Source organism: Scardinius erythrophthalmus (genome assembly GCF_964197995.2).
Source record: "Scardinius erythrophthalmus genome assembly, chromosome: 4".
Taxonomy (NCBI): Eukaryota; Metazoa; Chordata; class Actinopteri; order Cypriniformes; family Leuciscidae; genus Scardinius; species Scardinius erythrophthalmus.
Window position 1 is genome coordinate 57,406,952 of NC_138224.1, and position 142,293 is coordinate 57,549,244.

At 40.0% G+C, this 142,293-nt stretch overlaps 1 protein-coding gene across 1 annotated transcript; it reads right to left on the reverse strand.

The window, feature by feature from the left end:
* Positions 1-9,834: 9,834 nt before the first annotated feature.
* On the reverse strand, positions 9,835-103,023 carry LOC308689250 (stonustoxin subunit alpha-like). Its single transcript, XM_081362903.1, has 7 exons — positions 103,005-103,023; positions 35,930-36,042; positions 35,681-35,780; positions 30,129-30,221; positions 28,234-29,958; positions 10,761-10,796; positions 9,835-10,546 (listed from the first exon to the last, which is right to left on the reverse strand). The coding sequence occupies exons 2-7, from the start codon at positions 36,017-36,019 to the stop codon at positions 10,017-10,019; spliced, it is 2,574 nt and encodes an 857-aa protein (XP_081219029.1). The 5' UTR covers positions 36,020-36,042; positions 103,005-103,023; the 3' UTR covers positions 9,835-10,016.
* Between the last annotated feature and the right edge of the window lie 39,270 nt (positions 103,024-142,293).

Consider the following 142,293-nt stretch of genomic DNA (forward strand, 5'->3'; position numbering starts at 1 on the left):
CAGATCTCAGATCGGGAGTAGTTCATTTAAAGTGCACAACAGGGGCCATATGGACTGTGAAGAGGATTTGAAAAAAAGGTACACCATCACAACTAAAGGTGGTTGAAAAGTTGGGGCAATCATTTAGAGGTGTGAAGGTTTTCAAGGTCTTTTTATAGAGCAGACCATCACATACATCAAAACCAAGCGAGCATTTACGTCATCCTTGTTATTGACGGTCAACTACGAAAACTTGTGTTGTTCAATGATATTTCGTAGTTGTGCTTCTAGAGGGAGAACAATAAAAAAGTTTCCCGATTTCACATGCTCCTTTGCATCAACTCATTTGCCGCAAATTCTGCAACCTACTTTTTCATCTTTTGTTTCCATTAAGACAATACAATCTGAACAGAAAAGCTTGATAAGAATATAGTCCTTATAATTAGTCATGTGTTTGTAGAAGTGATGTTTAGTAGTGTTTACCGGTGATAGCATTTATGACTTGAAGCATGTCTTCTAGTGTTTCATCGGTCAAACCATGTTTTGATAGAAGGCTAGAAGGAGCAACTCATGCTCTTTTCTTTTTTGTTCATGTAGTGCTTTCTCACTGTCCACTGTTCCAGACTAACTTTTAGGAGCACTGTAGCCCCTTACTAAAAATGTTTAGGAGCCCAAGCAGAAAATTTAGAGGCACACTTTAAATCAACCTGCAACACAGTTTTTCATATTTAAATATTTAATTAATAGACAACATACAGACATTACAATGTGCAGTTTTATTTTAAGTTCCCAGGGCTCCAGACTAACACTTGAGGCCAGCAGCACCAGAGCCACTCAGTTCTACAGAAAGTATTTGGTAGCACTGGGAGCTGACGATAAAGTACTGAGCTTGAGTTGTAGATACAATTAATTTCATTATCTTTCATAATGTCTTAAAGGTGCTCTAAGCGATGTCACGTGTTTTTTAGGCCAAGACATTTTTTGTCACATCCAGCAAACATCTCCTCCCCATCCTCTAGCTGCCTGTGCCCTGAACACACTGTAGAGACACGCGGTCTCTGTAGACAGACCAGGCTCCACAAGCGGCCACACACACAGACTGGGCTAACCCGCACCACGCGCACAACACACTGCTCCAGCCAATCACAGACCAGAAGGGTTTGGGGGGTTAGTGTGCGTGGATGAGGAGGAGGGGGGTCGAGCTAGCCTCTGTTTTGTTTGACAATACTGTAAACGTCAGCAAGAAGTGACGTCACCCAACATCACTTAGAGCACCTTTAATATTAATCCAAATCAAAACGAGTGAAAATGTAAATTAGGGAGTGGAAATACCTAATAAGCGCTCCTCTGTAGCCACTGTTACAACGGTAATTTACGGTGTTTTTTATTTTTAAATAAATGTGAGTTTTCCTACATCTTGACACTTTTACTTTTATAAATCGGAACTATCTTTGAAGGATGAATAAATAATGTTTGGGTCATCACATTAAAGATAAGATTACAGTTAGTGTTACTACAGTAAATCCATGGTGAATACTGCTGATCTGTGGACTTAAATCCTCCTATAGCTTCTTCATTCATGCTACACGTTTCTCCTGGTTTGCACGTCAGCGCTGTTTGATCTGATCCATGAAGCACAAATGAGTAGCGCAGTTTCATTCCGCTTTCATTTCGTTTGTTGATATTGGGAAAAGCTGTGGTTCGTGCTAGCACGACCTTAACAAACATTTGGTCGCATTGGTAGGAAAAATGGTGGTAAAATGCGACCATTTGGTCGAAGTCTGGAGCCCAGACATAAGTAAATATGAAAATCAACTGTTTTTGTATATATTTTTCCTAAAATTTGTACTGAATGTATAACACACATTCTCCTTACTTGCGAGGATCCATCAGGTGCATCCAGATCATCTTGTCTGTCATCTACTTCTGCAAAAACCTGAAAAGAAAAATATTTTAAAGAATAAATAAAAACATTTACAGATCATTTACAGGTTTTAAGAAAATTATGTAGTTGTGGGAAGGGGGTTAAATTGTGAGGGAAAAAAACTGTAGTGCTGTAATAATGAAAAAATACTAATGTACAAATATTATATATTCTTAGAAATAAGCCAGAGTTTTGATAATATAACTGATGATTTGTGTTTTTTGGCAAAGAACCACATCACTTCACATTGGCAGGCTAGATCAGCTTCCTTCACAGAGCAGAATCAAAATCCTCAAAAAGGATATGTTAATTAATAACACATTTTTTGTTTTACGCCATTTTAACACATTGTGTCATTATAACACACTGTGTGTCACTTTGTGTTAATTGTGTATTAAAATGAATAAAAGGGACAACACAAGTTGAGTATAAAGTATCAGAATCAGAATCAGAATCAGAAAGAGCTTTATTGCCAAGTGTGCTTGCACCCACAAGGAATTTTTCTTGGTACTGAAGCTTCCAGTGCACATATACAAATACAAATACAACAAGAAACATAGTAATACAAATTCTAAGAATAAAAATATATAAAAAATAAATAAAAATAGTATAAAGTAAAAAAGTAGGGTCACAGTTGGGTTTAGTCCGAATAAACATTTACAGATTATGAACATATTTACAGTATTTTGAGTAGTATGAATAATATAAATATAAATATCACCTGAGTTAGAGAATATTGCACTAGACAGTGGGAGTCTAGCGCATGTTACAGATTTCTAAACATATTTACAGTATTTTGAGTAGTATGAATAATATAGATATAAATATCACCTGAGTTAGAGAATATTGCACTAGACAGTGGGAGTATTGCACTTACAGGCAAATGCCTTGGGGGGCATGTTAAGTGTTCAGAAGGGAAATGGCCTGTGGAAAGAAACTGTTCCTGTGCCTGGATGTTCTTGTGGCCAGTGATCTGTGTCGCCGTCCTGACGGTAACAGTTCAAGCAGGTGGTGACCAGGGTGAGTGGAGTCTGTGATGATTTTACCTGCTCTCTTCCTCACTCTGGAAGAGTACAGGTCCTGGAGGGTTGGCAGGGGGGCACCAATAATCCTCTCTGCAGTCCGGACTGTCCGTTGTAGTCTCCTGATGTCCGATTTGGTAGCTGAACCAAACCAGACAGTGATGGAAGTGCTTAAAACAGACTCAATGACGGCTGAGTAGAACTGGATCAGCAGCTCCTGTGGCAGATTGAACTTCTTCAGCTGGCGAAGGAAGTACAGTCTCTGCTGGGCCTTTTTCACAATGGAGTCAATGTGATTTGCCCACTTCAGGTCCTGGGAGATGGTAGAGCCCAGGAACCTGAATGACTCCACTGCTTCCACAGTGCTGTTCATGATGGTGAGAGGGGGGAGTGCTGGGGTGTTTCTCCTGAAGTCCACGATCATCTCCACTGTTTTGAGTGTGTTCAGCTCAAGGTTGTTATAACTGCACCAGACAGCCAGCTGTTCAACCCCCAGTCTGTAAGCAGACTCGTCACCATTTTGGATGAGACCGATGACAGTGGTGTCGTCTGCAAATTTCAGGAGCTTGACAGAGGGGTCTTTAGAAGTGCAGTCATTAGTGTACAGGGAGAAGAGCAGAGGGGAGAGAACGCACCCTTGGGGGGGCGCCAGTGCTGATGGTGAGGGTCCTGGATGTGAGTTTCCCCAGTCTCACTAGCTGCTGCCGGTCCGTCAGGAAGCTGGAGATCCACTGACAGATTGTGGATGGCATGGAGAGCTGAGTCAGTTTGGCTGTGAGAAGATCAGGGATGATGGTATTGAAGGCCGAACTGAAGTCCACAAATAAGATCCGTGCATAAGTCCCAGGTCTGTCAAGATGTTGCAGGATATAGTGCAGTCCCATGTTGACTGCATCATCCACAGACCTGTTTGCTCTGTAAGCAAACTGAAGGGGATCCATCAGGGGTCCGGTGATGTCCTTCAGATAGGCCAACACCAGTCTTTCAAACGACTTCATGACCACAGACGTGAGAGCGACAGGTCTGTAGTCATTAAGTCCAGTGATTTTTGTTTTTTTGGGAACCGGAATGATAGTGGAGTGTTTGAAGCGGCAGGGAACTTCACACTGCTCCAATGATCTGTTGAAGATCTGCGTGAAGACTGGGGCCAGTTGGTCAGCACAGGCTTTTAGACAAGCAGATGAGATGCCGTCTGGGCCTGAAGCTTTCCTAGTCTTCTGTTTTTTGAAGACTCTGCTCACGTCCTCCACACAGACCTTAAGCTCAGGTTGGATGGCAGAAGGGGGGAGGAGAGGGGTTGCAGGAGGTGATGGTGGATGTGTGAAGTGCACATCAGGGCGGGTGTGAGGTGTGAGTCTGGGCTTCTCAAACCTGCAATAGAATGCATTGAGAGTGTCAGCCAGTTGTTGATTCTCCACAGATGGGGGGGATGGTGACTTGTAGTTGGTGATGTTCCTCAGGCCTCTCCAGACTGATGCCGGGTCGTTGGCTGAAAACTGGTTTTTCAGCTTTTCAGAGTAGCTTCTTTTAGCAACTCTGATCTCCTTTGTCAGTTTGTTTCTGGCCTGGTTATACAAGATTTTATCCCCACTTCTGTAAGCATCCTCTTTGGCATGACGAAGCTGTTTGAGTTTCCCAGTAAACCATGGTTTATCATTAGTGAATGATAAGAATGTCCTGGTAGGAATGCATGTATCCTCACAGAAACTGATATATGATGTTACAGTATCTGTGAGCTCATCCAGATCGGTGGCTGCAGCTTCAAAAACAGTCCAATCAGTGCAATCGAAGCAGGCCTGTAGATCCTGCTCTGCTTCGTTGGTCCATCTTTTTACAGTCCTTAATACAGGTTTAGCTGATTTCAGTTTCTGCCTGTAGGTCGGTATAAGATGAACCAAACAGTGATCAGAGAGCCCCAAAGCTGCCCGTGGGACGGAGTGATACGCATTCTTTATCGTGGTGTAACAGTGGTCCAATATATTACTGTCTCTGGTAGGACATGTAACATGCTGTCTGTATTTTGGCAGTTCACGGGAGAGATTTGCTTTGTTAAAATCCCCAAGAATGATTAAAAGAGAGTCTGGGTACCTTTGTTCCATTTCAGCTATATGTTCAGCCAGCTGTTGTAGCGCCGCGCTCAAACACGCGTCTGGAGGAATGTAAACATTCGCGAGAATGAATGAGGAAAACTCCCGCGGCGAGTAGAAAGGTTTACAGTTTATGAAATGCGCCTCTAAATTAGGAGAGCACATCTTCTTCAGTGTTGTTACATCTGAACACCAATTTTCGTTAATGTAGAAACACAATCCACCACCTCTCGTTTTCCCCGTTAGTTCCGCGATGCGATCCGCTCGGAACAGCTGGAAGCCCGGCAGATGTAGTGCGTTGTCCGGTATGGCTTCACTCAGCCAGGTTTCAGTGAAGCACAGAGCAGCGGAGTTTAAAAAATCCTTGTTAGTGCGGGTGAGGAGAAGAAGTTCGTCCATTTTGTTAGGAAGAGATCGGAGATTCGCAAGATGAATACTGGGTAGTGCAGTGCGGAGGCCGCGCTCGCGGAGTTTAACCAGCGCGCCGGCGCGCTTCCCGGGTTTGCGTCTGACCGCGCTTTTTAACAACACCGCTGCGCCTCCAACGAGAATGTCCAGTAAAACGTCTGAGTAATCAAAATCTGTAAAAAACTTGTCTGGTGTGTGTTTCCTAATGTCCAGAAGTTCGTCTTTGGTGAAACTGATAGGAAAAGAATGACTAAACGCAGAACAAACGAACAAAAACAACACAATGACTGGAGAGCTCCACACCGAGGCAGCCATCCGCGGCGCCATCTTGATCTTGATCGTTATTTCCCAGTGAAAAGGAATATTGAACAGAGGGCAGGGTTTTACTCTAGCGCTCCTCCTCTCCATCTCTCGCTAACGATTTGAGGGGAGTGGTTAAGCGTTTCTCAACCCAAGCCGTCAAGCATACATCATCAGGGAAGGTCCTCCAATGCAGAGGGGAGGGGCATTTTCAGATTTTGATTAAAGATTACGAAGCCAAAACATTTTTTTCCGTGTTTTAACTTGCACGGATTAATTGTTCACCACAAGACTAGTAATATGCGCTAACAAAGTAAATAGGGTCCATTTTGATTTCAGTTGGACTTTAAAGATTCACGGGTATACCCCACTGGATATTTTAAAATGAGTTTCCTTAGCTTTAGGAGCCACTGGAAAGCTTATACTGTGTTGCAAAAAAGCTTGCAAAACACAGTTATTATACAGAAGTGTCGGACGTAACATAGAATTGAAACAAGAGCGAATAAGTTTGTTGGGAAGCATTGAGGTCATTACCCTTGAAGAGAGTTCACAAGATCCTTCTGGCACGTTGACACAAGCGTTTTGTACAAAATGTATAAAACTTTTTTGAATGGCACTCAAATACCCTTTTCAAGCCAATCAAGAACACACAGAGACTTGAATCTAGATACAATAAATCTATTGTCCCATATAGGGATTCAATGTGGAGAAAAGCTGTGGTTATATAATAACTCCCATTATAACAGAATCTGCTGGTGAAAGGAAGACAGTTTGATTGGCAGTCTGGAAACAGTAGCATCACATCTCAGCAGAAAATCACTTCCACCCAATTCTCTAAACACACCTCTGGGAATGCAAAGCCAGGAGGCCTTAACAGCTCGATTAGAAAAAGAGAGACGAGATGCAGGACAGATACACCTAGAGAGACTGTCCAGTTTACTTAAATAAATCTTTCCAAAGATAGACAAATCCCGTTGATGATCATGACCTCATCCTTAGAAATGTTTATGCCTGAATATTTGACATTCGACTTGATCTGAATATTATACACACTGGGACGATAACAGTACAAGGAAAAAGCTGCAGCAAATTATGGATGGATTTAATCTTGTCCAGATGGTTAAACACGGATCACAAACAATTCTGTATTGTACTACTTGTACTACTCTATAGGTACTCAAGATTAACAGGAGATTGAGTGAAAATGAGCATTTCACCCATCCATGTATCCATGTAAACTGTATCATTATATACTTATTATATATAATATAATTGTTATATTACAATGATGTCATATTTTGTGCAGAAAGCTTACTTTGTTATAAATGAAAAAGCCTTACAATGTCATTGCTAAATACCTGTAAGTATTGTGATATATATTTTACTATCACTTTTCTCTCAATTAAAATTTACCGTCAACTACAGACGTTGCATCCATTGATTCCGCCATGTTTATCACTGACACGCCCCCAACTCGTACAGATTGGGGCTTAAAGGAACACTTAGACTTTTTGGGACTTTAGCTTATTCACCGTATCCCTCAGAGTTAGATAAGTCCATACATACTTTTTCATCTCCGTGCGTGCTGTAAGTTTGTTTGACGCACCCACCGCTAGCCTAGCTTAGCACAAAGACTGGAGGTAAACGGCTCCAGCTAGCATACTAATCCCAATAAGTGACAAAATAACGCCAACATTTTCCTATTTACATGTTGCAATTTGTATAGTCACAGTGTGTGCAAATAACAAGGTCGTATGAGACGCAGCCATTTTTTAAACGTTTAAATACTGGGAACTATTTTCTCAGAAGGCGAAGCGCTGCTACTTGGGCGGAGTGATTAGCGCAGCAGCCGAGAAGCGCCGTGGTGAGGAGCAGAGAGTTCGCTCAGAGTTGGAGTAATAGAGTCAGCAATTACTAGATAGTAAATGCAAAGAAATATGTGACGTGATTATGTTGTGGCTGACGACAAGACATGAAATTTCTCTGTACTGTATACGTGCTGTAGCCATTAAAGAAAACATATTTAGTTTCATATTTATGTTTAAATATTATAGATTATAATTAATATTAAATATTATAAATATTATGTTTTTTTTATATAGTGGTTTAGACATGATTTTGACCACTTCATTGACTTTAGTTTTGTAGAAAGACTCATTTTAAAAGATTTTCGTTTTGTATAAATTGTATCTTAATTTTGATCAATGTTTTATCAACCAATTGCCTGTATTTAATAAATAATAAGCAAACATAGCAGACAATGTAATAAGACGCCGGCACAATCACGTGAACTGGAGGGCACGAAACTCAGCTTGTGCATCACAGATTTGAGAAATATAGGCTATCTATTATAGAAAGCTTGAAATTTCTACTTTTAAACGATTCAAAACTAAAAGAAATAGTCTACTCTCTGATTATGTAATCCATATGAAATGTGCATTTCTCCCTGGCGTTCATGGCGAGTCCGCATCGTCAACTTCATCTTTTCAGCAACACAGAAAACACCAGTTTATTAATAAACAATTAAATGTCTCCTTGCTATTTTTGACACATTCATAATCATTAGTTTTGCCGGTTCGTTGGGGCAAGCTTTATGTGTGCGATCGTGCGCTGAAGTACGGCTATATTAAACGCTCATTATCCTGTATATAGCCTATTTACCTAATTAAATTAATATAAAGGAGCGATTTGTCCACTAATGCCTTACATGAACAACTACTAATCGACAAGAAAAACTTTAGTCGGAGGCAGCCCTTATTCCACATTGGCACCAGCAGGCCATTCTGGGTTGAGCGAGCGACCCTGACCCTAACTCTCATGAACTTAAAGCAGTGCTTTCCAATATGCAGGAGAGAAGTTAGATTTCCAACAGGTGTGTTATTAAGACTTAGAATAGTTTAAACAGTGGTTTATGTGAGGAAACATCGTCTTAAAGTGCAGTAAACATACACATGAAAGGAATACATGAACTGAAGATATGAGTAAGAAAGGAGATCGATTGATTTCTTATCCTATAGTTGAGAACATTAATATTACAGCTGTCATCTATCATTCCCATTGATAAACGGTTGGTAGCTCAGCAAACATCAATCCTCAGAATTTGTGAAGTTTGGAGTGGACTAGTGATGGGAGAAGCTGAGCTTTATAAAGCTTTGAATCAACGTTTCATGAAGCAATGATTCAGTGATTCAGTGTTTCGAATGGTTGGAATCGCCACACGCTGGCGACTCCTGCTGGTCAGAACAGTGGGAATGCAATAACTCAGACCAAACTTGCACTAAAACAGCTTTTACAAACATATTGCAAATGTTTTATTGATTGTATAATCCATCAAATGCAATGAACTAAACATCTAATAAGATTAAATATCAGGTGTCTGTATAATATCTGTTCTTTGATCAATTTTCAGGGCTTGTTGTGTTTCAAAGTTTCACTGGTATACAGAGTTATCAGCAAAAAGGTTATGTTGCTTATTATAGCGCCGCCGTGTGGCTGAATCACACAAGATTTAATTCACAGCCTCATTTTGACACAAATATGTCAATTTTCATAACAGTCAGACATTACGATTTGACCTTATTGGCTGCTGTGATTTCATTGGCTGCTGACGGTGATATTTGAAGAATATATATTATTTGAGAAGATGAATATCAGGATTCGTTGGGATTGATCATGATGGCGTACAGCAGATATAGATCAACACATAAAAATGGTAATTTAATATCTTCACAGTGTTTTGATGTATGAGGGGATTTTTGATGAGTTTCGAGTGAATTGGATCAAACGGAGACGGTTTTTATATATATTTCCAAGCTTGAGATCTTTATGCCTTACAGTCTCAGACGCCCAGACATGTTTAGAGCAGAAAAATTATAATTGATAAAACAGTGCAAATATCATAATGTTGCAGCGGCTTCAGTGCTTGAACCCATAAATCACACCTGGATTAAAATACGTTTAACAAATCCCACTTCTACATGAATTATAAATGATTGATGTGAAACTAAATGAAGCTGATCTTCATCAACACAAACAGAACTTGAGGAAAGCACAGATACACACCCTCACACACACTGATGTCTATATGAGGAAGAGACACACCGTCACACACACTGATGTCTATATGAGGATTTATTACACAGTTATTCTGACATATTTCACTGACAGAAGTTCAGCTGTGTTATTAATGTAATGAAGAGACAATAAGAGACTCTAGAACATCATCTCACTGTCACTGATTTATCATGCAGCTCAAAGCATTATGGGTAGAATCTCTCATCAGGCTATTCTCAGTCATCAACACAGTCTCACTGATGATCCATCATCAACCCCAAACCCAGGATAGAGCGGTTGAGTGAATGTGGTCTGGACTGTGTGTATGAGGCTCATTGTGTCTCCGCTGACGCCGTAGAAGGACAGAGTTCCTGCACTGTGATCCACATACACTCCTACTCTACGACTGATGGGCTTTACAGGGACTTTAGTCACTATGCTATTGTGCCAGAATAAGTAACTGGAGGGAGTGCAGTCCAAACTCCAGGACTGATCATTATATCCAAACTTACACTCATTTATTCGTCCCTTCCTCCAGATGCTCATATATGACACTGATATAGACACAGCATCAATCCCACTCCACTCAATCTCCCAGTAACAGCGTCCACACACACTCTCTCTACACAACACCTGCTCCCACGCATCAAATCTGTCTGGATGATCAGGATACGGCTGAGGCTTTGGGTGAGTGCTAGTAATCTCTCTGTTCTTCTCAGACAGACGGAGGTATTTATTCACTGTGTTCAGATCCAGAGTGAGCTGATGAGAATCTGATGGAGAGAAAACACACATCACAATCAGGAATTATGAATCTGATCTTTTAATGTAGCTGAACTCTTCATGTTCAATATATCAGCAGTGTCTCAGTGCAGTTTAATCATCATTCACATGATCAACTCTAAAACTCTGTCATGTTTTCTTTCAGCGTCTACAAGAAGAACATGAACACACTCTGTGAGTTTCTCTGCTTGTTTTCTGACTTACATTGTAGGAAGTCGCTCCTGGTCTTGGGAACAGGGGCTGTGGAAATCAACAGATATGAAGAGTGTGATTATCATGTCAAGAGAAAGTGATCCTGCATCCACTGCTAACACATGCAGAAATCCTCCAACACCGAAGATATTTAGAAGTGTCTCTGCTGTTTACAGAGCCCAGATCCTGACACTAACACTGTTTGATATTATTGACATGTCACCATATTTGATTTGGCTTCTGTAGACATGAACTGAGCACAGATTTGATTTGAAAGAGAATAAGACTTAAATTTCACTTTGCTCATCATACAAAGTAATCAAATCGCTTCATAAGACTTGGATTAAACCTCAACCTCCTTATTAGTCTTTTGCAAAGAGACATCAATAGATCAATAAATGTCTCAATCATTGAATTAGCCTATAATATAATTCTACTGCTTATTAGAATTTCTATGAATACATGGAAGCCACATTTTATTTATAAGTATTAAAATCATAAAAATGCATCATTGATGTTTGGTTTTAAATGATGATTTCACAAAATCATATCTCTTAAATTCTTAAAGCGGTGGTATAATGCCATTTTCACAAGATGTAAAATAAGTCTCTGATGTCCCCAGAGTGTGTTTGAAGTTTTAGATCAAAATACCCCACAGATATTTGTATATAGCATGTTAAAATTGACCCTTTTTGAGGGTGAGCAAAAACACACTGTTTTTTGTGTCTGTCCCTTTAAATGCAAATGAGCTGCTGCTCCCGGCACAGAGGGCAGAGCTTCAAGTGTTTCGTTTAAAAAAAAAAAAATTTTATTGCAATATTAACAAACAGAACAAGTCCATACATACAAGAAATATAAACAGTCTTTCAAAACAAAAGAGAAATTATGGTTCAGTATACATTAAAAGAGGAAATGTGAACGAAATTTAAATCTATTCAACAATAATCTTAAAAAAAGAAAAAGAGAGAAGAGAAGAAAAAAAGAAGAGGGCAAATGAATGGTTAATGTCATGGTGCAATGAGCAGAAACTGCTCTTTGTAAATAATTGGAATCTGTTTTGGGAGCGTCCTAGGCTTTTCCGTGCTGATGGCTTACACCCAAGCAGATTCGGAGCGGATCTTCTGTCGGATAACATCTCCAAAATGTTAAATACCTTTTGACTAGTAACCAAAAGTCCAAATCTCTGCTGCACCAATTTAACTGATATAAATACTAGTGTAGAACATTGCATAGAAACTGTGTCTATTCCTCGTTTAGTGCGATCAAATAATAAATCTACTGCAGGATCTAGGAAAAATCTAATTGTTATTAAAACAGAAAATGTTGCTATTAGTAAACAAAAAGAATTTTTAAAGCTAGGTCTTCTAAACATTAGATCACTCACACCTAAGGCAGTTATTGTAAATGAAATAGTCACAGATAATAGCTTCGATGTACTTTGCCTTACTGAAACCTGGGCTCGATGGTGTTTTAAGCCCCCAATGGCTCCTTAGAGGCAGCCAATCCTACCTTCAACCTTAAACCTACCCATCACCTCGCTGCCTGGAAGGCGCCGTTGGGGGCATAAAACACCAAACACCGAAACCTGGCTTAAACCAAATGATTATTTCGGTCTAAATGAGTCTACTCCATCAGGGTACTCCTATAAGCATGAGCCCCGTCTGATTGGTCGTGGCAGCGGTATTGCAACAGTCTATAGAGAATATCTTAGTGTTACTCAGAAAATGGGTTATAAATTGATTTCGTTTGAAATACTTGTACTAAATGTTACGCTCTTAGATGTTAGAAAAACATCCCTATTATCTCTAGCCTTGGCTACCGTATTAGACCGCCTGGGCCTTACGCTGATTTCCTAAAAGAGTTTGCAGATTTTCTCTCAGACCTATTAGTCAATGTCGATAAAGCATTAATTGTTGGAGATTTTAACATACACGTAGATAATCAAAATGATGCGTTAGGGGCTGCGTTTATAGATTTATTAAATTCATTTGGGGTTAAGCAAAACGTTACCGGACCAACTCATCGTTTTAATCATACACTTGATTTAATTATATCACATGGAACCGATCCAACCGATATAGATATTATACCGCAAAGTGATGAAGTCACTGACCATTACATGGTAACTTGCATATTACGTACTGCTGTAATATATCATGCTGCGCCGCGTTATCAACCAGGCAGAACAATCCTTCCATCCACCATAGATAATTTTTCAAATTGCTTATCTGATCTGTCTCAGCTGCTGCCTGAACCCAAACAAACAGATGAACTAGAGGAATTAACTAGCACTATGAGCACCATTCTCTCTGGAAAAGTTGATATTGTTGCACCCATTAGACTAAAAAAGGTCAGAGAGAAAAGTAAAGCACCATGGTACAACAATACTACGCGTGTTCTAAAGAGAGAAACCCGTAATTTAGAGCGTAAATGGAAACAAACTAATTTAGAGGTTTTTAGAATCGCATGGAAAGACAGTATGTCATGTTATAAAAAGGCCCTAAAAGCGGCCAGGGCTGAGCACCTCCGCAAACTAATAGAAAATAACCAAAACAATCCTAGGTTTTTATTTAACACCGTGGCTAGACTAACAAATAAACATGCGTCACCTGAACAAAATATTCCGTTACAGTTTAGTAGTAATGATTTCATGAACTTTTTCACGGAGAAAATAGAAAACATCAGAACCACAATTGCGGGCGTTCGATCCTCAGTCGCACCTTGTGATTTAGCCTCGATTATCACCCCGCAAGAACAATTACAGTGCTTTACAACTATAGAACAAATAGTAGTGTTGGGTCCGAGTCCACCATTGTCGAGTCCGAGTCGAGTCCAAGTCCTTAACAATCGAGTCCGAGTCCAAGTCCGAGTCCAAAGAGGGCCGAGTCGCACTTGAGTCCGAGTCCTTAACATCCGAGTCCGAGTCGAGTCCAGCCGAGTCCACAAAGATTTAAATGGTTTTAAATTGACCTTTCACAGAGACCCACCCCTCTTACTGTCGCTACGTCCGACAAGCCATTCCGCACTCACTCCACATGTTCTCACACAGTGAAATATATATTGCGGAGCAAAGAGGACACTGACAATGCGCCAACAGACAAGACAAGGCTACTTCTGGTATGAAATAAAGTCTCAGCTTTCAAATTTTGTAATTTTTATTAAATTAAAACAATACACACCGTTTTGTGGTGCTTTAATATAGGCCTCAACTCAAGCAGCACATGAACTGATAATATCTTCTAGTTATAGCACGAATTAAACATGAATGAACATCAGAACTGCAAAAAGAATTCAATACACAGCATTTTTCAAGTTCAAGTCCAATGACTTTAATCTACTATCTGGTTTGGTTTGTTTGTCGGACAAAAATGGCAGGTATCTGCATTATGATTGGTCAGATCGCATGTCAATCAAATTCCAGTGAAAGGTCTCAACACTGAGCTCTTAAATTAATATGTTAAACCTTGCAAAATGATTACAATGTATAGTTACAGTCATACGTTTACCTATCGTAAATCTTTCAGATTCTGCAAGGTAATGCTCAAGAATATAACACGATGCATTAAGAGCCAGGAGTAAACTTTTGAGCAAGATGACGATTTTTTCATTTTTATTTATTTTGATTATCTTATTTTGTTTTACATGCTAATATCTTATTTAGCCTCTAAATGGCAGGACTAAATTAACTATAGTTGTGTATGAGTCCATCAGTTGTCTTCAGTGTGACAAGATGGATCTCACAATCGTAGTCACTGCTAGTAAGGAGTCAAATATGCAGAAGATGCTGGAAAAGCAAAGAATGTGCAGGAGCTGGAGGATTTTTCCTCATTAAAAAAAAAAACAAAAAACTTGTGGATCATTCAGGTAATGAAACACAATATTAAAATCAAGCCTATGTAATTTGTCTTGTATTTTGTGTTTGCATTTTTTCTTGTGGACTAGGCTATTAAACATCCATTATGTGAAAAAGATTTTTCAGGGCAGTAATAAATAGAAACAATGTTTTTATGATCATCCTCATTAAAAAATAAATAAATATTACATTTTGGAGATTCTGCAAGGTGTATGTAAACTAATGACTAAAGTGTAGGCTAAATCAATGTGACAAAAATCATAACATTATTAAACGCCAAAATGTTGCTTTGGTTATCGCGTTCTCATGTTGCTATGGTTACTGTGTCAATCATCGCAATAGGGTATATGTCGAACGTCGCATGACGAAACCGGAAACCTGGTCTCATCGCATCCGCTTGTCATAGAAAGTGTTAACAGCCGTATGAACTGACGCCGATATCTATGGAATTTTAAGGTAATCAGCTAACCTACCTATCTCACTTTGTTATTGGCGTTTTATTCTATTTAAATATCTAAACGTTAGTGTGAAGATTTTTTTTTTTTTTTACTTTTAAATATCGATCTTCACATGCGAGGGACATTGGTTATGATCATCTTTGCTCGCTCCTTTTAAGTTATCTTGAGTAAAACAGTAAAAAAATGCAAGAAGCACATACAAAAGACCTGAACCGGAAGCGATGCGTTCTGTTTTCCGGTTTCGTAATGCGACGTTCGACATATACCCTATTTCATGACTCACAGGACTAAAATTCTGCGGATTCTCTCCCACATTTAAATGCAGCTATCACTCTTTTTAATTTACAGTGTGAACGCATAGTGTGAACGTAACCACTGGTCCTCTACAAGCATGAAAAAATATATTATTTAGATATATCCACTCTCACTGAAACTCTCGTCATAAACAATGAAGTTGTCCGCACTGCACAGCGAATCTCTTATTTATATCGCGTCAAGACTTTGTTGTATATGAGGAGATTTGCGAAAGGATAAAAGTCGCGCTGATTCTGAACATACGTTTTGAGCGACTTCTCCGCATGGTGACTCAAAACGCCTCTGATTGGCCACTGTGTTCATGCGCTTAATATACATATCTGTGATTGGCTACAGTGCTCAACACTGACACAACACAATGTAGCCTAAGCAGTTTCGTTTCGTTTCGTTTTTGAATAATATTGTGTCCTCCAGTGCCCGGACTCGACTGTACTCTGCAAATTTTCCGAGTCTAAAATGTCCGAGTCCGTGTCAAGTCCGAGTACAAATTCATCCGAGTGCGTGACAAGTCCGAGTTCATTAAAAATTGGACTCGAGTCCGGACTCGGAGTACCAAACTCTAACAGATAGAGTTAAATAAACTTATCACTTCATCTAAAACAACAACATGTTTATTAGATCCTATACACACTAAACTACTGAAAGAAGTGTTACCGATAGTGGAAGAGCCTCTCCTCAATATTATTAACTCATCTTTATCTTTAGGTCATGTTCCAAGAACATTTAAACTGGCAGTTATAAAACCTCTCATTAAGAAACCACAATTAGATCATAATAATCTAGCAAATTATAGACCCATTTCAAATCTTCCTTTTATGTCTAAAATACTAGAAAAAGTTGTGTCCGCCCAACTGGGCTCTTTCTTACAAGAAAATGACACCTATGAAAAGTTTCAGTCAGGATTCAGGCCGCATCATAGCACTGAAACTGCGCTCGTTAAAATCACAAATGATTTACTTTTAGCTTCTGACCAAGGCTGTATCTCAATACTAGTTTTACTTGATCTAAGTGCTGCGTTCGATACTATAGATCACACAATACTCTTAGATCGACTACAAAATTATACTGGTGTTCAAGGACAAGCATTAAGCTGGTTCAGATCATACCTATCTGACCGCTACCATTTTGTCTATTTAAATGGAGAAAAATCGATCATAACTCCAGTAAACTATGGAGTGCCGCAAGGATCTGTGTTAGGCCCTCTGCTATTCTCAATATATATGATGCCACTTGGAAATATTATAAGGAAACATGGAATTAGTTTCCATTGTTATGCTGATGACACTCAAATATATATTTCATCACAGCCGGATGAAAACGCTAAATTATCCAAATTGACAGAGTGTGTTAAAGATATAAAAGATTGGATGACGCGTAATTTTCTTTTATTAAATCCAGACAAGACTGAGGTACTACTTATCGGTTCAAAAAACCACCCACAAAACCTCTCACAATACAACTTTAACATAGTAGGATGTCCTGATACTTTATCCTCTACAGTAAAAGACCTTGGTGTTATACTTGACTGCAACCTGTCTTTTGAAAATCATATTTCATATGTTACAAGAACAGCCTTTTTCCACCTTAGAAACATTGCTAAGCTACGTAATATGCTATCAGTTTCTGACGCAGAAAAGTTAGTTCATGCATTCATGACCTCGAGACTAGATTACTGTAATGCTTTATTAGCTGGTTGTCCTGCATCCTCAATAAACAAGCTACAGTTAGTCCAAAATGCAGCCGCTAGAGTTCTTACTAGATCAAGAAAATATGATCATATAACACCGATTTTATCATCACTACATTGGTTACCTATAAAGTCCTGTATTAATTACAAGGTATTGCTACTGACTTATAAAGCCCTAAACGGCTTAGCTCCAGTCTATTTAACGGATCTCCTATCACCCTATAATCCATCGCGCTCTTTAAGATCACTAAATTCGAGGCTTTTGGTCATACCTAGGATATCCAGATCCACCAAAGGAGGGAGAGCATTTTCACATTTAGCTCCAAAACTCTGGAATAGCCTTCCTGATACTGTTCGTTGCTCAGACTCGCTCTCCCAGTTTAAAACTAGATTAAAGATACATCTCTTCAGCCAGGCATTCGTATAATATTTTTAATCTTACAGTTAATTCCGGTCTCTAGTTCATAAACGCCAGAGGAGAACTGGCCCCCCACTGAGCCTGGGTTCTCCCAAGGTTTTTTTTTCTCCATTAGGTCACCTGATGGAGTTTTTCGGTTCCTTGCCACTGTTGCCTTTGGCTTGCTCAGTTGGGGATACTTAATTTAATTTAATTTACTTAATTTAATTTAATTTAATTAATCAATCAACAATTCTATTGATCAGCATTACCAAAGGTGGACGTTTTTGTGATGTGGAGTGCCCGTGTGAGCCACTGGAGGGCACTCTCTCCCTGCATTATGTTTCACCATGGACTCATTATGTTTAATTATGTTTCAGTGGTGTTTGATTATGGGTCATTGAGTTCCTTATTTAAGCCTGAGTGATCCCTGTGTCCGGTGCGAAGTCTTGTTACACTGTAAGTGTACATCTCTGAGCATTCTTCCCTGTTTTAGTATTCCGTGTTTCTCTGGACTCTTGACCCTTGCCTGCTTCTTGGACTGTGTATGAACCTGTGCTGCCTGCCTCGACCAAAGCCTGTTATCACCACGAGTTACTGGATTGCCCCTTGTTTAATTGTATGCCGGAGTTTATGTCTACTTGTGTGTGAGTTGAAATAAAGTGCTGCATATGGATCCGACTGCCTCTGTCCTTACGTTACAGTTTTACACTAGAAACAAACATTGATGTATTATTTTAATTGAATACTGTGAAGCTGCTTTGATACAATCTGTATTGTGAAAAGCGCTATATAAATAAAGTTGTCTTGACTTTTGGACAATCAGAGCATCAATATTATTCCAGAAAGACAGAGCAAAAGGACATTCCCAAAACAAATGATCAACAGTTTCAGAAGGGGCTTCACAGAAAGAGCAGGAAGTATCAATATCACTTCTAAACTTCTTTAAAAAGTATTTAACTGGATAAAATCTTTGAATAATTTTATAGGATATTTCTTTAACTTTATTTGTTAGAAAAAATTTCTGAGGAAGTGACCAAACATATGACCATTTAATATCATCAAAAAGGTTATTCCAATAAGAAATGGAGGAAGGAATTGAAGTAACAGGGTCCAAAAATAATGACCTGGGGCCGTATTCACAAAGAATTTTAAGGCTAAAAGTAGCTCCTAACTGGCGAATTTAGGAGCAACTCGTAAAAATAATGGGCGTGTCACTCGTAACTTTAGGACTCCTAATTTTTTTGACTAAGAGTAATTCACGAAGCATTTTAGCCCTAAAAGTAGCACCTAAGCCTGGGACAGCTTAAAAGAAGTCGAGAGGACTCCTAACTCACTAAGACCTATTCACAAACCGCTTTTTGTGGCATTTCACGTTGCGATGTTTTGAAATGCGTACGCGGCGGCTACAGGAGCTTCCAATCGCGAGTGAACAATTTTGCATTGTAGGCATAACTAGGGATGCAATAACGCCACCAACAACAACCAAAACTAGGCTACTCATTGCATGTAAACTAATTGTAACGTTTCATTGTGAATCAAATTAAAATGTTCTTCTCTTTGCAAACGTAGGCAGAGGCATATAGTGACAGATTAATTCAATAATGTTGCAAAGATATTGCATCAATCCATATGTTTCATTAGGCTACTAGGCTATTTGTTTAGCCTTACTCTTTATTCATTTAGGCTATTTATTCAGTTATTCATCATCTTCCGTCCTTCGCACTACTTGTGTAGCGCACGCATTCTCAGACCTGTCACTCATCATCGTAGGGGAGGAGTTTGGAGTCATTCCCGCGTTACAATCATCAGCCAATCAAGGTGGTCACTTCAGTCAAGCTCGTGCATGAGTACTGACGTCATCCATAGCAACAAAGACTCACTCTTAGTTTAGGAGTTGTCATTTTTCTTTACTAAGAGTAGGTCTGAAAGGCGTTGTGAATAACTTTTAAGAGAAAACTCCTAGCTAAAATCTTTTAGTGCGATTTAGGAGTACTCCTAGTGGTAAGATAAAATGCTTTGTGAATACGGCCCCTGATTTTATAGTTGGATTTATGCATTGAAAAACAAATAGAACCAACCACAGTGGATTCAGGGCTAGGGGAATAAACAGAAGTCACTGTAGCACTATTATTATTTCTAAACAGCATACAGATTTCCAAAGAGATGGCCTTGAAAACTATATTAAATTCTTTACTAGATACTGGGAATTGGTATCCTGAAACAAAATTGGAATAATTAAATAAATTACCTTCACTATCAAATAGCTGGTTTACTAACATCACTCTCCATTATTGAACCGGTTTTTAAGAAATAAAGATTTCCTCTTATGTAGAATATTACAGTTCCAGTTATTCCATATTCCAGTTGTGGCGAGAAATTATGCTTGTAAATAAGTCTCCAAGCCATACGCATCTGCTGATGATAATTGGAAAGTTTGACAGGAAGTTTACTAACTGAATAATTGCACATTAAAAGGAAATGTATACCTCCTAATTGAGAAAAGATATAACTTGGGATTATACTCCAAATAGAAGATTGATTGTGAAAGAAATGTTTAAGCCAATTCATTTTTAAGGTATTGTTAAGAGAATCAAAATCAATGGAATTTAAGCCACCTTTATTATAAGAATTCAAAATAACTGATTTTCTAATATAATGAGATTTATTTTTCCAGAGAAATTTGAGCAACATTACATCAATCAACTTGCAAGTAGATTTATCCACAAATAAAGACTGAGCAGCATAGGATAAGCGGGAAATCCCTTCTGCTTTAGTAAGCAGAATTCTGCCTTTCAAAGATAGATCTAAACAACCAAAGGTTAAAATTTTTTGTGTGTTTTCTCCACAACTGAACTAAAATTCATCTGACATCTTAGTTTAGTATCTTTTATTATTTTTATTCCTAAATAGGTGACACTATCTTTGATGGGAATGTTTGAGATAGAGGTTGCAGCACATTTTTTTTATCGGGAGTAATTCGCATTTATTAATATTAAGCAAAAGGCCAGGGCCCGTATCCCTAAAGAGTTTTTGTGCAAAAAGTGGCTCCTAGCGGCCAAATTCTAAGAAAATTCTCAGAGTCATGACGTTTTCTTAGAATTTCCCCTAAAAGTGACACGAAAATCCCAGTTAATATAAAAGCTATTCCTCAAGATTCCTAGCGCTTAAAAGGGCTCCTAAGGCGAGATCTGCTAAGAGCAGAGAAGAGGACTTTTAGTGGCTTAGGAGTTCCCCTAAGCAGCTGCACAAAATGGCAAAATTCCTTTTTTTCTCCATTTTCTGTGTTTGTAGGATATTTGTTAACAAGCCTTCATAAATAGACCAGCCAGCAATCACAGACATTGATAAAAGCTGAGCCGTGTTACCCTCGTTAAGACCACACTGAGTTGTAACGTTGCAATTTCTACTTCATTAAGGACAGCCCCTTGAGATAGGCCATCTTGTTTTCAATGGGGTCCATATGGGAGTGAAAGTACAAAATATGCCAGCTAGGATATTAATATGAGCAAATAAGACACGAATCATTATTTGAACAGGGTGTAATGAGCTTAAGTTTTCACATATTTTAGATTCTAATGTTAGGCTACAACCCCTACAGCTTACTATTCATTTTTATTATTGCAAGTTAAAACATTGTAGCTTATACAAGGTAAAAGATCAATGTCATATATACACATACAGAAGAGAGAGGAACATACATAACACCCAAAAAAAAAAAAAAAAGGAGAGAAAGCAACTAAATATAAATATCAATATAGTGAAGTATGCAGGTACATTGGAAAGTTTAAGCAATGAGATATTTTAGTGATATAGATAGAGGCAATTTTAAGAGATCATAATAATTGTGACAGAATTTGTAGTAAAAGTAGTATTCATACTACTATTAATAATAATAATAATAATTATTATTATTATTATTAGAACAAAAATAATAATAGTAGTAGCAATAGTAGTGGTAGTAGTGGTAACACTCATATTCATGATAATAATAGTAGGGGTAGTAGTAGTGGCAGTACTGTAATTATAATAATAATACTAATACCATATTTTAGGCCATTCAATACAATTATTGTAGATACACATTATTCTCTAGGCCTGGGGGCCACTCTACTACTGCCAGTGAGCACGAACAACAGACCGCCCCAACAAAGACACCTCCCTCAGATTCACCGATGCACCTGGCCCCTCCCACCACCACCATCAGTGACACCCAACCCCAGCAGTTAAGCTTCCATGTTTCGATGAGTCTTCCTCTGCAGAATATGCTATGGCACCATTACAGGCACCTCCAGACCCGGCTCACCTAGTCTGGTTGTGACCTGACAGGACCAAAGTCCAATATATATATATATATATATATTATTTTTTTTTTGGTGATCTATGGCTTGGACCCTAGCGTGTACTGGTTAGCTCCCTAGCCAGAGACACCACATCCAGCCCAGATATCCGTCCAACACATTTATTTTGCATATCAGAAGCCTGGAATTGGGGCAAAGGCGGTAAAAATGAGAGGCCAGTAAATCCATGAACCGAGTTACTAATGAATATGCCGACAGGACGTGCTAGTCATACCCACCGACAGCACCCAGAATAGTCGCCTGACCCAGATTAAAAAAAAGATTACAAATGGTTTTATAATATCAATACCAATACCACCATCCCTACTACCACCCCTACCAACAACAACAATAAATAATAAAAATATGCAGCTTTTACATGTAAAACGAAAAGTATAGCTTATAGAACACAATATAAACCCACACATATATATGTATACACGTCTGATGTATTTAATAATACTCAGAGATGATTTATTATAGAAATAATTTGTAATTATGCATATTGCGATTCCTTATTATTAATCCATTTAGTATACCAAAGATTTGAGTTGAGGCATTGACTACCTAGCTAGTTTTAATCAATATTTAAGGATGAAAGGAGTGGACTGAAAATGTTATAAAATTTGTATAGATAATTTTTAATTGCTAACGTTTGTTTCTCTTTAATAATATGATCCCTTAATAGATGTAGCCATTGTGTCGTTGATATTTGGTATTTATTTTTCCAATTGAGTAGTATTGGTTTTTTGGCGATAGCTAGAGATATGAGCAGAGGTTTTGAATGTTCAAAGGGAGGGTTAATTTGAGATGTGTCACCTAAAAGACATAATAATGGGAGTGCATTAATTGTAATTTTAAAGAAATTCGATAATTTATTAGCGACATCTATCCAGAACTGATGAACTGGTGGGCATAGCCAGAATGCATGAGGGAAAGTGTCTGGTGTATTTACACTGCAGTTAGTACATCTATCGGAAGTTACTAGTCCCATTTTAAACATCTTATGCTGTGTTATGTGTGTTCTGTGTATAATTTTATACTGAATTAACTGGATGTTTATGTTTGTACTTATGATAAAAGTGTTTCTGCAAATTGTTTTCCAGAATTCGTCATTTGTGTTGATATTGAGATCTTTTTCCCATTGTTTAACTGGTGCTACTATTGTTTTAGAGTCTATAGATGATATTAGGGTGTATAATTTACGAAGTGTTTTTGATGAATTACTAATTGTGGTGATATGTTTTAGAATTGGGGGAGGTTGTGCAATGTCTTTGTTTCCAATTGTGGTTTTAATAGAATTCCTGATTTGTAAGTAATAGTAATACTGTTCTTTTCCTAAGTTAAATTTCTGTGTTAGTTCTACAAATGTAGCGAAGGTGTTGCCAGTAAACAGGTGATGTAGATGTGTGATACCTTTCTCTTTCCATTTAATATTGTTAAGCAGAATTTTGTTGATAGTAAAATCAGGATTATGCCATATAGGTGAGTTGATGTGTGGTATCAGTTCATGTTTTGTCAATGTATTAATTTGCCACCAAGCAGTGAGAGTTGTTTTAATCATTACGTTCTTACAAAGATTGTTCTGTTTGATTTTTTTTGTGACGGATGGGAGGTCAGATATGGTTATTTCTTTGCATTCTGTTTGTTCTAACTCTAGCCATGGGTTTTGGGGATTGTCCCCTTTGATCCATTTGCAAAAGTATTGTAGTTGGGATGCTAAATAATAGTGCTGAAAATTTGGTGCTGCTAGACCACCTTGAGCTTTATTTTTTTGAAGTGTTTGTAAACTAATTTTTCCAGTAGAATTTGTTGATTATTTGATTTAATGATGTAAACCATTTCTTAGTTGGTTGTACCGGAGTCATGGTGAATAGATAAAGAAGTTTTGGTAGAATACACATTTTTACTGTTGCAATACGACCTATAATGGAAAGCGGTAGATTCATCCATCGAGTTAAATCATCTTCTATTGTTTTCAACAGTGGATTGAAATTGAGGCTAAACAATTCCGAAAGGTTCTGGGATATGTTTATTCCTAAGTATGTAATATTATTAATTTTAAACGGAGTGTCTTGTATGCTCCTGTCATGCGATTTCATGTTCAGGGGTAAAATTGTTGATTTCGTCCAATTTATGGAGTAGTCTGATATGATAGAATATTCATTGATGAGTTTAATTATTTCTGTAAGTGATGTTTTAGGATTTTGTAAAAATAGTAGTATGTCGTCTGCGTATAATGAAATTTTATGATTAGTGTTAATTGATAGAACTCCCATAATTTTATCATTCTGTCTTATTGCAGCAGCAAGAGGTTCTAAAAATAAGGCAAAAAGTAGTGGTGATAAGGGGCATCCTTGGGGAGTACCTCGTTGAAGTTGGAATGGTGATGATATTATGCCATTCGTTATAACAGATGCTAGTGGGGTATTATATAGCGTTTTAATCCAGTGAATAAAGCAGTCTCCAAACCCACATTTTTTAAGTGTCATGTAAAGAAAGTGCCAACTAACTTTATCAAAAGCTTTTTCTGCGTCTAATGATACGATTATGGTTTTTGTTTTGTTTTGATTACATAGGTTCATAATGTTGAATAATCGTCTGGTATTATTTGATGACTGGCGTCCTTTGATAAAACCCGTTTGGTCTGGATGGATGAGGGATGATATGACTGATTCGAGTCGTGTAGCCAAAGCTTTACTAATAATTTTTAAGTCAGTATTTAAAAGAGATAATGGGCGATAACTAGAGCATAAAGTTGGATCTTTGTTTGGTTTAAGTAAGACTGAAATTAGTGCTGTGTTCATGTGAGGTGGAATAAAAGAAGTGTTTTTGATTTCTGCCGTCATTCGCAAGAATAATGGTGATATAGTTGACCAAAAATGTTTGTAATATTCTGGTGGGTATCCATCTAAACCTGGGGCTTTATTGTTTGATAGAGATTCAAGAGCTTGTTTATATTCAGTTGCTGATATAGATTCTTCTAATGATTCTCTTTGTGCTGTGGTTAGACTGGGTAAAAATACATTGTTAAGAAATGATTTAGTGTCATTAATTTTTGGTTCTTTTGCATTACTGTATAGATGTTTATAAAATGTATGAAAAGTATCATTGATGTCTTGTAAGGTGTGAAGTGTCTTTCCTTCTGGATTATTGATCACCGGGATAAGTGTCTTTTCTCTATTACGTTTGAGTAGATTAGCAAGATATTTACCTGATTTGTCATTATGTTCAAAGTGTGTATGTCTTAGGCATTGTTTTTGGAATTCTATCTTTTTATGTATTATGTCTTTATGTTCATCTTTTGTTTTATTTATTTCCTTTAGGATCTGTTCATTGGGAGTATGAGAGTAAATATTGTGTAATGAATGTATTTTATTTTCTAATTCTTTTTCTCGACTTTGTTCCTTTTTGTATTTATATGTAGAGTATGATATGATCTTTCCTCTTCGTACAAATTTAGCAGTTTCCCAGAGAGTTGCAGCAGATATGTCTGGTGTGTCGTTTGTTTCCATGAAGAATGCCCATTCTTTTTTAAAGTATTCATTAAACTCATTATCTTTAAGTAATGAGGTATTCATCCTCCATCTAAATGATTTTTTAGTATCATTCCTGTTGTTAATAGTTATAGTAATTGGTGCATGGTCAGAAATAATAATAGGGTGTATTGTTGTATTTAAAATGTCAGGGATGAGGGAATTGCTTGTTAGAAAATAATCATCTTCAAAACAACATTAAAATCACCACCGAATATTAAGGAAGAATTTGGAAATTTAGATAACATATGACATATACGCATTTCTAATTTATTAAAAAAAAACCTTATTATCTTTTGGTGAATTATATCCATAGACATTAGCAATAATACAAGTCATATTTGCAAACTGAAAAGCAAGTATAATGTAGTGACTATTGATGTCACAATCAGTAGCCAGAATCTTTCCACCAATATTATTTTTAAAAATACAAACTCCGGCAGAATATTCATTTCCATGAGACATCCACATTTCCAACCCCATTGTGATCTCCATAAATTAACATCTTGTAAAGTTGAATGAGATTCTTGTAAAAAACAAAGATCGGTGTTGAGACTTTTAAGATACAGAAAGACTGCTTTACGCTTGAGAATGTTTCGTAGCCCTCTACAATTTAAAAAAATAACAGATAAGGACATAGAAGAATAAAGAGAAGAAGAAAAATAACAGAACAATAATAGAAGAAAGAATTAGTTCTAAGAACAAGTATAAGGACTAAGTCACCGAGACAGAGAACCTAACCGGTCAGAACAAGCAAGGGATGAGGTCAACAATCCCTTCATTAATCTATCTAGAAAATAAATATGTTGTTATTGAGGAACAACAACAATAATTCCCCCTTTTAAAGGGGTTGAAATAATTTGCATTGTTTACTTAAATCGATGAAAGTCTAAAATAATCCTATTTATTTTTAAGTGGATGTAAACAAAAAGGCTCAGGGAAGATGTAAAAAAATTAAATTAAAATAAATATATATGTTCAGGGAAGAAAAATCACCGTCAGAAGTGAGTAGCGGCATTTTTGGCTCAAAGTGGAAGTTCCAGAAATTCACGCACATATCAGTTCTAAGGTCAAGTCAGCATAGCATCAGTCAATGCGGAATTCAGATCCGTTACCTTTTAAGCAGGAGGAAATATTTCCGTACCATCTACAAATGCTCGTCTGCCGACGAAAAAAGCAATTTTGTTCTCTTTACGAGCCTTTTCAACTATGGGCCAAAGCGTAATCCTCCTCGCTCTATCGGCCGGTGACAGATCTTCTGTGATTTTCAGTCGGTTCTCAATCAGAAACTCAGCATCCTTGGCGGCACGCCAGACAGCATCTCGGTAAAAACGTGAGGTGAATTGAAAGATGATTCCACAAGCTTTATTATTTGAATTAACACGATTAACACGATGACACAAGTTGGTGTGCCACATCAACTACTTCAGGGAATTTATCTTTAAATTGTGGTAGAAGGCATTGGCACATGCTGATAACCTCATGACGGACGTTTTCTCTTTCTTTCTCTGGAATTCCGTGGATTCTCAGGTTCCATCTGCATGTGTAGGCTTCTAGATGAGCCAGGCGATTTTCTCGCTCAGTGGAGTTAATTTCTTCTTTCTTTACAGGCGAGTCAATAGAATCAACTCTTTTTTTCAAACTTTTAACCTCGCTGCAGACAAACTCAATGGTTTCCATCATTCCAGAGATTCGTTCCGTATTCCTACAGATCTCCTCCTTCATATCTTTAATCACCTGCGAATTTTCGCCAATCAACTTTTCCAAACCGTCTGATCTGTTTTTTACCAACTGAGAGAGCTCAGAGAGTTGTGTGGAAATAATTGCCGCATTTACGTTATCAGTTCTTCGAAGTTTAATGGCCTGGGAACTGCACGAAGTGTCGGGAAGCTGCGGAATCACCTCCTCCGCCAGCATAATCTCAGAATCATAATTTTGTTCACAATAATCATGCAAACTGTCCTTCAATACCCCGGATGCAGGAGTACTGTTATGTCGTTCGACTGCTTGTTTATCGTCACCTGTGCTAGCAGATCTAGCAGGAGTATCCGACACTGTTTTCCCTGACTTCCTCGCACCTTTCCTCTTTTCAGATCCTCCCATTATTGTTGTTCCAAGAATTCAAAACATTAATAAACGGAAATTCTCAAAAAAAAAAATCCTCTAAAGTTTCGTTATAACTACTATAAAACAGTTTGGGATTGCCGAGCTCACAAACGTACATGTGATATGGGCGCCATCTTGCACTCCTCCCCAGAGCTTCAAGTGTGTCCCTTTTACCTCACACAGACATGCACTGGAAATTTCAAAAACTTTTATCCTTTTATGTTCAAACCAGAGTCAAACAATGTCAGAAAGACTCAAGAAGAAGTGACAACATGTAGAAGCAACAGGACATTTCTGAATGGTTAGTTGGTGAATTTATGAAGCTGATGTGTAGTTATCATCTAGTCATTTCATACAGTGGGTTTAAGTGTCTACAGTTTTTGTGTGTTGTTGATTATTTTTGTGTGTTTTGTTTATTATTGTTATTTTTTTATTTTTTTATGTCAGTTTTAAATGTCCTATTGGTTTTCATACAGAGAAATGTACGTTTTACTTGTTCAATGCTTTGTATTGTTTATTGTGAATTTCATATGATTAAGTAGTAGCCTACATTAGCCCACATACTCTGCAACTTTAAGGATTATTTGTAACAACATGAACGAAAGAAATAATACTTTCATATATATATATATATGGTCAAATGGGAAACACTTTACAACGTTACAAATGTATTAATAGCCACACCTGTTAGGAAATATTGTTATCAATACAATCATTGACTGAGTGAAAGAAGCCAATAATATATTTGTAAAAAAAAAAGATTAATGCAAAAAAAATTTTTTGTGACCCTCACCTGAAGACTGTATGGGGCCGATAGTGTCACTGGCTTCACTCACTCCCATTTTACCCACTATCCTGTAGCTGATCGAGTACTGCTTTCCAGACTCCAATCCAGTCAGATTAAAGACTTCCTCAGCGGTGTTCATGATAATCCACTGTTCCTCAGCGCCAGAATCTGCTTTCACCTGCTGGTACTCCACTCTAAACTGCACAGTTTCTCCAGTTGGGGACTTCTGCAGTTTCAGGGTCACACCGCGCTCCAGGACCTTCATCACTTCTGGTGGAGGAGGCTTCGACACGGGCTGGAACTGTGTGTCTGTCAGCTTCCCTGATTCATACAGATAGATAGAGGAGCCAGGATTAGAGGGATCGGAGATGGCAGAAATAATGAATCGATATCTCTGTTCATCTTTATAAGCCTCTGAAAAACTTCTGAAAAGAGATAAGTTCTTTCTCATCTTTGAGGTGACATCAGGATCATTGAACCACTTTCTGACAGATGCTAACATGATAGAATTGTGTTTCATTCCCACATCTAGCTCTTTAAACTCATCAGATTCCAGAAACTTCTTCAGGGTTGAAAGATACGGGTCTTCATACTTCAGAGATGTGAAGGTCAAGCACACCACAACATCAATATCAGGATTAAAGAGGATGGTGTTGAGACTGTTTGAGTCTACAGTTACGATTCCCTCCAGCATCTTGGTGTGAGAACTCAAGATGTTAAGTTCAGCCGTTGCATGATCTAACCACTGGTTATGCATGTAAGCACTAAAGGGGGAGCTGTAGTGGATCTCCAGGATGTCTTCCAATGAATTTTGCTCCAACTCTCCTCCTCGAATAGCAGGCAAGACCTTGGCCACTGCTTTCAGGAGCACCGTTTTGTAAATACTAAATGAACTCTGAAACGATTGCAGCCTCCCTTTGATCTCATTGAAGACATTTACCAGTGTTTTTCTAGACAAGTCGTTGCATATCCTCTCTACTTCTCCCAGCACCTCTATTATATCTTCAGTGTTGGAAACCAGACGTGTGGTGATTTCTCTCTCCAACTGAGCTGCTTTTGTATCCAGTAGAGAAAGAGGATAGAGCCAGACTTTTATTGGAACTGCATTCTCTGGATTCTCCTTCAGTATAGTGGGGAGCTTCTTGTACACATCTAAGGCCTCCATGTAAGTGGTGGGGTTCTGCTCAAGGCGGACGTCACCATGAAATGTGCAGGCAATATTCTCAGCCACTTTCTTTTGAGCATCTGTCATATTTACAGCTCCTTGTCCCTTAATGGAAAATTGGGGAATATTCTTGACCATGACATTCAGTTTTCCCTCAATCTCCTGCTTTTCTTCGTCTTCTGTAAATGTCCGATCAAACACCATGACGGCCTGAGCTCCGTATAGTACACCTGTGATCACATGAGTTGCAGTTTTCTGGTCAAAGACCTGAGGGTAGGTGATCTTGCCCAACTGAGTCATAGTGAGCTGTTCGAATCTTGTGCGTTCGCTGTAATACATTGTAACTCTGGACTGTTGGTTTGAGGATTTGGTGTCACGCATGAACTTGGCAGATCCTTCCACCTCCACCAGCCCTCCCAAGAAGCTGGCCTTCAGGGAAGCACTCACATCCAGGAGACTGGACTTACTAGAGAGAGAGTCGGAGCTACTGAACTTCAAATCTGTCCTGGGCTGTGGACGACTGTCCAAATCTCCTCTCAATGATTTCTTATCCCACAAAGTGACACCTGAAATGAGAAATTACTTTGAGTTATGTACGAGGAAGTGATGTACTGTTGAAGAAACATGCAGGTTTTATAGTGTTGTTACACAAGGATTTGTAATGATGCAATATTTGATGAAGAGGGGGAAATAAACTTGTAATTATTTATATATTTATTTTAGGTCTGTAAAGCACCTGGAATGAAGGTATCCTTGCGGCAGTCATACAGCATACCAGGAAACAGAGGTCTTCCTAGAGCTGCCACTTCAATGGGCTGTGATGCCAGGGCTGCAGTAAATAATAAATAAAGGTATAATTTATACTTCGAATATTTATCATATATTAACAAAATTATATCTGATGGTAATAAATACTGTTTAACTCTTTACCCGCCAGCATTTTTGAAAAAAAGTTGCTAGCCACTGCCAGCATTTTTGATCATTTTCACAAAATTTTCATGACCTCCAGAATATTTTGTTGTATGAATATCTCAAACATGCAAAATTTAAAAATAAAGAGCACACCCTCTGCTTAAAAAAACAAAGGTTTTATTCTAGCTTCATGCGTTCCTTTTCAAGTAAAAAAAAAGCTCAAAAACAATTCGAGCAAAAAGCTGAGAAAAATCGTGTTTTTGTCACTACGTCTGGTGAGAATGATGATCAAAACATAGATGGATAGAGTAGATTGAATCAACACCCTCAAAGCTTGCACAGTCCTATAGCTTGTCCTGGGTCGACTTTTCATTCGGTAACATTAGGCAGTTTTGATTAATGTGATATTTAATGTTGATGAATATTTCTGCTTCTTTTTCACCTGTGTTTTGATCAGGAGATACGTAATACGCCCCCTACTGTAAAACAGTGAAAACACGAAAAGCCGGAAGTTTCCATCAATGGCGGGGAAAGAGTGAATACTAAAGAAATCGATTTTAAAATAAAGATTCAAGCAGCAATAAGGGGTCAAGCAAGCACTGAAGCCATAGCTGTCACGGACTGGTTTGGTGAAAGTAGCGAGGACTCAAGTGCAGAAACAAGTGGGTATTTATTAACAAAATAAAAAATAAAAACTACAAACCAAAACTCCCCGTGGGGGAAAACAAGACAGGCATATGGCATAAAACAAGAAGACGAGGGAACATAGACAACGAACCAGCACAGGACTGCAAACCCAGGGAGACTAAATAGGAAGCAAACAAAAAAGGGTAACGAACAAAGCAGGTGCGGAAGATTAATCAATTATCAGGTAACGAGATGGGAGGGGCTAGACAATTGACAGGAGAGCACATGGCACAAGGAATACAAGACAAGCCATGTGCTCACAGTAAACCAAACTAAACATAAACACAGGACAAACTGGGAATGCCAGAGCTCTGTCACCAACCCAAGACAGAAGTAACAGAACTCAGACATTACCCCCGTCTAAAGGGATGCCACCTGGCGTCCCCAAAGAGAGTGACACCAAAAACAAGACCGGAACAAGACTGAAAGACAACCACAGACAAGACAGACAGATAAAAAAACAGATAACGAGGCAAGGGGGTGAGGGAGGGGAGCCAGGGAGATTCAAGCAGGTCAGGATTCCTGGCTGCGGGCCAGGGTGGAGCAGGTGGCGGTCAGGGCGGAGCACTGGGCGGAGCAGGCTGTGCAGGCGGCCATGGTGGAGATGACCATTCGGGCGGCCATGTTGGGGAACACCCTTTGGGCGGCCATGGTGGAGATGACCATTCAGGCGGCCATGTTGGGGACCACCCTTTGGGCAGCCATGGCGCAGAAACAGACACCGGCTCAGGAACAGGAACAGATACCGGCTCAGGAACAGAACCCGGCTCAGGAACAGGAACAGAAACCGCCACCGGCTCAGAAACAGGAACAGACACCAACTCGGCGGCAGCCATCTTGTCCGGAGACACCGGCTCGGCAGCAACCATCTTGTCCTGAGACACTTGCTCGGCGGCGGCCATCTTGTCCGGAGACACTTGCTCGGCAGACGTGACGTGAATAGTCTCTGGATTGGCGGTCGTGACCTGAACAGTCTCTGGATCGGCAGATGTGACCTGAACAGTCTCTGGATCGGCAGAACCCATGTGCCTTCTCCATGCGTGCAGAATGGCCAATGCATAGAAATTGAAGATAACCCTCTTGGCCATGGCAGGACTGATGATAGAAAGCTCTGGGACAACTGGGTCAGGGACCACCGGGCTTGTGACCACCGAAGTCGGGTCCTCCTGGACCACCGGGCTTGGGACCACCGAAGTCAGGTCCGTCTGGACCACCGGGCATGGGACCACCGAAGTCGGGTTCCTCCTGGACCCCCGGGCTTGGGACCACCAAAATCGGGTCCTCCGGGCCCACCGGTCTAAGAGAAGTAACAGGAGCCCTCCTCCTCCTGCGCTGGCGAGTGCGAGGCGGTGTGGGAATAACCGCCTCTGGGGTCTCTGCAGCCAAGGCAGTTGGGTCTGACCTTTTCTTCCTCCTCCCTCTCCCGAAGGGGTCATCGGAGGACCGGGGACTTGGCAGTTTGTGAGGTAAATGGGAGGTGGGCCAAGAGGCGGAAGACCACCCTCCCATCCGTGATGTTAAACATACCCCACAAACTGCCAGAATGATAGTATCCCCAGCATTCCCATCTCCCAGGCAGACACAGGCTCATTAAGGCTGGTGTTGAATGTGTCCTTTAGCACTGCGTCGCTGATGGGGCAGGGAGATGGAAAAAGGAAGAGACCCATTGTTTTGCTGAGTCCTCAGTTGGCTGGTTCGTTCTGTCATGGACTGGGTTGGTGAAAGTAGCAAGGACTCAAGTGCAGAAACAAGTGGGTATTTATTAACAAAATAAATAAAACAAAACTACAAACCGAAACTTCCCGTGGGGGAAAACAAGACAGGCATATGGCATAAAACAAGAACATGGGGAAACATAGACAACAAACCAGCACAGGACTGCAAACACAGGGAGACTAAATAGGAAGCAAACAAAAGAGGGTAACGAACAAAGCAGGTGGGAAAGATTAATCAATTATCAGGTAACGAGATGGGAGGGGCTAGACAATTGACAGGAGAGCACATGGCACAAGAAATACAAGACAAGCCATGTGCTCACAGTAAACCAAACTAAACATAAACACAGGACAAACTGGGAATGCCAGAGCTCTGTCACCATCCCAAGATGTAACCCAAACAGAAGTGACAGAAGTCTGTCAATAGCAAGCACTTGGCAAAGAAAATGATCATAAGAAATACAGAATTAAACTTTCGACCTTCAGGTCAGTATAATTATATCATATAAAATGCTTTATTTGCATATACACATTTAAAAGCAACTTACAATAGAGTCTCTTACATCAATCACCAGAGCGAGCTGTGCTTGCACCCCCTATTCAGGCAGGCACAGCAGTTCCTGCTTTTGGCAGAAACCAAACTGCTCTTCCAGAGGGCAATTTACTTTCTGGCTGTAGAATTGGAAACTTTGGGTCTTATCCCTGAAAGGTAACAGCTCATAGGTTATGATCTCAACTGAGGATGTTGAGTCACTTTTGACTTCCAGAGCTCCCACCACAAGAAAATTGTATGATCTAAAATTGCTGAGTTCCTTTTTAGGATCTTTATGTGGTCCTGGAAAGTTTTTTTTTATTAGTCAGCCTCAGAGAGGCTTCTCACTTTTAAGGTGGCTCTACTATTTGCATTGGCATTGCTCAAAAAGAGTAGGCTGTAGCAATAGAGAGACTGCATCTTCTATATCCAGTCCAGGCCCTTAGGATTTATGTCAGGCCAGTGGAGTACATTCTCCCAGTTTTTTTGCAAGTGTGGATATATGCAGGTTGGAGTAATAAGCATTGTGGATAATAATAATAATTAATAATAATTCGTTACATTTATATAGCGCTTTTTCTGAGACCTCAAAGCGCTTTACATATAAGGGGGGGATTTCCTCAACCACCACCAATGTGCAGCATCCACTTGGATGATGCGATGGCAGCCATATTGCACCAGAACGCCCACCACACACCAGCTTACTGGTGGAGAGGAGACAGAGCGATGAAGCCAATCAGTATATGAGGATGATTAGGCCATGATGGACAGAGGCTAAGGGGCAAATTTGGCCAGGATGCCGGGGTTACACCCCTACTCTTTTTCGAAGGACATCCTGGGATTTTTAATGACCACAGAGAGTCAGGACCTCGGTTTAACGTCTCATCCGAAGGACGGGTATATGCAGGTTGGAGTAATGAGCATTAAGAAAGGTTGGGGCATGCCAAATAGTAGGTGCACGTAGAAAGGTCTTTATTATTGGTCGCGAAAGCTGTCGACCAAGGTGTGCGGCAGGTTTAGTTTCTATTGTAGCAATTCACACCTCCAAAACACACCTCCTTTCTGCACACCCACTGCTCCAACCTGCAGCTACCCCTGTCTTGTTTTCTGATCTGCTTTAGTAACACAGTCACTGAAGACTAAAAATTTACTGTTTAGTGTTTTTTTTTATTTTATTTTTTATTCATTTTCTTTATAATTTCATAATGTATTTTGTGAAGTCAGACTATGTTTGTACTTGTGTCCTGAGCAGAGAGCTGGTAGAGTTATATTTTGCTTAGAGGTATGCAATGTTCACTTAGCAGAGTTCCAATGATGATAATACTTCAAATGTGTACAGTTGGTATGCTCTTTGCGAGAAAATGAATGTTTCAACTGATGCAAATGTACCATATGTATACCACTAATGTATTTATGTATACACTGAGAAATAGTTTCTTAATGTGGATAGTGGATTGCACCATGTCAAAGCATTAGGTGTTTTTCGCTACCTTAAAAGGAATCTGTAAGTCTCTCTGTAATGTATATAAGCTCAAACTGACTGTACCACCTCAGAGAAACATAAGGCAGAGCAACATAAAGGCATGAGGGCGTGAGAGGAAGGAAACAGAGATGATGGGGTAAGGAAGGAGAAACCATTTACAGCTAGTATGATGGGGTAAAAAGATAGAGAAATGGGGAACAGAGAAATCTGGAATGAAGACCTCTCATGTAGCCTTATGTTCTTATATGCCTGTTTCTCTCTGTCTGACACATGATACATAATAAATAGAGATCTCTTGGCAAAAGTAACTGGTGTAGCTTCCGTAATTCAACCATAATGGGGGAAACCATGATTTTTAAATCTACAGTCACCAAGCAGTGTCTTTCCCATTGGATTATAGATGCTATTGCTCTGTCCTATAAGGCTCTCGAAATGGCTTTGCCTCTGGAAATCCACAAGGACTTTTCTTCTAAAGCTCTATCTAGGGGTGAGCTCTTACATGAGGTTTGTGCTGCAGCCGGCTGGCCCTCTCCGCACACATTACTCAGGATTTACAGTCTGGACATGGGCTCAACCCCAGGGTCACAGGTCCTTCAGGGTTTACCAAGTCATGTCTGCATTCAACAGTTGTCTGTGCCAGTATTACACAGCGTTGTTGAGCAGACAATCTTCCTCAGTGTGGCAGCGTTGGTATTGACATTTCCATAGTGTCAATCCCATGACAGCGTTGAGTTCCCTTCGAAAGGGAACGCATCAGGTTACGCATGTAACCTGGTTCCCTGAAAGGGGAACGGGAGGCTGTCATGGTGTTGACACTATGGAAATGTCATTACCAACCCCTCTTAGGGAACTGGGTTACATACGTAACCTGAGACAATTTTTCCTTCAAATGATATTGAATCTGTCCAGTGATATTTTTGATAGCACATTCACATTTTGTAACAACATTTCAATCTTACCTGGATGTTTTTCGTTTCCTTCGTCTGCTAAGAAAAGTCCTCTGTTGTCTTTATTTAAAATCTGAAGTTCTTCAAGTTTGGGTTGTAACACTATTTTTTCCTATTTTTGAAGGAAAGGTTCATAAAATCATTTTCTAAAAAAAAAAAGTTAAAAAAAAAGTAAAAACTTCCAAAAAGATTTTTTTATCCTTAATCTCATGAAATTCATCTGGTTACACTTCCATATTTTGTCTGAGGGAGTGCACTTACCTGTGCATTCACCACAGCTAAGGTCGCCAACCATAGATATGTACAGTAGATGCAGCTCGGCTGATTCAGGTACGTCAAAAGTGCCACCATCTTGGAATCGTCAACAAGGAGACCTGTGAATGTCAGTGTGAAGGAGATGCCTGTCATGACCTTGTCTTGTTTAGTTTCATTGTCATATTCTGCTTAGTTTTCCCTGTCACCATTTGTTCTTGTTCTTTGTTGTTTCTTAAGTGTTCCTTTCTAATTATTTATAGTTATAGGCTGCATGCATTTTTCTTATAAAATAAAGGTAAAATGATTATTATTATTTGAATTATTATGTTATATTTATTGTAAATACTGTATTTTTATAATAATGAAATGGTGTTATTACTACAATTATAATTCTTTTTTTATACATTTTTATTTAGTACTACTACTAATATTAATCATAATAATTAGGCTATTATTTGTCATATTGATCTATAAGCACCCATTTTTGGGGGCTAAACTGTGCAGCCCTAAAAGTAGGCACAACAAACCTGGTGTTCTTTATCAATTTTTTTTTTAATGTTAAAGCGCAATTTTCACCACAATTTAGCCAGATTTCCCCCTTAAATTGTGCAGCCCTAGTTGCTCCTGATATCAACTTGTTCACACTTGTTTTGTTGTTGTTTTTTACAGGGACCAGATGCCACTGATGAGTCCTGCTAACTCAAACTTTCACACTAGTCTCTTTAAACTGTTCTCTCTGATTAAGTCAAGTCAACCTTTATTTTTATAGCACATTTAAAAAGAAACAGAAGTTGACCCAAAGTGCTTTACAGATCAAGCAAGAATTAAAAAACACATTTAAATACAACATCATACATTCTATCAGCTTCAAAAACCCATTTCATGATCTATTCAAAGCCAAAGAAAACAGATATGTTTTTAAAGAAGACTTAAAAATGGCTAGCGATGAAGATGACCTCACATGGAAAGGAAGACTATTCCATAATTTTGGACCCTTCACCGAAAAGGCACGGTCATCCTTAGATTTATAACAGCAACGAGGAACCGTCAATAGCAGTTGGTCAGAAGACCTGAGTGCTCTAGTTGGAGAGTAAGGCTGGACATACACTGTGCGATTTTCGTCCAATTTTGAGCTGAAATCTGACTCGTGCGACTCTTTTTCAGTTTGGGACAATTTTCAGTTTTGTAGTGGGTCATTTGTCGTGCAGGGTTCGTGCAGTGTACAGAGGGACAGGAGAGGCGATAAACCTCTCCCGACCGGCAATCGGATGGCATGTCAGAAATTTTGGTCGCTCCTCGTGACTATTTCGCACAGTTGCGGCAGCTACGAAGTACGAACCGATTGCCCTAAACTCAGTTTAGTTCGTGTTGCAAAATGGATAAACCATATTACCCACGTTTTCCAAGCCACCTGTGATGTAGCGACACCCTGCCTCTTTTATTAATTTGTTAAACAATGTTCATGTTTCAAAAGCTGTTCCCTTTCGAAGGGAACTCGACACTACGTCATTGGCACTTTGGGGAACGCCTCAGGCGTGACAGGTGTCTGAAATCAAATATCAACTCACGGCAATCATGTTGACCGGCGACAGCCCGTGAATCATCAGATTGATTAACGCGCGACCAGGATGTATAAAAGGGAGCCTTGAAAACATGACAACATCTTTTCGTCTTCAGGGACTGTTTGTCTGTTTAAGAGAATATCGCTTTGAAGAGGCATTAAGAGCACGCACGGCTCTCTCGAGAGCCTCTTATGCAAACTGTGAGCGTGTTTCATTTGAAGACGCTCCGCTCTCGTCTGACCCTTTTTTCGAGGGAGGAGGGTCAGCATTTGAGCCCCATGGTGCACGCGATCTGTGAAATAATACTGTTGGGTGCGAGGCATTCACAGTCAGCTCCTGAGGGTGCTGGCAGTGTTCATTGAGAAATATCTCGGCGAGCATGCATCCGTGCGCTTTCGGATGTTTCAACCTAGCACCTGTTGACTTTCTTCTTGAGGGATGAAAGCCAAATATATTTTAACGGCTCGAATCTCGCGTTTGTCGAGGCAGTGTGTAGATTATGAGACCATAAAAAATAATAATAATTATTAAAACAGTATTGTCTGGTGATTATGGCTCCATTTAATTCTATGGAATTAAAATGATGGAATATTATCTGACTTTAAGAAGTTAGATATTTTAATTCAGCCTACCATCCAGACCATGTTTCACTTATCCAGTGTTTTTGGCTGCATTTAATTCTGAGGAATTAAAATGTATGTTATGAAATGAGATTGTAGTAAAAACATGAACTAAGCCTAATATCGTACATGAATATGTATCTATAAATAGACAACATGTTGAAATGTGAACTAGACTGGTAGGCAACCATTCGGTGCTAATGTCTGACACGAGGATGTTTTTATATTCTATAATAAAACACAGCATGATAAAAGTAGGCTAGTATGAGTGTATACTATGGTGAATATTATAATGTTTAGAACCGTGTTTACTATTAAATACTGTGTTTGTGGATATCTGCTCAAACGTAGATGTATAATATGGTAACAATAATTAGTTTAATAGTTTTGAACGGCTTGATCACTTCAGTAAATGTTCTCTGCACGCGTTTGAAAAGCAAAATGTGCCAAACAATAGGCTTCATTTTTTTTATAGTTTTTTTTATAATTCCCTATAGTTTCTCTTGATAACAGTATGTTCACAGCGTTTTTTTTTTTTTTCTTTCTTCAGGGACCAGTCCTGTTGACTTCAACATTCACATAAGTCTCTGTACATGAACATGGTAAAGTGAAAAATCAAACACCAAGGAAATGAAAGGTATGTACTATGTTTCAGGAATGGCACAAAGGTGTGTGACTGGTTAAGTCTCTGTCTTTAGTTCAGTGTGTTAAATAATGTGCTTTTTTTGTCATTTGTTGTGTATATTTGGATTATGTTGTGTTGTAAATAAATCCAAACAATCAAAAAGCCATTCTTTTCTAAATCTCCTCATTCTTTGTGCAAGGTTGCTCAGAATGATAGGGCCTGTTAGCTCCTAATAGGGCCATTAGGGGAGGGCCTTTGTCTTTCTCAGGTGTGAAAGGCTTACATATTAATGATGTGTTTATGCCTCCTGCATAAAGCTTTCTCACACAAAACACGTCTTACAGTTTTTAAATCAATATATTGTCTTATCTGAATGATCAGTCAGGGTGATTTTCACATAGTTTTGGAGCAAATATTCTAGGCTACGTCATACAATTTTCAAAAGTCTTGTGAAGAAATAATCAGTATGGATTTCATGACCTTATTTCAGTGACAATTTTTTTTTGTATTTTCACAAACCATGCATAAATGTAATTATCTCAAAACTACAAACTTTTACACACATGCTGCTGATATATTATTGTAGCAGAGTTTGTGCTGAATACAGTGTAATCAGACTTTAGCCATGAAAATGTCACAAGTAACAGAAATAAGCACAAATGTCAGAGCATGTCAGAACACCTCCAGGGCCAGAAAACACCTCAGACCCCAGAGGGTTAAATGGCTTTCCTGAGGTAAATGTTATGTGACATAATTGTTCTCCAGCTGTTTTATTGACCCCTTTCCACTGATGAAAAACACTGATTGATCGATATCCTGTATGAGGAATATACATTTCGGTAAGTTGTACTGTATCTTTCAACAGTGTTCGGTTTTATTTACTACTAGCTAGTAGAAAGGATCGGTTCACGTGCCGTTAGGGAACTGTCACGTCACATTTACAGGCGTCAAAACGGTATTTATTGTTTGAATTTCATAATAGAATTGACAAAATCTGTCAAATAAACATTGTTCACGAGTCCCACAGCTCGAGTCCGAGTCGAGTCTGAAGTCTTTCAAGGACGAGTCTTAAGTCGACTCTGAAGTCACTGTGCGTGCAACTTCCCCCGTACCTACAGATTCGGCTTCATTAGCTGCTGACCATTCATAGGGATGGGCATTAGTAATGCGTACTGTGTAGTAACTTGAATGGACGCTTAGAAAAGGGCCCGAATCAAGCACACAGATCCCTAATGGTCTAACTTACTATAGTTTGAGTACAATGCAGAACAGGCCTCACTTAGAAGCCAATTTTCATATTGGCTGGAGGAATGGCTCAGTCGCAACCTTCGCCAGTAGGATGCGACGACCGCACACACGGCTGCACAATTTGTAACACAGATGTGTAACACACAGCGCTGCACATGGGCGGGTGCCAGACGAACCGAATCGTCTAGCCGAGTCCGATGATACAAGAACCGGCTGAGTCAGTCGGGAGCACCTTTTATTGCTACAACAGACCAACACAAGGGGGCCAAGGTATCAGAGACGTACATAGAGTTAAATGTGGAATTGTACTTGCTCCATTTGATCAACCACAAATTACTCCACTATCCAGCTCTCTGACTAATTTTGAACTAGTTACATCAGAACAATTAGCAGATGTAGTGTCCAAGTTGAAGCGTTCCAGCAATAAGCTGGATTCTCTTTCTACACGTCAAAACAGACGTTTTTATGACTTCCAGTGCAAGTGTGAAAGCTATAATTAACAGCTCATTAGCAAGTGGAATTGTTCCTAGCAGTTTTTAACACGCAACCTTACATCCCTTGTTAAAAAAACCTTTTCTGGATCCGGCAATACATGACAACTACAGACCAATCTCCAAACTACCTTTCATGTCAAAGATTTTGGAGAGAGTTGTTTATTCCCAGCTCTACTCCTATCTAAATACACTTAACATTTTAGATGCAATTTAGTCTGGTTTCGGATGTGTTGCACAGCACTGAATCTGCATTATTGAAGGTCACAAATGATATTCTACTCTCCATGGACTCAGGTTCGCCTGTTGTCCTAGTTTTGTTAGATCTCAGTGCTGCGTTCGATACAATCGACGATGATAGTCTTTTAAATCATTTAGAATGTATGTTGTGCATGCAGGGGACAACCCTCCAGTGGTTTTCATCCTATCTAAAAGAAAGGATTGTGAATTTGGGCAACTTTTCTTCTGCATCGGCTCAGCTACTATGTGGTGTCCCTCAGGGGTAAATTTTGGGACCCCTGTTATTTTCATTGTATATGCTTCCCCTGAGCTTTATCTTTCAGAAGTACATCATATCTTATCACTGCTATGCCGATGATTCCCAATTTTATTTCCCAGTGAGTATAGACACAAATTGCTCATCTGAAAATGCCTTAAATTGTTTTAAAGATATCAAACATTGGCTGGCTAATCATTTTTTACAATTAAATGAGACTGTTGTGGCAAAAACAATAATTAAACAATCATCACTGCGTAAGAGACACTGAGTCAAACAGTCTTCTTAAAAGTATTTATTCTCTTTCAAGAGAAGGTCAGACAGTCATACAGACATTCAGAGCCTGCCTGCCTGCAGAGTGTAAGACCAGGAGGAGGAGCTGTGCGACATCTTTTATATTCTTTACCAAGGTCTCCTTCAGCTGTTGCTTTTCCTAGTAGTTTTCCACTAAATTTGACACACTTTTGCACATGCTCCTACTCATCACTACTTCTGACACTGGGACCAACCAGTTTAGATGCATCCTGACCTCTAAGGTCAGATGGTCACTCTTCAGCTATCCCCATCCTGGCTCACTCTGCACGGAGACAGATGTACAAACATACATATATCCTGTACACATTCCACAATATAGACATGTGACACATTACTTTGCAATATATGTTGAAGATAAATGGAAATACATTTTTTCCATTACAAGACCAAACAACGCGTTGTTGTCTTTGGAGCTCCATCGATTGATTTATAATTCTTGATTTTACTCTTTACACTCACTTACAACGAACATTTTCTACTTTTTCTCATTGAGAAGCACTTCTGCTCAAACCTCAGTTACAATGCGGACTGTTGAGCAGACGCGTCTCAAGCCTATTAGTGATCCAACGCCGGATACTCTTAAAGGTTACTCCTGGGGATCACGGCTGAACGCGTCTTCTCAACACTCACTTACAAACATTTTTCGCCTATCGTGCGCCTACTCTACACCCGTACCACTAAAAAAACGGATTATATCCAAGACTTCAGTCATAAATTAGTATTAATATTGATAGCATCACTAGTAGCGTCGTTGCTAACTTACTGTCCATCTGTTAAAATGGCGAATATATCAGATGTAAGTAGTCTACCTTTTGGTGCAGGTGATGACACATTTGAACTGCACGCGGTGCAGTCTAAGCTGGAAGCTGTTGAGAAACAGATCCACGACCTTTTAGTGAGACAAGCCGAGCTGATAGACCGGCGTTTAGCTCTTGAAACATCACGCGCCGATGCACACAAATCAGTGATTAACGTTACTAACCCGCTGACTCCGACCTCGTCTACTCCGTGCGTTTCTCAGCATCAGTCCCGAGCGCAGAGGTCGCGATCAGCCATGGTCTCGTTCACTCCGGCTCCAACACGCCACCACGAAGCCTGGATGGCTCCGCAGCGGAAGACGCGAGTCAGGTCTAGACCAAGACTCTCTCCGACCCTCCCGGTTTTCGAGATATCCACCCAAACCCGCTTCTCCAAATCATAGTCTCTGCTGCACCAATTTAACTGATATAAATACTAGTGTAGAACATTGCATAGAAATTTTGTCTATTCCTCGTTTAGTGCAATCAAATAATAAATCTACTGCAGGATCTAGGAAAAATCTAATTGTTATTAAAACAGAAAATATTGCTATTAGTAGACAAAAACAATTTCTAAAGCTAGGTCTTCTAAACATTAGATCACTCACACCTAAGGCAGTTATTGTAAATGAAATAGTCACAGATAATAGCTTCGATGTACTTTGCCTTACTGAAACCTGGCTTAAACCAAATGATTATTTCGGTCTAAATGAGTCTACTCCATCAGGATACTCTTATAAGCATGAGCCCCGTCTGATTGGTCGTGGCGGCGGTATTGCAACACTCTATAGAGATTATCTTAGTGTTACTCAGAAAATGGGTTATAAATTGATTTCGTTTGAAATACTTGTACTAAATGTTACGCTCTTAGATGTTAGAAAAACATCCCTATTATCTCTAGCCTTGGCTACTGTATATAGACCGCCAGGGCCTTACGCTGATTTCCTAAAAGAGTTTGCAGATTTTCTCTCAGACCTATTAGTCAATGTCGATAAAGCATTAATTATTGGAGATTTTAACATACACGCAGATAATCAAAATGATGCGTTAGGGGCTGCGTTTACAGATTTATTAAATAGGGGTGTAACGATACATCGATATGGATCGATGCATCGATATAACGTCTAACGATACGATGCATCGATTCCACACGTAAAATATCGATATACACCTTTAATTTGACACTCTTCAGTCTCCACATTCTCACGTAACATCCTTCCGCCAAAGCGCACATTTTCGTTTAGCCTACTCACCAACCATACTGTCTGCCGGTGTGTCTTTATAACGTTAATCTCCTCATCTGAAATACTGACTGAATCCTTCCTAAACAAGTTTTTTCACAAAAGCCGGTATTGTCTGCTGTCAAGGCATCGCGAGTTCATGTTTTACAGCAGAAACAGACAAGCAGTCGCACCCTTGTTGGTGACCAAAACACGATAAGTCCATTTTAGCTACTCAGCGCGCAGTATTCAGGTCAGATGTTACTTTGAAAAGACGCGCTGGCTAAAAGGAGTTTCGTCATGCTGGAAAAGGAAAATAAAAGCTGAAACATTTTCACGGAACCTTACTAAGCAGCTCGTTTAGTGGTGAGGGAAAAGCTCACTGTATTGCGTGTACGTTAATCACAATAACAAAGTTTGTCAGGCGTCTATGTCAGCTGAGGAGATTAATGTTACGAAGATTAACCAAGTGTTGTATTATTTATCATAGCAATTACTTGGTTTTGTTTGACTCAGAAAGATGAAATGTGAATGTATCTGCTCTGCTAAAAAACAACAACAACCTTTTAAGATATTAAAGCATACTTTCAATTAACTTTAATTTAGTAATTTACCTGTATTTTTTTAAGTTATTATTATTATTATTAATCAAAACAACCCAGCTGCAGTTTGATTGATATTACTTGGAATGCACAATAATAATAAAAAAAACATGATTTATGAAAATGAACAAGAACGCAGTAGGCTACTTGCAAATTATCTCTTCTGTTGTAGATGTCCCAATTGGGAGAGGGTGTGCAATTTTCAAAGATTTTAATTAAACGTTCATGTTATTTATTTTGTTTGCATTTGTGAGTTAATAAAAACATAACTGGTTGTGTGAACATAATATCAAAATATCGATTAATCGATCGATATAGCCCTGAATCGAATCGTAATCGTATCGCAGAATTTTTTGAGGTATCGGCAAATATCGTATCGTGATGAACTGTCCGATTTACACCCCTATTATTAAACTCCTTTGGGGTTAAGCAAAACGTTACCGGACCAACTCATCGTTTTAATCGTACACTCGATTTAATTATATCACATGGAACCGATCCAACCGATATAGATATCATTCCACAAAGTGATGATGTTACTGACCATTACATGGTAACTTGCATATTACGTACTCCTGTAATATATCATGCTGCGCCGCGTTATCGATTAGGCAGAACAATCCTTCCATCCACCATAGATCATTTTTCAAATTGCTTACCTGATCTATCTCATCTGCTCAGTAAACCCAAACAAACAGATGAACTAGAGGAATTAACTAGCACTATGAGCACCATTCTCTCTGGAAAATTGGATATTGTTGCACCCATTAGACTAAAAAAGGTCAGAGAGAAAAGTAAAGCACCATGGTACAACAATACTACGCGTGTTCTAAAGAGAGAAACCCGTAATTTAGAGCGTAAATGGAAACAAACTAATTTAGAGGTTTTTAGAATCGCTTGGAAAGACAGTACGTCACGTTATAAAAAGGCCCTAAAAGCAGCCAGGGCTGAGCACCTCCGCAAACTAATAGAAAATAACCAAAACAATCCTAGGTTTTTATTTAACACCGTGGCTAGACTAACAAATAAACAAGCGTCACCTGAAAAAAATATTCCGTTACAGTTTAGTACTAATGATTTCATGAATTTTTTCACTGAGAAAATAGAAAACATCAGAACCACAATTGTAAACGTTCAATCCTCAATCGCGCCTTATAACTCAGCCTCAATTATCACCCCGCAAGAACGATTACAGTGCTTTACAACTATAGAACAAATAGAGTTAAATAAACTTATCACTTCATCTAAAACAACAACATGTTTATTAGATCCTATACCCACTAAACTACTGAAAGAAGTGTTGCCTATAGTGGAAGAGCCTCTCCTCAATATTATTAACTCATCTTTATCTTTAGGTCATGTTCCAAGAACATTTAAACTGGCAGTTATAAAACCACTCATTAAGAAACCACAATTAGACCCAAATAACCTAGCAAATTATAGACCCATTTCAAATCTTCCTTTTATGTCTAAAATACTAGAAAAAGTTGTGTCCGCCCAACTGGGCTCTTTCTTACAAGAAAATGACATCTATGAAAAGTTTCAGTCTGGATTCAGACCGCACCATAGCACTGAAACTGCACTTGTTAAAATCACAAATGATTTACTTTTAGCTTCTGACCAAGGCTGTATCTCAATACTAGTTTTACTTGATCTTAGTGCTGTATTCGATACTATAGATCACACAATACTCTTAGATCGACTACAAAATTATACTGGTGTTCAAGGACAAGCATTAAGCTGGTTCAGATCATACCTATCTGACCGCTACCATTTTGTCTATTTAAATGGAGAAAAATCGATCATAACTCCAGTAAACTATGGAGTGCCGCAAGGATCTGTGTTAGGCCCTCTATTATTCTCAATATATATGCTGCCACTTGGAAATATTATAAGGAAACATGGAATTAGTTTCCATTGTTATGCTGATGACACTCAAATCTATATTTCATCACGGCCGGATGAAAACACTAAATTATCCAAATTGACAGAGTGTGTTAAAGATATAAAAGATTGGATGACGCGCAATTTTCTTTTATTAAATCCAGACAAGACTGAGGTACTACTTATCGGTTCAAAAAACCGCCCACAGAACCTCTCACAATACAACTTTAACATAGTAGGATGTCCTGATACTTTATCCTCTACAGTAAAAGACCTTGGTGTTATACTTGACTGCAACCTGTCTTTTGAAAAATCATATTTCATATGTTAAAAAAACAGCCTGTTTCCACCTTAGAAACATTGCTAAGCTACGTAATATGCTATCAGTTTCTGACGCAGAAAAGTTAGTTCATGCATTCATGACCTCGAGACTAGATTACTGTAATGCTTTATTAGCTGGTTGTCCTGCATCCTCAATAAACAAGCTACAGTTAGTCCAAAATGCAGCCGCTAGAGTTCTTACTAGATCAAGAAAATATGATCATATAACACCGATTTTATCATCACTGCATTGGTTAACTATAAAGTTCCGTATTAATTACAAGGTATTGCTACTGACTTATAAAGCCCTAAACGGCTTAGCTCCAGTTTATTTAACGGATCTCCTATCACCCTATAATCCATCGCGCTCTTTAAGATCACTAAATTCGAGGCTTTTGGTCATACCTAGGATATCCAGATCCACCAAAGGAGGGAGAGCATTTTCACATTTAGCTCCAAAACTCTGGAATAGCCTTCCTGATAGTGTTCGTTGCTCAGACTTGCTCTCCCAGTTTAAAACTAGATTAAAGACGCATCTCTTCAGCCTGGCATTCGTATAATACTTTTAATCGTACAGTTAAATCCGGTCTCTATGTGGCAGGATTAGTTAAGTAAGTGACAGTCCTGGCGTCCTATCAGGAAAGAGTACGGGCTATTTAATGCTGGTTGGCTGTACTCTGAGATGCGTCACGTCTTGTCCTCCCCCTCCTGCGTCATCCACTAGCGCCTCAGGTATGTGCTGGTAGCGAGTGGTTTAAATTGTGCGTTTAGAACGCTACTGATATGTGTTATCTCTTCAAATTGTAGCGTTTCATTTAAGCACTTTTCCGACGGTGCATTTCATCAGCTCAGAATAGGTGTCTGCCCACCCTTCAGGTATGTAAACTGTCCCTGTATTGAGTGGTGGCGTGCAGTATACTGAGTCGCTATATCACTGTTAATGCGTTGCTTCCTGTACCCCAGTTAATCGGTGGTTGTGATGATTGCGGTAAACAGTAGCCTGTGGGGATTATATGTGGGGTGATGTCGTCTTTTGGTAAGTGTCATGTAAGATGTCTGGAAGATTGTAGTGGAAAGAGAGGCACTAACATCTCGCTGCTTCTCTTTAAGGCGTTCATGAGGCGCGGGTCCTCCCTTTCGTCCTCAGGACCATTTTGCTGGTTCTCTGCACAATCTCCCTCTCGTTCTTCCGTGTTCCTATGAACTTGAGTCCATCCGGATAATTACGGTGCTTGCGCTGCCCTCCGTGTCGCGCTGATCGCGCCGGAGGGAATTCATAAGGGCACAGGATTTGTATCGTCTACTTCCTTTCCCTTTTTTAGTGTGATAGAAAAGTTATGATCAATATTAATTGACTGTTATTTGTACGAGAACTAGTGTGGGTATGTGTGTGTGCTGCACCAGCTCTATCTGCTGTTATTCTTTTCCATTTCTTTAGTTCAGCTGTGTAGATTTTGTTTCTGTTATTTACTTGTGTTTCGTTGCTGACCTTGATTGTTATATTTTCTTTTGGCTATTTATTTTTGGGTTTTACCAAACTCAGCTGTTTATCTTGTTTTCTCCCAGGAACTGAGGTGGCCAGGCGGGAGGACCTTCGAGTGCATTGTGGTGGTGGTAATGCATGGTGACGTGTGTGTGTGTGTGAGTAGAATTACGTCTTTGGACAAGCCATTAAGTGGTCCTTCCGCCGGTAGACTCAGCCTGGTTGTTTTGTTTTACTTTTTGTTTGACTGAAACTCCTCCTACCCTCGTGGGTAGAGGACTATGTTGGTGTGTGCCATTCATACCCCCCCCCCCCCTGTGAGCACCTGTTTTTGTGCGTTGACATTTGTGCATTGAGCGCTGAGCGCCCTTGTTTTAAGAAAAGATACTGTTTTTAACTATTTTTGTATGTCAATAAAAGACCTTTTTTAGTTGTACTCTTGTCTCTAACCTCCCTGACACACACGAACCTGTGGGACCTAATGCTAATTGCTGGGTTATTTAGATATTCCCTGATTTATTCAGGGTGGCGTAGTCGACAATTATCACTATAAACTATACTATTTATTAAAAAGCCTATACCCCTCCGTCACATCTAGTTCATAAACGCCAGAGGAGAACTGGCCCCCGACTGAGCCTGGGTTCTCCCAAGGTTTTTTTTTCTCTCCATTAGGTCACCTGATGGAGTTTTAGGACACCATTAGGTCACCTGATGGAGTTTTAGGACACCATTAGGTCACCTGATGGAGTTTTTCGGTTCCTTGCCACTGTTGCCTTTGGCTTGCTCAGTTGGGGATACTTAATTTAATTAATCAATCAACAATACTATTGATCAGCATTACCAAATGTGGACGTTTTTCACTAGAAACAAACACTGGTGTACTATTTTAACTTAATACTGTGAAGCTGCTTTGATACAATCTGTATTGTGAAAAGCGCTATATAAATAAACTTGACTTGACTTGACTTGTCCCGTTTACCTGTCCAGTTAGGCCTGTTATCGTTGATTGTACAAGATCATGTGAGGAACCTTGGAGTGATTGTTGACTCATCTCTACTTTTCAATAAGCAGATCAGTGCTGTTGTACCCAGCAAACACAGAACGTTGGCACAATGTAACCAACCTTCTAACAACGTTTTATCAACATGGCCAAAAGGTTGCTATAAATACGTTGTGTGGTGAAGGTTGTTACAGCGTTGTCACAATGTTGACATTAAACCACCGTTCAGGGCCATTGCTTAAGGTTGTGCCAACTGTATCTGGACAACCCCTGGACTACACATGTACTCATCACTGCCCTGAAGCGGGAAAATCAGACTTTTAAATTTCAACCGCCCGCTGGACTCATTCATTGTGTTGTCTCGTTCTTCATCGTGCAAGGATACAAGAGTATAGCGTTTTATTTACCTCAGCTAAATAAGATACGTAATTATTCAAACACAACCTACAACTTAATTTTCTAATGTGACTAATGTAGCCTCGCTTGCACTGTTTAGTTTTTCATTTCATTTGTCTGCTATTTAGTCTCATTCGTTTCTTTGCTCCTCTGGATGTGTGGATGTTTCCTGGACTGATTCCGGTTACTGAACTTTATCGTCCGCCTTTCGACTACTGTCTGCCATGTACAGAACCGGTTTTGTTCATTACATGGTCTCATCTTTGCTTTTTATGTTTTATTTATTATACTTAATATAAATTTGTATATTCATTTATTTTTTTTCACAAATGTATGACTTTTGGAAGTGCAATTTGATAACCATATGCAGTTAGTTTTAATAAAGTTGAATTAACGTAACCTTCTGTAATTTTTACTCTTCAAAGTGTACACGTGCAGGTGTTGATTATAATTAGGCTAATTTACTGATAGCCCCATTAAATAATAATAAGGTTAAACAATATTTTTTTTAAAAAAAACTATATAAATATCTAACATAAGACTAATTTAAAATTAACCTCAAAACATAAAATGCTAAATGGGGGATATCTATAGGCCTATCTAGCATAAAAACTAAAAATTGTCAGAACGTCATCTCCCAGTTGCTGAATGTCGCGCAACAACATTGCTACAGCCCTGTCACGTCTTACAATTCTACGTTGTTACAATGTTGCAAGCACGTAGACAGCGACATTGCCATAGAAGAAATGCAATGTGCCACAGATGTTGCCACAACATAAATGTGTTTGCTGTGTAAAGAGTAGTTTTTACCATCTGAGATTAATTGCTAAAATAAAAACTTTCCTTTCCCATACTGACTTGGAAATTGTGATCCACTCATTTATTTCATCAAGGTTAGACTATTGCAACTCATTGTATAGTCGTCTGCCCCAAACTGCATTATCCCGTCTATAACTCGTCCAAAATGCTGCAGCCAGGCTATTAACAGGATTAAGAAAAAGGGATCATATTTCCCAAGGTTTGGTATCTCTACACTGGCTCTCGGTGAAAATCAGGGTGGATTTTAAATTTTTTACTTTTGTTTACAAGGCACTATTTGGTCTTACACCCAAATATATTAGTGACATTTTACACCCTTAAGGCAGGCATACACTGTGCGATTTCAGCAAGGTTACCTACTCACACTGAGCGAGTAGATCTCATGCGATGTAAAGCCAAAGCTCATGTTTTATGTGCTCACACTATACGGTCCGATCATCGAGCTGTGACTTGACTGCTCACTCTATACGTGTGAAATATGTGCAATAAACCGCCATGCTGGGACATGCCGATAGACCATGATATCGTGTATCCAGAGATAATGTCAAAACAAGCATCAGCTATCAATATCAAGAGTATTTAACGTTTCCAATTTATATATTAAATTATAATTGGTATTATTGTATTATTATTATTATTATTATTATTATTATTATTATTATTATTAGGGAAGGCCTACTTTTATTATAAAATTGATAGGTTATTATAATACATTTGCCATGCAATAATTTCATAGCGCATCACCGCATAACCGACACGCTGCGAGGATAATACAAGATTACACAGAAGCTTACTCCTCCTCATTGAAAATTGTCTAAAAACATTTAGGACGATTACGTTGAATTATAGGCCTATAATTAAAATTATTAACAGTCTATTATATGTCCGAACATTGCAATAATCAGTCACCAATGAAAATTAAAAACAGCTTTATTTCAAAAACGTCTCAGGTTACGACTGTAACCTATGTTCCCTGAGAACAGGGAACGAGACACTACGTCATTGACGCTTTGGGGAACGCCTCAGGCGTGACAGGTGTCTGAAATCAAATATCAACTCACGGCAATCATGTTGACCTGCAACAGCCTGTGAATCATCAGCTTGATTGATTAACGCGCAACCAGGATGTATAAAAGGGAGCCTTGAAAACATGACAACATCCTATCGTCTGAAGGGACTGTTGGTAGGCATGCCCCGAGGCATGGCAGGGAGACGTAGTGTCTCGTTCCCGTTTGAAGGGAACTCAACACTACGTCATTGACGCTTTGGGGAACGATATACCCACTCCGCCATGCTGAGGGGAGTGCATACCCAAAGGCAGTGGCAACTGTCAGAACCAGCAATTCAGTGAATGCTAGAATCCCCTCAGGTCACACTGGGCTGTCAGTGACAGCACTCCCTACAGTCATAGCCCAAGCTATATGATACCACAGAAACCTCCATAAACATAGTTTAGTGAAAGGTCTACCTGGGCCTGCTCAAGGGCCTAGGACCACAGCTTCATTCTTCACAGCTTCATTCTAGGGAATGTGGCTAGGGAACCCGAGGGAACCCCAGCCAGTCACTATTCAGAGGAATGTGCCCCCTGAAATACCACCAGGCAGGCCTGACCTGGTGTCACTACATAAGACACTACAGTCTGGCCACTTCCTGTCTGTCTGAAGACTGAGCCTCTGGACACTTGCCTTTAGGTAAGGCATCCCACCCAAGGGACTGCGAAGCAGGCAGTGAACCACTCGGCCCGGATCTCAGAGACGGGATATCCCGGAGAGTATGACTCAACATAGTGCTTTACAACCCTTGCCAGCGAGGGGAGTTTCTCTACTCGATCCACGGATCTACCCAGTGTTTGTGTTTCAAACCACTGAGGAGGCCTGTGAGGGCCTAAGGAAGTTCATGGGAGTTCACTTACAGAGAGGCCTGGAGAGGCCTACTACCTGTTACCAGAAGACCACCTTAAGTGGAAACTCAAAATATGTTGGAACTCAACTCCAGGGAGGCCTGGAGAGGCCTACTACCCGAAAACCATGCTGAGTGAAACCACATACAGTATGAGGAAGCCCACCTTCAGGAAGGCCTGGTGAGGCCTATAACCTGATAACCACTGTATGTGGGTGCTTATACTCAGGAAGGCCTGTTGAGGCCTCTGACCCTTTCGGGGGGACCAAAAACGACCCCCATGCCAGGGAGGCTATCACGCTTAATGCTGAAGCCAACAACCTGTTTAGACCTAAGGGAAGCGGCAGCCTCCACAGGAAGACTAGAGAGCAGAGGAAGCCTGCACATTTACACCAACGTGGTCTCCAGAACTTATTCTCAAAGTGTGAAAAGTTCATAATACAGAGCTCAGACAGAGAAAGGCTAAAAACCACTCTCAGCCAGAGGGGGAAGGGCCACTTCTAAGGCTCTACCTGCAACATCTGTACACATGGAAGCCTCAGCAGGATGACTCTCGAAGGAGAGGAGGCCTGACAGATAGTAGGACCATCAGAGCTCATGGAGTGAAAGGCCTAAGGCACCCCCTCAGAGAGGGAGGGGCCACTCCTCAACTCCGACTGTAATGCTGTTTGCATGGAGGCCTCAGCAGGATAACTCTTGAAGGAGAGGAAGCCTGACATATGCTAGAGTACAGACCAGAACTGCCAAACTGTAGAGTTGGAACATGTATTTATGGAGGCCTCAGCAGAATGACTCTCCAAGGAGAGGAGGCCTGACACATGCTATAAACAGATCCACACGGCCGACAGTATATATGGAGGCCCCAGCAGGATGACTCTCAGAGGAGAGGAGACCTGACACATGCAGAACTGAGACTCGCTCTCCCAGTTTAAAATTAGATTAAAGACGCATCTCTTCAGCCAGGCATTCGTATAATACTTTTAATCTTACAGTTAAATCCGGTCCTTAGGTCATAAACGTCAGAGGAGAACTGGCCCCCGACTGAGCCTGGGTTCTCCCAAGGTTTTTTTTTTCTCCATTAGGTCACCTGATGGAGTTTTTCGGTTCCTTGCCACTGTTGCCTTTGGCTTGTTCAGTTGGGGATATTTGGGGATACTTAATTTAATTAAAGGAACACTCCACCGTTTTTTGAAATAGGGCTTATTCACCTTCTTTCCTACATTTAGATAGGTGGGCAAATGCATTTTTGTCTCAGTGCATGCATTGTTTTAGTTTGACAGAGTCGGCGCTAGCTTAGCTTAGCATAATGAATGGAATCCTTTGTTGCCAGCTAGCATGTCATGAGCAAAAGTAATATATAAAATAAAAAAAAACCCACCTAATTATTTCTTGTGGCCTGCGTTTTCACAACAAGTACAAATAGTGATGCAGATTAACACTAGGCGATTTCCTATGCAGATATTGACTTGGGACTATATTAGGGGGAAGCACAGGCGAAGCACTGCTACTTGGGTGCAGAGATATCACACCCAAGTAGCAGTGCTTCGCCTGTGCTTCCCCCTAATATAGTCCTTAATATATAAGTCAATATCTGCCTAGGAAATCGCCTAGTGTTAATCTGCATCACTATTTGTACTCGTTGTGAATACGCAGGCCACAAGAAGTAATTAGGTTTTTTTTTTTTTTTTTATATCACTTTTACTCAGGACATGCTAGCTGGCAACAAAGGATTCCATTCATTATGCTAAGCTAAGCTAGGGCCAACCCTGTCAAACTAAAACAATGCATGCACTGAGACAAAAATGCATTTGCCCACCTATCTAAATGTAGGAAAGAAGGTGAATAAGCCCTATTTCAAAAAACGGTGGAGTGTTCCTTTAATCAATCAACAATACTATTGATCAGCATTACCAAACGTGGACGTTTTACACTAGAAACAAACATTGATGTATTATTTTAATTTAATACTGTGAAGCTGCTTTGATACAATCTGTATTGTGAAAAGCGCTATATAAATAAAGTTGACTTGACTTGACTTGACATGCCATAAACAGACCACAGAATGTGGGATCTCATATTCAGGAAGGCCTGGTGAAGCCTCTGACCTGATAACCACAATATGTGGGAGCTCATATTCAGGAAGGCCCGGTGAGGCCTATAACCTGATACTTGATAACCACAATATATGGGAGCTCATACTCAGGAAGGCCTAGTGAGGCCTATGACCTGGTAACCACAGTATGTGCCACATATGTTTTCTTTTTTTTGGGGGGAAAATACTCCTTGACAGTCACTCTATACAGGAGACGCGGTCTGTAAGAGAAACAAAATTTTTTATTTGCGCACAAAAAACATTTTACAAAAAGACCAGACAATACACCTGCAGTGTATAATTTTAATGACCATAATATGGGTTATAGCAAGTTAGTTGTCTAGATAAAAAGAGCTATAGAGAGTATTTTGCTAAATATGTGTTCTATATTACGTATTTATTATATTTTTACTTAACGTATTTTATTTTACTTTTACTAAAGTTGTTATTATAATAAAAAAACGCATTATATTTAATTTGAGTTATTTTTAACCTTAAGTAATACTACCAGCTGATAGGGCTCTCTGTAGTTATGTTTACATCATTAGGTGAGATTTTTTTTTTTCTTGAGAAAAATTAACGCCTATCTTGTTTACATAATATTTATCCAAATATTAAATCAAATCACAAGAATTTAATTTAATTGTGTAAGACTGAAAATACTGGTCTATGGGACAAAATGACCCTGCTGGCTAACATTCGACCTCCCCATATACAGCCTTTCTTCCTCTCAGAAACAAAGAACTCACACAAGAACATGGTTTAATGTGAATGTTTATCATTGACTTTTATGCTTTTAGTGTCATTTGAAATGTCTCAAAGTGAGTGGTACAGATATCTCATATCCAGATAGATAAAATAAAAGGTAATAAGCTTTATAGAAGTTTAGGGAAAACTGGTTAAGCCATTTGAGGGCGGTTTCCCCACCCCCATGTCACCTGGTCAAGGAAACAAAAGGAAGGTGTTTTGGGGTCGCTCGGGCTCTTCTCTGGGGGACGCGGACTGGTCTCTCTCTCTCTCTCTGTCTCTCTATCTCTCTTTCTCTCTCTCTCTCTCTATCTCTCTCTCTCAAGCTGGGTAAGATTCTTTGGTGTAACCATTGTATAATCATGTTTTAGATATTTGAATTGATTGAGGAATTGATCTCTGATATCTGAAATATTAAATTGTTACATGTGATTATTCTAACTGATTGTGACATTGTTCATTTAATGGTTAAAAGGAATAGTCAAACATTTGCTCACTTTTAGTGAGGCACAGATATCATTAAAACCTTTTCATTTATGGAGTCAGATGAAATAAACGAGTAAATATATATGATTAATATATTGCATTTAACCAACCAATACTTTGCATGAGTTAGGACAGAGCACGTGATAACCTTCCCGGTGTATTGGCGGACCGGCAGATTGGACCAATTTCACGGGCCCTACAAAGTGGTGACCTCGGCGACGTGATCTCGCAACACAGGCGAGCAACGTTCTTTTCCAGCAAAGTATCGGGATTTAAAAATCAAAAAGAGGTTTGAAAATCTTCTCTTTCTTCCGCCGCTGTGGTAAGTAAACTTTTTCTGCCCTTTATAGAAGTGTTGAAGAAATGTTTGCATTGTTTACGGGTCGGAATTAAAGCCCTGCTCTGTTTAGAAGCGTGATGCGGCAGCCAGATGAAGAATGAAAAACCTTGTGTATTTTAAAGATCGCCTTGTTTTGCCTAAGCAACAAGAAATGAAAACTAAAGTGAGAATAACATCTTCCCAATAATTAATAACTCGATGAAGAGCTGAAAAAGTAAAGCCTAAAAAGTTTTAAAATCAGCCGCATGTTTTCCGGCCATTGTTGTATCTGGGCTTGTTAACTCAAACCAGCAACACGTGAAGAGAATGAGCAAACTAACAGAAAACAGAAAGAAAAATCTAAGTTTGTAAACGATCCGAAAACACGTGATTTTATAAATAAAAAGGCAGATCGATGCATTGTTTATGAAAGGAAAATTTTGGGACAACAGGATGATATGATTTACAGGCTAAAAACGCTCAAGGATAATGCTAAATGATATTGGCATGCTGTTTTCAAAACGCTCAAGGCTAATGCTAAATGCTATTGTCCATGTTGCTTTCAAAATGCTCAAGGCTACGCTAAATGCTAAAGCCATGCTGCGTTCAAAACGCTTAACCCTTGTTTTCTCACTGGCTGACTGGTAGGCCCAAAAGCCAAATTGAAAACATTAGTATCGTATACTAAACCTAAACTAATCTTGACAAACTCTATATTGCATTTAAAAGCTTAAACTTTAACACCGATGGAATTCAATTAAGTAATTCAATTTAATTTGCTGTGAAATCATGTGTACTGATCGTGTCCTGTTTACATTATGGGCTGAAAAGGTTGAGCCTACACTGTACAAACTCAGTAGAAAAGGTCTAAACATGGATGCTATTGACAATGAAATTTTCACTTGGTGGAGAACAGTGGGCAGTAAACAGAAGAAATCAAAACATGGTGAAATAATTGAGGCTTTAAACTTCATAAGTTATAAACGGCTAAATGAGTCAACAAAACTTCTATCTTCGCTTATGGATGCTAAATGTGAAGAAGTGCATTCTAAAAATGCAGAGGCACAAAAGTCTGAGGAAAAGATTCAAGATCTTCAAACACAGCTAGAGAAATTACTGGCTGAGCTGTTAGCCCTGACTGAAAAGTGTAAAAATCACAAAGAGACCATTGCAGATCTTAGGGCTAAGCTAAATGCTAAAAGCAAGTCTCCCAACAAGCTTAACAGCGATTGGGCTAAAAATGTACACTTCTTAGATGAGGCAGCCTGCTCTAATAATCTTGTATCTTTTCAGACAGATGAAGCACGTGACAAAGTTATAAAAAGAGTGCCTGTTTCAGCCCTTAAGGTGATACAGCACCCAAACGGCACAGAGTCAACCATTCTGCGTCCTTTAACAGTAACTGAATGTAGCTTGTTTAAAGCAGAGATCGGACCATTCCCTTTGAAAGGGCCATTCGAACCATGGTGGAGACGCATTGTTAGTCTAAAACATGCATTTCAGCTCGAACCAAAAGATATTTGGCAAATTGTTATCAGCTCAATTCCAGATGTTCTGATCTATAAAATACCACAGGTTTTGATGACAGGCACTATTGTGCAGTCAATGCATCAAAAAGAGCCTGAGAGCGAACTCTTGAATAGACTAAAACAATGCCTTCGCGAGCTGCGTGGTTGTAGTCCTGTTGGATGGGAATTGATTCTTAATCGGAAACAGAGTACTGAAGAATCGTTTGAGACATATGCAGAAAATATGTTTGAACTTTTTGAGGAGTATTCTGGAATTGAAGGTGTTAACCACAACAATGTAATTCTCCTTGAATTCCTGCTTACAAATGCAGGGCCGCGTGTACAGCAATCACTCATGTGTGGTGCTTCTCCAGCACAATATACATTCGAAGGTATTGTTAACTGGGCAACAAGAATTGAGTCACGGAAACAAATGCATGGTGAGGTAGCTGTGTTAGAATGTCATGAAGATCCTCCATCTGCAGGAGAATTCAGAGAGCCACACTGTAGCAAACTGAACAGATTCTGTAATTCCTGTCACAAAACAGGCCATACAGAGGAAAAGTGTTGGTCACTGGGCAGAGGCAGACCTCCACCATATTTCATAAAACGCAGACAATCACAATCTAATGACAAAAACCAGCACTCTGCAAGTAACCAAAGCTCAAATGCTTCTAAAACTCTTACTGACCTAACAACTTTGGATGCTCAAGGCCTTCAGCTATTAGCGTCATTTGCTAGTCGGGTAGCAGCCCAATGGCAAATGGCTTAATAGTTTAACATCTAAATTCATTGAACCTGTCTGCATTTTCAAAATTCAAATTGTGCTTAACACATCGTGCACATAGAACACAATTTGGTTGTTTGTGCTACAACATGCACATAGGCTAATTTAAAGTTTATTCTTGAAACACAGGATTGCTTTACTGTAAGTGTATTTGAAACACTTAAGCAAAGATGATATAGATGTTGTATTCTATTGTTTTGCTGTGGGTGTATTTCACTTAGGTAAAGGTTGTAGATGTTGTATTCTAGGCCATGTGTCCTGTGTAAACTGAATTAAACGTGTGTGTCTGTGCTGAATTTGGTGGCTATAATGTGATTTACAACGAATTTGAAAATCAGAAACCGCGATCGCATCTCATTTATCCTGAAAACAAAAACCATTTCATATTCAAAGTTCCAGAGACACGTCAGAGAAAGTAACGACTCTGAATTTTGAACAAAAATCATAAATTCTTATGTTTGAATTTATTCTGAATTACTCTGAGATTTGTTTTTCCCAAATAAGATTAACGGATTCGTATATTACCACAAGATTGCGTCAGAGATTAGCCACGGCTAATAACTGATATCAGGAAGTGTGCGGGCGACTTGGATGAGAGGATGGGTTAGTCCGACTAGGATCAGCGAGATGCTGGTTGATCAACCTAGCTTGGACGCTTCCGATGACTTCTGTTCTAATTTAATAGTTTTGGAAAACGATTGAATTAAGTTCCTGAAGGGCATCCAAGGGGCTATTGAATATATCTTTGATTGTTGCGCGTGGGAATTACGGCAAAATCCTAGATATTTAGCTAACTGCCTCAACTTCTGATCTTCGGGGCTGACCACTTATGCCAGAGACCTGGGTAAGGAACTCGAAACGATATAGTTTCCTAAACTGAGCGGGTAAAATATAAATTAAATAGAGTAAATAGAAGAATCAAACGTTAAAATGGCCATTTAAAAAGACTAAATGAGAAGAAAAGGTATTTGAAACCTAGAAAAGAAAAAAGAGAAACAGCGAATGTAGATCTTATAATTATATTATAACTTGAATTATAATAAACATTATATTACACTCGCCGAGCAGGACAATAATTGGGGAAGTGTGACTTTCGTCATTAAAATTGAATTTCTGAAACAGAATTTCATTTGTGTGCTACCCAGTGCAAAAAAGGGGAGGGGTATGCCTTTATTTTCCACCGTTAGAAAACACGGCTAGAATTGTGGCACAGGTAATAGCAAACCAAATTGTGCAACAACTAAAATGTAATCTAATCAGAGAAGTAAATTTACAAGGAGGGTGTGAAATGCTAAACAGCAGACAGAAGGACCACAGTTTTTCGCAGGTCAAAAAATATCTGCACTAACTAGAATGTGTGTGAAATATTGGAATTGTCTGTGGTTCGCTCTCCTCTGTTTTCTGTCTTAGGCTTACTTCTGCAAATTTCTTGGAAAATGGACGCCAGGAGGGGCAAGAGCCCACCTGGAGCAAATCCAGGACAGCGGAATTGTTAGAACATAACCTGAGACTCGGGAGATAGGTGAAAAGACACTTCAAGAGGCCATTCACATCTCACAATAGTACATCACTACATAAATATGGGCTCCCAGTTTAGAACTGGATCGAAATTTGCAACACAATTGTTATAGATTAGATTCCACTCATCTCCTAGACATCAACACTGAACACACACCTCCATCACTATACCCTCACAACTGAACACTACACATCATATGAAGATGTGTCATCTTCACACAAACAGATCCAGATAGCTTCACACACATAGGATGGTCACGACAGTCTAAAAGAGACACACATAGCATACTATTCACAACACACTGCCAACTCATGGGAAAACACTGAAATATACATATGAATGGCTACAGTCACAAGTCAATGATGCTAATTATATAGCAGAGACAGACCTGCTATAAAATTTTAAAATGTTCAAACTTTCTGATTGTTATTAAGGTGGTTGGAAAATCAGAGGGCCCCTGATTTCTCAACTTACCACTAATAACAGAAATATCATAAACACGGATAGATCTGAAGTGTGAGCACTTCAATCAATTACAAAATTTACAATTTAACCCTGTCATCGACTGCGACTTAGCCAGCTCTCTCTCACTCACACACACACACTCTCTCTCTCACCAATACAAACACACACTCTCACACAAACACACAAAACCATTGATCCTTCCATTTATTTGATTATTTGGTTTACACCGACCTCTTGCTGCACTTCCGAAACTTATTTTGATTTTAATTTCTGAAACTTATTTTGATTTCTGCTTTCCTTTGAGTAACTCAGAAAAACATCTCTAAAACTTATTTTGATTTCTGGATTTCCTTTGAATAATTCAAACAAACATTTCTGAAACTTATTTTGATTTCTGCATATTTGTATATTGTAATGTCCATTTTACTCGCAACAATGTTTTTGGACATCAATTCAATTGAATCTCTATGTTTGGTTACACCAAAATTTTGCTGACACTCTTTATGAAATGTTGTTTTAACCTAGCACTGGTTGTTTTGTTAGAATGTCATTTATTTAAATGTTTCTAAGAACAGGGTAAGAGCTTGTAAGATCTTCCTTTGTCCTTCCTTGACCCTCTATAGGAGTACTATTGGCGTGGTAATTAAAAATCAGGTAATTAATGAGACCAAATGTACCACTCACAATGTACATTGAACATGACATGATTTTGCTTTATTGCATTATGCGTTCCTATGCATTTCCTTACGACTGTAAGTTCATATGTGCTCAATCGTGAAGCGGACATTTAAGATGCTTTTCAGATGCCTCACACAAAAGACGTGTGGACCAAAGGAGAACCCCTTCATCCACTGAGGTCTGCCCAGACCACCGTACCGCTGGAGGTGACAGGGTTGGTCAAGAAGGGTCAGATCATTATCGTGGAGAAGGTGCCAGGGAAGTGGAAGTTTCTCCATGAAGGAATGACACGTCAACTGATAAAGTCACAAAAGGTCCAGATTGACTCTATGAACTTTGCTCACGTCCCAGGATTATAGGAAGAGAACCTGAACGCATCCATCCACCTGCTGGACTCAAGCTATACACTGGTGAGAACAGGTGTTCTGCAGGTGAACACAGCCCATTGAGCTTCTACAGATGCCAACATTGCAAAGACAATTTTTGTGCTACATCTTCAAGGATTATAACAAACGTCTTACTGTGACCCCGTAAGTGTTCATCAGAATGTGACCCACGGGATCAAGGAGGGAATCTGTAAGACTGAAAATACTGGTCTATGGGACAAAATGGCCCTGCTGGCTAATTAACATTCGACCTCCCCATATACAGCCTTTCTTCCTCTCAGAAACAAAGAACTCACACAAGAACATGGTTTAATGTGAATGTTTATCATTGACTTTTATGCTTTTGTAACAAGGTTATTTTAGTTATTTTCACTCAAAATCCTCCTTTTCCTGTTGAATTTAAATGTAATCCTGTTTCTTTTATATAATTGTATGGAATATTTTGTTTTCTGAGTTGAGATGTATATGATTTCCAAGATATGTTGCACATTTGTTGAAGTGCACTGTTGCTTTAAGAGTACATACTTGATCTGGCGCGCACTCCGCTCGGCTCGCTCAGTTCACTTCCTGCTGAGCCGAGAGGAGGTTATCTCGTGGCTCGACGAGCCATCAAATGGTAGTATTGCTGATATTTGATATGGTTTTGCATCTAATTTGTTTCTTGATTTGTTAAACATACTTTGCAATGTGGGATTGTACAAATGTATATTTGCGACTATTGAAGATAGTATTAGCGTGGCTTATTTACTTATTTACATTTGCCAACAGGTGCTAAGCTATTAGCTGAAGAGAGTCACGAAATACATGTTTACAACATTTCTCATTTGTGCAGGTATGTTATGACATGTTGTGCACAACTCTTGTGATTATTTTTTGACATGTTTGTTTTGTTAGCTTTATACTAAGCAAGTTAACTCAATGTGTTTTGAAATGTAAAACGGCTCGCTCAGTTCACTTCCTGCTGAGCCGAGAGGAGGTTATCTCGTGGCTCGACGAGCCATCAAATGGTGCTAAGCTATTAGCTGAAGAGAGTCACGAAATACATGTTTACAACATTTCTCATTTGTGCAGAAAATAAAGACCGTGCTAACCAGCAAGAGGGTTGAAGCTTCTTTATTGAGTCCATCAACACAACGCAGAGTGGAGTCCCATCACGTGGGGCTCGTTACAATGGTGCCGTGACCTTTTAAGGATCCATCCGAAGATCGACGCCTGTTCGTTCGCCGGTGGAGGCTGCAGTGATTGGTTTTAGGTATTTTTTTTTTCCGAGGACTGAAGAACTAGGCCTATATTATATTGAAGCAGAGTGGACTGTTTTTTTTTTTCTCTCAAGGAAGCAGCATCAACTCGAATTGAGAATTTCAAAGCAATTAATTGCTAAATGATTAATTGTCTTTAGCTTATGCTGTCCAGAGAAATATTTGTGTTTGTTTATTTTTCTAATGTTGAAGTTAATTGATTAATACATTAGGAAAAACATGGCTGAGGGTGTTAGTAAATTTGAGGTGGACGACAAAGTGACATTTGACCAAAGTAGCCGACTTGGTAGGGGGAGGGGTCTTTTCAGAATACCTTCTGAATCTGAACCAAGGACACCAGGGCCTACTAGCAGTGTATTTGAGACACCAGTTCTGACTTCCACAAGATATGTAGATCGTGCTATGGCAAATCCAATTGATCAAAACCCAGATTTGGGTTCACTCATTAATGAAATAGCTGAAAAATTGGGTCAGTCCATTGCTGCTCAGTTACGATCTGATAGAAACACGCATGACAGTAATTCTGAAAAGCCAACTGAGATGTCACTGTCTAATGTCAAGCTAGTGATGCAATCAGATGTAAGAGAGCCACCTATATTTAGGGGTGATGGCTCGGACAAACTTACTGTAGAAGAGTGGGATAATCTGATGTCTCTATACCTGAGGAAACGTGCTATTCCAATTCATGAGCAGTCACAAGAAATCCTGGATAGGCTTATGGGGAAAGCAGGTGATGTAGTGAGAATTAAATTGCGCAATTACACATCTGTTGATCACAGCAAAAGCCCACAATTGATTTTTGACATTTTAAAACAGCACTTCAGTACAATCGCCTACTCTAGTATGCCTCTGGCCGATTTTTACAATACTTTGCCGATGCCATCCGAAAATGTTATGGAGTATTGGATCAGGCTGAACAAGACAATGGATGTTGCGAAGGAATGTTTAGAGAGACAAGGTCGGCGTATTTGTGATCCTAGCCATGAGATCAGTATGATGTTCATTAAGCATTGCCCAGATCAGTCTCTTTCCAATGTCTTCAAATTTAAATCAGCAGAAAAATGGTCAGCCTGTGAGATACAAGAGAGGCTTGATGAACATATGCAGGAACGAAAAGCTCAAACTAATGCAAAGTCACACAGTTTGTATAAAACAGAGCGTAGGGTTTGCGCTCAGAGCCCAAATGTTGAGATGTCTGCATCTAACTCCGACTGGTCAGTTCCAACTTCTCCCCTAGCACAGTCTGGCAGTGACACTGACTGCATGAAAAGCCTAGTGAGTCTATTAGACCGTCTTGTCACTCAGCAGACCCAATTCCAAGCCAGCCCTCATCATCAAGCTACAACATTTCAGACTTACCGCAAACCATGTAGAGTTTGTAGATCCTTGGATCACTCCACAGTGTCTCATTGCAGACACGAAGACAGATGTCTGAGGTGCTTAACTCCGGGGCATTGGAAAAAGGACTGCCCTCAGCGAGCTGATCATCGCCAGCGTCAGTTGAACAGTGATACCAGTAGATCATCTCAGCAGTTAAACTAGACAGCCCACGTCAGGGAAGGGTTGATGTGGGTATTGATGTTAATTCCCTTCATGACGAATGTGATCCTGCTCAGCTATACGAAGAGAATTGTAATAGTGCTCCTAATGGAACCAAGATAATTGTTCAATCCAGTCAAAAAGTTGAAGCTTTCAGTAGCCTTTTCTATGTTCCTGTGCGTGTCAATGGCCATGTTCAGCTTAACGGAATGCTTGATTCCGGTTCTATGGCATGTACAATCAGTAAAAATGCTGAAGAGAAAATCAGATCAGCTGGTGTCTTGCCTGTGATGCAACATTCTGAAGAAAACATTGTCTTGGTTGGCTGTGGCGGTCAGCATACGCAGCCTGAGGGTTTCTATGATTTAGAGATCCAGTTCTTTGGCATCCAGTGTGTTGTCCCCTGTCTGGTCGTGCCTGGCCAACGTGATGATCTTATATTAGGCTCTAATATCATCAAACACTTGATTCATGAGCTGAAGAGCAGCAGCGATTATTGGGACATTGCTTCTAAACCTGATCATCAGCTTAACGGAGACATTCAACAGTTCTTGTCAATGTTCACAGGTGTTGATCGCTGGAAAGGGGAAACCGTCCCTGATAAAATAGGCACAGTCAAACTCACTCAAGCAATAGTGCTCTTGCCAGAGCATGAACATTTGGTATGGGGCCGTCTACCAGCTAACGTACCCATGTCACCTGGCAGCACAGTGATTGTCGAGCCGACCAATTCCAAAGCTTTGCCCCGTGATATTCTAGTTGGCCGCCTTGTCACACCACTCTGGGGCGATAGGTGGGTGCCTATGACAGTTGTAAATCCAACAGATAAAGTGGTTACATTGAAAAGAAACTGCAAACTGGCTGACGTGTTTCCTTGCATTGCATCTGAGGATTTTGAGATTTTCTCAGGCCTACATATTGCTCCAGTGAAAAATGAGTCAGATGTCTCATGTACTTCCTGTCCTGTGACTCAGAAGGATGACAGTTTGTTGGAACTGGGCCTTGGTGATATTAACATTGATTGGAGTCAGATCAGTGACGCTTGTAAGTCTGAGCTAACCCGTTTACTAGCAGATTATCAAGACATCTTCTCTAAACAACCATTGGACTGCGGTGAAGTCAAAGAATATGTGCACCGTATACGGTTAACTGATGATCGACCCTTTCGCTTACCTTATAGGCGAGTGCCTCCTGCTCACTATGAGAAGTTAAGACAAGTTCTCACTGACATGGAAGAAAGAGGTATCATCAGGAAGTCTTCAAGTGAGTATGCATCACCATTGGTGATGGTGTGGAAGAAGGATGGTGGGTTGCGTATTTGCACAGACTTCAGGTGGCTAAATGCCAGAACCGTGAAGGACGCGCATCCCCTGCCACACCAGGCTGACTGCCTTGCTGCGCTTGGAGGAAATTGCTTCTTTAGCACAATGGACCTCACGTCAGGATTTTATAATATCCCGATGAATGAGGAGGACAAGAAATATACGGCTTTCACCACACCGCTGGGCCTTCATGAATATAACCGTATGCCACAAGGGCTTTGTAATAGCCCCGCTTCCTTCATGAGGATGATGCTTGGAATCTTCGGAGATATGAATTTCTCAAAGCTCTTGTGCTATCTTGATGACCTTCTTGTCTTTGCACCATCAGAAAGCGAGGCTCTTTCCAGGTTGCGCACAGTGTTTCAGAGACTAAGGGAGAACAATCTGAAATTGTCCCCTAAAAAATGTCATCTTCTTCAAAGACGAGTCAAATTTTTAGGCCACATCATTGACAATAAAGGCGTGTCTGTTGATCCAGCCAAAGTGGAGGTAATCTCAATGATGACAGCTCAAGAATTGATGGAAAATGATGGCTGTACGCCCTCTGTCAAAAGAATTAAATCCTTTCTTGGCATGGTATTCTACTATCAGCATTTTATCCCCAGCTGTTCTTCCATTGCAAAGCCTCTGTTTGCACTTACTGCAGGACAGAAACGGCGAGGGAAGTTGGCAAAGGATAAAAAATACCAGGGCACTTACCGTAAACTTACCACAGCTGATTGGACAGCAGAGTGCGAGGCTTCTTTTAACCACTTGAAGATCAGTTTGCTGGAGTGTGCCGTGCTCGCTCATCCTGATTTCAATGAGCCTTTCATTCTTTCAGTTGATGCTTCGTTGGATGGTTTGGGGGCCGTGTTGTCTCAAGTGCCCAAAGGAGAGCTTAGGGCCAGACCAGTTGCTTTTGCGAGCAAGACTCTCAGTGTGTCACAGCGCAGATACCCAGCTCACAGACTGGAGTTTATGGCTTTAAAGTGGAGTATATGTGAAAAGTTCAGCCACTGGCTGAAGGGACATAAATTCACAGTCTGGACTGATAATAATCCTCTGATTTACATTTTGACTAAGCCCAAGCTTGACGCTTATGAGCTTAGATGGGTTTCGAAACTGGCGTCATACACGTTTGATCTGAAACACATTCCTGGTAAAGCGAACGTGGTAGCAGATGCTCTGAGCCGTGACCCTTTTGCCAATTCAATCGGGCATAGGCTACTAGTTGAACCATATCCTTTCCTGGTAGAAGCCGCTAATAATGTAAAAGAAGATTCTGTTCAAGACGTCTTCAAGCTCAGCTGCCAGGTTCAATTCTACAAGTCTGCTGAGTTCTCTTCACCCAGAGCTGAATATGAGGCGGATGACATCAGAGCTCTTTTTCAATTTCATGGAAATTGGATGGACGCAGCTGAAACAAGAGCACTTCAGTTAGTCCAACATGGGCAGTGGACAGCAGGTTTTCCGGACACATTCCCTGTATTTTGTAAGCAGGAGCTTCAGCAAAGTCAGCAAAACGATCCTGCCATCTCTTATGTGCTGCCCTTTGTTGTCAACAGAAAGCGTCCATCGAGACGTGAAAGACATGGTGCTAGTACACAAGTGCTAAGGCTGACTAAACAGTGGGATAAGCTGGAAGTTCGAGACAATGTGTTATATAGAGTAACAAAAGATCCTGCGACAAAACAGAGAAGATTCCAATATGTGTTACCGGGTTGTTTGAGAGATCGAGCTCTCACTGGCATCCATGATCTTGCAGGACATCAGGGGCAGGACCGGACTCTCTCCCTCGCAAGACAGCGTTTTTACTGGCCTGACATGGAGAAGAACATCAGAGATTATGTCAGATCTTGTGAGAGATGTGTTTTTGCAAAGTCACCAGAGCCTTCTGCCCGGGCCCCCCTGGAGAGCATCAAGAGCTCAGCGCCAATGGAGCTAGTATGCATAGATTTCTGGTCAGCTGAAGACTCCAAGCAGCGTTCAGTGGATGTACTAGTAGTTACCGACCATTTCACTAAGCTTGCTCATGCGTTCCCCTGTGCCAATCAAACCGCAAAGCAGGTGGCGAGGAAGCTTTGGGACAATGTGTTCTGTGTCTACGGGTTCCCTGAAAGAATACACTCTGACCAGGGAGCCAATTTTGAGAGTAATCTCATAGCTGAGCTCCTTCATCTGGCTGGTGTTGCTAAATCTCACACCACGGCTTACCATCCAATGGGGAACGGGGGTACGGAACGATTTAACCGAACGCTAGGGAACATGCTCCGCTCTCTTCCTCTGAAGGCAAAACTGCAATGGCCGCAACACATCCAAACTCTGACGTTCGCATACAATGCAACTGTTCATGAGACTACTGGTTATGCGCCCTTCTTCCTTATGTTTGGCCGTATACCCAGACTACCAGTAGATGTCATGTTTGGACAGGTCCTTGATAACCCAGAGGTTGCCGATTATGACTCCTATGCCAAATCCCTGTTGTCTTGTCTGGAAAGTGCCATGCTGATCGCCCAGAAGCATTCATCTGTTGAGCAGCAGCACCAAGCTCAACAATACAACAAGCGGGTCAAGGGCACTTACCTGTCTGTGGGAGACCGGGTATTAGTGGCTAACAAGTCTGAAAGGGGAAAAAGGAAGTTGGCTGACAAATGGGAGAATGGACTATACACTGTTGTCGATGTGAATCCAGACATTCATGTTTATAAAATAAGGGATGGAGAAGGCCGGACAAGAGTTGCGCATCGGAATTTATTGTTGCAAGTGAATTTCTTGCCAATCTCCAGCGTGGATGAAGGATTGAGACCCAGTGAAATGGGCCAGCCATTGATTGGTGCAGATTCTGATAAGAATGATCCTGGAGTTGAACAGACCGCAACGATTGACACATCAAGCCAGTCTAACATACAGGACTCTTCAGACTCTATATGTGATATATCAGTTGTTTCACCTGAAGGCGATCCATTTCAGGCTGACATGAGTGATTCTAACTTGATAGACACAGTGCCTGCAAACAACGCACTGCACTCGGATGCAATGTCTATGGACCCCGACCGTTTGCATTCGGAAAAAGTCGCACCACACCTACCTTCTGTTGATACATTGCCTCCTGTTGATACATTGCCTCCTGTTGGTGCACATCGTCACACAGAGATTGTTGAACCTGTTAGAACCAGAGTAGGGAGAATAGTTAAATCTGTAAATAGACTAATTGAATCCATGGTGCAGACACCAATCTTAAGAGGTTAAGGAATTTTAATTGAGTGTTCATTTCAGACTTTTGGAGATATGATGTGCCGACAATGTTGTCACTGGACAAGATGTCCAGGTTAATAGGCCAAGTGCTGTGTGGCGTATTAGGCGTCACATTAACCTAAGGGGAATACGAGACTTGATCAACCTCTTATTTTTCTGAACCTTGAAATTGAGGTAACTTCTATGTTGGTTGCATGGATTAGATTTATGCTTCACTTGTGCCGGTAAAGTGAGTTTAATCGAAAAGGTATTCATGGTACATTGAAGGATTTTGGTGAAATTAAGGAGGGGTAAATGTAACAAGGTTATTTTAGTTATTTTCACTCAAAATCCTCCTTTTCCTGTTGAATTTAAATGTAATCCTGTTTCTTTTATATAATTGTATGGAATATTTTGTTTTCTGAGTTGAGATGTATATGATTTCCAAGATATGTTGCACATTTGTTGAAGTGCACTGTTGCTTTAAGAGTACATACTTGATCTGGCGCGCACTCCGCTCGGCTCGCTCAGTTCACTTCCTGCTGAGCCGAGAGGAGGTTATCTCGTGGCTCGACGAGCCATCAAATGGTAGTATTGCTGATATTTGATATGGTTTTGCATCTAATTTGTTTCTTGATTTGTTAAACATACTTTGCAATGTGGGATTGTACAAATGTATATTTGCGACTATTGAAGATAGTATTAGCGTGGCTTATTTACTTATTTACATTTGCCAACAGGTGCTAAGCTATTAGCTGAAGAGAGTCACGAAATACATGTTTACAACATTTCTCATTTGTGCAGGTATGTTATGACATGTTGTGCACAACTCTTGTGATTATTTTTTGACATGTTTGTTTTGTTAGCTTTATACTAAGCAAGTTAACTCAATGTGTTTTGAAATGTAAAACGGCTCGCTCAGTTCACTTCCTGCTGAGCCGAGAGGAGGTTATCTCGTGGCTCGACGAGCCATCAAATGGTGCTAAGCTATTAGCTGAAGAGAGTCACGAAATACATGTTTACAACATTTCTCATTTGTGCAGAAAATAAAGACCGTGCTAACCAGCAAGAGGGTTGAAGCTTCTTTATTGAGTCCATCAACACAACGCAGAGTGGAGTCCCATCACGTGGGGCTCGTTACACTTTTAGTGTCATTTGAAATGTCTCAAAGTGAGTGGTACAGATATTTCATATCCAGATAGATAAAATAAAAGGTAATAAGCTTTATAGAAGTTTAGGGAAAACTGGTTAAGCCATTTGAGGGCGGTTTCCCCACCCCCATGTCACCTGGTCAAGGAAACAAAAGGAAGGTGTTTTGGGGTCGCTCGGGCTCTTCTCTGGGGGACGCGGACTGGTCTCTCTCTCTCTCTCTTTCTCTCTCTCTCTATCTCTCTTTCTCTCTCTCTCTCTCTATCTCTCTCTCTCAAGCTGGGTAAGATTCTTTGGTGTAACCATTGTATAATCATGTTTTAGATATTTGAATTGATTGAGGAATTGATCTCTGATATCTGAAATATTAAATTGTTACATGTGATTATTCTAACTGATTGTGACATTGTTCATTTAATGGTTAAAAGGAATAGTCAAACATTTGCTCACTTTTAGTGAGGCACAGATATCATTAAAACCTTTTCATTTATGGAGTCAGATGAAATAAACGAGTAAATATATATGATTAATATATTGCATTTAACCAACCAATACTTTGCATGAGTTAGGACAGAGCACGTGATAACCTTCCCCGTGTATTGGCGGACCGGCAGATTGGACCAATTTCACGGGCCCTACAATTGAAATCGTGAAATTTGCGTCAAGCAATAATAACAAAACGTAGCTTACCAGAAATGGTACCATGATAACATTGTAACATGTTGCCACTAAACCTAATAAAATTCAGTTTAGTTACTAAAATGTTTTGACAATCTGTCAGGGTTGTTGCAGAATGCTGAAGACGAGGACACTAGTGATGTTACATATGACACTGAAGCTTCGATGCGCGATACGCACATGCGACAAAATTTCTAGTGAAGCCCCGTATCGGGGTGTGTATTGGTTTACTAGAGAGTCACGTGATTGACTACAAATGAAGCCTCACTTTCTGTCCGATCACGTGCGCGTTTCGCTTTGGGTGTCAGAAGGCTCGAAGCCTAGATCTTATTTAACGAGTCGTTGTTGGCTCAGTCTAGTTGATGGGTTTGTGAGGAGATAAAATGAATTTATTTTAATGAACAAGTCAAACACAAACATGTAAGGATTTTATTTGTACACATAACATTGAAACTATGGAGTGTGTTGTGGTTGCTTTATCTGCCAAAGCTTCTAACACAGGCTTCTGGCTGATTTATTTTAAATAAGCACCAGATGGCGCTGTTCTCGACACTCTCGAAGCTTTGAATCTTTTCTCCTCAGTAGCCGCGTTTCCATTACCCTTCAAATTGCGCAAATTGAAATTGCGAATTGAAAATACGCTCAATGGAAACACGTCAATTTCCATTGGAGAAAACTCCCATTTATCGCAAAAAAGTTTTTACGCTCGCATGAGGAGGTTTTTCAGGCAATTCGAAAAAGAAATATTTCGCAAAACTGCAATGGAAACAGTTTTTGCGCATTTACAGGTCACCTGACTTAGAAGGCACTGTGTGTTTGGACAGAATACGAGACGGAGTTCTTTATTGAATTCATAAAAGACAAAAGAATGACAGAAATACTGGATTCTAAACCTCAAAGAAATGCCACAATCCAGACCTCGGAGCAGAAATCAGTGAGAAAAACCCAGAAACACCTCATATGTGCCGCTCACAGACACGGTAGCCTATAACTTTCCTTGCCATTAATGCTTGGATAACACGCCTGTTTCCTTCCATTAATAATAATGTCTAGTGCGGTACGTGGCTGTGATATATATATAACGTTGTACTCCCGGAAAGGGACAACGCAGCGGAGTCATCATCTCCAGAGCCCAGCTCACCCTCCAATGTTGCAATCGGCATCCTATCCTCCTGGGGAACCTCCAATGGAACCTCTGGCCCGTCCATTAAAGACAGGCCAGCACGCTCTACAAAGGAATACATTGGTATCCATGTGATGGAATCATGAGGAGAACCTCTATCACTATCCTACAATCACCCAAATCACACGGCACCCAAGGGAAATGGGGACTCCGAAGGCAAGTCTAGATCTCAACACTGAGACAGTCATGTTCCCGCAATGAGAACACAAACTATCCACAAAAGCTGGTTCAGCGTGCTGTGAGCCCAAACATGTGATGCAAAAATTGTGACCATCACAGGGGGACAGGGAATGACTGCATCCAGAGACGCACGGGCAGAATGACATCTTGAAAAAGACTCAAACGCACCTGTGTTGCTTTTTCAGGAAATAAACGCTCTCACCAGTGCCGGAGCACACAGGGGAATAATCACAGCAACACTGACAGGGATGTTTGCAGCCTGTACCAGTGAAGCACTCACTCTCTTCGCCCTCAACCGGCCGTCAGACAAACAAACCCTAATCTGAATTGAGAACTATTAACAGTTAATAAGTTGTTAACAAAGCATTATCTAACTTTTTTTAATATGAGCTAATTAAACAGTAACACTTAATTACAGTGCCTTTGAATGAAGAACTCACTATTTGTATTTTATTAATATATCAACTCAAAATTTTGGGTCGCGCCCTCCTTTAAACCTTTAAAATTAATCTGTTATATGTTTGGCAACAGTTATTTTAACCCTAAAATATGGAGTGTGTAGCTTTTCATTTCTTAAACATTCAAGACATATCATTGCCATATTCCACTTTACAGAGTGCTGGACTCTTGCATTGTCAACACAAGATCTTGACCAAAAATGTATGCATCTTTTGATGGAAATAAATGTCATGTTATTTCATTGAAGAATTGCATACATTTTTGGTCAAGATCTTGTATTGACAATGCAAGAGTCCAGCACTCTGTAAAGTCTCCTTCAGCAAATCCCAAAGGCTTTCAATTAATTTAATGTCTGGACTCAGAGGTGCCAATTTATGTGTGAAAATGATTCTTCATGCCATTCTTTCATAATCTGAGCCTGATGGATCCTGACATATGGCCATAATATGTCTTCCGATATTGTTGTTTAAGAAATGAAAAGTTACACATTCCACCTTTTAGGGTTAAAAGAACTGCTATTTATTTATTTTTTGGCCAGGCAGTGTATTTTATAAAAACAATTGTTGTCATTTTCATATCAACTCCCAAACTTATTTATTTAGTTAGTTAGTTGACTACATAACAGCCCATAAGCTCATGAGAAAAGCTCAAACCTCCTCATGTCCCGAACTCTCCGATTCCTCCATCACTAAGAAAAGGCCAATCAGACAGAAAGAGACCACTGCTACAGATAGTGATATCACAGATATTGAAGATAGTATATATGAGTTCACATTTCTTTTTAGTTAATAAAAGTAATTAAAATGGCAGATTTAAATTCAATAAAATTGTGTTTTAGGTAATATCAACATTATTGCATAATAACAGTATTTTTTTTCGTTAGCAATTTACAGCAAATTACTAGGTTTGATGTATGAAAGCAACTATTATCTTTACAAATTAAAAATGTATTTAAATATGCAAATGTTAATGAAATAGAACCACAACACTATTTTATAACAATAATATACTTTTTTTTTTTGTTGCAGCAAAAATGCAAGAGTGGAGTCATAATTCAAATGCTGATCAACACCAATAGAGTATGTTACATCTTTTTAAAATGCAAAAGCATGACACTTTGCAACTTGATTATGATGGAGCACTGGTGGTTTCACATCTATGTTAAATAACCTGAAGTTGTAAGTTGTAAGTTTTATAAGTGTATTTCTTCATGCTTGCAATTCACTTAATTGCTACTTTCAGAAAGTTATAAAACATATGATAAATGCGTTGAAAGGCCACACACAACTCTGTCGGAAGTGCGAGCGGCCATCCAGCCTGGTCTCATTGTTAGGTATTAATCATAGACTGTAAAAAATACGACAGACACGTACAATCACAATCATTTATTTATTGAGAAAATGCCAAAACCGGTACCAAAAGCCGTTCACATGACGATGTGTCGCAGTCCTCTCTGGCAGTATATAATAGTTTTGTATGAGGTAACGTTACAGAGCAGAATTTAATCCATGAAAATGTTAATCCGGTTTCGGTTCGTTGTTCGCTCTATGAAGGCGCGCGCGCTTCTCCCTTTCAAATCTAGTACACCAGTGCTGCGTTCCAGTCCAAAATTGTCATGCCCTTCACTCGCTAACTTCCCTCCGTCTCGTTCACTCGGATGTACGTCATTGCTTACGTTGCACGAGTGCCCACTACTGGCGGAAACTGCAATGGGCTGAACTGGAACGTCCTAAGCCCTTGATCACTTGGAATCAGCTATGGAGTTGATTTATTATTTAAAATTTTTTTCCTTTAAGAATTTGTTTAATGCAGCACCCAAATGTTTATATGTGTGTATGGGTTGTTTAAAAAAAAAAAAATCTAATTAATATATCATAGAGTTGTCTGTTGTGGTGGTGATTAGACGAGATCTGTGGTGACGTCACAATCGTACTGCATTGTGGGACATATAGGTACCTGAAGTGTACATTTGAAGCAGACTCGCTCCCTCGGTCAAAATCGAGGGAACGAGGGTCTGTCCATATAAACTTCCCTCGTCCACTTCACGAAGTGGAACGCACTTCAAAATGGCGGCAGGGATTCCCCCGAGGGGAAGTGCTTAGGGAAGTTCGCAAGTGCGTGTCTAAAAGTGGACTGGAACGCAGCACAGCTTAAACACGGCATGTCGCAATCTGTGACGAAGCATGCGAGAGCCAATGAGCGTTTGATATCACTGACGTAAAACATGTCGTAACGCATGTTCGGGCGCAATTTTTGAATTGGAATTCACCACGAGCGCGGGATTGACGTTTACGGTCTCTGCTGAGAAGTGGAGATGAAGATCACTGGATTAAGGGCTGAATCTGTTTCTTGCAAACAATGTATGGATTGTAAAGATTTGGATTACATCAAGCTAATAAAATTGACGCATTTTGTGAATTTATGTTGTGTTTTAGTGTATTATGGGTCTATAGGAGAAAACGCCTTTTGTGTCTCACGGTAAATAAACCAAATATTACATGGTGCATTTTGTTCTGTTTTTCAATGCTAAAACTTTGTGAGGATTTAATAAACACTGAGTTCATTATGTGTATCTGTGTGGTATTGAAGTTACATGTTATTTATTGTAATGACCCTGACAAGTGCATTCTGCTTTGGGGAAGAAAGTATATTTTTACTCAAAAATAATATATTTATGGTATATTTCTTGTTTGTTTGGAAGACACTTTAATTAATTTGTAATGTACTTGTAATACAAAAAAGTATGCTTTAATATAATCAAGCATGAAAATACGCATGTACTTAAAGTGTACTAAGTATACTTGAAATTGTCTCAATTTAGCATCAAAAAGTACACTAAATACACTTAAAGTTATACTTTAGTATAATTTAATTATAACTAAAATACACTTAGTACAAAAAAATTTATCCAAAATACCACACTTCAAGTTAACTAATCATTAACACAATTGAAGTATACTGACAATTAGTCTGGCTGCAAGTATACTTAGCATACTTTTTTTTCACTAGGGACTACAAGACTAACACACCTCATCAGCATGCTCAACATGCTCAACATCTAGCCGAACAGCTGGCCTTCATCCCGTCCTCACCCACAACTACAGCAGGCACCCTAGCATCATTAGCGTGCAACAGCCCCTCATCACGAGAGCGGGGGGCATCCTCTGGCCCGGACAGACCTCCGTCTGCTCCCCTAGGGCGACGAGGCTCATAGTAGCGTCGGACAAAAGTCCCAGCGGGCCAAAGCTGCGAATCGTATAGCTCGGCCACATCATTACATTCAGCGGAAATACAGAAGGAGCTAAATCTGCTCTGTGTCGCCTCTATTTTTCTGCAAGACACTTCCTGATTCAGCTTCATCTTTAAGTAGTCACTGAGAGTATCGGCATCAACACTGAGATCAAATTTTGTTGCAAATACCTTTACCAACTTTGTTTTAACAGCCAGTATATTACTAACCACACCAGTCCCAATTATACAAGTTTTCTTTCTCACAAACCTCGCTGGAGTTTTTACAGTGCGAGGTGTAGGACTTCGATGGGCAGGGTTCTCATCTACCTGCTTCAGCCGTACCTGTTTCAGCCGACGCCCATCCTTAACCACCATGCTCCATGGGAGAGTCTGCGTTCGTCCCAGAGCTGGATCTACAGACTGAGCCGGTCGACCGCCATCAGTCTCACCACGCGCCGCTGTCAAGCATCCATCAGCCGTAGAGGGAGGGCAGGAGACAGGACCAGGTCCCATTGGCCTCCCCAACACAGCCAAGGGAAGACCTGTCACGCAGGGCGCAAATCCCGGTTGTGTCTCCCCGGCGAGGCAAATAGCATCCGGGTCGCAGTGACCCTCCACAGCTGTCAGTCGGCCGTCAAGTTTCTCAGAAACCTCCCGCAGCATTTTTTTTTGTCCAGATAAAGTTAGTTTGATTGATTCACTTCCGTCGCAACGATCATTGGTTATTAACTTAGGGGCCGCTAACACACACTGTTCTAACAGAAAACTCTAAAGTTCTTCAGAAAACTGCGCAAACTTCAAAAACGCGAACCCGTGAGAATGCCGATGGCGTGCACATGCGTATTACGAGTTCAGTCTATAGGGATGCTGTTTGAATATATGTGCGCAGGCGTGTAGTCTTTCCCTACTAATCAACCCTCAACATACTACTTGTCTAGCCTTAAATTTAATAATACAGAATTTGTATCGCTTCCACGTAGTCACGCGAACTGGAATTATCCCGACAACGCTTTATCTGTAGAGAGGTAAAGGGAGGGGAGGAGGCCTTCACAGGGGAGATACTAGTTGACATTTCAGGACTGCGCTGTCTACATGATGAATACCTTGTTTGTTGAAATATACTTGTTCATCTCTAAAAACTTTACTTGTATTGTAAACATTTTAGGGGCAATAATGAAATCACAGCCTGGGTCCACAAGTATGGATGCTGAAACCAATATTGCAGAGACCCTTAAGCACGCACCAGGCCTGGTTAGGAAAAGGGCTAATGTAAGGATTTGGCGAAGTATTATGTGATGATGTGGCTATGTATTATGTGGCCTCTTGGCCAGTTATCTAGTCACTAAATTACATTTTACAATGACCAGCTATAAATGAATACTTTATTCATTTATATAGCAATACATTTTAATATTGCTTTATAGTTCTATACAGCTGATATTTATATGACACTAAGTTCGACATTTCGTTTTACAGCGACAAGTTACCCCACATTTACAGGATGGTTCATTTGATCTCTTCTCATTATAATGTGAAGTATAAATGTCTCAAGCTTAAACAAACTGCACTTTAGTTAGTCACTCCCTGTATAGTCCTGTCATGTGAAGCTTCAATTTGCTTTGTTCTCTGCCAAGTTTACCTGTGCCAACAGTGCCCCCTTCTCTGGTCCAGGGTTTTATGCTTGCCTACTGGTTTCTGAGCTTGCATCTCTCCTCTGGATTTGTGGATGTTTCCTGGATTGATTCCGGCTTTTGACTACGCTCCCGTCTGCCATGTAGCTTACAGAACCCGGTTTTGTTGATTAAATGGTATGATCTGCCTTTGCTTTTTTTGGTTTTATTTTTATGCTTGAAAGAAATTAGTATATTTGTACATTTAGTTTTTTTTTTTTTCACAAATGTATGACTTCTGAAAGTGCAATTTGATATGCAGTTTAATAAAGTTGAATTTGCTAACCTTCCATGTCATTTTTACTCTTCAAAGTGTACACTTGCAGGTGTTAATTATAATACATTTACTGTTATTATTTACCCATAAATAATAAAGATAACAATATTTAAAAATAATAAACAAATAAAAATTAAATTATAATAAATTTACTGTTATTATTTACCCATAAATAATAAAGATAACAATATTTTAAAAGTATTTAATTATCTAAAATCTGAATCATTAAAAATTAACCACAAAACATAAAATGCTAAATGGGGGTCTCTATATCTAGCATAAAAAAAATTGTCAGAACGTTGTCTCTCAGTTGCTGAATGTTGCGCAGCAATGTTGCTACAGCCCTGGCGCGTCTTACAATTCTACGTTGTTACAATGTTGCGAGCACGTAGACAGCGAAGTTGCCATAGCAGAAATGCAACGTGCCACAGACGTTGCCACAACATAAATGTGTTTGCTGGGATTTCCAATAAACGGGGGGACGTTCGAGATATAGACTTTTGTCGTTGGTGTAACAAGCAGTGAAACAATAACAAAATCACCACTTACCACAATCCCGTTGGCTATCAGGCAGTTCACTAGCTTCTCCTCTTTAACAAAAACCACCACTGCTTTCCCAGCAAACATGCTCCTTTGGGGCCCGAATGGGGCCCTTGCGGGCAGCCCACTGTGGGCCCAGATACCGGCGTGAAATGTGGGACACATATGGGCCCCACACTATGGGACCCAGAGTGGGCCCACAGCAAGCCCATGCTGTGGGCAAAGCGTGGGTATACTGTGGGTACATTGGGTTAAGTGTGGGCATACTATGGGTGCACTGTGAAAAGTGTGGGCATACTGCGGACAATGCAAAGATGTGTTGTAATATACCTGTGGCCTTAAACAACAAGATTAGTTTGGTTGTACTTTGCATATGCCACAATACATGCAAAATAATTGTACTTGTTGAAAGTTGAAGTAGTACATTAGAAGTAATAGGTTTTAAATAATTTAATTTATTCACAGTCATGTAAAATATATATACACAATACAATACATTACTGTTCAAAAGTTTGGGGTCAGTAAGATTTTTTTAAATACTTTTGAAAGAAATCCCTTTATCTAATCAAAGCTGCATTTATTTAATAAATACATTAAAAAAGAGTAATATTCTGAAATATTGTTGCAACTTAAAATAACTTTTCTGTTTTAATCTATTTTACAAAGTAATTATTATAAATACAGAGAATGTGTCTGACAGTCAAAAATGTACTTAGAAAAAGAGTGACCTGTGCCTGAGTGGCTCTCTTTTGGGTTTATTTAGCTGTTTGAAACACATCACAATGAAGGAAAAAAGAGAGAAGACAACTGAATATTAGTCAAATATTACATAAATCTATACAAATAAAAATGATTCATTTTTCATCAGTGATTATTGACTAATTAATAGGGGTGTAACGATTCGTTTTAACAACGATTCGATTCGATTCGCGATTCGTGGTTGTCGATACGATTCAAGGACGATATTGGTTCATTTAGAACGATACGATACGAAACGATTCAGTGACCTGAAATCGATTCAGTGACTTTTTAGCCAAAAATTCTTGTAAGGGAATCATTATCAGGTATCAATTAATTATGGATATAAACAAACAAGTAAACAACAATTAATGTCAAATGCATTCACATTTTATTTTAATAAGTAGGACTGAACGATTATGACAAAAATGATAATTGTCGATTATTCCCTTGAAATTGTAATTGCGATTATTAATTACGTTTATCACAACAATTGAATGATGTTTTGAATAGTTTGGCCATGGGACCCACATTTCCCCATGGTCATCAAGCCGCGACCCACCTTTTTAGGAATTATATAGGCCTATTATAATACATTTGTTTACACAAAAATTGTTGACACACAAGTTCTGTCCACCTTTACTTAACATACAAAAAAAAAATTGTAAGAATATGACAAATACTGATAAACAGTATGCACTGCGAGGTTAAGATATTAAATAGCAGTCTCAAACTAGTTTTTGTTAATACAATCTTGGTATGAGCCACCACAGTCATATAAAAATATACAAAATAACCAGTAAGTGGCATTTTGTTATGGAAACAAACAACAATTAGGCTACCATGGTGAAACATGGAAACTGCTCCTGATAAATAGCAACACACATGACGTACCAATAATGTAATTTAGGGCTGTCCCCGACTATGGATTTTCATAGTCGAATCAGAATCGTCATGTCTTGCCTATAGTCGACTAATAGTCGAATCATGTGTATGGGGGCGGGGCTTTAACGTTTCAAAGCCGCGATGTACAGAAAATCACACAAAGATATAGAAGAAAATGTATAAAAACATTTTGGATCAATAAAACTAAGAAATAACATAACTCCAGAAAGGCCACACTGCAGACAGGATTTGCATTTCACATGCAAATCGAATTAAATCGGCTAAATTACCTGTGCGAGCAGGCCAGCCTACAGCACAACATCGATGCACCGAAAAAATAAACAATTAATTTACTAAATTAAATTAGAACAGAATAGGCCTATATCTTTCTAATAAATAAAAAATACAAAACGAAATAAATTAGAATCAAGTCACAAGATGAGGAGCAAATGTGTGCAAAATGCCTAAAGTGCAGGGGAACATATATTCAAAACACAAGCCACAAATAGTTAGATTAGATAACCCCGACAGATTAATAAATAAAATAAAAATAAAGAAATTATTAAAATAACGATAGTAGCCAGAATTTTCAACTTTGTCTTTTTAACTGCAGAAACAACAATAAATGCTAAACTGGAGGCAGTCTTTTTAGCTAAAAATGTTCACAGCATCCAAAAATCAAATTAGAACAGGCTGAAAAGTTTTGAAATCACTTGTAGCCTACCCTACCAGGGGTGCGTTTCCCGAAAGCATCGTTGGCCAACTATGGTCGCAAGTTCATCGCAATGTCCATTAAACTCTATTGGTAACGACGGAACTTGCGACCATAGTTGGCCAACGATGCTTTCGGGAAACGCACCCCTGATCGAGAGAACAAATCCAGTCTTTCACTCTGTCTGTCCCCGTTGGAGTCTTTTCAAATTGTGCGCGCGGATAAAATACATTCTAACGTGAAACCCAGTCTATGCGTGAAACGTGTAAACGTTGGCCGGCAGAAGTGGGATAATGGTTTTCCTGATGCTAAATCCAGCCTTGGAGAATATCCTTTCTGATGGTGTACATCCACACTTTAGATTTTCTTATCCCAGACATTGTTAAAGATTTAAATCCTTGCCGCGAAGACGCTCCTCTGTCGGTCACGGATCGAAAGTGAAACTTAAATCTATCACGGGGTGTTTGGATTTATTCACGCACGTTAAAAAATATTTATTAAAAGCTTCTTTCTTTGCACATTTTTATATACAGCATTATCATAATAGGCTGAATATTAACGTATTGACATAAAAGCTAGTTCTATGTGAAATTGAGCGCCCTCATATAGCCAAAGGGGCATGATCCTTTCATAACACCTCTGCGAAGATTCGACCATGAGATCGGTAGTCGAATCAGGCTCCTCCTATCGAAGCATCGAATCTTCGACTATTCGGGGTCACCCCTAATGTAATTTATTGGTATTTTACTTTTTTATTTCTTAACTTACTAATTTACGACGTTGCATTCTCGTTTGCGCGTGCAATTAAAGAGTGCGCGCTACTGCAGTAAAGCGGCTGAGAGGACAGGAAAGTCCGTTTTTCTGAGGTGAGAGACTTTGCGCTGCTTGTTGTCTTTTCGCTGCTGCTGGCGCGTCACGCATGGTGATTGGCGACGACGTCACAGATAGGCAGACTGAATCGAGTAACGTTTAATGCCTTTATCATTAAAAGTGCTAAGAAAAAACATCCATATAAAGTCTAACGTGCTTAAATCCAATGCGCTATTTCCTAGTATCGATACAATCGATTCATTACCTTTTAAAACGATGTTAGATCGATATATGTCGTCCGGAAGGCCAACTTGCCGAGCAGAAGATCGATGCAGTTGGATCGTAGGAATATAAATCGATACATCGATGTAGTTGATGAATCGTTACACCCCTACTAATTAATATGTCAGGAGTTCTCAACTCTAGTCCTCGAAGTGCACTGTGTCTTACAGCAGTGGTGTCCAGTCCTTGTCATGGAGGAGTTTAGCTCCAGCCTGTCTGTAGTGTCTGCTGATCCTGAAGACCTAAATCAACTGGTTCAGGTCTGCTTAACTGGGGTTGGAGCCACTGATCAATAGAATGACTGGATAGCTCATGACGTCATAAACAGTGAAGCCACCGCGCCACCATATTGGTATTCCCTAGTGAGCTCACGCGTTCTATTGAATCAATAGGAAATTGTATGATTTGACTGAGAAAACATTGCCTAACGAGACACCGTTTCAAAATCTAAAGTCTCCCTGTACATCTTTACAACGCAAACACCCTAAGCATTTAAATGGGTATTTGTTTAAAGTCGGAAATTGTTCCTGCTTATTAAAAATTGTTTGATACTGGGTAGAGGAGCTTGGAGAGTGTCTGTCTAGGCTAACAGCAGGTGGCAGAAATAAAGAGTTTTTTGTTTTGTTATTTGCCCTTTGACTGAAGAAGAAGAAGAAGAAGCTTAACTCCTTGTTAAAAAACATGTTTAAAATATAATAGTCCTATTTAATAAAAGACTAAACCGGCAATTTCTTTGCAAAAGGGATAAAAGGCTGTATGAGAACACTAGTCAGCCTTCACTGAAGAGCTATCTTCACAAATAAGAAAAACAGTTTGATAACTATGTAGTGAATGCTAAAGACCTATATTTTTGTGAATTGGTGAATATTCAGATGAATATTGTTTCGTGGCCACGAATTAATAATACTTCAGCACGTTTTACTAATTTGTTCCCTCGTTTTACTATATTGTGGCCACGTTACAAAATGAGGGAGGCAATTAGTTCAACGTGTCCACGATTTATTAAAACGAGGTAACAAATAAATCGTCGTAATAAATTATTATATCGTTATAAAAAGGATGGCATGACACCAGCTGTCAGGAAAAACAATGGCAATGCAGATACTTTTCCTAACATTACAGTAGACTGGTTGTAAAACTGCAGTGCTTTATATAGTATTGATATTTGATGCAAAAATTAGTTTTTAACCTTTTAAAAATAGATTATTTTTAAATGGATATAATTATATTTAAAATATATAGAGAGAGAGACAGACAGACATGGTTAAAGTTTAAAATTAGAGGTTTAAAAAACCCTTACCAGTCAGGGATCACTGGTGATCCCAGATTATTTTAGTTCAAAATATGTTTGAGCTTATATATCTCAATATTAATAACAGTCTGGTTAATTTTGAGTCTTGAACTATAAACTCTCAAGTGTTGGCTTTCTAAATGTATGTGTGTTATGTTTCTATTCAGAATTACTTATGAGCAGTAACCTTTTTATTTTGGGCATTTCATGTATGCAGCACTTGCCAAAATTGGGGGTGATGGGGAAGGGGTTAAAGAGGCTATATGCAACTTTTTCCCCAAAATAAACGTAACAATAGCCTTTTTATTTGACCATTTATGACTCAAACCTCTCCTGATGAGCATACTGACACCTTGTCAGCTCACAGCGGGTGCACCTATAAGCCTGTATCCTATTTTTCCTATTTTCTGTCGGGTCGGATTTTTCGCGCGCTGTCTGCGGATGTGACGTCAAGCGCGTTCATGCTGTGTCATATATATTGCAAACAAACTTAGTTTCTCAAACAATATATGTATTTGACTGTTCTTACCTCTGTAAACATAATGTTGACTTCTTTGCAGCGGATGACTTGTGAAGTGTGCACGTACGAGCGCGCTGCGAGAGCGAGCATAAAGGAAGAGCAGTTCCGTTTTTTGGCCACAGGTGTCAGTCGCGAGTTTAAATTTCAGAAAATTGCATAAAGCCTCTTTAATTGTTTTTAAATTCATGCTGGCAAGGATTGCTGGAAATTGAAACGGTTCTTTATCTTACTGATTTTTGTGCAGAACAAGCTTGCCCAGAGTTTTGTGCAGCCATTTGCAGTGTGATGCAGCAGATGTTTCCTTTGCAAGGAAGTGGAGCCTGATGTTGGTGTAGCTGTCTACAATGTACTTAATGAGAAGGAAAATATGATTGTTGTATGGTTCTGGGTTGAACATGTGTGCCTCAAGTTCCTCAAATGCAGAGCCACCATGGAGTTCCAGAACCTGTGAGGATAGCCTGGTTTTAAATTTGCTGTCCAATTCTGAGATGTGCCTTGTGAGTAAGTGCTGTTGAATACACCACTCAGCTGTTTTGCAGATTTTTAGGACACTGTCTGATGGTCTGATAAGTCCACCTCAGGACTTCATGTCGATGAGGGTGTGTCCAAACTCATCTTGGAAAGAGCTCTCTACACTGAGTCCTGATAGACAGGTAGGGCAGTGAATCTTCTTTGTAGCTGTTCTGACTACGAAGCCAGCTATGTATCCGACCACAGCCTCTTTAAACATGGACAGACTGGGAAATTTGAAATTTGTTTCTGTGTTCTCTTCTGTTTCAGGTTGCATGTCGCTTTGCCGAAATGACAACATATCAGAAGGTGTTGCCTCCAGTACCACTGTGCTGTCCAGTGGAGAGCAGTTGCCACTGGCTTTGATGGCATGTCTCACTACCATTCTTCTGAATGCTGACTTGAACTGCCTCGCTGTGGGATTGTTGTTGCATCCATTAGCTGAGCGAATGGCAGCAAAAAACAGCTCAAGGTGGTCCTGGCTAAATTTGTAAGTGAGCAGATATTGTAACTGCGATGTCGGTGGTCTCACATACATATCATATAAGTGTTTAAAACTTTTTATTGCCACCAGGAAGCCAAGGAAGGCTTCTTTTCTTGCCCGTTTTAACAAGGGGTCGTCCGTTAATGCCTGGCTCTTTCAATCCACTAATGTAAGTGTAAGCTTCCATTAAAAAGGCCATGTTGGTGTTTTCATTAATGGGCCTCAGGAGACTTATAAATCCCCTGGCAATGGGATTTCTGGAATTCATCAAATCAAAAAGGCGGTCGAATGTCTCCAGGAATTTACATGTTGGTTCACATCCAGCAAACTGGGGGAGCTGCAGGTGTCGCTTGCAGAACCGGAGGGCATCTGCCACACTGGCGCTTAGGGTCTGTGCAGCAAGGTTTACCTTCATGTTTTGACTTTGCCAATCTATATGAGCTGATCTCAGTTTGTTGCCTAGATGTAGCCCTTCGTCCTTTTGCAGTCGGTGTAAAGACTTGATGTTTTCCCATTTTATGCTCTTTCCACAGGGATGTACAATAATGCCACTGGGAAATAATGCCATCTGGGAAACTGGGGTTCAGGCTTGTGAAATGCAAGTCTGCTCCAAGGTCTTTGAGCATGGAAAAATGTGTTGATGGACCATCACACGTCAGGGATAGCACCCTCACTCCCACATCTGACAATTTATGGATGCATTGCCGCACCAGAGTAGCCGTCTCTGACCCAGTCATTCCATGTGTTAAAAAATATGCCACTGGAGCTTTCCAGTGGTCATGGATGCAGACAACCATCAATACAAGTACCTCTGTTGCCATTGGTATGCCTTCATTTGTTATTTTTGTTCCAATGTCTACATAACCAGTCATTCTTTTGCCATCCCATTCAATGTGCTTAATAATGGACATTTCATCCATCAATAGAGCACAGAGCGTCTCCTGTCCCTTTGCCTGTGCTGTAGCTTGGAGAGAGGTTAGTACCTCTTCACTGAATCCAGGATCTCCTCCAGTGCCGCTGTACCACCTTCTTATTGTTGATGGGTGAGGTAAACCCAAGTTAACCCTCTGAGGTCGACAAACGCGCCGGCGCGTTTTGCTGGATTTTCTCCACATTGTAGCACTATAAACTTAAATTTCTCCGTCATTTATGGTCATACAGAAAAAAATAAATATAAAAAAAGAATCTGTGGTATTTCTACTTTTGTATGTGTCCACTTCCAATCAAATCAAAACATTGTGCTTTTGTAAAATAAAGAAAATAAACAGTGTGTGCGTTCTGCCTCTCCGTCGCGGTGAACTTTTTTTTCTTGAGCACGTCTATAAACTGAAACAAAACTCAGCGAATACTTGTCACACATTTATGAGCCATACACCTTTATAAACATTTAAGTGTGTACTTTTAAATGATCGGATTCAAAACGAAAACAAATATTCTCTGTTTAAGTAATTTGTATAAAACCAACAAGATTTCCAGCTTCTCAAACGCTTCCTAATTATTTTTAATTCGGCCACGCCCACTCGCGCAAAAGATATTCACATGCAAATCTCCACATGGAACGCGATCGCCCTCATTACCTCAACAACAAAACACTTCACTTCACTTTTCGTCGAGTTTGAAAGACGTGCCTGAGCTTACATTGGATTTACATCAGAAGAAGAAGAAGAACGATATTTGAAGACAAGAAAGATAAGGTAAGTAATTCTTACATATTAGTTTGCTATTGTTGCATAAATTTCACATTGCAGTTGAACTGTTGCTAGATATATGGTGAATATTATAATATTTAGACCCGTGTTTACTGTTACTGTGTTTGTGGATATCTGCTCAAACGTAGATAGGCTATGTATATGGTAGGCCTAACCATAATGTTTTATATTTGATCGCAATCGCGTTTTAATGTATCATATTTTTGATCGCGATCGCGTTTTAATGTATCATATTTTTGATCGCGATCGCGTTTGAATGTATCATATTTTGGAAAAGCAAAAGCTCCAAACGGCTTCATGTTTTTACTATTATCTCATTTCATATCATCATAACGAATGGAAACATTTGAAGTAACATGATAATCAATATATTTTTCTCTAGCTTAGTTGTTACTGAAATCTTTTTGAAAATATATATAGGCTGCTATATTGTTATTATTTTATGCAGCACTGCGCATAGCCTATACCTACAAGGCACAACAAACCTGGTGTTCATTATATATTGTTGGAAACATTTGTGTGAGTGTGTGTGTGTATTCTGTGAATTTTAAAAAGCAATTTTAACAAGAAAAATCTAAAATGTATTCCCAAAATCGTGCAGGCCTTTCTCTTGATATCAGTATGTTCTTTTTTTTTTTTTCAGGGCCCAGATGCCACTGAGTCCTGCTGACTTCAACATTCACAGTACATGTCTCTGTACATGAACATGGTAAAGTGAAAATCAAACACCTTAGAAAATGAAAGGTATGTACAATGTTTTTAGGAATGGCACAAAGGTCTCTTTCTTCAATAAGTGCTTTTTTGTTGTGTATCTTTGGATTATGTTGTGTTGTAAATAAATCCAAACAATTTTAAAAGCCATTCTTTTTTAAATCTCCTCATTCTTTGTGCAAGGGTGGTCAGAATGATGGGCCCTGATAAGCTCCTAATAGGGCCATTAGGGAGGTTCTTTGTCTTTCTCAGGTGTGGAAAGCTTTCATATTAATGAGGTGATCCGCCTCTTCGCATATTGCTTTCTAACACAAAACACGTCGTAAAATTTTTAAATCAATATATTGTCTTCTCTGAATGAGCAGTCAGGGTGATTCTCACATAGTTTTAGAGCAAATATTCTAGGCTACGTGATACAATTTTCAAAAGTCTTGTGAAGAAATAATCAGTATGGGTTTCATGACCTTATTTCAGTGAGAATTTATTTTTGTATTTTCACAAACCACGCATAAATGTCATTATCTCAAAACTACAAACTTTTACATACATTCTGCTGATATATTATTGTAGCAGAGTTTGTGCTGAATACAGTGTAATTAGACTTTAGCCATGAAAATGTCACAAGTAACAGAAATAACCACAAATGTCAGAGCATGTCAGAACACCTCCAGGGCCCAGAAAACAGCTCAGACCTCAGAGGGTTAAAGATCTCCCTGACATGCTTGTAGGCCTTAGCTGAATAGAATTGCAGTGTAAGTGCAAATTGCTTTAGGGCTGGGTGATATTTTGTGTTACCACATTTTTCTCTCTTCAGGATTTCTAATGGCAGATCAGGACAGTTTTCAAGCATGAATGCTCCATTCTCTGACACTAACTGAGATTCCCTGAGAGACTGAATGATATTCTGTAGGTTTGAAAAAAAATGTGTGCTTCTTTTTTTGGGGATTGTACATTCTGGATTTCTTTTTGTTATCTTTGATTGTTTCAATTGCTTTAGTCAGCCTTCTGGTAAGGGTCTTTGGACTGGCAAAGCAGTATCTGTGCTCATTTGTTGTGGGAGCCTGAAGATGATTATCAGTTGTGGTGTCAGAGGTGTCCTCACTACTGTCCAACAGGGGCCTTTCTGTTGGTCTGTTCCTAGAAAACAAGGTTTGTGTTCCTCTTGTATTAGAATTTATATTGACAATAAGCTTTCTCTGAGGCTATGTTTACACAGAAACGATCTGAAGAGAAAACGCAAAAGTGGCGTTGCATTATCACTTTTTTATTCTGCGTTTAGATGAGCGTTATGGGGGGGAAATCTGCGTGCATACGGTGACGCAAAAGTGTGTGAAATTCGATGTAGTATGCACTCCAGACGGCTAGGTGGCAATGGACCGGTGATCGGTGCCTTCACTGTCCAGCAGACTTTTGCGTTTTTACCCTTTAGACGGGAACGCGACGGTGGAGCGTTTTTAAGATTTCCACTCTGGGGGGTGGTTTCACTTTTTTGCGTTTTTAAGCCCCAAAAACACCGTCGCCGTCTAAACGAAAGGCACATCTGATAAAATATTTTTACGTTTTCACCTGCGAGCGTTCTCGTGTAAACAGGGCCTGATACTACTTAACCAGAAATGACTTAATCGAATCTACTTTACAAAGCAATTATGTCAAGTCAAGTATATTTGTATAGCGCTTTTCACAATACAGATTGTATCAAAGCAGCTTCACAGTATTAAATTAAAATAATACAACAAGGTTTGTCAATAAGTTTGAGTACCCGAATGACCCTAGGAGCTATGTTGTCTGGGGCTATATGCCCCTGGTAGGGTCTCCCAAGGCAAACAGGTCCTAGGCGACGGGTCAGACTAAGAGCAGTTCAAAACCCCTTATGATGCCAAATAGAAAGAGGACCGTGACGTCGCCCGGTATGGCGCAGCCGGGGCCCCACCCTGGAGCCAGGCCCGGGGTTGGGGCTCGTATGCGAGCGCCTGGTGGTCGGGCCTCCCCCCATGGGGTCCGGCCGGGCTCAGCCCGAAGGAGCGACGTGGGGCCGCCCTCCCGTGGACCCACCACCTGCAGGAGGGACCGTAAGGGGCCGGTGCTAAGTGGATCGGGCGGCAGTCGAAGGCGGGGGCCTAGACAACCCGATCCCTGGACGCGGAATCTAGCTCTAGGGACATGGAATGTCACCTCTCTGGCGGGGAAGGAGCCTGAGGTTGTGCGTGAGGTTGAGAGATTCCGACTAGAGATAGTTGGGATCACCTCTACGCACGGCTTGGGCTCTGGAACCACACTCCTCGAGAGAGGATGGACTCTTCACCACTCTGGAGTTGCCCATGGTGAGAGGCGGCGGGCTGGTGTGGGTTTGCTTATAGCCCCCCAGCTCAGCCGCCATGTGTTGGAGTTCACCCCGGTGAACGAGAGGGTCGCTTCCCTGCGCCTTCGGGTCGGGGATAGGTCTCTCACTGTCGTTTGTGCTTACGGGCCGAACGGCAGTGCAGAGTACCCGGCCTTCTTGGAGTCTCTGGGAGGGGTGCTGGAAAGTGCTCCGACTGGGGACTCCGTCGTTCTACTGGGGGACTTCAACGCCCACGTGGGCAGCGACAGTGACACCTGGAGGGGCGTGATTGGGAGGAACGGCCCCCCTGATCTGAACCCGAGTGGTGTTCTGTTATTGGACTTCTGTGCTAGTTACAGGTTGTCCATAACGAACACCATGTTCAAGCATAAGGGTGTCCATCAGTGCACATGGCACCAGGACACCCTAGGGCGGAGGTCGATGATCGACTTTGTGGTCGTCTCATCCGACCTCCGGCCGTATGTCTTGGACACTCGGGTGAAGAGAGGGGCGGAGCTGTCAACTGATCACCACCTGGTGGTGAGTTGGATCCGATGGCGGGGGAGGAAGCTGGACCGACTCGGCAGACCCAAACGTACTGTGAGGGTCTGTTGGGAACGCTTGGCTGAATCCCCTGTCAGAGAGATCTTCAACTCCCACCTCCGGCAGAGCTTCGACCAGATCCCGAGGGAGGCTGGAGATATTGAGTCCGAGTGGACCATGTTCTCCACCTCCATTGTCAACGCGGCCACTCGGAGCTGTGGCCGCAAGGTCTCCGGTGCCTGTCGAGGCGGCAATCCCCGAACCCGGTGGTGGACACCGGAAGTAAGGGATGCCGTCAAGCTGAAGAAGGAGTCCTATCGGGCCTGGTTGGCTTGTGGGACTCCTGAGGCAGCTGATGGGTACCGACGGGCCAAGCGGACTGCAGCCCGGGTGGTTGTGGAGGCAAAAACTCGGGCCTGGGAGGAGTTCGGTGAGGCCATGGAGAAGGACTATCGGTCGGCCTCGAAGAGATTCTGGCAAACCGTCCGGCGCCTCAGGAGGGGGAAGCAGTGCCCTACCAATGCTGTTTACAGTGGAGGTGGGGAGCTGTTGACCTCGACTGGGGATATCACCGGACGGTGGAAGGAATACTTCGAGGATCTCCTCAATCCCGCCGTCACGTCTTCCATTGAGGAAGCAGAGGCTGAGGGCTCGGAGGCGGACTCGTCCATCACCCAAGCTGAAGTCACCGAGGTAGTCAAGAAACTCCTCGGTGGCAAGGCACCGGGGGTGGATGAGATCCGCCCTGAGTACCTCAAGTCTCTGGATGTTGTGGGGCTGTCTTGGCTGACACGCCTCTGCAGCATCGCGTGGCGGTCGGGGACAGTACCATTGGACTGGCAGACCGGGGTTGTGGTCCCTCTTTTCAAGAAGGGGGATCGGAGGGTGTGCTCCAACTATAGGGGGATCACACTTCTCAGCCTCCCTGGGAAAGTCTATGCCAGGGTACTGGAGAGGAGAATCCGGCCGATGGTAGAACCTCGGATTCAGGAGGAACAGTGTGGTTTTCGTCCCGGTCGTGGAACACTGGACCAGCTCTATACCCTCTACAGGGTGCTGGAGGGTTCATGGGAGTTTGCCCAACCAATCCACATGTGTTTTGTGGATTTGGAGAAGGCATTCGACTGTGTCCCTCGCGGCGGCCTGTGGAGGGTGCTCCGGGAGTATGGGGTCCGGGGCCCTTTGCTAAGGGCTATCCGGTCCCTGTATGACCGGAGCAGGAGCTTGGTTCGTATTGCCAGCTGTAAGTCAGACTTGTTCCCGGTGCGTGTTGGACTCCGGCAGGGCTGCCCTTTGTCACCGGTTCTGTTCATAATTTTTATGGACAGAATTTCTAGGTGCAGCCAGGGGCCGGAGGGGGTCAGGTTTGGGGACCACACGATTTCATCTCTGCTCTTTGCGGATGATGTGGTCGTGTTGGCCTCATCAAACCAGGACCTCCAGCATGCACTGGGACGGTTTGCAGCCGAGTGTGAAGCGGCCGGGATGAGAATCAGCACCTCCAAATCCGAGGCCATGGTCCTCAGTCGGAAAAGGGTGGCTTGCCCGCTTCAGGTTGGTGGAGAGTTCCTGCCTCAAGTGGAGGAGTTCAAGTATCTCGGGGTCTTGTTCACGAGTGAGGGAAGGATGGAACGGGAGATTGACAGACGGATCGGTGCAGCTTCTGCAGTAATGCGGTCGCTGTACCGGTCTGTCGTGGTGAAGAAGGAGCTGAGCCGCAAGGCGAAGCTCTCGATTTACCGGTCAATCTACGTTCCTACTCTCACCTATGGTCATGAGCTCTGGGTCATGACCGAAAGGACAAGATCCCGGATACAAGCGGCCGAAATGAGCTTTCTCCGCAGGGTGGCTGGGCGCTCCCTTAGAGATAGGGTGAGAAGCTCGGTCACTCGGGAGGAGCTCAGAGTAGAGCCGCTGCTCCTCCACATCGAGAGGGGTCAGTTGAGGTGTCTCGGGCATCTTTTCCGGATGCCAACTGGACGCCTTCCTGGGAAGGTGTTCCGGGCATGTCCCACCGGGAGGAGACCCCGGGGAAGACCTAGGATGCGCTGGAGAGACTATGTCTCCCGGCTGGCCTGGGAACGCCTCGGTGTCCCCCCGGAAGAGCTGGAGGAAGTGTCGAGGGAGAGGGAAGTCTGGGCATCCCTGCTTAGACTGCTGCCCCCGCGACCCGGCCCCGGATAAGGGATTAACCCAATTATCTGTCTACCTTTAGCAGATGTGGAGGGAAACTGAATATTGATGGCACAGCATCTAAGAAAAGCCTGACTGTCTGTCCTGTCCTATCGAAACACTCAGCAGTGAAGTGATCAGAGCATAGGCGGGAGGAAGCAGATGGCCTGAAGTTTTGCCTTTCATTCCATTCTCTACTCCTGACAGGATCTTTTGGAAATCTACAAAGTTGTACACAAAAAGCCAAATAAAGTTTTTATTTACAAAGCACATGGTTTGACAGTTTTTGAACATCACTTGATTAGAGCAGTTAAATTTCAAATGGCAGATAAAAAATGAACAGTAAAATAAAACAATGAAAGATGTCACTGAAGAAAAATTCCTTGTATATGTGTACTTGAAATATAGCTCTTTCTGATTGTGTTTTATAGATCAGTAGTTTGTTCAGATAGTGTTTGATTAGTTAGAAAGTACATGTTCAGGAAATGCATAATACAAATTGTATGGGTTAATGTAAGTAATGGTAAACGGACTCTGAACAAAGCTCTTTTGAAGGTGTCAAATGGTGTCGCTATTGGACACTTAATTGTGATTATTGCTGCTCTGAGTTTTTTTTTATAGGCTAATGTTGACTGTTTTAACGTTTTGTTTATTTTGAAGAAGAAGCATCACTCTTGCCTCAGAGAAAACGACACGGGAATAGCGGCAATTGTCTATATAAATGACTACGTATAGGGCTTGAATTACGCCATCGGAGCTACCAGTCTGTATAACAGCCGTTGAAGCCTCTGCTGGTAGGGAATCATAAGATGGCCACTCGAACACTTCCGGTGGCTTCACTGCCTGATGGCAGTCTAGAACGTCATGAGCTATCCAGTCATTATATAGATCAGTCAGACTGATCTCATGAAATGGTGTCTGTATGACACGCCAATTCGTATTTCCATTTTTGGCGTGTTATCAACACGCATAATCGCTTTTCAGCATGTTTATCAACGCCGTTGACTTAACGTTACATTACATGATGTTTTATAAACAAAGTTCGGGAGGAGCACGTTCAAATAATCAATCAATCAACAAATCTATCAATCATCTCATCAAACAATTACCATGTCTACCCTATCAGCATGAGAGGAAGCATATATATATATATATTAGTGGTGGGAGAAAAAATCGATCCATCGATGCATCGCGATTCTCTCTCCAACGATTCTGGATCGATTCTGAGAATTTCAGAATCGATTCTGAGCAGTTTATAACCAGATGTGCGATGACGCAGAGTTTGCTTTAGAAACACCCGTCTTCTGCTTGTTAACAATTCCCCACACACGTACCTTCAGTAAAATAATATTTAATAAAGTTCGGAAAGGTTGAAACGAATTATAAGGACATTCACAGGCTTCATTGCACAGGATGCGCTGTGAGAGACGCGCGCGCGCTCTGTTTGATGTTACACTTGAAGTGTGCTCTCTCGCGCGTCGATATTCTCCTTAAAATCTCCGTTTATGTGGTTTGGAATGCAGTGGACTTATATATTTAAAATATGAACCTCGCTAACAGAAGGCTGCTTTCAGTTTCAAATGCTGATGCGCGCTTTGTTTGTGTTGACTGCTCGCGCATGCGGCTGTGCGACTCCGTGTAAGTGGTTTAATATACTTGTGCAAAATGAACGTAAACACAGCAAGTTATGTCTTAAGGGATTAATCGGTGAGGACAAACCACATTACTACTTGTATTTAAAAAGAGATCCGAGCGTGAATGCAGCTAAATAGATATAAGATATCTCAGTCTATTAAGATGTCAAAGTAAAAAACAAAAGTATGATGAAAATAAATCACTCACAGTTCTTGAATGGAAAATGTTCAGATAATCTTAAATACTGAAAGCACTCTTCTGTTTCTTTGTCATTTGTTTCTATGCTTCTTTATTATTTGCTATTTATATGGTACTTTGAAGTTATATTAGTTTAAAATTCTTAAAATAAAACTGTTTTAATGTTTTATTTATTTTATTTGTAATTATAAAAAAAATAGACTACTTAATTACTTATGTAAACTAATGAATTAATGGGGGGGGGGGGGGGTAGATAAAGAATCGTTCTGGAATCGTTCTGGAATCGGATCGTGACTCCCAGAATCGGAATCGGATCGGATCGTGAGGTGACTGAAGATTCCCACCTCTAATATATATATATATATATTCACTCTGTCAACTCACCTAACTTCCTTGACAGTTTCAGCATCCCTCCACCACCCCGACTCCTCACCCTTGGCTTGTTCTTTCACAGCCAGGAATACGGGGGGAGTACTCTGGGTTCGGGCCGAATACCGAGCCCGGAGCCCTCTCCTCGGACAGCACGCCAAATACGCATTTATTCTATCTGACTTATTTGTAAGTGTGAACTAGTGAATGTATATATAAATATGACCTACCCCAACCCCGTCCCTAAACCTACCCGTCACTGGGGTTAATACCATTTATGAGTGTTCCCCTACCATCCTAGGAAAAAAAATATCGCTCCCCAGATGTAGATTTACATTTTGCTCCGTTTCGCTCGGACGTTTAACGGCGTACACATACACGCGGAATCACTCGGACGTTTAACGGCGTAGACATACACGCGGAAGATGACGGTTCGTTTCGGCGTGGACATACACACGGATAGCTCAAAATGCGTATAAATAACACGCCACTTGACTTGAAAGTGGCGTGTATGTTTACGCAAAGTCATGATGTCATGTTGAGATCAGTGGTTGGAGCTCAATTCTGCAATCAAGATTAGATGGCAATAAATACTGAAATGAGAGAGGACAAACAACATTTCAAATACAGTATTTGTTCAGGGGGTGAGGAACATCTCATTTCAAAAGTTTGATTCCCAAAATATTAACATAACATAAGCAAAATGTTTATGAAAATACAGTTATTTATATGGTGCAAAGAAAGTTTTTCTAAATGTCTATGACAAATCTACAATGCAAACACTGAGAATGTGTCAGACAGTGATTTCCACAGAATACTTACACAGAGCAGCACCAATTATCTGATTTACACACATGGAAAAGGGAGAAAAGGAAACAAACATTAATATTTCAGTCAAATATTTACAGTATCTGTATGGACAAACATTCTGATTAAATTTATACATTTAAAAGAAATTATTACATTAATGATATTAAAAGAATGAATAGTATTTCATGGCCTAAATGTTTTACTTCTATTATGTTACATAATTAAGTTAATTAAATATTACAGATGGTTGATTTCATTTCAGTTATCAATTAAAGATAGAATTGTAAAATCTGTTGTCTTTAGGTCACGTTAACATGATAGTTATGACCCCATGTAACGTGATGAAAGTTGCTGAACTGATTTGCTGTCTGTCAGCGCGCAGTGTTTATCGGTGTCTATCAATTATGAATGGTCATAATCATATTTAACGAGATGTAATAAGAGTGTGTAGCTTATGTTTTGTATTTATTACGTTATATAAATCCTTGTTTACATCGCTATTTAAAACTTTAAAACAAAGACATGACTTGACTTCAGCCCGGCCATTGTGTCTAGCTTGGCCCTAGTTCATCACGTAAACGGGAAAACAATAATAAACCGAATTATAATAACACCAAAAGTGTAAAACACTTACAAGTAATGAATTCAAGCAGTATTAAAGTACACATTACCTCGGAGATTACCAAAAAACGGACTGTCTGAGCAGCTAACGTTAGCCGACCGTTATTACCGTTTCATTTAAACAGCAGCAGAGAAACATTAGCTAAGCTATGTATAGCCTATAATCAGATAACAATAAAATGAGTGTCATTTAATACCAATTAATTAATTAATTACCATTTTGACCCCTTTCACTCATTTTAATAGAAAACTCAAATGGACTCAAACTCAAACAACTATGGACATTTAAAAAGCTTACCTGTTTGGTGCAAAGCTGGGCGGTACCAGTCGAATCCAGAATGACAGCTCCTTAACATGCAAAGTTCCAGCAGTCTCATTGGTTAGAATTAATCACGTGATGACGCCATCTACTGTATTACTTAGCCTATAATTTTTCTTTTGAAGTTTTAAGAAATATATTATATAAAAAATATATAATTTATCAGTGATGTATTTATTAGTATAAAATTATAATTTTATAATAATACATCACAGATGAATACCAAAACAAATCAGTCAACCATTTGAATTGTTTTTTGTTACAAATAGGTTCATTTTATTTAATAAATATGGTAACACTTTCTATGCAGACCATGCTCAATGAATTATAGCTCCATTTATACTTTTTTATGAGCAATATTACTATTCTATAAATATATTTATAAAGACTTATTAAGACCTATGCATTATACGATAGTTAAATTTATATACATTTTTTGTAATTCCTTAAAAGTCACTCATTTGCTCTTTCAATGCGCATGCTCATAATCCATTATTCACTGATTTATAAGTATTAATTAGTCAGTTTTATGGTTCCATGAATGTATTTATAAAGATGCAACCTGCATTGCTATATGTTATGTTATTTACGAATGTATTTATATAAGTGCTGTGATTTACTGAGGTCTAATAGTCTAATGGTGTTTAAACTACTGTAATCTACAGTACCGGTCTGTCTGACTTTATTAGTCTGTCTGAGAACAGCTGCTACACATTTTACGGGATCATTAAAATGGTTTGATTAACCCTGAGCTTCTAATCTTAAAACAATGATTTAACTGTACTGATATGGTGGGTTGCCCACAGTAAACCCTCATGGTTGCCTGGCCCACACATTCCCACAGAAACCCCACACTTACCCACAGTGGTCCCACACTGGCATGTTTGCTAGGTTATTCATCCTGGAGGCCGAAGAAATGTTGTCATACCAGCAACACATCCTCCACAAACACACCCTGCGCAGGCACACATCTGACTCCATGACACCGTGAAACAGGTGGTTCTCCACCCACCAGCAACGATGCCATGCCGGCGCCTCGGCAAACACCACCAATATGTGGTTTTAATTGTCCAATTTCAGCTCTACAAAAATATGTCTCAAAACCCCTTTTTAGATTTAAAGAGAATAAAAAAAATAAATAAATAAAAAAAAAAAAACTTTCAAACACCTCTCCGTAAAACCCCTCACCACCACCCCAAACGCTTCCAGCGTGCACCGGAAGTGAGAGAGAGAGAGAGAGAGAGAGAGAGAGAGAGAGAGAGAGAGAGAGAGAGCACTTCTGTTGAATGCTCTTGGTTGCTGATCGTTCACTCAGCACGTGTTATTTGGATTAAAACTGAACCATATATGTAAGTAGAACATAAACATAAACAGTTACTTGATTTATGTATAACGAGTGGTTCCCTACATTATTACAGGATGTTTGCAGGTCAAGAAATGTCTATTCTTTGTCTCTATCGACTTCACGCGTGTTGCTCAGAGTCAGTAAAGTCAGTTTTGAGAAAAATTTTGATAAAGTTTTCTGAAGGTTCCAAAACAAAATCACTAAATGTAACGGGACTGCAAGTCTCGTCTCGTAGGGGGAAAATTAGAACACTACCCTGGGAGACTTAAAAGCAAAAGGATCTTAGTCCCTGCTCCAGTGCTTTGAGCCTCAGTATGCAATATGTTATGTATATGTTTTACCTTACACTATTTTATACAACAGGAATAGGTAGTGTAGGCTTCAGGTGAGTATGTCGACACAGTGGCTTCCTGAAGTGTATGTGGCGAAAAATACATTTAAATTCACATCCCCACCCACCTAATCCTAACAGTGCAAGTGAGACGCCCCTATCCCAAGGTAAATTCAAAAATAACTGTCAAATGTCTTACGTTTTAACAATTAGTAATTTATTTTCCTTCTCTTTTTAAATTATATTTCTGCTGGAAGGATCTGTTTCAATATCATAAAATACCAAAGAGTAACAAAAAAATAAAATAAAATAAAATAAACAGTTTTGAGATTTTTTTTGTCTTCTTGAAAGATCTTCAAATAGTTTACACTTTCAAAACAAACCTCTTTTAAAGGAGCTGTATGTAAGAAATGTATTTCAATTAATCATAAAATGGCCCTGATATGTCACTAGACATTAAGAAATCATGTTCATTTCAAATACTTACATCACTGACAACAGTAGTACGGCCAGGATATTGTCATTTAACCCTCTGGGGTCCTTCGGGTCCAAATGGACCGAAATTTGGTGACTTTGTTGGTACTTGGTATATGAACACCCAAAAAAATTGGGGACAGGATTTGAATAGTCTAAGTGGTTGTAAAAAAAATTGTCACACTCAGGACCTTCGGGTCCAAATGGACCCACCATAGGAAATGAATGGGAAATTGGCAAAAATGTGACAATACAGAATTTTTTTGTGCGTACAATCTACAAATCAGCCACGATCCAGAAAAAAAGCACACAACAGTGAAGGGGTGAATCTATAAAACATCAAGAGTGCAAAACAGACACATCCACACACACACACACACACACACACACACACACACACACACACACACACACACAAACACACTTTTATACACATACACACTAATAAATTCAGATTACAAAAATCTGTTTTGAATTTTTAAAAATCACAGCTTCATCGGAATGTTACGAAACTAGGTGACTTTTATGGTATTAGGTATGTGAACACACAAAAAATATTGAGGTCATGATCCAAGCATGCTAAGTTGTCGTCACGCTTCTGCTCTTTGGTCAAAAATGACCCCCATAGGAAATGAATGGGAAATTGTCAAAAATATGAAAACACAGTTTTTTTGTGCAAACAATCTACAAATCAGCCAGGATGCAGAAAAAAGGACTCAACATGAGAGTTGAGTGAATCTCTAAAACACCAAGAGTGCAAAACAGACGAAATCTGTTCAGGCAAAAATCACTAGAATTCGCAAGCCTTTCTACAGAGAGCTGTAAATCCACTTGTGCTATTGCGTGATAAAAATGCTCAGTGTGTCCACCAGTTGGCGCCCATCTCATTTCAAAAATTGCTTTCATGAGGCCTAAGCTTGACTCTAAAATGAAATACAGCTTTAATAAAAATAAAAGAAAAATGATATATATTTAAAAAAATTCTATTATATTCAATGGGAAAAAATGGGTCATAATTATTGCATAAATATTAATTATAAATCATAAAATTATCTCAAAACACCAAAAAAAGAAAATAAAAAATATTATAAAAAAAAAATAAAAAAAAAAAATATGATTTTTTTTAATATATATTAATCCCGCCCTCCGGGTCCATTTGGACCCGAAGGTCCCAAGTGTGACTGTTAAACGAAGGACCCCAGAGGGTTTAAAAGTGAAGTTGCAGCCCTCAACTGATGTTGATGTTGTCATCTTGTGTTTTGGCCTGAAGCCCCACCCTCCACCTATCTACCAATCACGAAGTCAGTAGTGTTTCGGCATCCGGGTTGCCAGCTCTGCCCTAGTTACCACAGCTGCAGCTCCTTGTAGCTGCCTACGTTCCTGCTGGATCCTGCAGCATATCTGGCAACCTCGAGTCAGGGGGGAGGGGGAGGGGATTCAGTGATTGCAGTACCAGTTTTGGCCACAATCTTACATACGGCTCCTTTAACACTTCAAAAGTGTTTCCCCAAAATGAATGTCAGTATTGGGGCACAAACTCATTTACAAACAACACTGGATGTTGATGACCCTTATAGTTACAACACAAATTATTCACTTCAAAGAACCCCTTTCAATTGACCCTTCGCTAAGCCACGCCCGAAAACCGCCACAGGCCAATCGTGGCTTAGCAACCGTAACTATGCGCGGGAGGTCTGGCAAGCTTTCGAGCGAGGGAAACATGCCGAAGCGTTGTGCGTATGGATTGTGCAAATCTGATACCCGGTATCCCAAAAGTTTGGACGGGGTGGTGGATTTTGTTCCCTTCCCGAAACCTAAAACTGAAGAGGAGAAATGCCGGGCGTCCTTTTAACAATGTAGATTGTTCCAAAGCAGCTTTACATTGATAATAGGAAAGTGTTTTTGGCTTTATAACAGCTCTAGAATAAAGTTTTTGTCCAGCTCGTGGATCAAGCAGTGTGAGTAAAGGCAAGACGGAGGCTCACTGACATAACTTGACGTTACTTAAATATACATTTCAGCATTTTGTTAATCGACGGCCAAACTAGTAATGTTACCCCAATCCGATCGCGACTCTCCCGGTGTTCTAGTAAAAGTAAAAGGTAGTTAGTAAAAGGAGGGAACATCAGGGGGCTTGCCGGAGATCTCCAAGGAAAAGGTTGGTTTGCGAACTTAATCAGTTCATAACAGTAGTCACTTATGTGACCCACGACGTGTGAGCAGTAACGTTAGCCTGGCGCGCTAAAAATATAACCGGGAGAATGTTATCATTGCAAAGTGGTCAGGCTAATGTCTTGTGTTTATTCCACAATACTTATGGATAAGCTGTTTGATTTATAAATATTAGAATATTTTCAAATTTCACTCACCCTGCTGTGCATGCACATAGCTGTTCCTCAATTTGTGTGTTTCCCATTTGAATGGTCAGCGTATGAGGCGGCTGCTGCTTGCGCTGGGACCTAACGTTACGTTATAGGCTTGAGCTTCAATTTTGATTAAATTATTCTCTAATCGTTTGCATATTATGTCGTGGATATATCCCTCGAATGCATACTGCAGTCTTGCTCTCTCCGATTTTCACCTGTTCGCCAAAAATGACTAATTATCTCCTTGGGAATGTCTGAAACCAGTGCATACATACAGTAATAGACGTGCCAGGCGCAAAAGCTTGACAGGCGTAGCAACAGTAATTAAGGAGGGCGGGGCTTAGCGAAGGGTCAATTGAATAGATAACACTGACTTCACTTAAATGATTCTTATGAATCAGTTTTACGATTCAGTCTCCAATCGACTCAGTTATCACAAGCACAGTTCAAATTGAAAGTTGAAACACTCAGGTAGTTAACAACCCGTCAAAATAAAAGTCCCCATAGAGAAAAATACCTCCGTTACATAAGCAACCATACTTTAAAATCCCTGATTATAACACCACATTTGGTACAAACCAAGTCAAAACACATATCTATAGAAAAATATCTATTCAACTTTTTTTCCATGATACCACAATTGTTTGATTAACATTAATGAGACAGACAGACTATATATTATGACCTACTTTACCGCACGGATGTAATATAATGTTACAAATCACATGTTTTTCTAGCCTGGCAAGCCAGACCTACATCAAGATGTTAGGTCTGGAAACTCACCATAGACACACTCAATCCGATGGGCGGGGTAAACGGCTGTCTTTCAAATTCCCTCTGCACGCAATAGGACAGCGCTTCAACCAACCAGAGCGTTTTCCCAACAGCGGAGCTAACGTTAGATGATAGATTCAACTTTTGCCATATCTGACAGGCTAAAAAAGCATTTCTAAACAAACGTGTCGTAAATACTTCACGTTTGGCTTATAGTCAGAAGTTACGCTGTTTGCGTATATCACGGAGCACGCAGTGACAACCGCGCCCACTACGGTCACATATTATGACGGTCACAGAATCTGGTGTAACACCGGCAAAACTACGAACACATCTTCCTTTTTAAAGAATGACTTAAGTGCCGTTCTTTGCTCTTTTCTCAAAGAAAAACTTAACTCCAAGTCCTCCAGAGTCGCGGCCAAAGCCGATTCGAAAGACTGTTCGCCAGCAGCCATTCTTTGTTTTCAAGCCAGGGAACCGTCACATCTCTGTCGTCATTATGTTAAGCCCGCCCCGCCTACTCTATACGCGTTGTGATTGGCCTGACCCAATTTGGGTTTTTGCAGCTAGAAGGTCTATTGAGAGTTGCTAGACCCACCTGGCTGCAAAATACATTTTGCTGCCGCTAGGGTGCGTCTAGATTTCTAGGCTAATGTTTTTCCCCAACAGTTCACAAAATGTTAATTTAACCCATATCAAATAATGTTTGTATGAATACTTGCCAAGACAGATATTTTGAAATACTGTAATTCTGTGTATCTGTGTATATCTGTAGCTGGTTCAGATCATACCTATCTGACCGCTACCATTTTGTCTATTTAAACGGAGAAAAATCGATCATAACTCCAGTAAACTATGGAGTGCCGCAGGGATCTGTGTTAGGCCCTCTATTATTCTCAATATATATGCTGCCACTTGGAAATATTATAAGGAAACATGGAATTAGTTTCCATTGTTATGCTGATGACACTCAACTATATATTTCATCACGGCCGGATGAAAACGCTAAATTATCCAAATTGACAGAGTGTGTTAAAGATATAAAAGATTGGATGACGCACAATTTTCTTTTATTAAATCCAGATAAGACAGAGGTAATACTTATCGGTTCAAAAAACCGCCCACAAAACCTCTTACAATACAACTTTAACATAGTAGGGTGTCCTGTTACTTTATCCTCTACAGTAAAAGACCTGGGTGTTATATTAGATTGTAACTTGTCTTTTGAAAATCATATTTCATATGTTACAAAAACAGCATTTTTTCACCTTAGAAATATTGCTAAATTACGTAACATGCTAACTGTTTCTGATGCAGAAAAGCTAGTTCATGCATTCATGACCTCGAGACTAGATTACTGTAATGCTTTATTTCTGTAAAGCTGCTTTGAAACAATATGTATTGTGAAAAGCGCTATACAAATAAATTTGAATTGAATTGAATTGAATTTATTAGCTGGTTGTCCTGCATCCTCAATAAACAAGCTACAGTTAGTCCAAAATGCCGCCGCTAGAGTTCTTACTAGATCAAGAAAGTTTGACCATATAACACCAATTTTATCATCACTACATTGGTTACCTATAAAGTTCCGTATTAATTACAAGGTATTGCTACTGACCTATAAAGCCCTAAACGGCTTAGCTCCAGTTTATTTAACGGATCTTCTATCGCCCTATAATCCATCGCGCTCTTTAAGATCACTAAATTCGAGGCTTCTGGTCATACCTAGGATATCCAGATCCACCAAAGGAGGGAGAGCATTTTCACATTTAGCTCCAAAACTCTGGAATAGCCTTCCTGATACTGTTCGTTGCTCAGATTCGCTCTCCCAGTTTAAAACTAGATTAAAGACGCATCTCTTCAGCCAGGCATTCATATAATATTTTAATCTTACAGTTAAATCCGGTCTCTACTTCATAAACGCCAGAGGAGAACTGGCCCCCGACTGAGCCTGGGTTCTCCCAAGGTTTTTTTTTTTCTCCATTAGGTCACCTAATGGAGTTTTTCGGTTCCTTGCCACTGTTGCCTTTGGCTTGCTCAGTTGGGGATGCTTAAATTGATTAATCGATTCACCAGTGCTATTGATCTGCATTACCAAACGTGGATGTTTTACACCAGAAACAAACACTGATGTACTATTTTATTTAATACTGTGAAGCTGCTTTGATACAATCTGTATTGTGAAAAGCGCTATATAAATAAAGTTGACTTGACTTGACTTGACTATATCGGGATTGAGCTGTCTGAGAGTCTTTGTGTCCGTCAGTGCGAGTAATCAGCATTAGTTTGAAGACTCATGCCATCAAGAATTGGCTATGAATATTTACAAAGTTGGAGTGCAGCGCTAAAACAGTATTTTGCATTGATTATTAAAACAAAGGAAATATTTGGGAAGGTACACCTCTCAGAGAACCTCAAATTTTTCCTGCAGCTCGTAATTAACATTCTGACTCATTCTGCTAGCACGGGACACACACACACACTAATATAAAAGTTAAAATATAATATAATAGTTCAATAAAACTTTGCACTTTCTATATTATCCAGTTTCAACTTCATGGTTTCACAATTTCTAATGCCTATCCTCTGAAAAACTTGCATTAACTTTTCCTTTCAGTGAACCTTTACTCCAACACATTCACACTGACACTGCCTGTTGATATTGTTTTAAAATCACATCTTACCTGGAGTCTCTGTTCTTGATATGGTAGGACGTCTGAGGCTGTAATGATATTTATAGACCTGTTACTGAGGAAATGTCTCATGAAAAAGTGTGTTGTCAGAAAAAAAAAAAAAGTGTGTTCCCAGGGATGTTGAGGAAGGTTGGAGGGGAGGTGGCCCAGTGGTCATTGCCCCTTTGACCTCGAAATGCTTTCTGGCAGTATACAATCCTTTTGAGTGAGGTATGGAGTGGAATTGATCAAAATGTTAGTTTCTGAAAACTGTATCCAGATCCAATCAGTGAAGTCACACATTATCTCATTCAAATGTATTCATTACGCCCTGTCCCAAACGGCACACTTCTGCCGGATTCACAGACAAGGCTTGAGGGTTAAAATGCATGTTTAAACTGTTTTAACTGAAAGCATATCTTTTTCTAAGGCAGGTTTATAAAAACTACTTTCAACTAAACCCTAATCCTGGCTTAATCTAAACCCTGTCTGTGAAACAGACCTATATGTACACTTGATTGATTGATTGATAGATAGATTTAGGTTTCAGATGGGTGCTCACAAGCGTGCCCTATACACCCTCAGTGTACACTTCTGCTGCAGTAGACTTCACCCGACAGTCAAAGCAGCATTATGTCACTAAAGTGTGGACTCTGAGGAAGACTGCAAGGGTTTAGGGTGCCATCTGGGACAGGGCCAATGAGCATTCAAATCACTGAAATAAAACCTTCTTGAAATATTAAGTTTAAGATTTAAAATTAAACTAGATATGAAAAGTTTGTCGAGACAAACTTTGAAGGTGGCTTGAGAAAGACTGACCAGAAAGTTTTACAAAATTTTAAAAGCTTAAAGTTTGAAGGTTTTTAATTAGAAGTTTAAAGATAGTTTGTAGATAGACCTATATCTTTTATCTTCTGTACCTATAGATTTATATCACTGTATTAGTCTATTAATCTACGTTAAAGCGCTGCGATATACAGTTAAGGAAACCAAACAACCGCGAGAAATATATGTCTTAGATTTAATGTTTGATCTGCACATCAGCATCAGGAAATAACATTATAATCTCGTTCACGGTAGAGAAAGCTGCCTACATGTAGCCTACACAGGCAAAGTAACCCTGATGACATTTAATTAAACGTAAACACAACGTTTGTGTCTTTATCAGATTTTCCATATATACTGGCCCTGATAATCATCACAAATACTTACCTTGCTCCGTTTCTGTAAATCCATTTTTATGAATGAATGACTCTCTCTCCCATTGCTCTATAGTTTTCTTCATCAACAGCCGCTTGCACCCCCTGCTGGTGAGGTCGACTAACAGCAGATTGAGATTATTAATTATTAATAAATTCAAGCAGGGTTAATGCAATGCATATTTTTTCAAGTAGTGCAATTCAACAAGCTTTTTTGTTTCAAATACATTTGTCATTAATTTTCTTCCATAGTGGTCGATAGTGTCAAATGCAGCACTTAGATCGAGTAACACTAACAGAGAGATACTACCACGATCGGATGATAAGAGCAAATCATTTGTGTCTCTAATGAGAGCAGTCTCAGTACTATAATTCCTGACTGGAAATCCTCACAGATATCATTTCTTTCAAGAAAGGAACACAGTTGTGAGGATACTGCTTTTTCTAATATCTTTGACAGAAAAGGTAGATTCGACTAATTCTGTAGGATCAAGTTGTTTTTTTAATAAGCGGTTTAATCATAGCCAGCTTAAAAGTTGTTTATTATTATTTAATAAAATTTATTATTTATTAATGATTATTAATTAATGATATTAAGAAGAGGATCTGTGACCTCTGGAAGCATCTCTTTCAGTAGCTTAGTCAGTATAGGGTCTAACATACATGTTGTAGATTTAGATGATTTAACAAGTTTAGTAAATTCTTCCTCTCCTATAGCAACGAACGAATCAAATTTTTCCTTAGCGAGACTACAATGCACTGCCTCATGTGATACTGTAGTAGACGGTTGCATAGTTATAATTTTCTCAATAATATTATCAATCTGGCAAGTAAAGAAGTTCATAAAGTCATTACTGCAGTGCTATTACTGCTATGCTAAGCTTTATTTCTTGTTAATTTAGCCACTGTAATACATGAATACCATGGTTGTATTTGGTTTCTTCTAAGAGAGGCAAAGCTTTTAAGGCCTCGCTGTATGCAATCGAACTGTCTTTCCACGGCGTTGAACTGTACCACAGCGTTGGACTATTTTCTTTAATCTTCTTTAAGCGCAACGGAGCAACTGTGTCTAAAGTAGGGATGGACATTTTACAAAAATATTGTATTAAACCTCATAAAAATCTAATATTCAAATATTAATTTATTTAAATGATGTTTAACGAGAAAGACATTTCTTTTTAAGTTTAAGGCTTTTAAAAGTTTTTGTCACCATTTCTGAACAAGCTTACAATTAGGCAATATATAGCTTAGGCTATATTTTAAGGTGGTTTTAGTGGAAAAAATAAAACAATATGTATAAACAAAGAATATAAAGAACAAAAGCATTTAAGCTCAAGCAGCTTGAATGAAAAAAAAAATCGCTATTAAAGCAGATTGCGCCAATTATCGTATAGAACGTACACATACACTTGAGTCAGAATATGGCTATCGTGTTTATATTGTTTCATATGGAATGATATTCCGGACATTATTCAAAAGGAATTGCAAATTGTATTTGCAATTGCGTTTTCAAATTGTGGACGCATAAAATGTGACATAATCCAAACGCAAATGCAAATCGCGCATTAACGTTTGCATTTTCGTTTAAGCGAACGCACAGTGACTGCCAAATTTAAAATGGAAATGCAAAGTCCGTTTGCAACTGTGTTTCCCATATCTAACGAGTCTTGACCCTGTCATATTTAAATAGCAATTTCAATTACCAAGTCTGCTTTTTCACTTTCTCAGCGTCGCGTATGTAGCCAGCCAAAACTCAAATGAAATCGCAATTCCCTTAGTATTTCCATTTCCAATGCCTTACACGGGAACCTGTCAATCAGCGTCAAGGGTGGGATTATGCTATGGGGCGTGTTCGTGTTGGGACGTGACGTCACTCACAGTCGACGGTTAAGAGGTGATGCCCTGAACAGACAGACGCCGATTTATTTTAAACAATGGAGGTAGTTGGTGAAATTGTGGAGGACATGATGCTCGCGCAGCAAGTTGATGACAGTACATCCTCTACAGATGTAGGTAATGTAACAAAAGTCACAAAATTCCATGACACTGAGATAAAGATTTGGTTTTGGTTTAGTTTAAAATGAATATTTCTTAAACCATCATGTTGTCTTTGGGTTCTGTTTGGATCTCATTTGATATTTTCCCCCCATTCAAAAAAACATATCTCCCTTATCTCAGTGTCATGGAATTTTGTGACTTTTGTTACATTATTTGTCTAAACACACAAAAAAACCTGGGTTTGATTTAATTGGTCTGAAAGTAGCCTATGTATAATTTTGTTTTTGTCCATTTCACAGTTGAGATTAATTTAAAATGATTAAATCCCACATAAATCTAAACAAATAGACTACACCATAAATGTAAAGTGGAACAAACATTCTCTCTCTCTCTCTCACACACACACACACACACACACACACCAGCCGCGGCGCTACATTTTAGGTCCGGGCCCATCCATTTCTACTATGGTTTTGTACGTTTCTTCATTCGGATCTATTTGCGATCCATTCAATTCTAAACAACGAAGTTTACATGCTTTGTCCTTGTTACATTATTCATTAAGTGATAATAATAATTAGTGATAATAATAATTAGTGATAATAATTATCAGTGAACTTGATAAATGTTGCAGATATGTTTTACTATGCATGCAAACAAATGCCTTTCAACTTATGCGTGCAAAATTCAGAATAAAATGAATGTGCAGCAATTTGTACAAATAGAGAGTCTGTACTATACATGTTGTAGCCATTAAATAAGCTCATTTAGTTTCATATTTGTTAAAATAGTATAATGTTATTTTTTCATCTATGTTGATTATGAAAAGTGAACCGCACGAGTAAGATAGGATGCGCAATATATCGAGAGATGTGGGTCAGACATGATTTTGACCACTTTTTGTTTTGTAGAAAGCCTTTTTAAGTGAATTTCGTTTTGTATAAATTGTATCTTAATTTTAATATTTTTTTTATCAACCAATAATTTTTTATTGCCTGGATTTAATAAATTAAAAAGGAAATATAGCAGACAATAAAATCATTGAGGCGCCCGCGCGGTCATTGCATTGCTCGTGAACAGGAGCGCATCTCATCCTAACTTAACGAAACTCAACGTATGCCTCACAGACATGAAATATATCTTAAGAAAGCCCAAAATGTATTTTTAACAATTTAAAACGAAAAGAAAAAGGCTACTCTCTGATTATGTAATCCATGATGTGCATTTCTCTCTATAGGGGCGTTGACTATATGGAGATGACGATCGTCAACTTCATCTTTACAGCTGTTGTTGCTGTTAATAAACTAAAAAAATAATAGGCCTATCATTTTATTAAACAATAAATTAAATTAAACTGTAATTGTCTTAAAAAAGCAGCAAAAAAAAATCCGTTTTTTTTTTTAAACCTATGCTAACTACGCATTAAATTCAGGTATAGTTAGTCGCTGTCCTCGGTGCCGCAGAAAAGCACTGAAACGGAGATGAAGGGGAACCCGTTTTTTGTTTTTGGCTTATTTTAACTGGCCCATCCAGTTTTCTGGAGGCCCACCTACAATCAAAATCCTGCACCGCTAGTGACACACACACACACACACACACACACAGGTTTAACTGCAACAGACAGCATTTTTATTGAATTATTTCGCAAATTGAGAACACTTATTTGAAGGGGTGAGACCTAGCACCGACACTCATCTCTTGTGCTATGTGCAGTAAAGGACGTCCAGGTTCTTTAGTTGTCCTGTCCTTCACAAAAAGCCTATTATTAGCTACTTCACTGAGGTTGGCGAAGACAACATTAGGCTACTGATGTTGATGTTGGTCAAGGCCACGAAAACATTTAACTTATCCAAAATGAAATGGCTTCTGAGTAAGAGGACATCTGTAGAGGATGTACTGTCATCAACTTGCTGCGAGCATCATAAGGTCCTCCACAATTTCACCAACTACCTCCATTGTTTAAAATAAATCGGCGTCTGTCTGTTCAGGGCATCACCTCTTAACCGTCGACTGTGAGTGACGTCACGTCCCAACACGAACACGCCCCATAGCATAATCCCACCCTTGACGCTGATTGACAGGTTTCCCTGTAAGGCATCGGAAATGGAAATACTAAGGGAATTGCGATTTCATTTGAGTTTTGGCTGGCTACATACGACGCTGAGAAAGTGAAAAAGCAGACGTGGTAATTGAAATTGCTATTTAAATATGACAGGGTCAAGACTCGTAAGATATGGGAAACACAGTTGCAAATGGACTTTGCATTTCCATTTTAAATTTGGCAGTCACTGTGCGTTCGCTTAAACGAAAATGCAAACGGTAATGCGCGATTTGCATTTGCGTTTGGATTATGTCACATTTTATGCGTGCACAATTTGAAAACGCAATTGCAAATACAATTTGCAATTCCTTTTGAAAAATGTCCGGAAAATCATTCCATAGTTTCACATGTTCATGTTGAGAAGAACAATAATATCCACATGATCGAGTGAGAAAACGTGCTGTGCTGACAGACGATGACAGATAACAGTGTGCTAAGCGAAGTTTCTAACAGCACATTTTCTGTTAAACTATGGCTCAAAATCATTTTGCTATAAGGCATCATCTCGGCTCACGCGGGGTTCAGATGCACTTACCAGCAGTCGTGATGCAGTGATGGTCCGATATCATTCCACATTCGACTGGTGTTTGGATTTCATGTGATTTCACATTGTGGTGGTTGTCCCAGTAGGGTTGAAAATGGCCTTTTCTTGGCATTGTGCCCACAGTTTCTTTGTACTTTGTGCATTCTTCGCAAGTTAAAGGTCGGCTAATGGTAGTGACTTCATCATCTGCGTTAGTCATTGTTTTAAGTACAGCAACTTTTACTGTCTTTCGGAGAACAGTGCCAGATTTACTTCGAGTTCTTATGGGACTGCGGGGTTTCGGTTCTTCAGGTCTATTTGGATAATATATTTCAGTCACGGGTTCTGGAGAAAGATTGCGCACCCCCAGACTAGAGCGTGCCTTTGGAGTTTGTCTACGAGCTTCTCTCAGTGACAACTGATCTTGGATGCCTCTCGGTAGAGCTGGTGCCATATCATCTTTGTCACTATCACTGTATACATCGCCACCAATTTTTGAATTTATCGCCGCTAGCTTAACTGCAGCTATAGGAAAGCCTGCAGAACCGCAGCACTCCTCGAGCACGGAGGTATATTGTTTATCTACTTGGAATTTCTTTTTCAAGTTTTTTAATTTGTGTTCCTATCGCGTCGCCCTGTCTTGCCCAAGTTTGTTTATCATACTCAAATGATTCGAACAGCTTGCAACAGTCCCTGGCATTACGGCCAGAGTCCAAACTGGCTTGACCCGTGAAGAGCCCTTGCTTTAGATTGTATGAATACTGGGGCTTGCTTTAAACAATTTAACCAATCATATTGATAGAGCTTGACATGTTAGTCATGCTGATTCTATTTTGATGTGTCTGGCTTTACCCTATAAAGCCTGTTGTATTCTTCTGTTGGGTCGAGATTCTCTGAGTATATTGCTCGAGAACTCCCGTCCGTTTGAATAAACCATCTGAGGGTCATTTACTGAAGTCTGTCTCTTTTGTTATTTATGCTGCGCAGCAAAGAAGTTAGGGTAAGAGACTCGGCCAGTTGTCGATGGAAGACGCAAAGAGCTGGAGTATAAAAGTTATTAAGTGTCGATTTGTAGACGCTCGGTGTCGATCAGTAGACGCAACAGATTTATTTATTAAGTGTCGCTTTGCAGACGCTAGATAGTCAGGATTAGAAAAAATCTATTACAGGAGCAAACGAAAGCAGCCTAGGTATAGTGCAGCCCTTTCCCCCACAAGTATACAGTTTATTTATTTTCTAATTATTAGAAATGGTTAAAATGATAAACTGATAGTTTACACAAAAATGAAAATTCTGTCATTTACTCGCCCTCAGGTTGTTCCAAACCCTCATGAGTTTCTTTCTTCTGTTTCTTCAATGCCCCTTAAGACAATCAGGAGAAACTTTTATATGCCCTGTCTGTAAAAGACAGTGTGCATCCCGCATCGGACTAAACAGTCATCAAAGAACCCACAAATTATAGAAGTCATCATCGGACAACGATGGACTACCCAGAAGTAGTAGAAAGAAAATGTATGTGGAAAAATGTAAATGTACGTCAACTGTCTGGTTATCAGCATTCTTCAAAATATCATCTTTTGTCTTCAACAGAAGAAACTCATACAGTTTTGGAACAACTTAAGGGTGAGTAAATAAGAGAAGAGAATATTTTTTTTTTTTTTAAATTGCTGAACTATCCCTTTAATTACTCAACACATATCTTAACACATTAAGATTTACCAATAAAGTAAATGTTAACTTCACAATGTCATCTTCCATGACTCCTGTTACAGTGTATGGCTGCGTCTGAAATCGCATACACTCGTGAATAGGTACTTTTAAAAAAAAAATAATAATTACTTTGTGACTGTTAAAAGTACATTCCATATAGTATGAATGTAATCCCTGGATGTACTACATTCGTCATGTTGGAACACAAAAGGTGATCTTGGACCATCAAAAAATGTTGGAGAGTGAATGCTTTCTGTCTGTCAATCCCTAACATACCAAAAACAAGGAATTACTGTAATTTTCCTACATCCTTCAGAAGGAAGTACTATTTATTTGGATCAGTATCTAAAGTGAAAAACATTATAACTATCTACTAATGACTGAAGTCACTTGTACGCTTTTGAGGTTTTTGTAAGGGTTTGGATAGTAATGGCTTCTGATGGATTTGGTAACACTTTAGTCATTACTAGTGTGTTCCCATGATCTTCACTTTAGAATAATGATACAAATTATTAGTTGATCATTTGGAAGGATATAGTAACACTTGAGTCATTACGGTCCAAAACCTTACAAAAAATGTAAAAGTGTAAAAGTTTGTTCTGATGGGAAAACACTGAAACAGCACTGTATGGGGTTTTTCCTGGTTACAAAGACTGCTCTGTCACCCACCCTTAAATACCCAGACCAGAACAAAAGGCTTGTACAAATATTTTTTTAGAGTTGTTTTGGGTCAATTCATGTACTCCTGGTTTCGGGGGAGAGGGGAGATATCTTGAAGAGACATCACCCAAAGAGGAGAACAAAATTCTCCTAAGTTTTCAATCTTTCTCATTATACCAATGACTGCAATGAAATTAAGACCATTTTACCAATCACACTGAGACACTTAAAATGAGACTAAACATGAAAGGCAAAAACAAGAAACACACACACACACACACAGCTTCTTCCTCGAGATTGAAGGTAACCATAGAGTTTGCCTCGTTCCCAAAACCAAAGAGTTTATGAGATGGTGTGAACTTTTTTAAAGGTTAGGGCTTTGATCAGTATAGTTTCTTCTAGTAGAGTGTATGGCTAGCAAATGCTTTTCTGCAGAGAGGATATTAGAGAAGGGCTTGCATGATCTGTGTGACCCACACTGCATTAGTCAGCAGACAACATTACGTGTGTGTAAACATATACTTAGTGCTGCTCACAGAAACATAAGAATCAAGATACAACTTTATTACTACAAACACTATTATAACCTTTAAACAATGATTTAATAAAGGATAAATACAGATTAATTGATGAAAAGGATATAAAAAAAATAGGTGGAGAATCTGAATCCATCGCTTCAACATCAACTTGAATAGAGACTGAGAAAAGCACTCATGGTGTATACATTGTCACTCACCATGACTCACACACACACTGTTCTTACTGTCTATATGAGGATTTATTACACACATTTGTTCTGATGTTATTTCAGTGACTGAAGTTCAGCTAATGAAGGAAAAAAAAGAGACTCTATCCACCTCATTTTTCAACACGGAAGTTAGCTATTTTCTGTGATTGTGCGAGACTTCCTGTTCATTAGCGGACGCCGAATAAATGCCACGAATCTGGGTGAATAGGCATCACTTTAAATGCAGAAGAGATGTCGGATTTGGTGAGCCAGTCATTACTTGATCGATGTTGTGATAGTGAAAAGAAAATTCTTCGAGTGGGATAAGCCTGTTTATGCTTAAAAACTAAGAATTTTGCAGAGCTGAAAGGTTGATTATTAAGTGTTTTTTACCGGAGAATTTCCTGGTAGTGTTGAAGATTTTATTATTTAGAAAATAAGTAATTTTGCTAAATATTTGTATACTATTATTTCCTTTCTGTGTGTGTGTCTTTGGGTTTGACTTTGGAAGCCTGAACGGTTGACTGAGAATTATATTTCAGTAAAGTCACAGGGTACAAAATATTTCTCAAAATATCTATAGAATGTATTACCATCTTTGGAAGGGATGTAGGTATATATGTGAGAAGCTGCCACTGATCTGGAGCGCCTTTCTGCAGAAGGGCGTTCAGACTTTGTGAAATAAAGTCTAATATTTCTGGCATCAAAGATCTCTGAGAAGTGACTTCCAAAAAATATTGAAACCACAACAATTGGCACTCTAGATGGGACTTGGCTTAGGAGCTGAAGGAACCATGAAGGGCATCACTGGTGACTGACACAGACAACAGTGGCCACTGTATTCTGAGGTGAGTGGTTTTTGCTTTTGTTTAAAGTATGTGTTGGTCGCCAGTGGCCCGGAAGTGGTAAGAAAAGTTTCTCCAAATTTAAAGAACAAAGAAATTGAAAAGGGCTCTCTGATTCCAGAAATGATTGCATGCATTGTTTTTGATGATATGGTAATAGCGTGGGGGAGCTCCCGCTAGTGTTTGCCAGTGCTTATACAATCCTGTGTGGAATGTATGAATACTGGTGATGCTGATTTGGCGCTAAGGGTTGTGTCGTATGTATGTAAGGATCTGTGTTTGCTTATCAAGAGGGCCTGGATGGATGATAAGCAAAAAGCATGCACACAGAGGATTTGTATTCACTGATAAGGATATCAGTTACTGATCTGTGTTTACTTGTAAAGAGGGCCTTGAGCATGACAAGTGTACTGATAAGGCTGTGTTTACTTGTCAAGAGGGCCTTGAGGATGGCAAGCGTACTGATAAGGATATCAGTTATTGATCTGTGTATACTTGTAAGTGGGCCTTGAGGATGACAAGCATAGCATGTGCACAGAAGAAGTTTAACTTACAATTATCGTTATGTTAAACATAGGTTTGGCAAGGTCTGCTCAGTTAAGCTAGGTCTTATTTCACTCTGTTGTGTTGAGGAAGTGAATCGCAGAGGTCTATGAAATAGGAGTTTTAAAAGTATCATTGTGTTGAGTAAGTGTAGCAGTGAATATTTTAATGTATTATTTATAAACTAAAAATTGAGAAGAAGTGATAATTCAGATCTGACAGAGAGTAGAGTAAAAAGAGTGTGTGTGTCTGTGGGATCCTGTGACTGTGCCTGTGGTTAAAAATAGTGACCCCCGACCCTGGTCGCTTGAAAGGGACAGAGAATGTGTGAATGAGCTTTAGGGACATGTATAAATGGTGTGTATAAACAAAAGTAAAGGAAAACAATTGTTCCAAGATATTAACTTTGTAGATTATTGTAGTATAAAATAAGTTAAAATAATAAGATATATATTTAACTAGTGCAGTGCACTGAATTTAGCAAGATTGAGTGACCAAGTTTAAACAGTCATACATAGTTTACTGGAATCTTAGAATTGTAGTAAATGGGAATTGATTCAATTAAGAAAATAAATAAGAGGAATTCCTTGATGTTTGTTGAGGAAGATTTTATTCACCATACTAGATTATTTTGAACACAGCATGCAAATATAGAAGAAAGATTGAAGTCTGATTTTATGATAGGGAAAATTATTTAATTATATTATACTTAGATCATCAAAGTTAGATTATTGCTGATATAGAAAAAGAGAAATTGCTTGCTTTTTCCTGCAATGAAGAACTTGCTTTACTAAAAACAGAATGGGGGAACTGCTATGGTCAACCAGTGAGATATTTTATAAAATAATTAGTGAAAAAGATGGTTAAAAAGTGGAATGTAGATAAAGAGCGAATTGCTCAGGCACAATTGGAACTAGTATTTATAAAAGTTTAATTTGATTCATGCAGATCTGTGAGTGCTCAAATTTCAGATGGCTTCAGTGACAAGTGTTGAATGGAAGCAACACGAGGGGAAAGGGCAAAGACACGAATGTAGAAAGAAGAAGAGAGAGTGGGTGAGGGGCTCTCAGCTCCCCTCCTTAAGTTGACCACTCTCTGAAAGCTCAGCAAGGAGAAAGACTGATTTAATGCTGGAAAAGGCGAAACTTTCAAATTTGGTTAATTATTATATTAACTTTATTCATCCTGATTATTTACTGGTCTTATAGCAGTTCTTTATATTCTCTGCTAATCTAAGCCTCTTTGCTTTTTCAATAGGTACCAGTTCAGCCCTATAAGAAAAAGAAAATACATTGACAGAGAGAATTGGGTGCTCAACTCACCAAATAGTTAAAACTGAGGCTGGATTTGGTATAGTGAGGGCTATTATATTAATCAACTATAGGGCTAAAAGCATGATAGAATTATTCTCTGGCAAAGAAAAAGACAAAAGACACAAAATGTCAAAGAATTATTATTATTGTTTGCAAAACAACAATACTGGTCACTCCATCTTGTTTTGGTCATTTTCTAGAGATAGATTGGAGAAGGATAAATAACTCCAAAAGTTCAAAATTATGAAATCGTAAATTATGTCAAAACTGGGATAATGAGATGGAAATGTTATTGGCCATGGATCCAAGATTATGCAGAGATCTCCAATTTTCTTCTTAACCCCTTGAGGTTGGCAAACGCGCGGGCGCGTTTTGATAGATTTTCTTCACATTGTAGCACAATAAACTTAAATTACTCCGTCATTTATGGTCATACAGAAAAAAGAAATATAAAAAAAGAATCTGTGATATTTTTACTTTTGTATGTGTCCACTTACAATCAAATCAAAACATTGTGCTTTTGTAAAATAAAGAAAATAAACAGGGTGTGCGTTCTGCCTCTCCATCGCGATGAACTTTTTTTTCTTGAGCACGTCTATAAACTGAAACAAAACTCAGCGAATACTTGTCACACATTTATGAGCCATACACCTTTATAAACATTTAAGTGTGTACTTTTAAAGGGTCATGAAACCCCCCTCTTTCAGCTCAAGTCTAGCTCACAATCTTTTTGAAAAATGCAACTTAAATGGGCGTGGTGGCTGTGAGAAGAAGGGAGGAGAGTGGGTGTGGTATGGCACGGCAGGGGAGAGGAGAGGAGAGGGGGGAAAACTGTCATCGCCAGTGGCCTATGCATATTGTCACTAAAAATCAGTGGTAACACGTGAGGAAATGCTAGATTTTTTCAATAGCTGGAAAAGTTAGTCTAATGAAATACACGGACACCTTATTTTTGTCCTTTCAAAAGTAACTGAATGCCCTGCTACATATATTAGCCTACAGTAATCATAATTGTATTTAAAACATAAATTGTTTCTATACACACTATAAATGCATCTATTTGAAAATAATAAATTTTCCGTTTTTAAAAAAAACGTTCCGTACATATAGCCTAGATCTACGCGCTCCCTAAACCCACATTAGATGGACAGTGACAGAAATTTTCACAAATTAAGCATTCGTTTCATACAATTGAGGTATTATCGAAATATCAAAAATTTTAATAACGAGTGATTATTTAACAAAAGGCAAGTAAAACGGTCAGGGTAACATTTTAGATACACACACACACACACCTCTGAAGCGATAGAAAAGTCCTCGGGACCGCATCATCACTAGACGCAACCTGCATTGGTGTACAAGGCTGAAGTCCACCATTCTCCCGTTGAATGGTTGCTACACACACAGAGTTTAGACGTGTCCGTGGTTGATGGCCAACCAACCGCCCGCAGTCAGAGTCTAGCCCGGGCAGCATCGCGGGGAAAGAGGCACTGGAACTTTTACACCACGAAAACAAACGCACGTCCCATCATTGCTCTCTCATCTACTATGCGATATCACAGTTTGACATGTCTGTTCCACGTGGTGTCATGAATAATTAAGAGAAAGTGTCTTCTCATTGGATAAGAAAACTCAGTACATGAATAATAATGAGACACCGATGAGTCATCAAAGTACTATAGTGCTCTGCCACGTCACAGCCTGTGACGTGGACACGATGAAGATTTTAAACCCGGAAGATGAAAATAGCGGAAAAAAACTAAATTTTAACCATTTTCCCCCTACTATTAAATCTAACAGATGCTAACATTGTCTTCAATGGTGTTCAACATACATACCTCTGTTAAAATCTAAAATTTGGTTTAGGGTTTCATGACCCTTTAAATGATCGGATTCAAACTGAAAACAAATATTCTCTGTTTAAGTAATTTGTATAAAACCAACAAGATGTCCAGCTCTCAAACGCTTCCTAATTATTTTTAATTTGAACACGCCCACTCGCGCAAAAGACATTCACATGCAAATCTCCACATGGAACGCGAACACACTCATTACCTCAAAAACAAAGCACGAAAACACCTCACAAGTCTCTGCTTTTCGTCTAGTTTGAAAGACGCGCCGTGAGCTTACATTGGATTTAGGCTACCTCAGAAGAAGAAGAACGCGATTTGAAGACAAGAAAGATGTAAGGTAAGAAATTCTTACATATTAGTTTGTTATTGTTGCATAAATTTCACATTGCAGTTGAACTGTTGCTAGATATATGGTGAATATTATAATATTTAGACCCGTGTTTACTGTTACTGTGTTTGTGGATATCTGCTCAAATGTAGATATGTATATGGTAACCATGTTTTATATTTGATCGCGTTTGAATGTATCATATGTTGGATCGCGATCGCGTTTGAAAAGCACCAAACAGCTTCATGTTTTTACTATTATCTCATTTCATATCATCATAACGAATGGAAACATTTGAAGTAACATGATAATCAATATATTTTTCTCTAGCTTAGTTGTTACTGAAATATTTTGGAAGATTTATAGGCTGCTATAGGTTATTGCTATTATTATTTTATGCAGCACTGCGCATAGCCTATGCCTACAAGGCACAACAAACCTGGTGTTCATTATATTATATATTGTTGGAAACATTTATGTGTGTGTGTGTGTGTGTGTGTGTGTGTGTGTGTGTGTGTGTGTGTATTCTGTGAATTTTAAAAAGCAATTTTAACCAGAAAAATCAAAAATATATTCCCAAAATCGTGCAGGCCTTTCTCTTGATATCAGTATGTTCACTTTTTTTTTCCTGCTGACTTCAACATTCACACGAGTCTCTGTACATGAACATGGTAAAGTGAAAATCAAACACCTTGGAAATGAAAGGTATGTACAATGTTTTTAGGAATGGCACAAAGGTCTCTGTCTTTGGATCATTGTTTTCAATGAGTGCTTTTTTGTCATTTGTTGTGTATCTTTGGATTATGTTGTGTTGTAAATAAATCCAAAAATCTAAAAGCCATTCTTTTTTAAATCTCCTCATTCTTTGTGCAAGGTTGCTCAGAATGATAGGGCCTGATAGCTCCTAATAGGGCCGTTAGGGGAGGGTCTTTGTCTTTCTCAGGTGTGAAAAGCTTACATATTAATGAGCTTTTCACACAAAACTCGTCGTAAAATTTTTAAATCAATATATTGTCTTATCTGAATGAGCAGTCAGGGTGATTTTCACATAGTTTTAGAGCAAATATTCTAGGCTACGTCATTCAAAAGTCTTGTGAAGAAATAATCAGTATGGGTTTCATGACCTTATTTCAGTGAGAATTCTTTTTTGTATTTTCACAAACCACGCATAAATGTCATTATCTCAAAACAACAAACTTTTACACACATGCTGCTGATATATTATTGTAGCAGAGTTTGTGCTGAATACAGTGTAATTAGACTTTAGCCATGAAAATGTCACAAGTAACAGAAATAAGCACAAATGTCAGAGCATGTCAGAACACCTGACAACGCAGTGCTGAAGTGCCAACTAGTCTAGCAACTAGAGAGACTAGTTGCTGAAGTGCCAACTAGTCTCTCCCTATGGAGGATCCCACTACCACTCTACAGATAAGGCGTTGTCGGGAAAATTCGTCTTGCGGTCCTACCCCAAAGCAACTAATAAAATAAAATTCCTTATCAAAATTTATAAGGAAAGACAAGTATTTTGTTTAGGCTTGGCTTGTAGGGAATTCCAAACCTGCGTATATTCTTACGCACATAACTATAGAACCCATTCTAAATGCGCATGTGACCGCCATCAGCGTTTCTCACAGGTTCGCGTTTAAAGTCTGTGTAGAGAGAATGGTGTCGTCTTAGCGGCCCCTAATTTAATAACAAATGATCATTGCGACGGAACCAAATCAATTAAAACTAACTTTAGATGGAAATAACTTAACTCTGCTGTAAAGCCGAAACAATCTCTGTTACCTTAAATTATACGCTTATCTCTGTAAAGCTGCTTTGAGACAATCTACATTGTTAAAAGCGCTATATAAATGAAGATGACTTGACTTGACTTGACCTCCAGGGCCCAGAAAACAGCTCAGACCCCAGAGGGTTAAAAAGGAGCTCGCTTTTTACTGTCGGAATGACGTGGTTATCTTACGACAGGCGTGTATAAAATATCGTGAAGAATTCCTCGAATGTACAAACATTGATCCGTTTAAATCTGTGACATTGGCAGGGACATGCATGAAAGTATTCAAAACAATTTTTTTGAGTCGAGATACAGTAGCACTTACACATAGTCATGCGTATGTTAATCAACACAAAACGTTTTCAAACGCATCCATTCAATGGCTCGAATATATAAAAAATAGCCAAAACATTGATGTACAGCATGCCTTAAACCACGGAGAGCAAGCCTTCGGACCTTATCACGTTGATGGGTATTATGATGGGGAAAAAACAGCCTTGTAATTCTTGGGTTGTTTTTTTCATGGGCACAATTGTCGATTTAAGGCAGAAGAAATTCAGCCTTTATCAAAAGTGTCTTTTGGTACTCTCAGAAGGCAGTCGGATGAAAAGATAGAAACACTTCGTAAAGTGTACTCCTTACGAGTGATTTCAATTTGGGAGTGTGAATGGGATCTAGCAAAACAAACTGATCCTGATGTCATGCGGTTCATGTCATCTTACGAAGCACCTGAGAGGCTGAAACCACGGGATGCATTATTTGGTGGACGCACAAACGCGTATAAATTGTACCACAAAACAGCTGATGATGAACGAGTGGATTATTATGATTTCACATCGCTATACCCATTCGTTCAGTCAAGTAAAACGTATTCTATCGGTCATCCTAAAATAATTTTTAAGGATTTTGAACCGGTGGAGAATTATTTTGGTCTAGTCAAAGTGACAGTGCTACCTCCACGTAAGCTATTTCACCCTGTTCTACCTTACAGATGCTCAGGTAAATTAATGTTCCCTTTGTGCAGGACTTGTGCAGAGAATCAGATTCAGGACCCTCAATGCTGCCACACAGAGGTTGAGAGATGTATTACAGCTACATGGGTCAGCGTTGAATTACATCGAGCTATTCAGCACGGTTATCAGGTGGTTAAAATTCACGAGGTGTGGCATTTTCCACAAAGCTCTGACAGTCTGTTTACCGATTATGTCAAAACATTCCTAAAATCCAAACAGGAGGCATCTGGCTTTCCCTCAGATGTAGTGACAGAGGATGATAAACAAGCGTACGTTGACGATTATCTCGATAAGCAGGGCGTTCAGCTAGACATCACTAAAATAATGCATAATTCGGCAAAAAGATCCATAAGTAAACTAATTTTGAATACTTTATGGGGCTGTTTCTCTTTGCGTACCCATTTGCCTACCACAGAGCTTTTGACAGAGCCTGAAGAATTCACACAATGTCTTTTTGGTGGTGCTGGTCGGATTATAAAACACTTTTTGTTTGTATCTGATTCAGTGGCTTTGATTCAGTGGTCATATGCAGAACGTGACCTGTGCCCCACACGGGACGTTAACGTTTTTATTGGTGCTTTCACCACTGCTTACGCACGACTCGAGTTGTATAATCTTTTGGACAAATTAGGCGAACGTGTGATTTATGCCGATACAGACAGCGTGATCTGTGTATCAAAAAACGATGATTGGATTCCTGAGACAGTATCTTATCTCGGTCAGCTCACGAGCGAATTAGTTCCTGATGATTTCATAACAGAATTTTGCTCGTCAGGACCAAAATCTTATTGGTATCAGACAGCAAAAGGCTATACGTGTCTCAAAGCGAAGGGTATTACACTCAATGCAGAGAATGCACAAATAGTCACATTTGTGCTTGGAAGAAGGAGAATAATCTGTACTGCATAGACCAAAGTTTTAAGCTAAAGCTAACTGAACCGGGCAGGGAAATGACACTGAAATGGAGTTTCCTTCCCCTATTAGTTTGTGTTACCTGCTGTTTCACTTTTAGTCTATGTTGTAAAAACATTTCTTGTTCTTCCTACTGAAAGCACTCGGTAACCTCAAACAGCAGGTCTATAGGTTGATTTACCCTGAAGTTTAGCTTTAAGTGCTACGCAAAGCCTTTGAAAGGTAGAGATTCCTGTTGTCAATTTCTATTTTTATAGCAATGGTGTGCTCCAGATATCAAGTAGTTCCTCCACGCCTGTAGAGAAGTTTTGTTCCAATAAAATGACAGCAGGTGTGGTGAGGAATAGTTATTCTCGCATTGGAATTTGAATTGTCTCAATGCAAAAGTTTTAAGTTAGTCATTTTTATCAATTTAAAAAGGAGATATGTGAATTATCATTATTTTGACAACATTAGAAACTTATTAATTTGCAGTGGTTTATGGTATAAGCTCATTTACTTGGACAATAGCATATATCTATACATTCTTTTACTGTTTACTTTTTTTATTATTGTAATGAAATGTTTTCTGGTCATTATTTACCCCGTAGTTAGCATAGTATGTTTTTTTTGTGTTGGTATTTAAATAATTCTTTTTTTTTTCTTGTCATCCTACATAGTTGCTAAATATTTAGAACATGTGGCTTTAAACTCTTAGTACAACTTTACAATAAACGTATAGGTGATATCCAAGTTCTCATCTGCATCTGTTCAACTTTTTAGACACAGCAAAATAGTGTAAGCATCCCTTCTGGCCAACACTCCTTTGCAGAGCTTGGTGACCACGCCCATGACTTGGAACCCAATGATTTCTCTACAGACTTATTTAGAGGTGAGTCCCTGCTTGAATAAGCAATGCTTGGTGAATACTGGGGTCTTGCAAAGCACTGTGCCTTCATGTCCTGTGTTCTCTTCAACAGACACCGCATTGAGAGCAGAGTGTCAGTCATTCAGTCCTACACCAGACAGCACTGCGCATGAGGTTAGTTTGAATTCAGCTATTTATTTCAGATGTATGAATGTTTAGAAATAAAGTAGTTTTGTAAGGGACAGATTTATCCATTAATTAGAATTATACTGCAGATACAGTCTGAAAATCTTTATCGGTACAGATAGTCATCATTTAACATTTTGTTCCCTTGTCTACATCATTTTGAGTGTCATAAACTTAAAGGTTTGAGTGAGGATGTCCCTCTTAGGTGAAATGGACACTGTACCAGTGGATTCCTGTTCATCTTTGCATATTGCTGTTTTTTTGTTGTTGTTGTTGTTTTTAGGTGCACTGTGTCAGAGGTCAATGTGTCACTTCTTCTGCGAAAGAGGGGATTGGAGAAGTTGGTGTCCAGCATCAGGAGGTGTCACCCCCTGTGTTCTCAACAGACTTTGCCAGTGGTCAGTTATAGTTTTGAGTAAAAAATATTTTGAAAATGTGTGACACAGATGTTTTTGACTGCAGAATGCAGCACCCATTCTCGGCCGTCGTTGCCGGTCCAAGTAATAGTGGGAAGACTTTTTTTGTGAAGACTCTAATGTATAATTCAGACAAAATGTGTTCTGTCAAATTTGACAATTTCGTGTATGTGTATACATCCTGGCAGCCAATGTATGATCAAATGTTACATGCTTTTGATATTAAATTCATTGAAGGCATACCACAGAAATTGGATGATGACTCATTATTCCCTCCTGGTAAAAGATCGCTCCTTATCTTGGATGACGTTATGAGTCAAGCTGCTTCTAACGGTGAAGTCGAGAAGATTTTTACACAATACATACATCACAATAAGATTAGCTGTTTGCTATTAATACAGAATCTGTTTTTCCAGGGTAAATCTACCAGAACAATAGGTCTTAATACAAATTATTTAATAATATTTAAAAACCCTCGCGATAAGCATCAGATTGGTATTTTGGGACGGCAGATGTACCCAGGGAATACAAAGTTTTTTATCGAAGCGTATCAGGATGCAACTGAACGCCCTTACAGCTACTTGTTAATAGATTATAAACCACAGACCCCTGAAAAATTCTGGCTCAGAACGGATTTACTGTCAGACTATCCGGTGGTGTACGTCCAGAAGTAACAATGAGCACGAGGCTTTCCAGAAATCTCTACCTCTTAAAGTTATTATACAAGAGCTCACCCAAGCAGCGACGTGTTATTCTGCAATCTTCACCCGACGAGTTAATATTGGCTCTATGTGAAGTGGCTCTCAATATTCTACATGGCAAGATCCCCCTAACTGTGAAACAGCACGGGTCTTTAAAAAGAAGGAAAAAGGAGATAAAGTACGTCGCTAACAAAAAGATTAACATCTGCAGGAAGAGACGTATGATTAATCAAAAAGGGGGTTTTCTGCTTCCCCTTCTCAGTGTAGCGCTTCCTTTCATAGCCAGTCTCATAACTAGAAACTGAATCTGAAGAGAAAAATGCAACATGCCGAGAAATTGTATCTCGTGCCAAAACATCAGCTGGATAGACTAAGGACTGCACCGCCTCGTGAAAATATTCATATGGTTGTGGAGAATGACTTGGATTCATCTATTAGAGATATACTGCAGAGGCATGATTTGAACACTTACGAAAAATCCAAGCTCTACACTAGTGTTTTACAACGATTCTTAAACGTGGTAAAACATGGTGATATGGAAAGTAACACTCTAATTCTTACATTACCGGAACACGAGACACCTCCACCCTCCCACACCCCCGATGTTAGGAATGATGACGTCAGTGATGACCCAATCGTCTCAGAAGTTTTAAACAATATTCCTCAGAGAAGCTTAAAAAATGTAAAATATATTATGGATAATATGTCCAAAGCCAAACACGTGTCTTCATGGACAGTTGATGGAGAATTTGTTTATAAAGGGAGAATCATTCCAGGGTCTCATATATTTGATCTGGTAAAGAGTGTAACTTCACCGCAGATGATGCAAGACAACCGACGGCCTGTAGGGTGGTATGAGTTTCTGGATGCATTTGCGGGATTAAAGATTCCTTATTCGACTGTAACCAATCATAATGTAAGACGGATGATTGAATCGTTTAAAAGAAAAACACATGCGGATGACTTTGGTACTGTACCTACTAAGTCTTTGAAAAAACGCCACACACACACACACATGCACACGACTCTGATGAAAACGTATTTAACTCACCCAGTGTAGATGCAAAACAATGGATGGATTTTTAACAATTATATGTAATGGCATAGCTATGTGTTTTTTTGTTTGTTTTTACAAAATATTATCATGCGTGAGATTTTGTATCTGTGTTTTAGTTTTTAAAACTATGTATGTCATTGTACAACATATTGTGTTATTGTTTTTGATGTCAAATAAAAGAAAGAAAACGAAATAATTCATCTGTTTACGACTCGTTTATTCATTACATATTCTTTGTTTATTTGTTACACAGGAATTAATAAGACTGGAACATTTTACCAGACTGTACACACTGGATACATTTAAATATTTTACTATCACAGACCATGGGTTTAAATTTTTTCACAAAAAGAGACACCATAGTATCATTTCTTAATAGATTATCGTTATGGTAAAATTTCATTATATCCTCATACTCAACACCCCGTGAAATATGATACAGAAAAAAAGACATAATGCTGTCCACAGGTGACTGATGTAAAATCTTGGACTTGTCTGGTAGAATGATGAACTTGTGTTGAATTGTTTTTTAGAAAGTCGAGAATGGATGGAGGAAAAAAATCTGAATCCGGAGGATTCCCGAAGCTGTCAAAAAAACATCCGACCCCGTTTCGATCCATGTACATAGCTAACCAGTGGCGTCCCGGTTCGTCCGATCGATCCGTATTACAAATTAATAAAGCTGGGACGTCTATCAATGGTTCTTTGGGGAGATGGTCGGAAGGGAGTACTCCTAAAAAATGTATATTACACGCGATGTTATCCATAATTTCCGTTAGCTCCACAGTGTTCATTTCAAACCCTTCAGTAGTGTTCTGCCAACACCTGCCTCCGATTTGATATTTCAAGAAGAGAATCGTAGGTAGCATAAATTAAAATGTTTACTGTGTTTTGTAGAGGCTCTCTAAAACGTGCTTCTAACCTAATATTCCCTGATCTAATCAGCGAAACATGCTGTGAACACTCTTCATCCGGAGTAAGGTTATAGGCAAACAGTGTGTAGCCGTTGAGAAAATCCTCCCTGTCTATGGCCAAAGACTGGTTCTTCAGATGTCTCCCCGTGGCGGTAACGAACTGATAATATTCTCTTACAGCATTTCCTAAATTAAATTGCGGCTGAAACGGACAATTTGGGATGTGTGCGCCGTCAGAGGTGAGATTTAAATATTCAAGATTAAAATGTTTGAACGCAGTAAAACCATCATTATCGGTCATTGCTATAATGATGGATTTTGGTAAAGTCCAGAGGAAGAGATTTTGATGGTTTGAGACGCGCGCACCTGCTGGTATAGAAAAGTTTTTCACACATACCCTGTCAAAAGGGTACTTTGCTGTGGCCGACAGTAAAGCTTGGGCGTGGCCCAAACGAAGAGAAGGGGAGACAGACACTCTTTTGATAAAGAGAGAAGCGGAGATTATTTTTAGTTTATAATTGATCGCATCCCCGCGCATAAGACAGAATTCATCTTTTGCTCTAGTTAAACGAATACGAATATCTACACCGTTCAATAGTAATTTCGGCTGAAAAAATATATCGCTGTGTATCGGAGCCAGTAGCTCGACAACATTGCTCCCATCTGTAAACGCAGCTCTTTTTGTCAGTCCTGCATTCGCACCTGCCGGATCCGTAGTGTCCATATGACCAGCAGTATCTTTGTAAAACAATCCTGCTGAAAAGTTATTCTCTAGGGTGTCTTTTCCATAATTAATGAGCATCTCCAAAATACACCTGTACGGATACGTGCTGGACGATTGTGACACTAGCCGATCTCCTAGAGACACATCCACTTGCGAGAAGATAGTCGAAGCCGGGTAATTAATCAGCCCCACCGGAGCTCCTTCCGGCACATCATCTCCGTTTGGGAGAGTTATTTTCACACGAGTATATAATAATGTGTTATTCAGATCAGTGTAATCTTCACCAGTCCCTGCAATGAAAAATTCAATCGGAGAAGCATCATTAATCGCTGACACAGGCGGGATTTCCACATAAGTGTTTTTCTCAATAGCTGTTTGAGTTAAAGGAAGGGTAAAAATATCCAGTTCGGATTTAATACATTCGTCTGACATTGCATGAATCAACGACATGATTTAGAAGATAGTGTTGCTTCGTCTTTTCAAACTTGTAGATCTTTTTACAGATTTCATCCAGCTTCTTGGTCTGCTTTTTGCAACTGGGCGTTTCTTAGAGACGCGTGTACTCTTCTTTACCCCATGACCACGCCCCCTCCTCATACGGGTCCCAGGGGGCTTTAACCCTCTGCGCATGACCATAAGACCGTGACCGCTCTGTCCCTCAGTGTTATCATTATTAAATGACTTTGACAAGGCACTGGTAACTACATCACTTACTATATTTTTATGTGCGGCTTTGCTATACTGAAACCCCTTCTTAGAAACTGTATTGCCATACGATATAATCCACGAAATAGACCCCCGATCCCTGATGCAAAACCGGCACCATACATAACACCGCTTCCGGCATAGCCCGGCATCCCATGTCCTGTTTGGGCCTGATAATATGATATGTAACGGTGGGGGTCGTCCTGGTACGGTGTGAGATAAGCCATTTTTAAAACAAATGTTTTCTCACTGGTCTAAAGTGCAGCTTCGTCACAACTTTTCCATAGGTGAATCTTACGGAATCTTTATTCTGGTCGTCTTTAATTTCGATCCCAATGTCTGAGATGTTGTTTTTATTAAGACGGACGTAATGAGACTTGTCGTACCGGACACTGACTGCTTTGTTAGTGGTCGGTTCAATATGTATCGTCTCTAATAATGGAACATACGCGTCACCGACTGCTTGCTATTCTATTATATCTATGTATACAAATAGAGTGTAAAATCCTCCACTTATATCGGCCTGGTATGGTGCGTATGTACTCACGTCTTCGTGTTCATCCGTACTGCTTACATTTTCTATAGGAACACCTGGTTTTAATCCTAGAATGACGGCGAGCTTTCCGTAAAACGTTAGCGATGCTCTCTGAGCTGCTTTCAGAAATATCTTATTCCTTATATTATCGTACCTGAGCTGCACCCGTGTTGGAAGAGTTGCGTTTATTTCCTTGAGTAATACTGAAATATCCTCAAAATAGCCGTGTTTTATATTATTATGATTCGTAGATATTTTTAGGGCTTTTAGGGCCCACGCACTTTGCTATGTTCATCGATGTTCAAACATTGATCGCATTCAATAATAAAAGCAGCGTCTTCCTCGTTGAAAGTGTGCCAAGTTTTTGGGTAGTGAAACTCAACCAACGCCACTTCCCATAATCCTTTTAAATGTATAGCTCTTGCTAATCTAGTTCTGTAATTAGATATGCGATTCTCGGGGTATACATTTGCAGATGCATTGCACGGGAGCGTGACGTAGAACCCCTCCTCCTCAGACATGTTAGATGTTTTTGGATAAATGACATCGTCTGTGGCTTTCGCTACGGTTTTAAGGGAGATTGTAGATCAATCATCTGTTTTTCAGGAATCCAACTATTGAATTTTGAAGGCCATCCAAGCCATTTCACCAGAACGTAGATGGCTTTTCCGCGTCGTTGTTTATCCAAAATTTTTTCGACCTTAAACGATTTATCATCACTCACAATAATTTTCTGGAGTTCTTGCTCATAAAAACAACCTTCTACTAATTCACCATCATAGTCCTGTATCCTGTATACGACTGGATTTCGGGGTATACACGTACTTATAGTAAAGTATTCTTCAGTATAATTCTGTTCATAGCCTTTGGCAAATATATTCCAGACTTTAGATACCCTGACGATATCTCCTACGGCAAATTTAAAGACTGGTGTCTCTTTACGCATTTTTCCGTATAAATTATTAAACACCACAGTTTCATTTTCTTTATTCACGTCCAACGGTCGCATTTTAATGGATTTGTGATAACTCTAGCTAGTCTGAAGCTTCAGAAAGCGTCCAAACGGTCAACGGGGCGATGGCTCGCGGACGTTGTTCCGCGGACGGTGCGCGCCGACCCCCCGAAATTTTTGGGGGGTCGGCCGACACCACGAGCCGACCCTCCCCGGGCGGCCGACTGACCCGGGAGGGTTCGAGGTTATACGCCTCTGTCAGATCTTGCAATATATCACAGTAGCGTTTGGAATTCACCGCTGTTAAATACCTCCACATTCGTCCTTTTAAAGTTCTATTAAATCTTTCGACTACACTCGCTTTTAACCCTCAGAGAGTCTTCGTTTAGCAGTCACACTCAGTGCCTTCCCGGTCAGAAGTGACCGGACACCTAAAAATGAAACTTCCTCCATCCCAGTAAAAACCAATGCAATTTATTTTTGTTCTATAATATTTATTCTTTTTAATTTAGTATTTTGAGACAATTTGATTGAACTTATTCATATTTATGCATTATTTATAGTCCATTTTTTGCCATTGAAAATAATGATTAATTTTTTTTTTTTAATTTTTAAAAAAAAAAAATTTTTATACAGTATTTTCGGTTAAAATAGAGACTAGGCTTTCAGAAAAAAAGAAAAAAAAATCAATTTATTAAACATAAAATGAAATAAATCATGTTATTGCATGGGTTTACTACTAGATGCCTGTATAGCTCTAAATGGAGATGCTTGTGAATTCTAGTTGTTTTTGGACCAAATTACTTACTTTTAAGATGTGGATTGAATGTATTTTTTTAGAAATTCTCAAATAATACTTTTTGCCAAGGTTTATAACATTTTATTAATTATTATTTTAATAATTTTAATAATTATTATATTAATTATATATATATATATATATATATATATATATATTAGTTATAATTATTAATTATGTTATGTTTTTCACTCTTGATGTTTTAGAGTTTCACCCCTTCATTGCTGAGCACTTTTTTTCTGTATCGTGGCCGATTTGTTGAGAATTTTTGTGTTTTTGTCAATTTCCCATTCATTTCCTATGGGGGTCATTTTTGACCGAAGACCATGAGTGTGACTATTTTTTTATGACCACTTAGCATGCTCGGATCATGAACTCAAATTTTTGAGAATTTGAGAATTCAGAAGTGACCGAAGACTCTCTGAGGGTTAAATCACTTGCTGTTGCAAAATGGTGTATGTTATATTTTTTTGTCAACTGTTGAAAATGCTTATTGAAAAACTCTGTACCCTTATCTGTCTGCAACTTTACAGGTACATGTCCTTCTCTCAAAATAGACAAAAAAGCTTTAACTACTTCCGGCCCCGTTTTATTTTTCAGTACCCTTGTCCACGCGTACTTGCTAAAAACATCTATAACGGTAATTATAAACTTGATATTGTCGTTCTCTTTCAAGTATACAGACATATCAACTAGATCTGCCTGGAACTGGTGGTCTTTCCCATACACCACTACACGATTCCGCTTATAATTTATTGGTGCAGTTCGATGGAGAGTCAGGGTTCCTGCAGGTTTCAGTTATTTCAATGAATTCAGTAATTGAAAAAGCATTAACTTAATTTACAGATAAAGCAATCACATTAGTAACCTTCCAGACTCAACAACGCGTGTCAGAGAAAAGAACAGAGTCAGATATAAAAAAAAAAATTCTTTGCATATTATAGGCCTACTGTAAAAACCACATAATTAGTTGATCATCGTTGATCATAACTAGAGATGAAATGGCATGAACATTTCATTTAATTATTATAGTGCCAAAAATTATCACTTATCACAGAATCCTGTTCAAAAAGTACTAATACTACACAATGAAATCAATTCACCAAGTTGTATGTCGAAAAACAGCAAATAACAAATAAAATTAGCATCAATATGCACTAACATAAACATTAAAATAATACGATTAAAAATTATAGCCAGATTTTAAAAGTGTCTTGCAACATGTACAAGTTCAAATAAAGTTGACAAAAAAGGTTTTAATAAAAAGATAAACCTCACATATTTCAGACTTTAATTTATCGTTTTTGACTCATTCTTTTTATGAAAAATGATTTAGTGACATTCACAATACACTTTAGCTTATCTTTTATTATTAATAGTAAAATTCGGTCCGATTTTCCCGTGGCGTCTGTCGTTGCTATGCAACTCCACAATGACAAAAAAGTTTTAGTGGCTAATGGATTTCCACGACTGAGAAACGCTTGCTGTAGCTCTGTTACAAGATTTATTTACGGAGAAGAGAAAAACACCAGTAGTGTTTGGGTGCACCTGCATCCTTCATGTCTTTTTACATGTTGCTGCGCCTGGAAAAAAACGAGCGCGTCGCTTCAATATAAGCGCGCTTACATTTGAACATTTGAACTATGTGAACTGCCTCTTGGCGACTTCGATACTTTTTTGCTACTTTGTAATAACTTTATGCGGCCAGCGTTTCTGGAAATGAACGAGGGTAAAATCTTTTTTAAGACCTGACTAAATGAAATTTAAGACCGCGGATGAAAATCTGTCTGTTTTTAAGACGTTTTAAGGTCTTAAATTTAAAGTTCAGAATTTAAGACATTTTAAGACTTTTTAAGACCCCGCGGGAACCCTGAGAGTGTATGTGTCTTGACTGAACAGGCAATCACTCACGTCTTTAGCAGATAATCTTACACCGTATTCCTGTAACACAGCCTGTTTTAATCTGTTTTTACCCCCCAAAGCACCAGAATTCGCTGGGTCATAGTAGATTTTTTTCATTAGTTCAGACATGTCGTCGCTGTGAGTTTTCAGACAATAATGAGCCAAGTTACAATGTTGTTGCGTTTTTATTTTACAAGCATATATGAACAAACAATGACAGATTTTTTTATTTATATATATATTTGTTTTATTTCAGAATAGAAAAAAAGTACGGGGTTACAAACAAACATGGATGAATTATATATCATCCAAACATCAAAATAAATTTTAGACACATTTCAAAATTTCTCTCCAGTATGTGTTCAAGCAGCAAATCAATAATTTTACAAACATCCTGATGCTCTTTTCTTAACAGTTTGCAGACATCAGTTACATACGTACAAAGACATACAATATTTCCTATTCTAAGAGAGCTCTGGCACTCAGGCATTAGATCGAGAATGCTTTTGACAGTCGTACATGCTGTGAAGTTATGGCTGACAGATATGTTTACCATATTATTCCAGTCTTTCGATAATTTCCGCACAGTGTTCATTTGAATCATTAATTTTGTTAGACGTGTATCATCCACAGTCATGTCAGTATTTGATGCATGATTATCATCAATAATCTTGTGGAGTAGGTTTGATATTTCACATTTAACCCTCTGGAGTCTAAGGTGTTTTTGGGGTCCTTGAGATGTTCTGACATGCCCTGACATTTGTGCTTTTTTCAGTTGCTTATAAACATATTAATGGCAAAAAAAAAATTACACACTATTTAGCACAAACAGGGCTACCATAATATGTGAGCAACAAGAATGTACATGTCTGCATTTTTGAGAGAATAATGTTTATGCGTGGTTATTGAAAAAACTAAAAACTAAAGGTTCTGAAATAAGGCCATAAAACACATTCTAAATATGTGCCAATAAGACTTTTGTCTAATGGATGTCATCACCTAGAGTTTTTTCTTCAAAATTATGTGAAAATCACCCTGCCTAATCATTCACATAACACAATACATTGATTTGAATTTTGCAAAGCACTTTCTGTTTGGAAAGGCAATATTCGAGAGGGCGTCAACGATCATGCATATTTAGTGGTTCACACCTGAAGAGACAATGGGGCCTGCATACTTAATTAGCCATTCATTCAGGTGAGTCACTGAGCCACAAGAATGCAAGAGCAACAGTTGGAAGCATCTCAATTCTTTTTTTATTTTTCCACATATTGTGCTTGCAATTTGGCCTATAATATCCAAGGAAAACATGTCTAGTAATTGTGCAGTTAATTCTCATACTGTATTTTCAGTTTTGGAATATTTATCCTCTCCCCAAATTTGTCACTAATAAAACACAATAAAAATTATTTAAAGAAAAGGCTTATATTTACCTTTTAATAGTTTGTTTACATCTACCTAGTAAATATTTTTTTTTTTATTAAAAAGGTTACAATTACAACAACAATTCAAGTGTAATCTTTCTTTGTAAAAACTAAAGTATACATTTTATCATACATATTTCAAAGTTAAGGATTTGATTGATTATTTGATTACTTTATTTTTGACAAAACATACTATATTTAACATGAGCAAATATTGGCAAACAAAAGCTTATTTGAGGTGGCAGATATTTTACAGTAAAAATGTATAATCTATCCAAAACTAATCAACGAAATGTTGTCTTTCATATGTCTGTAACATAGGTCTTTCATTTTTATTATAAGAAATATAAATGTTAATTTGCAGTTTAATACGTTGCTTATACAAATACATTTTATTTCAACATATTTCAGTCGATTTTTACTCAGTATAGCAATACAGTTTGCTAAAACCGAAACATTCATTCACAAACAGAAACGCCTGACTGTAACGTTGTTTTTATGAAATATTAGGGCATATAAATGTTAATTTTCAGTTTAATATGTTGCTTATACAAATAGCCTACATTTTATTTCAACATATTTCTGTCGATTTTTACTCAACTCAGTATAGCAATACAGTTTGCTAAAACATCATCATTCATTCACACAGAGACGCAATTTAAATTTAAACTGTCTTTTTGCGAGCTGTGATAAACAGCGCGCATCTCTGCGGCTGCCGTTCATTCATTCACAGAAATGCAATTAACTTGAGAAGGAAAAAAAACTTACTACATATTCGGATCCTCTCTCCTGCAATACCCGCACTCTGAGGTAGATTTTCCGTTATTATTATTCCTCACAGCGCTGCAAGATGGTGTAAACACGTAGGCTACAATGATATGATTAAACTTGTGTTTTCTTGAGCTGATATGGGGGCGTTCACAGGTTTGCCTCAGTAATTTGCGTATGAATAGCACGCGCTCTCCGTGGGCGGGTTCACATTACATTTGAATGAGCTCTAATGAGCTTGACTGGAATCACTCTCTTTTAATACAGATTTCACAAGATGAGAATATTTGTTTTTTATATAAATTACCTCATTTTAAAGAAGAGAATTCAAGCTTCATGCCTGTGTGTCTGTATGCCTGTTTGACTCAGTATTCGCTGAGTTATTGTTCATTTTCGGACGCGTTTCAGAATGGACTTCACTGACAGAGAGAAGGCAGAACTCGCATCACGTTTATTTTTCTTTATTTGGCAAAAAGCACAACAGTTTGTTTTTATTGTGAGTATACACAAAAATAATACACATTTAACAGAATCGATTGATGTATGAAACTTGCTTGTAATATCAAAGTCAACAGAGCAAAATTAATTTCTTTTGAACTGAACTGAAAAAAATCCAGCAAAACGCATGGGCGCGTTTGTCGACCTCAGAGGCCCCGTCCACACTACTGCGTTTTCGTTTAAAAACTGAGACCTTTTGCTACGTTTGCACCTCCCGTCCACACTAAAACGGCAAAAACGGAGACCCAAAACGGAGAAGTTTAGAAACGCTGCCGACCCGTTTTTCGTTTTGAATCTCCGGAGGGCGTTTTAGTGTGGACGGGTCAAAACGGAGGACTTTAGAAACGATGACGTAGTAGAGGCTCACACTCGGATCTATGATTGGGTGTCATCAGTCATGGCGTAGGCTATATCTTTTCTAGCAGCTGTTGTGCAAGTAAATTCTGCATTTTACAATGCTAACTGCCTAAGTTACATGCGCCGGAGGCAAGCTATTATTCAAGCGATCTGTGACAATTCCCGGTAAAATGTGACAATGTGACAATTCCCGTGTGCAACTGACAATTCCCGATAAAATAGTTTACGTTTGACAATTCCCGGTATCGACCGTGTACATGGAGCGTCGGTTTTGGGTTAACCCGGGATGAACCAGCGCATGGTGGGATAATTTTATCAATGAAGTTGTGTTTACACCGGCTCGCCCATGCCCAGTGTTGGTGAATGGTCACGTGATCCGCGTTTTCAGTCGTTTTAATGTGGACGGAGATCAATTCTAATACGCAGCTAAAACGCTGGTGTGGACGGAGATCGTATTCGTTTTAATTCTCCGTTTCTAAACGAAAATGCATTAGTGTGGACGGGGCCTGAGAAAGGACATTTTGAGTACTAAAAAAGCTACTCTCCTAATTTCTACAAAATAGCAGCGCAATTTACATGAATTAAAAGCGATTTTACCCGCAGGCAGCATCGTTTCTACTAGCAGCAGTGATTCAATCTGCGTCTGAGGAGATAGAAGGCTGTTATTTGCGCATGCACCAGCGCGTGGCACACGTGAGTCATTACTGGCAACAGAACCAGGAACTACTGTATAATCAAGCAGCGCTTAATATAGTGTTATTATGCCAAAATACTTATTTATTTAGTTTTAAACGAAACCATTGTAATCCTGAAAGTATTCCCCCTTTTTTCAAAATGTAACTATAATCTGATTACTACGTTTTTTGACGTAACTGTAACGGATTACAGTTACTGGATTTTTGTATCCTGATTACACAACGCCGTTACATGTATTCCGTTACTCCCCAACCCTGTATGAGTGTGTGTGTCGATGGATGTCATTCTTCTGATTTTTATGTCTCTTCCTGAAAAACTATTTCCTGTATGAAAGTGAAAGAGATTTCAGTTCAACACGACAGCTCAGAGGAAACAAAGTTCTTCAACATTATCTGAGGTGAGTGTTTCATCTTTCTTTAGTTGTTTTCATGTATGTGTGTCGTCTTATGATGTGTCATTGATAACTTTGTGCTTCTGAGACTAATGCTGTCATATTGATGATTTTATTTTAACTTCCTCATGTCATGATGAACAGAAGCAGGGCCGTGCACAGACATTTTAAGGGGCAGTGGCCTAAAGGCACTATATCTTGTTTTTTTTTTGGGGGGGGGGGGGGGTTGGCACACTACAAAGTGTGCCAACAACAGAAAATTTAGTTATTTGTCTTAGATCTGATCGAGAGTACAATCATTTGATTAGACAAGCAGCTAATTCTAAGAACGTGGATATGTTGTACACAGGGCTGGACTGGGGCAAAGAAAAAAAAATCGGCCCTGGCATTTTGGCCCAGACTGGCCCACTATATGATCATATACACCACCCATCTTTGCACGCCCTTAAATATATGCATACCAACTCCAATTCCTTAAAACCACTAATGCCATGTAATGAGTGAGTATAGGAACGAGTGAGAGTTAACAGATGAAATAAGTAAAAATGTGACATTTATTAATACAGTGATGAAGCCTAAAACAAGATATAAGCTGCATTGGCATAGCAATACCAGTGTTTCTCACAAGATATTTGGTAAAACGTACTCGGTTACTAACGTAACCTCGGTTCTCTCTAGAGAGAGAGGAACGAGTACTGCGTAGAATACGCTAGGGGAAAATCCTTTTCCACGAGAATACTGAAGCCAAAAAATTATCCTTAATTTTGTATTAATGTAAAACGCGTTGCGGCAGCATACAGACATAGGCGAGGCAGCTTGCGCGCCTATTGGCTGGTCTGCTGGCAACTGCTTAAGCCTATCGAGCGAGACCTAGAGTGACGTCAGACCCAATGAGGGCGCTTCGCGCCCTCTGCGTCACGTCCCGCCGAGACGGGCGTGGCTTAGGTCTATAAATACCGCTCGCAGGCATTATATCTCTGGTTTTTCATAGTCGAAGCAACCAGAGCGCGTGCAGGCACGGCAGGATACGCAGTACTCGTTCCTCTCTCTAGAGAGAACCGAGGTTACGTTAGTAACCGAGTACGTTCTCTTACGAGAGATACTCTCGTACTGCGTAGAATACGCTAGGGGAACCTACTGTAAAACGCCGTGCGTGCTGGGATCTGATACCATAGACTCAAGGGCGACAGCCCGGAGTTCATACAGTACATAATCACCCAGGGGACTCACAGGGAATCCTGGAAGAGAGGGGGGTTAGCCACTATCTTCCCTATAGCAGCATAGAGCAAGGATTGCAATACTCAATAGCTGCATAACTGACAGCGCCAGTTATGAGATTTTGGCCATACTAGACCGAAGGTAGTCTGGCCTGTAGTGCGGGAACCTCTAGGTTGTAAAACCTTATAAATGTAGACGGAGAGGCCCAGCCTGCCGCCATACAAATATCTTGCAAGGCAATCCCACTTGACCATGCCCACGATGAAGCCATGCTTCTCGTGGAGTGCGCTTTGACACCCAGCGGGCACTGCATGCCCTTGGTTGTGTAAGCTAGCGCTATTGCGTCCACTACCCATCTGGATAGGGTCTGTTTCGAAGCGGCTAGTCCCTTAGAACGCCCGCTGAATGAAACAAAGAGCTGCTCCGTCTGTCTGAAAACAGACGAGCGAGACACATAAGCTCTTAACGCCCTGACTGGGCAAAGGGAGCTTTCGTCCATATTTCCTTCAGTGACCGGCAGGGCAGACAGGGAAATGACCTGTGCTCTGAACGGTGTATTGAGGGATTTAGGAACATAACCGTGCTTAGGTTTGAGTATAACTCTAGAGTCATTCGGCCCAAATTCCATGCACGTCGCGCTTACTGAGAGCGCGTGTAAGTCCCCTATGCGCTTTACTGAAGCGAGAGCCAGAAGAAACGCCGTCTTGAAAGACAGGTGTTTAAGATCAATCTTCTGCAAGGGCTCAAATGGATGACCTTTCATGGCTTCCAGTACCGTAGAAAGGTCCCAAATAGGGACTGTGGGAGGTCTGGGAGGATTCAGTCTCTTAGCTCCTCGAAGGAAGCGAATGACTAAATCGTTCCTTCCAATAGACTGGCCGAGCGTGGTCGAAGAGAACACTGCTATGGCCGCTACATAGAGTTTGAGCGTGGAAGGGGACCTGCCCTTATCCAACAGCTCCTGTAGGAAGGAGAGAACCTCCGTCACACCGCAATGCAGGGGTGACACACCACGAGCTGTGCACCAGCTAGAGAACACTGACCATTTTGAGGCATAGAGACGTCGCGTAGACGGAGCTCTGGCCTGTGTGATAGTGTTTAACACTCCCTGTGGGAGGTCAGCGGGTACCCGTTGATGGCCCACACATGGAGGGACCACAGCTCTGGGTGAGGATGCCAAATCGAGCCGTTGGCTTGAGAGAGGAGATCCCTCCTCAGAGGCACTGGCCACGGGGCGGTGCTCGCTAACTGCATCACAATTGGGAACCAAGGTTGGCTCATCCAAAGTGGGGCTACAAGCAGCACTGAGCATCCTTCTTCCCTGACCCGTTCTACCACCTGAGTCAGGAGGGAGACGGTGGGAAAAGCGTAGAGAGGACGGCGAGGCCACTCGTGGGTCAGCGCGTCCTTGCTCTTCGAGAAAAATTCTGGACAGTGAGCGTTTTCTTGAGACGCGAACAGGTCTACTTCCACTCTGCCGAATTTCTTCCACAGCAGCTGGACTGTCTGTGGGTGCAAAGACCATTCTCCTGTCGGAACCTGGTTCCTGGACAGTCTGTCTGGTCCTATATTTAGGAGCCCTGGCACGTGCGCTGCTCTCAGCGAGAGCAGGTTGCTGCGGGCCCATATCAGGAGGCGCCTGGTTAGCCTGTACAGAGTCAGGGACCTGAGGCCGCCCTGGCGATTTATGTAGGACACCACTGAGACGTTGTCTGAACGTATTAGCACGTGGTGTCCCTTTATAAGGGGACAAAAGCGCATGAGCGCTTTGCTCACTGCCAACATTTCGAGGCAGTTGATATGTAAGAGCTTCTCCTGCTTTGACCATTGGCCAAAAAGTGGTCTGCCCTCGAGCAGCGCTCCCCATCCCGAGGTGGATGCGTCCGTGGACACCACCATCACTCTCGAGGAAGTCCCCAGGCTTACACCTGATTGGTACCAGTCCTTTGCCTCCCAAGGTTTCAAAGCTGCAATGCATGCTTGATTGACCTTGACGCGAAGCTGACCGGAGGCCCACGCTGTGCGTGGTACTCTCTTTCTGAGCCAGAACTGCAGTGGGCGCATGCGCAGAAGGCCCAACTGGAGAACTGAAGATGCTGAGGCCATCAGACCGAGCATCCTTTGAAAGGCTTTGAGAGGGACTATCGCGCCGCAGCGGAACGAGCCGGCTGCGCGCCGAATGTCCAATGTGCGCTGAGATGACAGGCGTGCTGTCATTAGCAGCGAGTTCAGCTCTATTCCCAGAAAAGATATAATCTATCTGGGGAAAAGCGAGCTCTTTTCCCAGTTCACTGCGAGACCGAGATTCTCGAGGTGATCGAGTAAAATGGTCCTGTGCTCTACGAGCTCTGAGTGAGATTGGGCTAGAATCAGCCAGTCGTCCAGATAGTTCAGCACTCGTATGCCCCGTAATCTGAGGGGTGCGAGCGCTGCGTCCATGCACTTCGTAAATGTACGGGGTGCCAGGGACAAGCCGAAAGGCAGGACTGTGTACTGATATGCCTGGCCCTCGAAGGCGAATCTCAAAAATCGCCTGTGACGTGACGCTATCTGTATTTGAAAATACGCGTCCTTTAGATCTATTGACACAAACCAGTCCCTCTGGCGGACGTGCGCGAGGATTTTTCTGGTTGTGAGCATCCTGAACTGGCGCTTCATAAGCGCTTTGTTCAGCTGCCGCAGATCTAGAATGGGTCTGAGACCCCCGTCTTTTTTGGGCACCAGGAAGTATCTGCTGTAAAGCCCCCCTTCGCTTTGAGCTTGAGATAGGGGTTCTATAGCCCCTTTGCTCAACAGTTTCAAAATCTCGGCTCGAAGTAGATGAGCTACTTTCGATTCTACCGTGGTCTCGACGCGCGCCATGAAGCGGCGAGGGCGTCGGCGAAACTGCAGCGAATAGCCTTCTTTTATGATGTTCAGCACCCATCTCGAAACCCCGGGAAGCTTTTCCCACGCAGGTGCGCGAGTAGCTAGGGGCTGGATGCGAAGCACGCTCTGATCGGCTCGCGATACAGCGGCTTTTGTGTGCTGTGACATAAGCGTCGCGCTCATGACATCTGAGGCAGGGGGCGCGCTGATAACAGCGGGCAGAATGCCCGCGCTCGACTCCTCCGCAGTGTCTAGCTGAGAGGAGGAGGGCTGGGCTAGTTTCATGTCTGTGTGTGGGCGTGGGCGCAGAGCAGCGGGCACATACACCACCTTTACAGCATTGCTCGCGTGAGCAGAGCATATGCATACTGGTCCTGTATTTACAGGGACCGTGAGACATGTGGGAAGTAGCGTTTGTGGGCACTGGGTAGTGGGCACTTTTGCTACATTTGAAGCGCAATCGATCTGAGTCGATTTTATGTGCGCGGGCCCTGTGTGAAGGGCTGTGCTTGTGTGTAGGAATGGGCACTGAGTAGTGGGCATTTTTTCTACACATGAAACACCGTCGGCCGTGGCCGGGACACCAGAAAATACACTCTTTAAGGGATTTATCTGGGTAGCCGTAAAAACGGCTTTTGTGTGAAGGCAAGCGGGCAATGGAACCGGCTTGTTGGCTGCTAAATACGCTGGACCAGTCACATTTCCTGGAACTGGACGAGCGGCAAGCTTTGGTGGAAGTCCGGCCGCAGCGGGACTTGGACACCGTCGCTTTCCTAGGCGTGCTAGGACGATTTCGGGGCCTCTGGCTTCAACGCAATCTTTTGCCGCGGGCCACGCGGGGCGGGGCGGCGGCCGGATGAGCGAGAGCGCGGTCTCGAGCTCTGGGTTTGGCGGCGTTGAGAAGAGGAGGCGGTGGGTGGAGGCTTAGGCTGTGAGCTCTGAGCAGACGGTTTCGCACGGCCTGCTGCAGAACCGGAGCGCTTCGGGAGGAAGTGCTTCATGGCCTGGGTCGCTTTCTGCACCTCAGCGAACCTATCGGCGAAGTCTTTGACCGAGGTTCCGAAGAGGCCGGCAGGGGAAAGCGGCGCGTCGAGGAACGCGGTGCGTTCTGACTCAGTCATGTCAGAGAGCGTCAGCCACAGATGTCTCTCAGACACGGTGAGCGAGGCCATGCTCCGTCCAATGGCCTGTGCTGCTGACTTGGTGGCGCGAAGAGCGAAGTCTGTAGTGCTCCTCAAGTCCGGCACGCAGATTGCGTCAGGTCCTCTCTCGTCCAGCTGACGGAGGAGATCGGCCTGGTATATCTGGAGCGTGGCCATGGTGTGCAACGCTGACGCGGCCTGCCCGGCGGCGGAGAAAGCGCGGCGGAGCAGGGCTGACGTCGTGCGGCAGGCTTTTGAGGGCAGCGCCATCTTAGCACGCCGTCCAGCAGAGGGCGGGCATAAGTGCGCTGCAATAGCCTCTTCGACCGGCGGTAGGGAGTGGTAGCCTCTGTTCTTTGCGTCGTCGACAGCGGAGAACGCCAAAGAGACAGAGGATCGTGTCCTGGCCGAAAAAGGGGAGCCCCAAGACTTAGCGACTTCTTCATGAAGCTCAGGAAGAAAGGGCGCTGGCTTGGATGCAGGTGAAACGCGCTCCCCAGGCAGGAAGTAGCCGTCCAGCCGGTTGTGAGCAGGCTGCTCAGGCGTAACCCACTCGAGGCCGAGGCTCGCCGTGGCCTGAGTGAGCACGCGCATGAGCTCCACCTCAATGCTCGCTCTCTTACCCGTAGAAGCACGGGCAGGGGGGGCGGGATCCTCAGAGCTCGCCCAATCCTCACTGCCTGATGCTATGAGAGAGCAGGAATCCCCCTCTCGTAGCAGCGCATCGATCTCATCAGCGTCATCGACAGAAGCGGCGGCAGACCGCGGCCGCTGTCCGTCCGGAAGTGAAGCTGATGAAACCGGAGAAGCAGGCGGGCGCACCGGCGAGCTTTGACGGCTGGGAGAGGGCTCCGGGATTCGCTGAGCGCGACGCTTTTTACGGCGCGGCACAACAGCAGGTGTGGGCGCAGTCTCGCTGAACAGTGCCAAGCGAGTCCTCAGAGTCGCTAATGGCAACAGCTCGCAGCGATGGCAGCCGCCATCAGCGAGCGCGAGAGCTGCATGTTCTTGACCCAGGCAGGAAGCGCAGATGACATGGCGGTCCCCGTCGCTGAGTGTGGCTTTGCACGAGCCACAAGCAGGCATCTTGAAAAAGACGCAGCTCTTTTAGACAGTGTGAGTCGCGCCGGCGAACACACACACACAGTGCAAAAAGGATATGGGCGCTGGATAGCGCAGCAGGAAGGCGATGAAGGCGGCGCGGCCAGCAGCTTCGTCGACTCGTCCCGCTGAGGTGCTTCTTCAACAGCGCGGCTTCTTCTCGGATCCAGCGATGTGAGTTGCTTCGCTGAAGGATGAAAAATCAGAGAAATAATGCCTGCGAGCGGTATTTATAGACCTAAGCCACGCCCGTCTCGGCGGGACGTGACGCAGAGGGCGCGAAGCGCCCTCATTGGGTCTGACGTCACTCTAGGTCTCGCTCGATAGGCTTAAGCAGTTGCCAGCAGACCAGCCAATAGGCGCGCGAGCTGCCTCGCCTATGTCTGTATGCTGCCGCAACGCGTTTTACATTAACCCTCTGGAGTCTGAGCGGTTTTCTGGGCCCTCAAGATGTTCTGACATGCCCTGACATTTGTGCTTTTTTCAGTTGCTTATAAACATATTAATGGCAAAGGTGTAAATTCACTCTATAAAGCACAAACAGGGCTACAATAATATGTGAGCCACGTGTATGTACATGTTTTCATTTTTGAGAGAATAATGTTTATGCATGGATATTGAAAAAACTAAAAACTAAAATTTCTGAAATAAGGCCACAAAACACATAGTAAATATGTGTCAATAAGACTTTTGATTAATGGATGTCCTCGCCTAGAATTTTTTCTTCAAAATTATGTGAAAATAGTCTTGCTTTATTGTTCACATAAAGCCATACATTGATTTAAATTGATGTAAAACAGGTTTTGCTTGGAAAGCCAATATGCGAGGGGGGCGTGAACGAGGAGTGGTTTACACCTGAATTACCACCCACTCTGCATAATGATGGCCATTCACACAGGTGACTGGCTGACCCACAATGAAAGGACAAAAGATATTTAGAAGAAGACTTATATTGACCAATTAAGATTTTGCTTACATCTATCTTGTATATGTTTTGCTATTTTATTAAAAAGGTTACAATTACAACAATAATTACAATTTCAACAATATTTCATGTGTACTCATTCTTTGTAAAAAAAAAAAAAAAAAAAAGATTATAGGCCTACATTTTATCTATGTATTCATTACTTTAAATATAGCCAACATTGGAACAGCTAACATCTTAGTTGATGACTTTATTTTTGACAAAAATAGTAGGCTTTTTTATATAGAGAAATTGCTAAACAAAAGCTTATTTGACGAGGCAGTATATTCTACAGTAAAAACTGTACCCAAATCTACTAAACAAAATGTTGTCGTTCATATTTCGCCTGACTGTAACGTTGTTTTCATGAAATATTAGGGCATATAAATGTTAATTTGCAGTTTACGTTGCTTATACAAATAGCCAACATTTTATTTCAACATATTTCAGTCGATTTTTACTCATCTCAGTATAGCAATACAGTTTGCTAAAACATCATCATTCATCATTCATTCACTTTAAATCCAGGAAATTTGTTAATGAAAAAATTATTAAAATTAAGATACAATTGATACAAAACGAAATTCATTTTAAAGAAAGGATTTGTACTTTCTGTTTTGAGGTCTCTGTG

Coding starts and splice junctions, on each gene's coding strand:
- LOC308689250 (XM_081362903.1), bottom strand. CDS start 36,019: ATGGTGGCACTTTTGACGTACCTGAATCAGCCGAGCTGCATCTACTGT. Junction 35,781..35,929: donor TAGCTGTGGTGAATGCACAG/GTAAGTGCACTC, acceptor CTTCAAAAATAG/GAAAAAATAGTGTTACAACC. Junction 10,547..10,760: donor CAGGAGCGACTTCCTACAAT/GTAAGTCAGAAA, acceptor TCTCTCCATCAG/ATTCTCATCAGCTCACTCTG.